Consider the following 144,179-nt stretch of genomic DNA (forward strand, 5'->3'; position numbering starts at 1 on the left):
TGTAAAGTACATTTTAGGTAGATACAAAAAAATGTAGTACATGATTATACAATGAGGAATACTATACATAGAGTACAAAAATTTTGATACAAATTTAAATATTTATACATTGATAATATAATAAATCTTTTTAATTTGTAAACATAATACTGTGCAGTACAAATGATGTTAGAAAAGAATTCACATATTTATAAAGAAATATTGATATTAATAATATTGTACATCATACCATTAACATCATTTTCAGAATATTTGTTAATTATAATATTATTTGTATATTTTAAAATTATTATTATTAAAAATATTTATTAATAATAATAATTTTTACATGTTAGTGTTTGTGATAAAAATACATATTGAAAAAATAGACAGTAATTTAGACATTTTTTTCAGATATTTGTTTAATAAATATTGCATTAATTATTAAACATTATTAATATTTAATGTAATAAATATTAAAAGTATGAATATAATACACTTGTAAGTTAAAAAATAAACATATAAATTGTAACATGTTCGTAAGTATATTGTAACATTTTACCATTATTTTTCACAGTAAAATAAATGTTTAGAGCATTTATTGCACTATTTCTTTCATTACTGTATTATTTGGGTCTTTTATTTTGTAACCGCTCATAGTCTTTTTGGGTCATTTTGGGAGATTGAAGGTCGCGGTTGGAAGCTACTTCACGTCTGAGCAGGTAAGAGTTTATTTTGGTATATTTTAACAAATGTATCTAACTTTTGAAGGTAGTACTTTGTTATTTAGTGGTTGTGGATTACTATGTGATTATTTAGAGATTATGGAGTTGAGTAGGTAAGTTTTTCCGTTATCGAGGCTTTTTGTGGTTTGAAGTAGTTGGAGTTAGTTAGTTAGTTGCAGGATTTGTCTATTTTGTTAAAAAGCAAGTATTTAATGTTTATTTTTAATGCTTTTTTCGAAGTGTTATGTGGGTGGGATTGTTTAATTTTTTCTTGTAGGTGTTTGGATACAGCTATTTCCGTTTCCGAGCTGTGACGTTTTTTTTATCAAAGGAAGTGTGTTTCAGTTGTTTGAACTGAGATGTCTAGAATACCTCCTTTACTTTTTGGGTTTCCAGGAGCGTTTATTACAATTTTACATTATTTTTGGGTTTTTCATGGATTTTGAACAATCGATTTCTTTGGATGCTGGATGGATTTAGCACAGTTGTATTTTTACATTTTATTGGGCTTTTTTATTTCAAATTTTGTGAATTTATCACTACATGAATTGTTTTGGATTATTGGATTTGCCTATGACGTTGCTGTGAAAGGTAAGTGATTTAATATTAATATTTATGTTGGGTTGGAAATGTGTTGTTATGAAATATTTTTAATATACTTAGATAATTATTTTGTCTATATATAATTAATTAAATAAATATATTAGACAAAATAATGAAAAAGTGATTTTAGATTAATATGTGTGGTGTCATATTTCAGGATTTATGTGGATTTTGACCCTTTGATTTACTTAGTATTGTTAGTTTAATGTTTTGGCTATCATTTTTAAGTATTCCAGTCCTCTTGTTGTAGGGTAAAGTTGTAATTGTTGTTGTAAATATTGATACATTTGGGCAGTTTGTCTTGATAGTTTGGGTTTTAGTTGTAAGACAGATTGCTCCATTCGTAATTCTTGAAAACTTTGCTCTTTTTGGATAGCTGTGAGGAGTTTGTGTAGTGTGGGAGTTGTTCGTCCAGTTGAAGATAGGAAGGCATTATGCCAACCCTCAACTGCGTTGTTTGTCTGGGATTCTTGGTTTAGGGTTGGTAGATATACATTCCACCAAGGAATTTAGGTTGGCGTCTGTGGCCTGACCTGTGTAGTCTCCCTGCCCAGGTGTCCTCAAAGTAATCCAAAAGTGGAGCAAGTTTTTGTTTGTTTTGTGTGTAGAAAGGACTTTCAATTAAAAGATTATAGTGTTCAGCCACGTCAGTTATTGGCACGTATGCTAGAGCTATTAGGTGTTTGATTTGGTATGCAAAGCTAATATTGGTTGCATACTCAACACTAAGTGTTGATTTTTGCAAATGTCTCCATAGACATTGGTTAAAATGAAAGTAACATCCTTGTATGGATGTGTGTGGATATGTTTTAAGAATGGAATTAATCATAGCTTGTTCGAAGTCTATTATTATTTTTAGTGGAAAGAAGTCTGATGTTTGTTCTTTGATTTTGTGCAATATTTCTGTGTAAGTTGCTGTTTGTTTGTTTGGTAACAAACAGTAGATAAATGGGATACAGGTATTATGGTATTGCCCATGTATAGTATATAATTGATAGAATGGTTTAGGGCATATGGTAAAAGTGCCATCCATCATCCACATTTGACTTTCTTTTAATTTTTTCAGGTTGTTATTTGTAGCAAACATTATTATCCTTTTATCTTTGTTATTATTATCGTAGAAGACAAAAGGTTCATCATTATGTGTGATGGTAAGTTCAGGTGGAATAATGATTTCCTCAAAAGTTTTAGGTATTGGTATTGTGGGTCTACTGGATTTTTTGGTCCTAGCTATGGTTCTTTTTATTGAAGCAATTGATGGTAACTGACCTCTTGCTTCTCTAGGTACTCTAGGTAGTAATTCTTTTAGAATTACGCTTGTTGGTAGGTCAGATGTGCTACTTAATTCTTTTATATTTTCTAGAGTCGATCTAACCTCTATTTCTGAGATGTTAGGTGGATGGTTATGTTCAGTAGTATTAATGACACTTGTTTCTCTGGTTGTTGCACGCCCATAGCATTTGTTAGAGTAATACTTAGTACATTTCCAGTTAACTTTAAGGTCTTTTTGTTTTTCCTGAGTATAAGTATACCCCATATAGCATAATAAAAATGTTCCTTTCTGAGATGTAATAAATCTTGCATCTTCTGTCATTGTTGTTTTCTTAAATCTAGAAAAGTTGTATTCAAAATATTAGGAAAATGTTGTAACTTTACAAGCATTTTCAATTAAATATGGACCATTTGTAGCTTCTTACTTACCAACAGTAAAGTAGTAGCTTTAGAAAGTAGATGTATTTTCAGTTAGATGCTGTTCTAGTTTTTATAGGTCTGTAGAAAGAAAGTAAACTATATTATAGGAAATGTATATTGGTGTATTTTGGTTAGACATTTGCTAGTGTGTAACCTTTCATAATGAGAAAGGTAATTTTTTTGGATTAAAAAAGCTAACTGTTTAAGAGAATACACACAAAAATAGTAATAAAGGCAAGTATTAACATTGTCCATGTTTGAGACCAAAAAAATTTGTATATGTGTTGGCATTCTGTACTTACCAAGTGTTTATGGTTAGTTGTTGAATGTCTGTTCTTGGATGATAAATAGCTGCTTTTCGTTGTTCTGTTATATGTTGTGAGAAAAAATATAGTATGTGTAAAAAGTTAGTTATGTAATTAAAATATAAGTAACATTTTTACAAAAGCATTTCTACTTATTTCGTTTTATAAACCTGGGTTTACTAATTTTTAATAATTTCAAACAGAAGACACAAGTTTAAAATTATTGTTTCTTTTAACTATTTGTCTAATGGTTTGAAGTTAAAACCAACAATTAGGTATATACCTACTTTATAATTAGTTTGTAGTATTTCTTGAAGAAAATGTTCATCTGTTTTTAATAGTAGAGTCTGTTGTGGAAAAAAAGAGATAGAGAAATAAATAATTAATTATAAAATATTTAATATGAGTAGTAGGTTACAATAGATCAAAAGTATCTTTCAGAGCTATAAGAGTACTTACTTGTAGTATTTAGTAGTATTTTCATGCACAGAAGAATATTGAGGGTGCTCCAAAAATTGGCAGTATGTCTTCAAGCTGAATATTGTCTGCAGGTTTTAGGGTATAATTGTGAATTCTTTATATAGGGTATGCTTAATTAGTGTTTCTTTCTGATTGGTCACATACATTGAGAAGAGTTTTTATTGGTTAGTTTGAATTTTTTTAAGTAAAAGAATGAAGTGATATGTTTGTTAAAGGTTTATTCAGAGGAGTAGTGAATTTGTAAGTATTTTAATAATAATGTATTTAATTTGTGTTGGTAGAAAAAAAGAATAATAATAGGAAAAAACATTTTATGTATTAAATGTGTGTTTTTATAAATATTGTATTAATATAGTAAATAATAATAAAAGTTATTGTGATATATAAGTTTGAAAACGTTTATTATCATTTTATACATATTTCTATGGGTGTATTAGTAATAGTGTTGATGTGTAGTGGTTATATAATAATTATATAGTTATTTAGAGTTATCGATATTTTGAGAGAGTCGAAATAAGTGCTGTCAATATTAGTGTGATCGATATAATAGTTGTATCCTATATTTAATAATATATGTCGATATTTTGATTTTTGATAATAATGTTATCGATAATAGTGTAGTTAATATTTTTGTGCGTCGATATTGTGTGGTCGATAGTTTAGTGATTATTTAAATATGTATAGGGAATCGATGTAATTGTAATTGATGTTTCAGACTCGATGTTAGTGTAGGTCGATTTTTGTAAAATCGATATTTTGTCAGTGATTCCTTGTGAAAGAGTGGCAGACCTCCTCTCACCCTAATATAACCTTTGATACACACATTCAAAAATAGAAACTACAATTTAAAAACATATATAAATACCAATACCAGTTAAAACAACCTATTAGGTAATTCCAACATCTACATACACATCCACTCATTCACCAACAGTTCTATATAGTCACTCATACATGTATTCACTCATCATATGTACTCATACACCTATACATCCTGTTACACACCGATACTCATCCATAGAGCTACTCACACACATACTCACACATGCAAATAAACTATCAAACATCCATTTACTTGCATATACAGCTATACACACACCACTACACTTACTTCTACAGAAACCTACACATACTTACTCTCTTAAACAATCACTTATAGAAACACATAATTATTTATACAGGAACTCTTCCAATCTCTCACTCTCACATATACTCACTTATATACATCAATACTCACATATACTAGTTTAAAACATAAAGATACTATTGAGACGGTCATTCACTCACTAACACACCCATACACACACTAATCCACCCATACAGTCCTGCACACATTCTGTCTTCAAATCACATAGAGTGAGTCAGTCATTCATGCATCTGTGCGCTAAGTAATACCCCCCACCAAACTATACAGACACTCATTCTGATACTCAAAAAACCAACTAATAACCCATATAGACACTCATGTAGCTACTCACCAACCCATGCAGCCACTTATACACAAAGTGAGACACTGATACAGATATTTACATATTTAAACATTACTCGCTAATATATGTATCCACTAAGATATACATAATAAGTCAGTTATACAATCAATTTTACAAACAAAACATCCATTTAGACACTTATTTACCCATTTATTCTTCCATCAACCTTTAGATATACATATATAAAAAATATTTATTTTTCAGAAAGACACACATTCACTGGATGATGTCATCAGTGATGTCATCAGTGATGCCATTTGAGATGTAATCAGTGATGTCATGAGTGATGTCACTGACCGTGTCATGAGTGATGTAATATGTGACGTCATCAGCAGTGCATTGCGGGCGCTGAGTTGTAGTTAGCTGAACTAACTATAACGGGGGAATTTCAATGGTTTTGTATGAGTGAAATGCCCAGCTAACTATGCCATGTGTGAAACCTATGTTTTTTTCAGTGAATTTCTAAGGTTTTTTAAATGCTAATTCCTAACTATAATGTGCATGAAACCTATGGTTTTTCAGTGAATTTCAAAGGTTTTTTAAATGCTAATTCCTAACTATAACGTGGCTGAAACCTATGGTTTTTTCAGTGAATATATATATATATACATATGCACATACATGCATAAGTGTTAGTGCATGTTTGTATATATATATATACACAGATATATTTATATATATATATTTCATAGATATATGTATATCTTTTGCTTTAATTACCTATAAACCCCTAAACCTACACCCATCCTAAACCCTAAAAATTCCCATTCTGTGCTGATGGAAATGGAGAATTCCATGGTCAACCTCCACACACTTAATGAAGCAAAGAAAAAGGCTACCTAGCAGGAACTTACCAATAGTGGGACTTCAGTGAAGAAATTGCAGAATTAGAGTAGATGGGTAAAGGTTAAGTATGCCAGAATACAGGTGGCAGCTGTATACCCTTTCACTTCATAGAAATACACACACGATCCTCCCCATGAAGCCCGTACCAAGTAATGGTTCAGTAATGCGGACAAATGCCAACGTATGTTTGTGCGTGCATATGCCTGAATGCCTTCAAACTGCATGAATTGAAATCAAACACTCAGGGCCAAGTACCACACACACAACACAACAGGCACACGGATTCAAAACAACCAACACACCTGTGTTTCACATGACATTTACACACAGAACCACAATAAGAAAATGCATCCAATCATGTGATTACGTTGTTTCCAGAACCTTTGCATCGAGTGTACCAAGCAAAATTACCTGTAAATAACCCTGGTATGGCAAGTGTTCATCCTAGATGTGCCAGACAGCCCATTCCTCACTGAGCTAGGTAAGTACACATAAATTGTCGTATATCTACACACATCATAAATGTTTAGCAAATCCATACCTGGGGCAGCCATGCGCAATATGAATGCTGAAATAATAACAATAATACCACATTTCCTCTGCACATCTAACACACTCTCGCAGTCAATCTCAATACAACGACATGCCAGGTCTCATAAACATTGCCCAATCACAATACCATTAACCACCTTTACCATCTGCTGCCATCTCCACATGCTGTTATTGCTTCAGTACACCAGACCGGCCACACAGACTGCACAGATGAGAAAACATGGTAAGTGTTGCACAGCATGTATGATGCTGAGCAACTGCATGTCAGATATAGAAGACAATCATCTGAATGCCACTCAAGGTGTTCCTTAGCAAACACTGCATGATATATAGTTCATACCTCAATCGTCCATGTAGTAGTTTTTTTCCAGAAATGTCAGGTCTAGTAGGTTCCATCATACCGAAATCTGTTTATGCAGTACCACTCAGAAGACTAAATATACATTAACAAAAACCAACTGTGTATGTGTCATCACACATCTGTATTTTCAGTATGCCCATTCCAACTATTTATTACGCAGAAGGAAGATTCAAATACATGAGGTCCTGCCTACATTTTAAAAATGCTATGACTGACAGAGTGGCTGCCTGGTGAGTAGATGTGACCCACACTAGTAATACATGTCATGTAATCTGATATTTATGTACCTACTATTGATCCTGATGGGGAATTATTTTCCAGTGTGCGCCTATCACAGTCAAGATTGTGTAGGCCAAGTAAGAGAAATAACATCATTGTGTTAACACCAGTCTTACAGTACAATAACATGACATGGTCTAGCATCAATCCACATTGCACTTTCATCTTCAGTCTGTAGGCTTGTCTCATCACATGTTCCAATTTATGCTCACTGCTCAAGCTCTTGCATTGGAGAACCATGACTTAAATGCAAACATTGCCATCCCATGAGGATTCCTGTTACTACTGCAGGCTGCTTATTTCAGCTGCCTTATAAACTTCTAACTCAATGCTTGAGGCTGAGGGGATTGTGCCTAAAAAAGCAGAACACTGTGGAGGGTCCCCACAACCACCTAGTTTGCATGCACCATCTGACTCTTACAGGGTGATCTGCCAATGTACAATCTTTATTGTCACAGACTGTTCTGAGTTATGAATCTACAGATGTATTCACCAAGACCATATGTGTATGTACAAGCTATAAAAGACTCCCCTTGTCACAATACCCACACTGCAGACAACTCAGATGTTTCTCTTGCCTCACACTTGAGCCAAGGAGTAATTCCAGTGTCCTGTCCTGGTCCAGATCCAAGAAACCCCTGTTTGGACTTATGACCCAAGCCCAGTATCCATGCATCACATTGTGCCCCTCTTTATGTATGCCCTCCACCTCCTGTCCTACTACTGTTGTGCATGTGTGGGGCAGTTACAGTAAACCTAATCAGTGGACAGCAAGTTACTAGAAACAGTTATACTACAAAGACATAAATCAATTGTACATTGATTTTTGAAAGAAACATTTGTGCTCAACAATTATATTTACAAGATCATAATGATGGTAGTGGTCGATGTGTGGTAGCGTGTATATTGAACAAGAAGGAACTCTGATAATGTCAAGTCTGCTGGAGTTATGGAAGGAATTTGCTCATAAAAAAGGATTTGGCTGCATTTCTAAAAGCAGCGATGGACGAAATGTTTCTAATGTTAGTTGGGAAAGCATTCCAAATACTTGATGCTGCTCCAGAGAAAGCTCAGGCATAAGTTATTTTCTTTCGGAAGAGGGCCGGTTTCAGTAATAGATCTCCATGACTCCGGGAAACCCGGCATCCTCCTGATAAGAGTGATTTTCTGAGCTAGGTCCATTGGTGCATTGGTGCATTGTGGTGTATCACTTTTGTGAGTGATACATGCCATTTTTAGTTCTGCTTGTGCTTCATAGGGCAACCAGTTCAGAGCTTTTAGACGAGGGGTGATGTGGGGGAACTTTCTGGATCCAGTTATAAGTCTTGTGGCCGCATTCAGACAGGCTTTTAGTGGTGCTGTTGAAATCTTAGGCAGACCGGCTAGAGTTGTGCAACCATACTCAATCCTTGAAATGACTACTGTCTGGACTGCTGTTTTACGGTCTGAGTTATTTATGAAAGGTTTCAGTTTTCTGAGGTAGCTTAGGTTGAAGCGGGCAGTTTTGCCATCGTGTTAATATGTGTAAGCATGTTCAGGTTTTTATCTAACATAATGCCCAGGGATTTGGTTGAATCTACAATCCTTGGAATACAGTTTAGTGCTGTGATTAGTTTGGTCCACTCCACGATATTCGTAGCTCTTTTCTGGATGGAAAATCAGAAGGAATTCAGTTTTATGCGGGTTAAGCTTGGGGCAATTAGTATTAGACCTGGTACTATTGGTGTGGGTCTCCCTTCCATTTTTCGCTGTCGCCCCTGTGTTTTTTCTACATGTTTTGCTGGTCTAGATGCTTTGGGCACTTTGCCACTGGTAATTAGTGCCAAAGTGCAAGTGCAAGTGCTCCATATTGTAAAGTGTGGTAATGGATTAGTATCACCATGATTGGCTTATTTGATGTACTTGTCAGACCCTAGTACAGTGCACCATGTGTGCCCAGGGCCTATAAATCAAATGCTGCTAGTGGACTTGCAGCACTGGTTATGCCACCCTCAGAAGCAGCGTGTAAAATGTGGCTCAGGCCTGTAATTGCAGAGCCTGTGTGCAGCCTGGGGCTGCCATGTCAACTTGGCAAGTGCACCCACTTGCAAGTCCCTAAACCTTTCCTTTTCTACATGTTAGTCATCCGTAGGGTAGGCCCAAGGTACCCCCATGGGCAGAGTGCATTGTGTGTAAAAGGTAGGACATGCCCTGATGTGTGTGGCATGTCCTGATAGTGAATTACAGCAAATTTTGTGTTTCACTATTGCAAGGCTACCTGTTCTCATAGGCCAGAATTGGCAGTTTGATTATAACATCTTATAATACTGACTGACTCAGGGAACTACCGGTAGGTAGAAATTCGAGTTCAGTATGCCTGAACTCAAAATGTTAAAATACATATTTTAGTAAAGGTGGTTTTTACATTCTGTAAAAAAAATACCACTTTTTAGAACTTAGGTATTTTCTTGCCTAACCATCCAGCATGCCTCTGCTAGGTTTGTGTATTTCGTGTTTGTTTAGTGAGTGACAGGGGGCTTGAGAGGGGCCTTGTCTCCAGCAGTCTGATGGGTCAGGTCTGGGCTGAATAGGGCCTGCATTGAGTAGAGAGTGAGGGGTGCAGATTTCCTTTCACTGACCTGAACCCTCATAGAATAGAGCGTAGGGGGAGGAGATTTCCTTTCAGCTATCTGGGCCAGGTCTGCTCTCAGACAATGCTGTCTCCACCTCCTGCCAGGAAGCTGCACCCAGGTGGACAGAACTGGCTTTGACTAGGCAGAGACACCCTCTGCCTTCAGAGGACAAAGGATTTTGCAGTATAAATATTGGGGCCCAGACCCCCGAACTTTGGATCGCTTCTGGGAATCAAGACGAGCCTTTGCTGAGGAGAAGAACCAGGAAACTGAAGGAGGAGACTACCCCTGTGCTGTGTGCTGTTTGGGGGTGGCCTGCAGTGGTTGCTTCATTGCCAAAGAAAGGAGAAAAAGACTGAGTGTGCTTTCATCATCTTGAAGAGGATCTCGAAGGGCTTGAAGATTGAGCTTTCCTCCTGCCTGAAGTCTCAGGGCTACAAGACTTCACCACCGGCTCCCCCCTGAATTCCCTTGCTGGGAATTGAAGTGCTTGCTGTTGTGCTGGGGCATTGAAGAGACTACGAGTCGCTGGAAGCTGGAAGCGCTATGTAATAAGGAGAAGCGTGTCGCTGCCACAGCAGTTGCCGTCACATCGCAGAAGAAGCCTGTCGCCGCCGCAGATGTTCACCATCGCATCACCGGAGAAGCATGTTGCAGGGCCTGCCGCGGCTCAGAAGTTACAGAGTTCGCCGCACGGCCATCAGGCGTGCACACACCGCATCCATCGTTGTCACATTGCATCAAAGATGCATTTTGTCGCATCACATCAAGGCGCCATCTTATCTCATCGTCACCGGGCCGCAGTAAGAAACAACGCATCAGCTCCCTGCACCATAAGAAAGCGAGCCTCAACTGCCCAGCGCAGCAGTAAGGAAACAACACATCCACTCCCCTGAGTGTAAGGAACGGCGCATCAACTTCCCTGTGACCCTTTTGCTTGTTCTGCATGACGCATCTATGGTACTTTGAGAGTAAAGTGTTGCATTTACAATCCAAAGTGAACTAAGCTATTTCTACCATTTTAAAGTCTTATTTTGGAATATTGTATTGTGGATTTTTGTTGTTGGTCTTGCGTTAAGTCTATATAAAGAATACCTATTTTTCTAAACCTATGCGGTGTCCATCTGTAGTATTTTTACTGTATTACTGTATGTGTTCACAAATGCTTTGCACACTGCTGCTGAGATAAGGCTGCCTGCTCATACCAAGCTACCAAGGGGGTGAGCAGGTGTTATTTTAGGAGTGTAACCCCTTACCCTGACTAGACACAAGGGTCCCTATATGGACAAAGGTGCCAACCATTGCCAACTAGAAACCCCCAAATCTAACAATTACTAGTTTGCCATTAAACTATTTTCTTTAGTGCCTGGATCATGATACCAATTTCTTCTATCGATGTGATCTTGATGTATAGCTGTGTATCATCAGCGTACATGTGGAAGGAGATGTTTGCTTGCTGTAAGATTTCTGTGAGTGGCTCTACATACAAATTGAAAAGAGCAGGGGATAGTGTTGAGCCTTGTGGTACTCCAATAACATTTCTTGATGAAGCAGATCGTGTTTGGTTCACTATGATTTTTTGCAATCTGTTTTTAAGAGCAAACTCAACCACTTTAGGACTGTGCTCTATAGGCCCATTCAATTTTTTCAAAAAATCTAGTATTTTGGTACGGTTTACAGTGTTGAATGCCGATGATAGGTCAAGCAGGATTAGGAGACAGGTTTTGTGGTGTTTGAGGGCAAGTAGAGTGTAGTGTAGTTCCTAGTTTCCCACTAGGCCCTGCGCATTGGAATAACATAAACAGTAGTATCGACGTGGAACTGGCTATATTCCAGGCCTCCACTGACTATGCTAAACTTAATTGGGTTGTGTTACCAACTAGCTCAGAGGTCACTGGAAACTTTCTTCTCTGCATAGGAAGTGATCAGCTTCCTTGGCACAGACAAGAAGGGATTCAGTTTTCCAACAACCGTGCAACATGACAACTTTGCTCCTCAGATCAAGAGTCGATCTCTAGGGTCGTGTGAAACAATAGACATAGATTTCACTCAGTCAGTCTGGTGCAGTTTACTTTCACAATATGTAGAGAATAGAGAGACGGGCGTTTATCAATAAAGGTTGACATTTATTGAACAGTCTTTCTTCTCGTACAAGAGAAATGTATTGCCACAATTGCAATAACTGTTATTATAAAAAGTACGTACAGTAAGATAAGAATTGCGAAATAGAACTGTAAAAGCATTGATATGGTTTCTTAGCCATACAATGGTTTAAAAGTAATAAAACATATATACAGTCATATATACATTAGGCTAACATACTCAACTGGTGCTTCTAACTAAGCCTACCCCGGTGTGCCTGACCTAAGCCTAACACGTGAGAAGGGGAGTAAGTAAGTAGCTTAAGTTAAGTTGGTTTTGCCAAGGTTTGTTTCAAGAATTCTCTTTTAAGGGTTTAGTCAACACCATACCTCTGAATAGAATGATGGAGGATTGGTATCTCCTTCAGGGGTCTCTCTCGATATCCCAGTCACCTGCGAGGGTAAACCGGAAGCGCCGGGACTGGATTTCTCTGCACGAGAAAGGCAGCGGCTTCTCTCAGCGCGTCGGGAGGAAGGAGGGGTGACAGCGTCCGCGGGCAGCTGGGCTGGATGTCTTCGCAGAGGACGGCTGCACGGCTCCTCAAGCGTACTGAACCACAGTTCGCGCTGTAGCGGCGATAATGGTAATCAGTAGCTTCACCACCACAGGATAGCAGGCTGCAGCGACAGAGTGCTAGTTTTTACCAACACTGGTCATGCAGGCAGCTGGCATCAGCAACAGTAGCTCTCGCTCAACAGCAGCTAGCTTCGCATTGCTTAAGGCAACGTTGGTAATATTTATACCTGACAGGTGCCGGGTTTGACGCAAGTTTGCTGGACATAAGACGTCAATAAAAGATGTCACTAGGAAGTGGCAGCTATCAGTTGCTCATTAGAGTTCTATTACTAATCAAAACATAGCAAGCGGGGATTTCCAGGTTTTGCTAAGTTTTTATCTTGTTGAAGAACTCGGAGTGTTATCTAGGAATATCAGATAGTGACTGCTGCTCTGTCATTGCACTAATTGGTTGCAAAGGAAGTAGCAGAGAGTCATGCTGAAATGTGGCTCTGTGGCTCTGCTCGTGTGAGGCCAGAGATGACTTTTCAGAAAATCGCACTTGAACGGTTATGCCAATATAGGGAATAAAGGGCTTTATAGCCGAATAGGGGCATAAGGTCACAGTATCGATCAGGAACCTAGATAAGCACATGACACCCACTCCACGAATTCATGTCCATCAAAATTACTAAACTAAGCAATTAGATGCATGTGTAACATTGTGTAACATAGCCCACCCCAAAATACATAAATGCATTCGAAATAGGCGTACTTGTAATACATGGAATTTAGGTACTGTACGTAGTTTTAAAAGCATAGTAATCATTCAAGATGTATTGCATATAAAATCAATGAACGATTATGCAAAAAGAATTACACATGAAGTATCTCTGACAGAAGAAATGCGAGATAAATCATCACATAAAAATGTATTGTAATAACATGTGTGCTAGAGGCTGGTGTAATGTTGTTATGTCTCTAGAAGTGTTTAGAAATAGAAGTGTGAAGCTTCTGTTCTCTAAGAATAGTTTTTACGTCAAGCAAAGAATTGTTCGTGCCAAAAAAAGTAAAAGGGTCAATATTCGAAAAATTGTCCAATTCAAAGAAAAATCAGTTTACCAAAGCTCCTGGCAGTTTTTTGTTGATCAAAACTGAAGGCCGAATCCAGAGTTCATAGGAACGCTGTGTGTCGGAAAGCTTTTCAAAAGTTATTGTTTCTCTATGGGTGAGAACATCGTATCAGACAGGCTCGCAAAGAATTGGTCTACAAAATCAGGTGATAGTTCAACCAAATTAGATAGCGCTGAAACTTGGCAGGTGTGAGAATGATTGCTGTCATCGAAGGCAGGATCAGCAATGCTCACAGAACGTTGTACCTGGATGATGTTGCTTTTGTCACTCGCTCCACTGTTACCACTTGGCTGTAGTACAGGAGTCTCCACGAATGCCGTCATCAGGATTGGTAGCCGCTGGGGACAACACAATGCGTGAGCCGTTATTGGACTTAGCAAAGTATCGGCGTCCATTGGTACTGCTGATGGAAGTGAAAGACAGATGTCCAACACGCATTCCTCGCCGCAAAGCATACACCGTAGCACAGGTAAAATGCAATTTTGCCATATCGGTCTGAATGAAAGGAACCAGGTCATGTTTAGATCTCTCAGCCTGGCCAATCCGAGGACGTTAGTTATCCTGTCCCTGTAGCGCATTGCTAGGATTGTCTCTTCCATTCCCATGGGAGCTATGTCTGAGCCGAGGCTTGCCATAACGTAGCAGGAGGGTCAAAAATAGAATCCCTGCGATGAGTCCAAAAAATAGTGGAATACCACCAAAAATGGAGTGCACAAAATTAGGAAAGATTCCCAAAATTGCCTGGAAGGGTGTTAGCAGTCCCGTAAAGACTGTCTTAAATATGCCTGGGATGCTTGTTGCACTAGACATGTTAAGGAGTTGGTCGAGCATTTGTACGAAATGCACGGGGCAATTTGTTGATAAAAGGTCATGGACCTCAGTAGCCGTCCTTGCGACTAGAAGATCATACGTCTCTTTAGATGACGTTAAAGGCACTGTTGTCTGTAAAAGCACAGATTTCATTTTGCTTAATGTATCAATTCGTATAGAATAGAGATTCAGACGAGGCCAGATGGGAGTCACTATGTCTGGAGGCCCGCTCGGGAACAATGCTTGCATACAGCATTTGACCATGGACGTTACTTCTACTAGATAACTTAGTCCGGGCGCGAGGCCACAGCACCTGTGATCCGTTCTTAGAATGTAACTCCCGTTTGCGAGTTGCATAAAGAAGGGCTCTATCTGAGTTGCAGGTGTGACTAGCTGGTGGCATGAAAGGTTGTTTGAATTTCCATCACATGCTCCGTGTAAATTAATACCCTGACACAAAAGTATACCGCTTAGTGAGTGTTTACAGTTGTCACCACTAAGAAATACATTTTTGTCACTGTCACTGTAGCAAGAATGAGTGTATGGTAATTTCCATTCGGATTTAATATATCCTTTACCCAATTGTTCATACTGGCCAGCAGGTATGTACTCAAGGCACTTATGAAATCGGAAAGTTGTTATCGGAATTGTGATAATTCCGTGTATTATCCATTCAATGACAGGACTCTCTGACATTGTCAATGGTAATCTCTCGAGTTTCTCGATGCTCAAAATTGTATAGTCTGCTCCTTTCTGTGCCAAACTGATCTGTTTATCAGTAAGGTTAAAAATGGAAAACAATGACGTTGTGTTAATTAAACGCCAAGGCACATAGCCTGAACGAAGATTTTGCAGCGTCCAGCCTAGTTCTATAATAGAGCGTAGTTGAGACTGGCCATGTTGTAACATTAGCAAATCTCTGTCTATCACATCAAAGGCAGAGGATACAATATTGTCCAAAGAATATATTCTGGAAGACAGAGTCATTAACCCATTGTCTACCACAGAAAGTGATTTCTCCAAATTAATACGATCAATTTCTCGTATTTTTTCAGCAGTTTCAATTTGCTTTACTTTCCAAGCCTCGTTGTAAGCAGCATAGATACTGGTCGCTATGAAACGCTTTTGACGCTGTTTGCGTGGTCCAAGAATGAAATCGCGCAAATCAGCACCATCTTTTAATAAAGACAAGTGTTGCTTAATTTCAGCCAGTGTGGATGTAGCTAGCCATTCTAGGCAGAGTTTACCTACACTGTATGTTGTTATTATTCCTGGATGTTGTCTCTGGGAATATCTTGAGTCTAATCTGGTCATTTTTAAACCCTTTGTTTTATTCAGGAATCTATCTTGACAGCTATTTGTGTCTGTAGGCCAGATTAACCACTTTTTCCAATCAGGATGTGTTCTGTTGAAATGTAAAATGTGTGACACGTCTAACTCATTATCTGCAGTTGCATTCTCAGCTATTGGCTTTGGTATAGACGGTGTTTTCATTTCTTTGTTCTTAGCTAGGCCAAGACAGGATGTTTGGTGTACAGTGTCATTTAAAAATAACATTTGTTCTGGTATCATGCAGGTTCTAAACAGTGCTTCTAAGCCTTGCACCTGCCAATCTTTTGTACCCCAAATTGTTTTCGTTTCAATATTATTTTTCCAATAATCAAAACCAAATGTCATCATTTTGTCATAAAATGCTTCTGAATATATCAATTTAGAATTTGTCAGCATCGTTTTCATTCCTGTTTTATCTAACAGTTTATAATAAAACGTTTCTGCATCACTGGTGTTGAACCCTGAGAAGTATTTGAATTTCTCAAAGAATGCTTTAGAACTGCTTTTAGGTGGTGTAGAACAATGTTCCCATTGATTATACATAAAAACATTTCTAGGCTGTGCAGATTTATGCAAGTAATGATCCCCATAGTGGGTGTAACAGAATAACTGCTCATAACTAGATGAACCTTGTAAATAATCATGATCTGTGAATCTAGCTGACATAACTAAATCAGACATCATGTCATTAATACTGTTAAAGTCCCAATCATCAGAGAATGTACTTGGTGTAACAAAGTCACTTAAGGAAACCTTTAGTTGATGAGGATACTTCAGGATTTCGACCGGACCATAGATCTCATAGTCTGTTTTCTCCCATACTACCCCACCAGGTATTGGAATTGCTGTGACATTTACTGTTGACAGTTCTCTTTTCTTCACGTGGGATGATCTGTGTGGTTTCAGGACTAGGTTGATGTTCTGACTTGCTGTGTCCATTCAATTGTAATGAACTTCCCTAAAATTAAAACTAAAATTAGGCATAGTAGGAGTATGAATACCCCTGAGATAATCCAATGCTCAATCAACGGTGAATCCAGATATAGTTCTTTGATTTGTTGAAGGAGTCCTGTTGTATTTTCTTTAGAATACTTTTTTGTTTCTGGCATCACTTCGGGGTCGTTTTCATCTTCAGAGAAGTTGTCGAAGTTGATGAAATAACCAGAGGCAGTTCTGTCAATTGATGGGATTGTTCTTTCAATCTGTCTCTCGGTAGCATTTTCTGATGCCACATTAGTGTAGACTGGTGTTGATTCTTGACGAACTGTTTCAATCTGTGTTTCAAGAGGCACGAGTTCCATGGCATTATTGCATAGTCCTTCATTGTGCACTGCAGGCTGATCGAATGTGATGAGTCTTTCAGTTTGAACCTCTTGGATTGTTGCAAGTTTGGGTATTCTGTTGTTTCTTGGGAGTCCACTGGGCCTACTGTTGATTATAGGCCACATGCTTGTGGTTTTACCAGATCGATGGATACGACTCTGTTCTCCTTTTTACCAGCAAGGGGCGGTAGCACAACTGATCTTGTTCCGGTGACTGCCAAGACAGGTACTGCTTTTCTGTAAGAAGGCCCAAATTCCTTCTTCACCGCGATCTTTTCTCTGACTAGATCCCCAATCTTTGGAATCCAGACAGGCCTTGCTGGGGCTGTTGCGGGTGGTGCCTCGTCAGTGGTACTTGGCTGTTGCTTTAACTTTATGTTGCTTAATGATTTTCTTGTTTCATTCAGTTCCTGTAAAACAGCCAAACGGTCTTTTACTTCAAACTGCTTTGTTTCTTTTTGTACCACTGACATCTGACTATCGAGGTCCTGAACGTTCATTCTAATTCCGAACAATAGTTCGTATGGGCTGAAACCTTTCAGAGAATTTCTTGGCATGTTGTTAAGACTAGTCTGGACACTTATTAAATGTTTGACCCACCCAGCGCCTGAACCTAATACCTTCGCTGTTATAGATTGCTTTATATCCCGGTTTTTTCTTTCCATCACACTTGTGCGATGGATAAGAATACCGCAACCCAATTCCCATGCTAGCCATGGCCCCCCTATAGGCTCGAGAGCTGAAAGCAGGACCCTGGTCAGAATGGAACGTGGTAATTGCGTATGTGCCGATATGGACTCGCTAATCTTTTTATAACAGTTCTAGCGTCAGCCGAGTGCTGGAGGCCTCATTATTTAAGTGTATTTCGTCTTAAACGTTGTACACTGGGACGCGCTTCTCTTCTTTGATTGCGCAGATAGACCGCCTTATGCTGTCTAGAAGGGATCCTGAAACTACACTGGCCTGTTCATTACTGCGATCTCTGTTGCAGTCTTCACAATTTTGAGCAAAACATTGAATATCTATACTCATTCCTGGCCACCAGTACTCTGATTGCAATTTCTTCAGAGAGGCTTTGATTGTTTGGTGTCTCAGTCCCAACCCCATGTGTGCTTCCAGTAAGAGGAAGCCCCTCCTGCTCCTGTTTGGAATTACTCTATCCCCCACTCCAGGGATTCGAGCAAAAGGAACGGAGTTTGCATCGATTATGTATGCATAATTGAGTGGATAGTTTACGGGTAGTGCTGCGCAGTCGCCTTTTACGGTCGTTCTTACTGCCAGCATGGTTTCCCCGTCTATATACTTATCTGTACGCTTTTTTGTGACTACGGAAGCCGGGTTAGTTGCTTCCGTGGTGGCTGTATTAGCCAATGAATTCCCTGCAACGTGAACGCCATCACGTTGAAGACTCTGTGCGTGAATCACGTGAGTCATTTGTAGTTCTTTGTGTAAAAGAGCTACCTCGTTCCAGAGCTTTTTATGCTTTATTGTGGCACCTGTGTCATCTTTGTAGTCGTTTTCGATCCAACTCTGCAGTTTGTTATTGAAAGAATTGACGCAAAAATGAGAATCGCACACTATAAGTGTGGGGAATTCGCGTTCTGCATTTTCGAGCGCCATCTTTAAAGATCTGATTTCAGTTCTTTGAGCCGAACAGTACTTAACTGATTCAGTTTTTGTTATTTTCGGTTTGATTTTACCGCACAGCCAACGACATTTAATGATCGCACATGCTGCATCGTAGGATTTTCTCTCTACGTTGAAATGCTGTACAAAGCTATCTGTGTAGATTATACAGGCGTATTGTGGGAGAGGCAGGATTTCGATTGGCAGAGGATATTCTTCTTCATAATCTAAATCATTCAGTTCTGTGTATTGCGGGGCGAAAAAGTATTTCACATCTTCCGCTCCTAGAGAATCTATGCACTGTATCCATTTTGGATTCAGTGACACTGTAGGCAGGTTTACTGGGCTGAATAGCGCCTCGAAGGCGGATTCCGCTGTGAGGATATTAATCCGTTTGCCGTGTGCTAGTTCTCTTTCATTTGCTAATGCGATTTGCACTGCGTTCACAGTTTTTTCTGTGCAACTGAATGTTTTTTCTGCTTGTGTGTACAAGTGAGATTTAATTGAAATTGGTACCTTTTCTCCCTCATTAGAGGTTAGGTATGTGAATCCGCATCTTCCTGGGATGACTCGGATTACAAGATCACGTGTGTTGTCACGTGTATCTAATTTTGTTTTTGCTAACATGTCTGTTTGCAGTGATCTCAAAATTTCTGTGTGTTTTTGAGTCCAATTGATTTGTTTTAAATCAGGTTTAATTAGTTCGTAGAGAGGTTTAACCCTCTCTGCGTAATGTAGGATGTAAGTTCTTCCGAAATTCAGAAAACCTAGTATTGATTGTAAATTCTTCAGCGTTTTTGGAGCTTGGAGTACAGCGCACTTCTCTAAGAAGTTGTCCGCTAGGCTTTTCCCTTCACTTGATAATTCGTACCCTAAAAATAGTACTGTCAGATGGGCAATTCGGGACTTTTTAAAGTTGAATTTGTAACCCTCCGCTGCGAACCCAAGTATAATGGTGTTCACTCTTTTCAAGTGAGTATCCAAGTCGTCGTCTGTGAGATAAATATCATCTACGTAAGATAATGCTTCATCATCATAGATCTGTAGTAACTCTGTTACCCTAGCTGAGAATAGTCCTGGGCTGTTCTTGAACCCCTGTGGGAGTCGACAGAATTTTTTCTGCGACCCAAATGCGGAGAAAGCGGTCAAGTATCTGCTTTCTGGTGCAATGGTTTGACAAAAGAAACCATTAGAAATGTCTAATGTCGTTTTGTATTTTTTCCTAACTATGTTATTCATTAGGGCTGCACTATGCGAGTTTTGTACTGCAAAAGTTTTGCAACATGTATTAAGATGTCTGTAGTCCAAAACTAGACGATATGAATTGTCTGGCTTGGAGACAGGAAACAAAGGATTGTTCATTTGAGAGGTGCATGTTTCAATCACCCCCTGGTACTCAAGTTGATCTAAGATCTCCCTGACTTGTTTTTTAGCTTCTTGCTTTATGGGATACTGCCGTTGGGCAGTTGGTTCACTTTTTAATTGGATTTTGTGAGGCGGTGAATCCTCATCCCATCCTACGTGATTTTTATACAATGCAGGTGCCTGGGCTACTGCCCATTTCCTGGCATATGTGTATTTTTTGTGAATCGGAATGTGATTCGAGAAGGCAGGCATAATCACTTCTTCGCCACGAGGGCACTCCCTGACAAACTCCGGGGGCCAATCTTTTTCAGCTAACAGAATATCATAGCCTTTTGAGAGCTTATCCCAAAATAGACCCTTAATTTTCCTAGTCTTATCACCCTCCATACGCAATGTTATTTCGTATATTTTATGGGGCCCGCTAAGTCTGGCGTCGGCAGTTTCAACCTGAATGTATTCATTCGTGTCCACTGTCTCCAGATGACTCATCAAGTTCTTGCGCGCTATACTGATCTCTGCTGCACTGTCCAACATTGTCAATGCCCACTCCCCGTTTTTCAACTGTGTCCTCAGTATTCTCGGCATGGTTGATTACTCTAATACTGGCTACCTTCTTTTTCTGAAATTGAGATTTCTTATTTTGAGCAGGTTCCTTGTCTTTGGACTTGGTGTGCTCTCCTGGGTCTGACCGTCCTCTTCTTTCCGAATTCTGTGGAAGAGATCGAGAGGGACGTGTATCAATACTTTGATATCTATCAGGTTTTTTTATATTATCCCTATTTCTAAGGTTATATCTTTTCTCAGAGGGCTCCCGTTGGGGAGACTGGCGTTCTCGAGTCGGAGTTCTTTCCCTCCGTCGAGGAGACCTTCCTCTGGTCTGGAAAACTTTTTCCTTGGGAGTGGATTGTTTATTTCCATCCCAGCTCTTTTTAGGAGTGTTTAAATTATTTTTAATAAATAATTTTTCAGGATTTTCGAGCAGTTGGGGCTTAACTGGTTTTCCACCCAAGCTGTCTCTACCTAATTCTTCATAGCATTTTTCTATGATTTTTGCAAGCTCAACAGGATCTTTTATATCTGTTTCCCTCAACTTCTGGCGAATCGCCACAGATGCTGCTTCTCCCTTTATATTGGCTAATAATATAGCCGTGACCTGCTTGAAATCTTTCAGTAATTTCATACCTAGATTTAAAGCTGGTTCTGGACCGAATTCATTTTGAATCTGTTTTAGCACGTCTGGTATTACCGCCATAGACGGAACACCGTGTGTTTTTGTGTAAATGGAAGCAAAGACTGTACCCCAAGTGTCGCAGTCCTCCACGTGTGGTGCGATTCCCATAGGAAGGCAGATGGTCAAGATTCTGTGTTTCTCAATAGGGGTAGTATCAGGAAATACTGCCTCTATTTGAGTGATTTTCTGGGCTAACCAGAAAGGAATTTGTTCCCGTTTTACGGGTGTTTTACCAAGACATGACTGTATGTTCTGTGGTGTAATTTTATTTGTGTTCCCCTGATGAGGGGTCAGCTGTGGTGAATTAACAGCTGGCTGGACTGTTGCAGTCCGTATTACATATTGGACTAATTGCCTATGTATTTTTATTAATGTGTTTAGCTGTGCTAACAGCTCTTCCTTAGACATTTTCGCAATGTCAGGATGTGGTGTGTAGCTGGCTAGAACCGGCCACGTGGCTCCTGGTCTGCCTAGAGGACCGAGCCTAGTTATGTGATCATTGTGTTTTAGGGCGCCATTAAACCAGAGCAGGTGCTCTTGAAATTTAAGTGGGATTTCAATCTCCTCGAAAGGAGCGTACTCTCCCGGAGGTTCCTCTATTTTGTAATAGTGAAACTCTTGTGTTATTGCGTTTACCGCTGGAAAGTTTATCCATGAATAGAATACCTCTGTCTGCCGATACTCGTGAGCCTCTATCACGAAAATTACTGTACCACCTTGAGGTGGCAGTCCGTTTTCTATAAGTTTTAAAGTTATAGATCTTCTTAACTGGACCGGGATGATAATAGCATCCGGGTCTGCTTCGAGGAGACTTGTGTCTTCCTCTATTAGTATGGAAGCTAGTCTAACTGCTTCCTCATTGTCTGACATTTTAAAAATGCAGTTTTGCAGAGTAGGTCTCCAAGGAGACAAAGATTAGATGCACAATATTTTGGAACACTGTATCCTTCAACGTTGAATAAACTGGAGCTTTACATAGGAATCTCTTCCTACTAAGGTCGGGCGGATTTTAACCTTTCACCCACTCCAGACGTCTATTGGAGTATTTACGGGTGAAAGGGGTGTGAAATATGCACGACTGAGTTACTCTACAAGTCTTACGTTAGTTTATCGCCTTACCAAACGTTGGGCGCCATGTAGTGTAGTTCCTAGTTTCCCACTAGGCCCTGCGCATTGGAATAACATAAACAGTAGTATCGACGTGGAACTGGCTATATTCCAGGCCTCCACTGACTATGCTAAACTTAATTGGGTTGTGTTACCAACTAGCTCAGAGGTCACTGGAAACTTTCTTCTCTGCATAGGAAGTGATCAGCTTCCTTGGCACAGACAAGAAGGGATTCAGTTTTCCAACAACCGTGCAACATGACAACTTTGCTCCTCAGATCAAGAGTCGATCTCTAGGGTCGTGTGAAACAATAGACATAGATTTCACTCAGTCAGTCTGGTGCAGTTTACTTTCACAATATGTAGAGAATAGAGAGACGGGCGTTTATCAATAAAGGTTGACATTTATTGAACAGTCTTTCTTCTCGTACAAGAGAAATGTATTGCCACAATTGCAATAACTGTTATTATAAAAAGTACGTACAGTAAGATAAGAATTGCGAAATAGAACTGTAAAAGCATTGATATGGTTTCTTAGCCATACAATGGTTTAAAAGTAATAAAACATATATACAGTCATATATACATTAGGCTAACATACTCAACTGGTGCTTCTAACTAAGCCTACCCCGGTGTGCCTGACCTAAGCCTAACACGTGAGAAGGGGAGTAAGTAAGTAGCTTAAGTTAAGTTGGTTTTGCCAAGGTTTGTTTCAAGAATTCTCTTTTAAGGGTTTAGTCAACACCATACCTCTGAATAGAATGATGGAGGATTGGTATCTCCTTCAGGGGTCTCTCTCGATATCCCAGTCACCTGCGAGGGTAAACCGGAAGCGCCGGGACTGGATTTCTCTGCACGAGAAAGGCAGCGGCTTCTCTCAGCGCGTCGGGAGGAAGGAGGGGTGACAGCGTCCGCGGGCAGCTGGGCTGGATGTCTTCGCAGAGGACGGCTGCACGGCTCCTCAAGCGTACTGAACCACAGTTCGCGCTGTAGCGGCGATAATGGTAATCAGTAGCTTCACCACCACAGGATAGCAGGCTGCAGCGACAGAGTGCTAGTTTTTACCAACACTGGTCATGCAGGCAGCTGGCATCAGCAACAGTAGCTCTCGCTCAACAGCAGCTAGCTTCGCATTGCTTAAGGCAACGTTGGTAATATTTATACCTGACAGGTGCCGGGTTTGACGCAAGTTTGCTGGACATAAGACGTCAATAAAAGATGTCACTAGGAAGTGGCAGCTATCAGTTGCTCATTAGAGTTCTATTACTAATCAAAACATAGCAAGCGGGGATTTCCAGGTTTTGCTAAGTTTTTATCTTGTTGAAGAACTCGGAGTGTTATCTAGGAATATCAGATAGTGACTGCTGCTCTGTCATTGCACTAATTGGTTGCAAAGGAAGTAGCAGAGAGTCATGCTGGAATGTGGCTCTGTGGCTCTGCTCGTGTGAGGCCAGAGATGACTTTTCAGAAAATCGCACTTGAACGGTTATGCCAATATAGGGAATAAAGGGCTTTATAGCCGAATAGGGGCATAAGGTCACAGTATCGATCAGGAACCTAGATAAGCACATGACAAGAGCACCGTCCACAATGTGCAGATTTGCTGTTTTAGTGCTATGGTTTAATATGAATCCTGATTGGAAGTCATTCAGCAGTTTGAATTCGCAGATGTGTTGGCTCAGTTGTTGTTGTACACATTTTTCCAGAACTTTAGCTAGCATGAGAATGTTTGTTACTGGTCTGAAGTTGTTAAGGTCTGTGGGATTCTCTGTTGGTGTTTTAAAGATTGGAGTGACTTTCCCTGTTGTTAGGCAGTCTGGTAGTGAGACTTGGCGATAACAAAGCATTAATAATCTTTGTCCATGAGGGGATGAGCAGATGGTTTATTGTAGACCAACAATTTGCAGGTAGGGGATCATTGAAGTGATTGTTTGGTTTTATGGTTGAGATAATCTTTGCAATATCTGTGTCAATGGCAGGCTTGAATTCTGACCATAGAACATTATTTTTAGGCATTTCCAGCGCTGGGTGATATTGAGGTGTGGTTGGGGTGTCCTTTTTGGTTGAAGGGCAATCCGCTGCCTTTTTAAGCTCCACCTATATTGATCTAGCTTTGGCTGTAAAGAAGGAGGAGAATTATTTGCTGCTTATGTCCGATTTTGGGATGTATGACGTTACAACGCGAAATATTACAACGCACTCCGTTACAACGCATTTTGTTACAACGCAGGATCCATTACATCGCATGCCTTTACAACGCATGACATTACATAGCAGATGCTATTACAACGCATGCCATTACAATGTAAGTATAGGTAAGTATATTATTTATTTAAAAAATGTAATTAATTTAAATTTAATTAATTAAATACATTAAATTATTTTTAAATAATTATTTTGTACATATATTACTTTAAGTTTATTTTTGAAAGAACTTTTAATAATAAAGAACTATTTTTAATAAATAATAAAATTATTAAAATTAATTTTTTTAATTAAATTAAAAGATTTATTTTAAAACTAAACCCTAAAAAAACCCTGTACCCCAAAACCCAAACCCAGCCCTGAACCCTAAAAATACCCCTGTACCCCAAAACCCAAACCCAGCCCTGAACCCTAAAAATACCCCTGTACCCCAAAACCCAAACCCAGCCCTGAACCCTAAAAATACCCCTGTACCCCAAAACCCAAGCCCAGCCCTGAACCCTAAAAATACCCCTGTACCCCAAAACCCAAACCCAGCCCTGAAACCTAAAAATACCCCTGTACCCCAAAACCCAAACCCAACCCTGAAACCTAAAAATACCCCTGTACCCCAAAACCCAAACCCAGCCCTGAAACCTAAAAATACCCCTGTACCCCAAAACCCAAACCTAGCCCTGAACCCTAAAAATACCCCTGTACCCCAAAACCCAAACCCAGCCCTGAAACCTAAAAATACCCCTGTACCCCAAAACCCAAACCCAACCCTGAAACCTAAAAATACCCCTGTACCCCAAAACCCAAACCCAGCCCTGAAACCTAAAAATACCCCTGAACCCCAAAACCCAAACCTAGCCCTGAACACTAAAAATACCCAAACACCCCAAAACGTATACCTCAGTACCCCAAAACATATACTCCTATACTCATACTTATTTTTTAAAATTACTTAAATTAATATATTTAATTTAAAATATAAAAAAACAAATTAATATATTTATTTATTTTTAATATTAATTAAATTAATTAAATAATGTTAAATAAAATATAAAATAAAATTATATACTTACCTATACTTACGTTGTAATGGCATGCGTTGTAATAGCATCTGCTATGTAATGTCATGCGTTGTAAAGGCATGCGATGGAATGGATCCAGTGTTGTAAAAGTTGCGTTGTAATAGAAGTGCGTTGTAAAAGTTGCGATGTAACGGCTGTTTCCCCCGATTTTGTAGCTGTTGGTGCAGATGTGGCCGTTTTATTGGATTGATCTTTTAGTAGTTCTAAGTGGTTCCTCTGTCTGATTTTCGCAAGTCTTTTTTTCCATTTAGAATGCTTTTATTGTAGAGCTTTCTGGCCTGTCTTAGTTGGATTAAATGGGGTGAGGAAGGGTGTTGTCGCCATTTTCGATCTGTGAGTCTGAGTGATCGTCTTTCTTTGTTGAGGGATTCGTTAAACCAAGGGTTTTTATCTTTGTCTGGGACCCTTTTGAGTTTTAATGGGGCTATGACCTCTATTATACTCATCATTGTATTTGTGTAGTATTCTGAGAGGTCACTGATGTCTACCAGGTTATTAGGAGGTTGCAGTTCTTTCTCACAGCGTGCTGCAAGAATTTCCATATAGAACCCTCTGGTGTCACAAATCCATTTTCTGGGTTTTAATGATTGTGAGGAGGTTTTCATTTTTGTGTGGGGTATTTGGAAGGTAATGATGTGATGACCAGACCAGTCGCAAGGGATGATCACGATTTTATCAACAGCTTTTTCTTTAGAGATGATCCAGTCTACGGTAGAGCCTTTTGAATGGGTTGGTAAATGGCATTCTTGAACCAACGATTGATCTACAAGGAAGGTTTTGAGTAGATTGATCTTATTGTCAGTATGATCATCCCAGTGAAGATTGAAGTCACTTAGGAAAATATCATTAGACTGGGGAGTAGTGTTTGCTGTGATGATTTCTATCAGCTGGTCTATGAACATGGTGTTTGCCTGGAGGGTGGTAAAATGTGTGAAGTTTGCAGCAAATTTGATTGTCTGAGGATCTTAGTGACAGACCGAGATATTCACAAGACTCTAAGGGGTCTGATTGTACTTTCATAATGGCAATGTCAGTTCTATGTATACACTCGAAACCTCCACCCTTTTTTTTGGTCTGTCTAGTCTCACAATGCAATAGTTCCGGGGGACCAATAGATCTAGGCATGGGGAGGATGAATTAGATAGCCATGATTCTGTTTGGATAGTTACCTCTATTTTCTGGTTTAAGATGAGGTCGGCTATGTCTGCGGCATGTTTTTTTTGCTGACCAACAGTTGAGTAGTAGACACAAAATGGATTTCTGTGGTTTAATCGATAATGAATCTTGCGTTTCGGGAATTAGTAACACATTTTTTAGGTTGTTGAAGTTTGGCATTCTCTGGCTAGTCTTTGCAATTCTATTCGCGTTAATTGGGACTGACTGAATGATATGTTCGTCTAACTTAGTGGGAAGATTGGGGGAAAGTTCATATGATAGCAAAAAGGTTTGTAACTCAATGTCTGTCAGGTATCTAAGTTGATTGTGGGGGCGGTGTAGTCTGGTAGTCGGTGCCATTGGGATAGACTTTAGTTTATTATGGGTATCGTGAGCGGCTTTCTGTAGGCACTTCAGTTTTGATAGACATTTTCCTAATAAGAGTAGTAGGTTCATCATATCCCTGATAGCGAGTTGCATGGCTTTGTCAGTTTTGCTTGATTGGGAGCTGAGATTATCATACTCCATACTGGGATGAGGAGATTTTAAAACTCCATACCAGGTTGAGGAGAGAAAGGAGATAGTATGGGTGACCCTGTTGGTATGTTAGAATATGTTTTCTCTTGAGGATTTGGGCTACTGTTGGCTTTTCTATGCATATTTTCTTATATCTTATTGCTGTTTCACGGTTATTAGAACCTGTCCTATGAATAGATATCCAAATATACTGGTCAGTGCCTGCTGACTCCATCCTAATTACTTTTTCCAGTATAGGATTAGGACCTGTGTTGGGGCTTGCTTCAGAGCAATAGGCTCTGTGGTTAGAAGGGGATACAGTGGATTTAGATAGGCGTGGGCTGTTACTCTTAGCTATTGAGCTTCTGGAATCCATTTTCGACTGGTGGGGCTCTATAGCGGTGATGTTTTTCTATCTTGGCAAATTGAGTCTTGTGTGTGGAGTTGGCTTGTGATTTATTATTTGGCAGGTTTCTTGAGTGAGGGCTTTTAAGAATGTGTTCTTTTAAGGTTGAGAAACCTTTGTCGAAACGTTCCAAATCTTTGTTGGCGGCTTGTGTGAGCATTGTGCTGTTCTTATAGCATGTTATATTCAGTGTAGCTCCAAATTTTCGAGAGTGTTATTAGCTTCTTAATGCCATAAGAAATGTTTCTCACTTCCTGTACCATAAGTATGTTATTTAGAGTGTTGCGTCATTTATCCATTTTAGTAGTGAAAAATATTAGGTTGTTAATAATGGTGCCTTTTTTATGTTGTATGAGGGGTCTATGTTATCACTTCTCCAGTTATTGACATCTCTGAAACTACAACGAAAATATATTTCTAATAATATTCCATGTAGAAGTAAATGTAAAGGCATTAGCCAGAGTTTTCCAAATTCACTAGCTGGTGGGAAATATATATCTTGGCGGGCAGACAAATCAGTAGGGTACACATTTCTGTGTAAAAATGTGAACATATGTATATATGTTTTGTTGAAACGTGGGGACTTTACATTGATTTCTCCTTGCAATGCTAAAGAGGGAAGCAGACAGTGGTGTGTAAAAAAGGTATATGGAGGTTAGGTTGAGTTATGTTCTGCTTTCATTACTCCCTCGACATTGTCCATTCAGTGTGGGTTGACAAACAAATATGGGGCTCAGGACAAGTGTGAGACCTTAGTTGGCTGCAAACATGCAGTATTTGACCTCACAGAAACTGCATGGTTTGAGAAAGGGATTAGGTAGAGCAGAGGGTCAAAGTCTCTCTGCATGCCTTGTTGTTTGATATTTTGCAAAACACAAAGTGCATTTATGATCTTATACACATTTTCAGGTTGTGCAGTGGCACACTGCTTATATAATTAAGTTATCAGGAGCATTACTTGAGGATACCAAAAAATGTACTTTATGATTCCTTTTCATTTGCTGCACCCTAGATAGGGCACGGTAGTGGGGCCTTGAAAGGGAATGAGAAGAGGGTGATAGAAGTGTGGCTCAGGGGTTAGAGGCGGCAGACCCGGAAGCTGAGATCGGTCCTGGACCAGGGTTCAATTCCCCGCCTCGGCGGGTCTTGGGCTCAAAAATTCCACGGACTCGATAATTCTCATTCCGGTGCCTACTCGACTCACGAGTTCACACTCTGCGACTCTGGGCAATAGCTTGCTTAATCTCCACTACGGCCCCTCGCGGCGGGATGCCTGGCTTTCACCTTGTGGATACCCTGCTGGGGTTATCTCACAGGGAATACCAGGACGGGTTCCCAAGGCAAGCGCCTTGATGCCTTCGGGTGATACGTGCGCTATATAAATCGCAATACATTTACATTTACAAGGCAAATGCTAAATCCCCTCTGAGGAGGAATGAAGAACGAATATGTATATGTATCTTTGCACGTACTGTAAGGTGTGCCATTCACCATCATAAAATGCCCCCTCTTGAACATGCGCATCTCATGTGTGTTTCTGCCATACAGTCTGTCAATGAAGCTGTCGAGTCTTGCTCCATGTCAACTTACGTTCACAGTTTTGAAGAAGCCCCTGGCACTGCAAACAGCCTGCACATTGCTGGTCTCCTGGAATAATGCAGTGCGTGGAAGTGCAGTGAAGTCAGCATCTTCAAATGAGTGGTGGCTGTTGGTGAAGCTAGCTTTTGCTCCCGTTCCGCAACATGTTAATCACTAACGGAAGCAAGGGGTATCTCTAGAACACCTCTTCCTCAAACATCTCAATAAGTGTGATCACTTGTCTCTATGGGGCATATTAGCAAGGGCGATATCACCGCTTTAGAGGGACTTTTTCCCGCTGAAGCAGCGATATTTTTATCGCCTTATTAGCAAGCTGTCGCTAACAGCAGTTAGCGAGAGGTTATAGGCGATAGCTACAAGTTCGGGGCCTGCTTTACATGTCAGCGATTTTTATCGCTAATGACATGCAAAGTGGGCGTACCCAAACTGTTAGCGACTGAAAGCAGTCGCTAACACAGCTATCGCCTATTAGCAAGGCTGGCGAAGCGATTAAAAAATTTGCACTAAGCGTGAATATCGCCAGAACCTAACGCATGCTCAGACCATGAATTAACCTGTATATCCAATGGGAGTTGAATATTCAGGTTAAGTCCCCATTAGCGATAATGTCTGAATATCGCTGGATTTCCGCATCGCATTTCGCCGCTATCGCCGGATATTTTATCGCTTTAGAGATAAACGTTGCTAATAGCACGTTATCTCTGCGATAATATCCGGCGATAAAAAAAATGCGCTAAGCCATTTAGCGATAATTATTGCTATTTGTTGCTAACATGCCCCTTTGTCCTCTCATCAGGTGCAGTGCAACAAACAATGGCGCTGTCATTGTAAAACACTTTGAGCATGTACTTAATGTGGTGACGTGTGTGGTTGGTCACTATGTCAATTGCAGCTGGAGTGGAGTGTGGCACACCTATTCTCAGTGAGCTCTCCTTATTGTTTAGTCGTACAGTAAGTACTTTAGTGTATAGTTCATGTGTGCAGTAAGTACCTTTGTGTATATTTGATGCGTGTTTTGGAAATCACCTCTGTATTTTAAATATGATTTATGCTGTGGAGACAATTTTTTTTACCTTGCTATCTAGATAACTGTTTTGTTGCACTTGATACTGTAGCTTATTCTTTTGTTAAGCAGTTGATTTTACTTTTTAAATTTTAATTCCCGTTCACCTTTGTGGTATGTTCAGCTTTTAGGTTGTGTGGTGGATGTTTAGCTGTTGTTGTGGCACTGTCTCTTGCGATCATTGGTCAGTGTCCTTTTTGTTTTTCAACGTATTTCTATTACTTGTACTTATACCGTGATTGAGTGCATCTATTATTTTTTGTATGAGTCTAAAGCAGTTTCTTTGATTGGCCTGTTTGTGGTGTGTGAATTTCATCGAGGCTATGTGGGTGTAATTCTGAACCTGCACGGCTTGCATTACTATGAGAGAAGTTGTGAGTGTTTCATTTTTTTGTGAAATTCCTTTCCTGCTGCCTGATTTTTGCAGGTGTATCAGCGGATTTGAATTGTCCTCCATGTGCCGCTTCTTTCATTTTCCTTTTGCCACACCCGGTTTTGAGGAGAAATTCCCCATTTGTGGGTCTATTCCCTTGCACATGCCCTCATTTATTGTATTGTATGTTGGATTTATATAGCGCTTATAACCCAGGGGTCTCTAAGCGCTTGCCTTGGGAACCTGTCCTGGCTTTTCCCTGTGAGATAGCCCCTACGGGGCATCCCCAAGGTTAAAGACAGGCATCCCGCCGCGGGGGGGCGTTGTGGAGATTAAGCAAGCTTAATGCCCAGAGTTGCAGAGTGTGAACCCATGATTAGGTCAGGCACCGAAGCGAGCTCAAGACCCTGCCGCGTCGGGAATTGAACCCTGGTCCCGGGTCTGACCTCTGCTTCAGGGTCTGCCTGCTCTAACCAGTGAGCCACACTTCTCCACTTGATAATTAGTTTCCGACTGTTCAATAGAGCGATGGCATGCCGGACAAATACAACAGTAGAAGTAAAGCTATTACTGCGCCTCCGTTTACGGACGGGGTCTTCAAATCACAAGCAAACGATTAATTGTGCTTGTGCCACTTGGTTGCTCAATGTGGTGATGACATGAAACTATTTTGCCAGCCAGTAGTCAGAATAGTGAATAATCGGCAGAGAGTTTTGGAAATCAGGCTGTGGATGGACATGTGGCATTTGCACTGAAGAGCAGAGCATATACAAAAAAACACGAAACATTCAAAACAAGAAAGTAAATGCATTCAGAAACCTCCTTAACCGCATCCTGAGCTTCTAGGTACGAGTCTCGACTTCATGCAGAGCAAGAAAAGAAACTGAACTCCCTCAAAACCTCACACGGATTCCCCCCGAGTTCAAAGTGATGCTGAGGAAGTCGAAGAACAGGAGTCTGTGAAGGGAAGCCTGATTCGTCTTGTGGAGCACTGACTGCCGAGCCCGATGTGAGTACAAATGAATCATCCAAATGCACTTGATTACATGAACATTTCTCGATCAATACCAATTAGTGATGTTTGTGTTCACTGAATTTTCTATAGTGCACAATGTGCCCAGGATCGAAGGTTGGGCCTCAAGTACTCCAAATTTGGGTGAAGGATCTTACTGCATACAGCATCTGATAAAAACATTAAAATTCGTCCATTTCGAATGTTCTTACTGGATTTAGTTATAGTGTATGCTATTTTAACTTTGAATGTCTAGCAGATAAAGCAATGGCACGAGTTCTATTTAAATTGAAAATAGGAACAGAAGCCAGTAGACCCGATTGGAAACCATTAAGTAGTTCAGTGATTCAACTGGAATCAATTGGAATTTCCTCCACAGCAGTTCAGCCCAGAAATCGAAATGTCTCCAAGTGGATCCAGCATAACTCTGCACCTAATCAGCTGAATGGACCGACCTCCAGGATATTTAGTCGTAGCTTTGTATTATAGCAGACCCATCCCAACCTTTCACCTTTATGAAGGGCCATAAGGTGGATGGTGCTGGCAAATGACATATCAATACAGTCATTACTCACAATACTAGTAGTAGCAATAGTAGTCGGTTTAGCAGTTGTACTTGGTGTACTACTGCTACTACTTGTGTTATTAATATTATTATTATTATTATTATTATTATTATTATTATTACACTGTAAAACGAATCCAGACTTCCACAAAACTGAAGACCACCTCACCAGTCCTTCTCGGCAAACTTCCCATCGCCTGGAACCCTTTTGCAGGCTAAGAAGTCACTCTCTAAGACAACGTCTCCTTCTTAAAACTAAAGTGCTCCTTTTCCTGAACCACCGGCACGCTTTAATGCTATCGCACCTCAGCCAAAGTCCTTAGAGGTACTAAAACTCACCCGCTCTCAAGTCAGTCACATATTCTTTTAAACCAAGGATTACAATGTGATCTCTGCTATATGAAAGATCAGGATTTGGTCCATGTCATTTTTGTTTGCCCAGCTTTAATGTCGCATAGGCGAAAGTGGCAAAGATCCATCTGTCTCCAATTGAATATTCTGTCTGCTTCAGCTTTCATTGTGGCTATGAATAACCCCTCCCCCCAATGAAATGTTTTGTTTTAAATTGTATAATTTTTTTTAATGCTTTTTGAATCTGTATTAAGTGGTGATTTCGATGTTCAGTTTCACTCTATATATCTTTAATATTTCACCCTATGTAAATGTAATATCTTTTATTAGATTTGATGGAATGTAATACTTTATCTTTTATGTGGATCTCAAGTGAGTTCCGTAATCATAAATAAATAAAAATATAAATAAATAAATTAATTGAAAAATAAAAAAATACTATGTGAAAACCGACTTGTCCCTAATGGAAACCCTTGTGTAACCCATCTTTTATTGTATTTTGTTTGTCATGCTGGGTTAAGTGCACTGTATCATGTAATTAAACAATATTCCAATGTAAGAAATCATGCAAACAATGTTCTCAATTGTATTGCACACTAAAAAAGATAGTCTATGATATTCAAATCAGTGCTTTATTTTAGTCGGTGGGGCCAACAACCCTTATTTTTCTGCATCAGATATTTACTGAGAGCAAGAGTAGAAAAAACACACACATACGAAAGACGGAGGACACGAAAGGGAAACAAACCACAAAGGGAGAACGCAGGAACATGCGAGAGTGAGCTAAAGTGCATGGAGTGTCTGGCAGTGGATTAAAGAGGCATAGGGTGGATTTAAGCCTATGCAGACGTAGAATTCAGCGCACTGACATTTAATGCACAGGCCACGGGCTTCGGAGTAGAGGCAGCGATTCGGACACCGACGAGACTCTTTCTTTCACAAATTAAACACTGATTCCAATGCACTCTGGGGCCCGCTTCACAGGAGGGGTTTTGCGCAAAAGAAATCTCTATTTAATAAATACAATGATGTTATTATTTTTCCCCTTATTGTTATTATTATTCAATCAATGCAGGTTATTTAGGTTAAAAAACATATACACATCACTATAAAAAGGCAGTAATTAAAAGCCCCAAATCAAATAGCATAGAGACTCACAATTTAACAATCAATAAATCTCAGTAAAATCACCATATATCCTATTTAAAAAGTGTAGGCATAATTTAACTTCCCTTTCCTTACTAAAACATGTGAGCCAACAGTAAATACTACATATAGGTCAGCTCATCGCAGTCGAATTCCTCAAGTCTAATCGTTTCTTTCACTCTGTCACACAACTAACTCTCCTCTTTTTCTTTCAGTCCGAAAGCCAGAAGTGACAATACCAACAACAATAATAATAATACTAATACTAATAATAAGAATTATCATTATTTTAATTCTTTAACTTAATGTATGTACAAATACCTACAATTTATTTTATAATTGCAGGAATAGTCTACAATCAGACCAGTCCTAGAATTACAAAATGTTGTCGCTATTCGCCGATATTAGGGTTTCACTTAACTGTACCTCCACCTTTTGGGATACCCATGGAGTGTGGGAGTCCACCAAGCACCGGAAGCAATGTTCTTTCCAAAATCAGATGAGTAGACGGGTCGCAATAACTTGAGCTCGCGCACTGTGCCTCCTTCTGCCGCCTCTCTCCACTAAAGTATAACAAAAAACAAGCATTTGCAATGCAATAGGTCTCACATTTACGCAAGTTTAACCTATTAGAATAGTAAGTGGCAATGCCTTTTATTTATGTTTCAAAAATCAAAACATAAACTAAAGGCATTGCCATTTACAATGCCAACAGCTCAAACTTGCGTAAATGCGAGACCACTCTAATGTTTGCATTGCTCTGCATGAGGCAAAATTTTACAATTGTAACCATCTGTCATGTCTGCTGCTTAGAAATATTAACCACATCATTGCTACAGCACATTCCCGTGCTGTGCTGCAATTTTAAAAATCCCTTGTTATGTGACAAGGTCAACTCGTCAAACGCACAGCGCAGGTAACACCCATGATGAGTTGACCTTGCCACAAGCATCGAAGGGGTTAACTTGGACAAGAACCCAGACATGCGCAAAACCAGTTTTAATCGCTAGAAACTGTGTATAACAACCAGTCATGGATGCATGGGAGCCATAATAAAGCATTTTATTGTGGAATTCAAACTTACACATCTTAGCCAAATATGTGTGGACTCATTTGTATTTTATGCTAGTCTCCTTATTCGGGTGCGATAAAAAAAACGATCCTTCATGGTATATTAAAAGAGTATCGTTTAAACAAACAGTCCAAACATGTTTATTTCTGAGGTTTTTTTTCTATAGCGCTGCATCACTGGGCCACTCCTTCAACAAAAAAATATTAATTAATTCAAACTGTCAGAAACTAAGTTGGAAGGGTTCTGAGAATGACAAGGGGCTAGTGTAAGGCTGAAAGCATATCAACACCAGTAGCGCGTGAAGCTTGGCCTTTCGGTTAGAGCTTTACTATGCAGGTCACATCACGTGCCACTGCATGCAGAGACAAATGTGCTCCCCTACAAAACCCACAAGGTGCTTCTCCTGACGGACCTCCATGAAAAATGTGTAGGGCAGGAAGCACGGGGTTCACACACTGAGCTGTTAACACAGGCAGGCGAAGGCTGAGTAGAATAACAGATCAACTTGTCCTTCCACTGCAGTAGCGCTGTGGAAAGAAGCTGCAGTGATGCTTTAAGGTCACTATGTGGCTCCGAAATGCAAAGCCTCTAATTTTATCCCCCCTTCCTCTGGTCACCAAGGGCTATTTAGAATCATTCAAAATGGCAGTAGGGGAGAAATGCGCAAAACAGTGCAAAATATCTCTCAATTACAGTATGTTAAGGCACACAAATGCTCAAGGTACGAATACGCCCACTGCCAGCAGTTGCAAACAGATAGACAAAGTCCACCCTAAATGCAAAGTCACAATTTCAAACTTGAGCAACGGTTGCAAATATAAGTGTTCATATTAATCAAAAAACTCTCTTCATTAGTATTGAGTTTCTTTTCTTCTCTTTATTTTTCCATTTCCATGATATCTTCTGAAATTACAATTCTTATTAGGATATTCTCCAACCACAGGGTAACCAAAAGAATTCTTGCCACAGTTCTTATTTGGAAATTCCTCAGCCACAGGATAACCAAAAGAGTTCTTGCCAACACGTGTTTCGTCAGGCATGTACGCCAATTGACTTCATCAGGGCAAAAAGGTACATATTTCTAATAATGAAAGAAAATTACGAAGGTCAATCCATGAACCATACGGCCAGGCTAAACAAATTCCTTGAAAGACCAGCACCGAACGTAGTACGTAAAGTCTTCCCAAACGTATGTGTGTCACAATATTGTAATGAAGGGATATGCACCTACAAATCCAAAGCACCGCTTCACAATATATGAGAGGCCAAGCGGAATATAACCTTCGGACCTGAGTTTAAATGAAGCAGCAACCAACAGCGCGAGTCTTGCATCGGCGTAAGGAAGAGAGTTTTTTGATTAATATGAACATTTATATTTGCAACCGTTGCTCAGGTTTGAAATTGTGACTTTGCTATTTAGAATCATTTCTGGAAAAAAGGGGAACCAGCATGAAAACTCATGACTACAGCAAAGCAGCAATAGTTGTGGTCGTACTGTGGAGTCAAGAAGGAACTTGACGTTTTGTGGAGGGAAAGGGCCTTACTTGTGTTAATCCTCAATTGTAGGGCAGCCGACACTGGATACCCCCCTGCACAGCAAGTACATGTTAATTTAAAAAGTGCCTCTCAGCTTTGTTTTTGTGGCGGTTTAGGGTCGTGGCACTGTCAATTGTCCAGAGAGGATAGGGTGACTTCCACTTTTTAACCACCCCAGCCATATTGTTCTGGCCTTCGTAAATGTCAACATTTGACTGTGTCTGAATTAGAGAACTCATTTGAGCTTTTTGTCTGACGCCTAATGGATGGTTCCACCTGGCCACTCACCCAGCCGTGACAGATGAATACACAGGGACACCGCGGGCCAGCGTCTTCCTAGGGCCTGCCCCAAGCACTGCTCTGAACTGCTTTCACTCTGAGGATGTTTACTTTGCAAAAATAGTCTCACTCTATATGTCCAGAGCAAGTGGAATGTAATTTCAGACCTGGGATTACTGGATGCATTCCCAGTAGTTTAGTCCTGTGTGAATCATTATTTTCAGTCCCCTTACTGATCTCTAACGTGTGTGTCTGTATCATGTAGTTGGACGGAAAAAAGTTGTTGCATTTGCTACTGCCACTTTGAGGGTTTCCTGAGGGCTAGTTTCAGCATGTTTTTATTGAAAATCCAAAAGTGCTGTCATATTATATAGGTTAATAAACAAATTTGCACTTTGTGCGCACCATTCTTAGGTCACGATCTATTGCTGGAACTATAGTTTCAAACTAGTCACAGAAAGCAACAACAAATACAAATACAAATCAAGCTTCTAGTTACAAACTTCAAGTCTTACAAATTTTAGAACAATGCCACGTTAAAGTCCTTAATTGGGTCACGTGACCAAAGGCAGTAAGTATATTGTAAATACTAAAACCAAACACCAAAAATATTACTGTGTAAATCATGATTCGCCTCCAGGCATAAACTGGATAAAATAAGAGAGAAACAAGAACCTAACAACAAGAAAGTGAACAAGTGGTGTGCGCTCGATGGTGATTGGTTCTGCTAGTGAGGAGTGAAAGATTGCACTGGGCCTCTTATTAAGAGCCTTTCATGCGTATCTGTCAAATGGCGGTTTACTTTCTGCTGTTTTGCTTTTTAAGTACAAATGAAAATGCATTGTTAAAATGTATTTCATGTCCGGTACATGGAATGCAATTTTTCTAAGCTTTTTCATTAGTACTTAAAAAACAAAACAGAAATTCATTCCAGTATCAACACAAATGCGAGTCCACGGCCACGACAGCTGCGAGGAGCAGGGCAGGCACAGATAGCAGTGGCCCCTGCTCTGAGGCCTGGCTCTGCTATGAGGCGGCTAGAGCCCCGAGACTAATTGGGAGGGGGGAGGGAGGCTCCAATTACAAAGGCAGGCTACAGTATGCAAAACAAATGGCACACTGCATTTCAATTCAAAGAAGTGCAAGCAGAGCAAAATAACACTGTAGTTAGGCGCCACTGGATCAGGACTAAACCGAAGTTAGCAAATCACCAACAGTCAACAGAAAGGGAGATAACAACAACCCTACCACAACTAAGCCAATAGCAAGCGGAAAGACAGATTACATTAAATTTAACCCATTATACAGATTACTTACTGTCTCGCTGAGACAGCGCATGCAGGGCCTGCGCTGCCAAGGCAAAACCTAAAAAGGGCAACCCAATAACCCCTTGCAAGCTTGAGTAACAGTCAGCTGAAGTCAATGGCCCACAAGGGGTTCATTCATTAAACAGAGTATAATTAGTCCACATATTTAGGCATCCATGATATATGATGCATTGAGTCGAAACATAACAATTAAATGCAATCAAGTGCTTAACCGTTTTAAAGCAAGTACATAAATCATTTTAAATGGATAAAAAAATCAGTCACTGGTAACAAAATTAATGAAAAAATTAATGAAAAACAAGAGTAGCAGGCTGTATTTTGGCCAGGCTTTAGCTCTAGTATGGTGTGGATGAATTCGCACCTGTAGTCAGCGTGACTCAAACAAGGAAGCTCTCCTTCTTCTGTCCAAACTAAAACCTAGGATTCTGCCATTGTTTGGGCATATTTAACCAGTGTTAATAAATAATATCTGATAAATTGACCTCTCCCCACATGGAATGAGACATCTTAGGGGGGCTCAGATCAGCGGCCTCAATAGGGTGGTGCGGGGGTGCGGACCGCACCGGGTGACACCCTCACATGGGGTGACACCAATCTGGTTACTCTGTGTAACACAGCTCTGCAGCCTCGCCTCTGCTCTATAATCAGGAGGATTAATGTCTACAAACTGCAAGGACTCCGGAGCCATCAAGGTGGACAGTCTTACGTGCAGGTCCAGGATGCCGACCAGCTCCAGGTATTTGCCAACTCATTCCTACTGCGACAGCCCTCGGAGAAGGCCTGAAACAACTCTACATAACGGATCAAAACAAAAGTGCTGCACGTTTACGTGCGCCGGCATCACCCCTCTCGGCCCGTCTGGACGTCACGTCTATTAACGTCTAGTGTCGCGGCAGCAATGGGGCGAACAGTGAACTGACTCTTCAGCACGGGGCCCTGTTCCTGCACTCGGAGCATCGTGGCCCAGCTGTGTGAGAGTCTTTGTAGATGTCCTCAACCTTAACAGCATGTGTGTGCAGTGCACGCTTGTTTGTATGAGTGTGCATATAAAAACACCTGTTTCTGTCTTCGAGACCTTGAGCGCATGCAAACGTCTTGTAAATGTCCTGATTTCTATAGTGTTTAGTCATCACAGCTGTTTCTTGTTGCTCCTGGTTTGGGGCGCGGGTGCCGGTGTCCTCGCAGGGAGGGTTGTCTGGCCTGCACACAGGGTCACAGGCAGGTACCTCTGCCTGGTGGCTTTTCCTCATTGTTCCAGCCGCGTCGAGCACCCGCAGGAACCCTGCGGCCTCACCCCCCAAGGAGGAGGAATGCGCTCTGATCCGCCCGGGGTGGAGGGACGGTTACTGACAGCTCAAGTAGGGGATCAGTGGAGAGAGACTGACTGCCCCTGGGCCCAAACGCTAGAGGCCAGGAGCCGCGTGGAATAACCTGGCCACCCTCTCTGAGCCATGAGATGAAATGTTTTCTAAAACCCGCTCCCACACACTTGACTATATTGTATGATCATGAGCTATTATCACGGTGGAATTAGGGAGGCCGCGTCCATGCTGTTTGGATTAGAGAGACCTGTGTGACAGGCTCGACACCAGCACACAGCTTAAGTGAAGTCATGGCTACCGGAGGCTGTCACTGTCTGATCTTGGGCAGAGCGCTTCATACCACCAAGTTCAGGTAGCCGATTGACTCAGGACTCCACTGCAAGGTGTTTGGCCCCAAGGGCACACATCTCAATCCTAGCGGGGGTAGGCAGACATTTATCTTCAAGAGGAATGGGTAAAAATAAACATCTGTTATTCGGTGCCAGCATGTGCACAAGTACGCCTTATACTATGACTTCCATTATTCAAAGCGTTTAAAAGCAGTAATTGTAGTTATGAAAGAAAAAATAATTTATATTTAACCACCTCCTATTGATAGACTCGGGATTGGTTGCGGTCCCTTGCAAGGATTTGAAGGTTGAAAAGGTCATCCGATTTGCAGCCGCTCTCGGGTCTTTCCTGAAAGTGGGTCTAGGGCATAACACAGTGTCACAGGCCCCTCGGCCCAGCCCAACCCTTCCAGACTCCCCTGATCTTCAGAGACGCCCTCCCACTCTGATTCGGCCCAAGACCAATCGATATTTGAGTGATATGGGAGAGTGGGGGCCCCTCATCACATTCCGCAGGGGGCCCATCATTCTCCATCATGCTGCTGTTTGTCCCACCCCCGAGTCAAACAGAGGGAGCTGCCCCTGAGCTCGGCTTCCCTGACAGAGGTGGCCCATGCACTGCCAGAGCCCCCACCCACAGAGCTTGGAAACAGACAGATGATGCAGGGGTCAGGACACATGGGCACACGCACACACACGGGCACCCCCCGCCTCAGCTTTAATGGTTTCATTTACATCCCGGCTCTTGCAGTTTTCCTTTTCTCATTATAAGTAGGGATCCAGCTTCTAAAGTATGGATGTTTCACATTTCAGACTGGATTCGGTGGATGTTTCACATTTCAGACTGGATTTAGTCGCATTTATTTTTCTCCTATTGGCACTTATCCAGATTTTTCAGTGGTGAAGAAATTAAGTTTGTAGTAGTATATTTTCACTTTTATTTAAGTCATAAACGTGTACAGTGCTCGCACCGTGGTGTCTTAGGGCCATATGTATCAACATCCAGATTTGCGAATCTCAAATAGCGATTTTTTAGAAATCGCTATTTGAGATTTGCAAATTGGTATGTATGTAGAAAATCGCATATGTTTGTAATTTCTTAAAATTCCTTAATTTCGATTTGCAAATTGCGAATCGCAATTAAGGAAAGATTTCCCATTCATTACTATGGGCCAGGAGGCCCATAGGAATGAATGGGAAGGTATTCTCAATTTGCGATTCGCAATTTGAGAATTGCAAATTGAGAATAATTTCAAGGGTGCAGGGGTGTCCAAAGGACACCCTGTTGCACCCCTGAAATTACCATGAGTGCACATGTGGCGCACATACATGCCCTAAGGGCATGTTTGTGCTTCACATTGGACTTTGAAAAATGCAAAAAAGTGCATTTTTCAAGGAATTAGCAAAATACCACCAACTTGAAGTTGGTGGTAATGTGCGATTCCTTAACACCTTGCATGCTCATGACGAACTGAGCTCATCATGAGGTACGGTGCTCCGGTGCTCATGACGAGCTCAGCTCGTCATGGGCCGTGGAACGCTCAGGTGCGGGGAGAATTCCCCTGCTGTGCTGAGCGTTCCACGGGAGCCAATCCACTTGTGATGAGCTGAGCTCGTCATGAGCACAGGAGCACTGTAGCTCATGACGAGCTCAGCTTGTCATAAGCAGGCGGGCACTGTGCGCGCCCCCCTCCCCCCAGCACAGAGGGGGAATTACCCCCACAGCGAAGGGGCTATGGCCAATTTGCATTTTTTTAATGCTTCCTACATTGCATTTAAGGAATCGCAAAATTTGCGATTCCCTAAATGCAATCGCAAAATAAGGAATCACAAATTTTGCGATTCCTTATTTTGCACCAGATTTTCCTTAATACATACCATTTAGCAAATTCGCATTCGCAAACGCCGAAATTCTGTGAATTTCGGCGTTTGCCAATGCGAATTTGCTTGATACATATGGGCCTTAGTGTGTTAAGGAGACACATACAATAAAGTATATATTCGCCTGAAAATATTAGCATAGCAGTATTAACAGATCCCCACACGTGGATCTATGTGAACTTCATTTGGAAATCTTTTTTTAATCAGCCGGCCAGTCGTCACCGGCCAGTCGTCACGCGTATCACAACAATAACATAGTCCAGTAGTTTTAAGCGTTTAAAAATAAATGGAAACAGGGATCGAACTTGGGCAGATAAGGGAATTACGCAGTTTTACCAGATTCACACAATTTGGTGAAATCCGGATTAGGAACAAAGTATCCTGTTCCTACATCTTGTAATTTAGCTGCTGGAGCACGCAAAAATGGAAACATTGCATGAAACATGTTAAAGGCCAATTAAAATGTCTTTCCTTTTTAAATCTGCAGGCACAGGAATGTTCTAAAAGTTGTCATTTTCGATTTTGGAGTAATTTATTGCAAGTGGATGATGGGGGACATAGGTAGACAGGAGGTGAATGTGTAGACATGATGTCAATATTAGGAGCTGTGAGAGTAAGGGGAGGTGAGGAAAGGTAGAGATGGTAGCTTGCAAGAAGGAAGGAGCACAGGAAGTTAATGAGCAGGATTGGGAAATGAGCAAGAAAAGTTGGGAAGAGAAGGCGGTAAGAGGAAATAGCCTTTAATTTGTTTATGTGTTAGGAACATCTCTACTAGTCAGAAGGTAGTAGGAATTTGAGGGAGTCATTAGAAGCACTCCGGGTTGAGTAACATGCATTCTATTCCATAACAATTCAACTGTCAGCTCAAACTATTTTGAGAGTTTCATTATTAATTTGTTTACCAATAGTTTTCATATTGTGTTTTGTAGATTTGAGACAATATTCCGACACGTTGCGATCTGAGCTATGATAAACCAACCAGCTTTAATAAGAAATGTATATTTGCTTGTTATTGATGAGTGAGAAGCTGGCTTCAGCTTTCCTGTCCTTCACAGATTCTGACATCTAATGCAGAATGTATTTGTTTAGGGCTATGCAATGCTCAGCGTGAAGTGCTTATGCCAACTCCTCCAATTTCAGGGATTCATACAGACCAGAAGATGAATAGATGGAATGCCTATATTTCAGAGGATTTCAAACTAAGGTCAAGGAGATTTCCAGGCTATCCACACATGGTTAACATCCTTAAAATGAATATAACTAGAAAATAGTTACGCAGCAACTGCGGCTGTAAGTCATTACCAAGCAACTCCCCAGTACCTTGACTGCCCTTCACTTCGGCCGGGGCCATTTAGTATCCTAATGCCACTCGTAGCTAGGGCCACTGGAATTATGCAGCAGAGGTGGGCCACATTATGTGGGAGGCTTAACTAAAATATGCAGAAAGAAAAGGGAAATCACCTGGCGTAATGTGGCACATTTTTTGCTAGGGTGTTATGGTCCTGTTATTTGCCAACTGTGTCCACTGGCGGGCTCGGAGCGGAGGAGGTCTATGCGGAAAGTCGTGAGGGGGTGACAACATGAGTTACCCGCATCGGGTGACACCAACCCTAGTGATGTCACTGGCTCAGATTACACAAATGCAAATAGTCCTGAGTATGGTCTCATGTACTTAACACGATAGAGATCAAAACATTAACACAGTTCCAGTACTCTTTTGCAATTTAGAAACAATTCTACAGCTCAAGGATATGTTCTTTTCATTGCTTTTTCAGTGTGGAATTGACACACATGTGTCTCACATGTGATTATATTTAACAACATGGACAAACTGCACAATGGGAAGATCCAGCTAATGGTTGGTGGTAATCGCACTCACTTTTGTAACTATAATTTCTCTGTAATGTCAAGTTTTGTATATTGTGGTTGGTGCTGCCGAAGTAAACCCTCTGGGCCCAAGGTACGTGTAAATTCAAGATAAGCGTTACACGTGTCACGTGTAACCTCCCTCTGGCGCACTCGTAAGAAATTATTGCTCTTCTTTTGTTAACAAGTAGTGTTTATTTTCATAAGTTTCTCTTCATTTTGTTTTTCTTCAATACTTTATTTAATTTTCATAATATATCAACTTTTTTGCCCAATGCATTTCGGGCAGAAGCCCTTCATCAGGGGACCGTATTTTCCACAGTGCATGGTCACTCACACCGTTTTTGATTACTCACACTCAACGACTTTCCTTCAACACCGTGATTAACATCACAACACTCAATAGAAATGTATGCACTTACACTAACACTATGAATTGTATAATTATGTTATACTTGTAGAATTCTGGATTAATTCGTAGGATTAAGTCCCCTGATGAAGGGCTTCTGCCAGAAATGCATTGGGCAAAAAAGTTGATATATTATGAAAATTAAATAATGTATTGAAGAAAAACAAAATGAAGAGAAACTTATGAAAATAAATACTACTTGTTAACGAAAGAAGAGCAATAATTTCTTACGAGTGCGCCAAAGGGACGTTACACGTGACACGTGTAATGCTTATCTTGAATTTACAAACTGCACAATGGACATATGTGTGTCTGATTATTTTTCTCTGAATCCTGTTTGTTTCTTTGTAATGTACATAAAGTGAATGTAATAGTTTTAGTTTTGTACGCCTGTTTTTCATTAATTTTTTCCCTCATTTTGTTACCCATGATTGGTTTTGATTGCTCAGTTCAATTGATTTGTGTATTTACTTTAATACGGTTCGAAACTTGATTGCATTTAATTCTTATGATTTGATTCAATGCATCATGTATTATAGATGCCTAAATATCTGGACTAAGTGTAATCTGCTTTATGAACGGCCCCCTTGTTGGCCATTGACTTCAGTTTCTCCCCACTGATGAGCAGACCATAGAATGAGCGGTGGGGGTCAGGCGGCTAAAGGACAAACAGTATCCCCTCACCCACTGTTTGATGGTTAGTCTCACTTGCCACACAGTACCCTAGCCTTCTTTCAGCAATTTCACAGTCAAAGAAGAGTGGCTCAGATGGCTTTTGTGCAGGGGCAGCTTCTCCATGAGTTTCCCCACTTAAAGGCCCTCAAACCCCAGAGTTGAAAATAAAAAGGTAATTAATTACCATTTTATTTTTCATCCTCCTGTCCTTAACCGAGTGTCAGGACGGGTCGGGGCCTGCTGAGCGGTAGCAGGGAGGAGTGGTGGGCATAAGGCTGCCTGTTCAGGGTTGAGAACCAGTGGTGTCCTCCTGTGCGCCGGGGAGTGCCGAGAGTGACCTCTCCCTCCAAAAATGGTGTAGCTCCCATGCTGGTTAACAGCATTCGAGCAGCGTCGGATAGGTCAAGGTAGTGTGAACCGCTCTGCAGTCGATGGAAGAAGAGGTCTGAGATCCGGAGTGAGGAGGACATGTAAGGTAATTCTTTTTTTAATTTCTTTTTTTTTTTCCATTTGCCTGCCCCCCTCACCGTAGATGCCAGCTGCCCCTGCTTTCGTGTAACAGTCTGCCAGGCTCTGGCAAGTGAAGTAGTGTGAAGTAGTGTGGCTCACTGGTTAGAGGCGGCAGACCCGAGAGCAGAGGACGGCCCGGGACCAGGGTTCGATTCCCGGCGTGGCAGGTTTCTGGACCAGGGTCAGCGGACTCGATAATTCTCTCGCCTCGGTGCCCACTCTGATCAGCGATCACACTCGGCAACTCTGGGCATTAGCTTGCCTCATCTTCACTAACGGCCCCACCAGACCGCCGGGGATGCCTGGTCCCACCCTGGAGATACCCATTAAGGGACCATCTCTCAGGGAAGCCAGGAAGGGTTTCGCAGCGGTCAAAGCGCCTTGGGACCCTACGGGTAAGTAGTGCGCTATATAAATGCCAATACATTTACATTTACATGCTGGAAAGAAAGACAAGGTGTTTTCCTGCCTAAAGGGTTTTTGTTTTGTGCACTTGCCACTAAATCCGGGTCATAGAGAAACATGGTGTTTTTTTCTTGCCTTGACCCTAGCTGCAGAGGTGACATCCTGGGAAACAAAGGAAGGGTGTCTCGTACAGGGGTTTTGCTGGACCTGGAGGGACAGGCAGGATATGCGACCTACCTGAGCATTAATCAGTGGCTCTCTACTCACCCATATGCGCTTTAGGATTCACTGAACACCCTCACCTCTTTCATAGACGACAGTGGTCACGGCCCACGTTTGATAAGGAATAAAATACCCTCAACTGTGAATAAAAAGGATACCGCAAATGGCATTGGTGGAAACCAGTTTCTCAATTTAGTCACCACTCTCATAAAAAATGGCTTCTGTTTCACTTAAGGTGAGATCTTAAATTTGCATCTAAAAAGTAAAGGCTTCTGAGAACTAATGTTGCCAGTCCAATAAGCAATACAAATCACTTTTTCAACTTACTCCTTGTTCAAGAAGTGGAAGAAGATGGTAGCACCAAATTGAGAAGTGAGTTGAACAATGGTTTTTGAGAGATATGGAGATGTAGAACCACACAGTTCCCCGGTTTATCAGCTCAAAGGCATTTGAAACGGAGATGGCAACATCTCTGTATGTGAATTTGGAAGGGCAACTGCACTCTTGTAGATGAGTGTATTGGGACGTTAGTTCGGTATGTGTGCTGTGCTGGTATGTAGCCTGCAAACTATGAAATATAGAGTAAATTTGGCCTGGTTGAGAACCAGGACACCAGTACGCACTACTCAATTTGTATTTAAACGTTAGTACATTTATTAAATTTTCATCAAAAAATCAACTTAAATCAACAGGACATTCATTTACATGTAACGGTTTGTTAAAGCGCATGTTCAATTGCCAACCTATACATAGCTATCTTCAAGCATATATCCTACATCGCAATGTCAATACATTTAGAGTCCACCCAATGCATTTCGGGGCGCGAGCCCCTTCGTCAGGGGTCGCAAACTAGGTGAAGTCTATTGAAAATTACACTCCTGGTTGAATACTGGTATGGTCTGTGCGCTTGTGTTGATAGAGTCTGATGTGTGTTGACTTTAAATCAATGAGCCTGAGAGTCCTACCCGATAAACATCGGACTCAGCGAGTGCTCGAGGAGGAGGTGGTGAGATCGGAGCAAGGTGCTCAGTGGTCCCGTCTCGGCGTCTTAAAGACGCCGAGACGGGACCACTGAGCACCTTGCTCCGATCTCACCACCTCCTCCTCGAGCACTCGCTGAGTCCGATGTTTATCGGGTAGGACTCTCAGGCTCATTGATTTAAAGTCAACACACATCAGACTCTATCAACACAAGCGCACAGACCATACCAGTATTCAACCAGGAGTGTAATTTTCAATAGACTTCACCTAGTTTGCGACCCCTGACGAAGGGGCTCGCGCCCCGAAATGCATTGGGTGGACTCTAAATGTATTGACATTGCGATGTAGGATATATGCTTGAAGATAGCTATGTATAGGTTGGCAATTGAACATGCGCTTTAACAAACGTTACATGTAAATGAATGTCATGTTGATTTAAGTTGATTTTTTGATGAAAATTTAATAAATGTACTAACGTTTAAATACAAATTGAGTAGTGCGTACTGGTGTCCTGGTTCTCAACCAGGCCAAATTTACTCAACATCTCTGTATGTGTCAGATTTTCTACAAACTACGAGAATGATTTCAGCTGCTCTGAATATTATTTTATGTGTGGCAACCACTTGCACGAAGCATGCGGAAACCATTTTAGATTGTAGTCAACTGTATTTTTTTTCATATTTCAGTCTTAATACAGAACTCTAGTGAACCAGACATGTATTTGATAATGGTGTTACAAATCAAGCCATAAATAACGAACAAATCAGCCAAATGTTAATGTCTAATCTCATCTTCATTACCAGATTAACGAGTAATATGAATTGGTTAAGAGAGGACAACCTATCTGGTTTTTTTTTCGAAAATCTTTTTATTGGACTGTTTCAAGATTAGAATAAGACAACAACTGCAATATCATCTAATAAAGTTACACAGCTGGGCATCCCAAGCGATCTTCATGGAGTTTACGACTGGCTCTTCAGACAAGCTTTTCACTAAATTCCCACCTTTTCACGTCCCTAGGTGTCGCTCACTGTTTTTCTCAGCGCCAGGAAACCAATCGGTGGCAGTGCGCTCAATAAATATTTTTTAACATAACATAACATAACATAGGGCAGCCAGGCACTAAAGATAGTCCAGCATAATCCGGATAGCATAGATGGGAAAACAACTGAATTCATTTAAGCAATGTAAAGAAAAAAGAAATACACTCATCTTTCAACCCATCAATAAACTGCGGGAGGGGGGTCAACATCTAAGAAGGAAGGTAGGGTGGCTTTTCAATATTTCGTCGTCAGTGAGGAAGGGAGGAAAGTGTATTCATGGGGGAACAAATGGCAAAATAGGAATGGACAAACCAGAGAAAGCCCCAAAGAGGCAGTGCTTGGTAGATGCTGAGCTTTCCGGGAGGGGATGAGGAAGGGAGGGGACGTGGCTCAAGGTCAACTCCCCATCCACCCTCTACAGGGAGCATATCCTCCTCAATCAAAGAGATGGAGCCCTCTCTGTCTAGGAGGCATAATACAAAGAAATTCCAATTTAGGAATGGAGTCGATTAGAGATTGCCATCGGGCTGTGTGTTTCTTTTCTACTTGGGAGAGTCTGTCAGTTATCCGTTCCATACAAGGGATACCCATAACTTATGTAGTGATGCAGCTATTGGAGGGGGGGATCCAATTTTTTCCAATGGAGAGCGATAAGTTGCTTAGCAGCTTCCGACATATGTCACATCAAAGCCCAACCCATGTGTATTGTGCCTTTAATTTCAAGTGGTCTAATACAAAGAATTGCAGTGTAAGACCTTGCCAGCATGGGGCGTCCTCGTGTCCCTTTGTTATGCTCTCGGCCCTCTTTCAAGAATGACGGAATGACCATACAGGACGACCAAATAAGTATAAAGTCTCCAGTCACCTGGTTACATCGCCATCATGACATGGACACCGTGGGATACATCCTTGCTGACCTCATCGGAGTCAGGTGTTAATATTGAGAAAGTAGGTGTTATTATGAAGAAAAATACATTAATGTAAAAGAACAAAATCACATTTTCATTAACAAATTTGCCCGTTGTGAACTATATGTCAAACCTGACTCAGAAATACATGGTCAGGCAAGCACTGACACCTAGGCCCGAGGTTATTGATTGACAGATCACAGGTGGGATGGCACATAGCCAGCAGACAAACACACAAACAGGAAATCCCAGATCAAATCCCACAGATTGACTCAGTGACACCAAATGTTCCAGGGAGATTGGCCCCAATAAAGCACATATGGCTGAAGGGTTGCACACGCTCCCCAAAACACCATAAATTCAGATACCACGTAAGTTGGGAACATATAGCCAATCAGAACACAGCACACACAGTACTAGCAGTGGTCACATGCTCCCCATGCCAGACATCTGGACATGTTACCCACTGGCCGCATTGTGTCAATGCAAAGTCAAGGCCCACCTGGATTCTCCATCAAATAAATTAAGTTAAGACTCCAAAGGCATCAACTCACATTCCTTACCATACAAGAATCGTAGGAACCATTTATGGCATTCAGTATATTATATATTAACACATTTCAGATCAATTGTCAGTTGAGACAGTCCTCAGATCCTATGATTGTAACTGTTCTCCTAGCCGCATTGTTTAATTAAACAAGCTGTTCCTGTTTTGCCAAACACCTCTTGTCTTTTGGTTTTTCAAGGTATTTCATATTCAAGCAAAGTTCAAGGCCTTGTGCGTGAGTCATAGGATCTTACAAAGAAAGGGCCCCTCATATCTTCACAATTTTCTCACGCCCTATGTACCAACGAGACTCTTAAGGTCCGGCGGAAAAGGCACTGTACATGTACCCAAAGTTAAGAGAGCCAGGATGGGTCGGCGCTCGTTTCGATACTTGGCAGCCCAATTATGGAATTCACTCCAGCAGACACTCTGTTTGGAGCATTCCGAAACGACCTTTCAGAAAGGTTTGAAGACCTACCTCTTCCCTGCGGCCAGCTCTGTATGATTGGCGCTTCTGTTCCTTATTGCCACTGTAGTGCGGGGACACACTGGCTCAGTGTAACGAGGCGCTTTACAAATGTAATTATTATTTTATCATTATTATTATAAGCAACACAGGTATCATTGGTACATTACCTTATAGGTCAACTTGCCATGTGGGATGCTCCTATGTGTTTCGGGAATATCTCTCCCCAAATACTCCCATTGCTTATCTGAAACTGTCAGCTCTAGATCGTTTTCCCAATGAACTTGTAATGGGTGTTTAGCCACTAGTTTGGATTCTTAGATCAATTGTTAAGTTCAAGAGATGCACCCTTTTGTGGACTTAAAGGAGCTTACTAACTTTTCCAAGGGGGTTGGAGGTCTTACCGCAGCCAAGCTGACAACTAAAGGGAAGAGTCTGTACAAATAATGGCAATTTCAAGTCTGTCTTCTGGTGGGTCTTCACAATACTTTTATATGCTTACTTTACTCAGAGATTGTACAGTTTAAAATAACTCATTTCTCTCAGCCCAACTTACTGCCTAGCAGCGTTGTGGTATCAGGGAATGTCGGTGGCAACCTGTCACACCTCACTGGCAACCATGGACATGTTAGCTTAGGCCACCAATCTTAGATCAAAGCTATATGCTTGGGTTCCAACCCAGCCTCTCTCCTTAAGCTCAGAAAACTTCAAAGTGTACACTGTGTAGTCAAAGTCAAACATAAATGCTTCTCTGTCACTCTAACCTGCACAAAAGAGAAACTGAAAGGTGTTAATCAATTAATGAGCTTTTCATTAAACGGTGCAAGTGTTTTATCGACACCGCAAACAGTTTCCAAAGATCATTCCAGATCTACTGCTGGGTTGCTCTTTGCCTGTGTTCGTTGTGCTCCTCTTTGAACTCCCTGGTCTCTTCCCGCAGCAGCAGGATGTCTTTCATTAGGATAACATCTTAGGGGTCAATGTAGAGTTTGGTGGACTGGCACTCCATCACAAGCGTGTCTGATATTTTGTGAGGGAGCAATCCGTCCAAAAAACCTCTAAATTAAGACCTTGGGTACTGAGCTGGAGTAAAAGCAATCAACATAGTGGCCAGTACTGTCAAAAGTTACGAGGGTCAGAGTTAGTTCACTATGTGGCAGTACATAAATGCATGCAATTACAATTGCAACAAAAGAAGAGTGCTTAGTGGAGTATATCTATTCACCCCAGCATGATTGTGTAATCAGAGGGGATACTCTGAGTGCTTAATTTGTTAAATACCTTTCACTAAAGATTCATTGAGGGTAGGCCATGAGAAAAACATGTCCTTTTGATCTGCTGTCTGCCCCACCCCCATTTATATAACATAAACAGTGCATAATAAAATGTAAATAGTCTATTATACTGCTGTATTTTCAGTATTTAGGAAATTGAGAATTATGTACCTCATTCCAGAGACTGGTAAATCATATTACTGGTCACCGCAGTATTTAGGTTGTAACTACCTGTTATTCCAAGTCGGCAGGCCAATGTTCATTGAAAAGGGAGTGCCCCTAATTAAATGCTCCATCAGCAGGACTTTATCAGAATAAGAATTGACTATCCACTTGCTCTGAGATAATCTCAGATTTGAAAAAGCGATTACCTGTAAGCGAAACAACTCTTGCAGTCTTGAAAGAGTTGTCCTAATTGGTCGATCCCTGAATTTTCCCACTTATTAGAGCTGTAAACATGAAATATATATATCAAAGACTGACAGCACCAAGGTAGAGTTTACTTATTTCCACTGGTGTCATTTAATGTCATTGCTATGCTAGACAGAACCCATTTGTTGTAGTTATAGTCTTGAAGCAGACTTTCTGGTAGCACCTTATTTTAGTAAAATAAAAAAAAGCAGCACACAGCTTCTTGGCAAAATAAGGGGCTGATTATGAGTATGGTGGTGTTGAGACCGCCGTACTGTTGGTGGTGGTCCGACTGCCACCTCTTTAGCAGTCCAACCACCAGATTACGAGGTGGGCAGTCAGACCGCCACAAGACTGTGGCAACCACCAGGATCGTGGATTCCACAGAGGTGGCAGTGTGGAAAGTGGTGCTCTAAGGTGTCAATGCTGATGACGGTACCGCAGTGCTGATCACGGCCTGCCTTTCCGCCGACCTTTTCATGGCGGGGCCCCAACCATGACAAGGTCAGTGGAAAGGTAGGGAAGGGGCTGCACTGCAGTGGCATGTCAGTCAGGCTCTTTCTGTGAGCCGAGGCATGCCGCTGCCGTGCACCGCTGCTGCAACACCGCCAGCCCAGTGGTAAGTTTGAAATGTGGCGGTCGGGATGCTGCTGGCTTGGCAGCATTCTCTCAACCACCTCAACGGCGGTCTGGCAGTCAGGCGGTGAGACCGCTAAACTCCTAATTGGGCCCTAGGTTTATACATACAGGGTTAGGACAGTGACATTATAAACCCCTCCTGGTTTCCACCTAAAAAAGATAGATAAGTATTTGGCTTTTGCTGCCAAATGCTATAGTTAAATCTCTGGTATGGATTGGCCAGACTTTCATAACAGCAGTTTTTGTTAGCTGATGGCACATCTCAACCTACTATTGCCCCAGAAGGAAACTACAGATCACCTAGCCTGCTGTATTAAAGAATATAAGAGGAACAAATAAGGGATTGCACAGAATAAATATAAAGATTTGGGCAATAGTGACATCTTTATTATATTGCCATGCCGAATGAATCCGATTAATATATGTTGTAAACTCCTCAGATTTGCTTTTACACTATGAATTAGGGAGTTGGGGGCGTATTTTTTTTAGAAGGAAATATCTTGATTTGCAGAATTACACACCTGCAAATAACTGGGCTTGGGTCCAATGTTCTACCCTTAGGCTCAGATGTACAAAGGGCCTGTGTTGCCCTTGTGTCAGGCAAGGTGACACAACATACTGCAAGCTCTTAAGTGGTATTTACTAAGCAACGCAAAGCCACCTTGCATGGTTCTGTGTGGCTTAGTAAATCCAGAGTAACTCAAGGAAGCACAAATCACTGCCTTGCGTTACTCTGCACTGGGAGGACATTCCACGAGTGGAGCATGGGGGTACTCATGCATTCCCCCATGGATTCTGACGCATTCCCAGATTTATTAAGGATAGTAAACCTGGGATTGTGTCAAAGTGGTACGCCTTCCCAACAGAGACATACCGAGGATTGTTTTCATGCCGGAAGATTTTCCTGCACAAAAATAATCTTGCCTGTAATGCAGGCACCCTTACACCATGGCACAAGGGGTCCTGCATTGGCACAAGGCAACACTCAGTGCTCCAGCACAGAGAGAGTGCAGGAATGTGTCATATCTCAGAAGACATGGCTTATTTGTTTCTTCTCTCTCCCTGTCATGCAATGCAGTGTAGCAAGTTGCCTAGCTCTTTTGTGTTGTGTGACGTTTTGATAAATTTGCCCCCTAGTTTATAACCCGAAAACATTCCAAATACCAAGGTATCCGCTTCACTGGTGGCTGCAGTAGGGTAGGCTGCTGAAGTAAAAATCATGATGTCATTGGCATATGCCACTACTTTCATTACACATCTATTGATAACTATCTGGAAGTAATCAAGTGGCTCAAATATGACTCTAAGTAAAAGGCAGGGTCATCCCTGGTGAGTTCCTCTGCTTATCTGTATGTAACATGAAGTTTTCTCCATCATCAATATTTTTGCTACAGGCACGTGGTATAATACTTTGACTTAAGTAATAAAGTGGAAGCCAAATCCCATCTTTGTCATTTTATAAAGCGGAAGTACCAAAAAACTCTAACAAAAAGCCTTTCTGTATTGAGCAGGATAATTTCCAGTGAATTATGATGAGCAGTTGCGATAGCAAACAGGAATTTTGGGGTGATACAGAAAAATGTCAGAAGCAAATTACACCAAAATTGGCAGAAAGCTAGATCTTTACTCAGAATCATGCTTTTCCTTTGATTTCATGCAAATCTGTTTAGCATTTTTGGAGAAACTAAACATCAAAATATGGTGATTTCTGGGTGGTTATTACCACAAGACTCTCAAAGTACCTCAAATTAAAGAAACAAACCACTATGATTGGCAGAGAGGACTTTTTTTACACATCAGTCACTGTGGTCCTCTTGGAAATGTACCTGTTCTGTGAGACTTAGTGATCTTATTGGCAGGAGCAACATCAGCAGAATTGTTAAGGCCACCATTTCAGAACTTGGGGACTCAGTCTCTGTGTCAAGAGTTTATTAAAAAATATAATAGACAAGGGAAAGAATAGGCAGACCCTGACCCACTGCCTCTTGTTGGGCATTTCCCAGAGAGACCGTCCCAGAGGCAAAAAAAAAGAAATAAAATACTATTGTTCATAGAGTCTCCGAGCCATTCTGTGAAATCCTGCGGCAGTCTGTGCAGGCCTCTTGTGCGGTCCCTCTGGAATACCGTGGGACAGTGCAGGTGCTAGAAAGTTAAGCTTGCACAGTGCCAATGAACCTTGGGTATACGGTTGTTCAGTAGCCCTGCAGAAGTACAGTAATACTACACAAAAATAAAAAAAATTGAAAATGTGGGATGGGTGTCCATGGGTTGTGGCACAGCGGTGGGTTGTTGGGGCATCTGTCAGCACTGGGGCTTTGGCTAAAGGCCATGAGTAGCTGGTGGTTAATTCATTGTGAGAGGATAAGTGCAGGGCCTGACTACAGGCCAGACCCTGCAGGCAACCTTATGCTGCGCAGGACTTTTGGACATTCACTGTGGAAATTTACCTTCGTTGGGAGGATTGAGAGCAGGGCCTGGCAGGCCAAAAGGCGGGCATGGCTGGGAGTTGACTGCTGTCTGAGGGGTTAAGCAAAGGACTGGCCGGAGGTCTAGCAGTCAACCCCACACCACACACTTCCTTTTTTTGCCACCTGTGGATTTTGCATGCAAGCCTTGACCGTAACCCCTTACTATGCCTGGTCAGAAGGTATGCTCAATGATGGAATTGGGTGAAAATGACTGAATTAACTCAGAAATCCACTGAAAAAAACACTGGTTAAAGTGACGTTATAGTTAGTTATATTAGGTAGTTAATAAAACTACTGAAATAGACTGAAAAGACCAAAGGCTAAAATTAGTTGTGAAATGTATTAAGATTTTAGTTTGAATTCAAATAAAACCTAGAAATTCACTAAAAAACAAGGTTAAAGTAATGTTACAGTTAGCGCTTGCAATAATATAAATCCTATTGTTTTAAAACAAAAAAAAACTGAAATTCACCAGTCATAGTACTGAGCTGACTACAATTTGCGGCCCTAACATGCACTACCTACGACCTCACATATTACATTACTCTTGACATGTTAAATGATATCATTGATGACTTCTTTAATGACATCACTTGTAATACAGCCTCAGTAACCTTCTCACTGTTACTGCAAATGGTGGCTCTGGCTACCATCTACTGCTTACGTATTAAGAGGTTCCAAAGGATATTTTAGATAAGCTGCCTGAGCATGTCTAAATTCATTTTTTGGTAGTAGCTGATATCTGTGTTAAACTGCTTTCCATCTAATTGTCCCTTTTGTAATAGTGTAACTCAACTTGGTCATTTGAAATCTAGCCTTCAGGGTGCCCCATATTACCTGGAGAGTTTCAGACCTATCATTAATTAGCATGAATTTATAAACTCAGTTGCCCATCATTCAAAAAAAAGCAGAGTCAACCAGGATTGCTCCTTCACAAGGGCTTATGGTCTGTAGAGATTTGGAGATATTTGATATTTTTTGACTTGTGAGAGTAGTTGCTTCAAGGATGAAAATATTCAAGATTATTTTTATGAGGACATGAATAAAACCTCTGTACATGTTCTGAGCCTTTTAACTAGCAACAAACATCAACTAGTCCTTAGATCTTAATAAATTGTGAATTTGGCACTCTTATTTGTTGAAACAGAGGAATGGTTGTATAGCAGAATACAATATGGATTCGCACAAATATAGCCAATAAAATATTGTTTATAAAAATAGTGCCACCCTATACCTAAATAGGAAAAAACACTTATATCAACAGCAAAATATTGCTGTTATTATCTAAGTACTGGTATGTTATAAATATAGGAAATACAAAATATTGTAACACCATTAAAACTATAGAACACTACCAAAGTATTGATAACAAAAATATAATCTACAACAATATTGTTTCAAGTAAGTAAACAATACTGCAATACTAATAAACATCACTTCTAAAAATCAGAAAAAAACTGAATACATTTTTAAATGTACAAAAATTAAACAAAAATGAAAGACCACAGAAAACTGAAAATATTAATTTTAAACCAATATAGATAGAGTTGTAATATATTGTTAAATAATATACACCACATAAACATATATCACACAACCAATCATATCAGTAAACCAATAAATCACAAATAAAAGAAAAATCATAAGAAAACATTAAATATGTTTACATATAATTTAAAATTAACACGTTAGAACTAAAAATGTACATAACCTTAAAACATAAACTAGAGTTCAAACAGCACACAAAACAACCACTAACATTTTACTACAAACAGAATTACCAATCCAAACACTTTACCAATTAAATAAGCAGAATAAAATTAGGTCAAAAGTCAATTTCACTTTAAATCAAAAATACCAACCTTACAAGAAACAGACACTCTGCCAGATTGCATACAGAAGAACCAAAGATATAACTTCCTGAAAAAAACGCACACCATTTAAAAAAGTAAGTAAAATAAACACACTCTTTTAAAACGACATTAAATTAACGACTACACTTTGAATGTAAACATAACCATTCAAATCCTCTATCAATATATCTCCAAACTGTAGTTTAAAAAACAAATCCAGCGAAAGAAATACAATCTTGCAAAACAGAAATCTCATCTTCCAAATGCCAAAGTCAACAGATAAACAACCTAAAGAAAGTAAACGCTATTCAATATTTCAAAACTAAATCCCCATAACCATTAAAAATCAAAAGTAGTCAAAAGTGATCCTAAATTAATAAGAATAATTTTTCAAATTTCAAAACATTAATTTTTTTTCCAATAGGCACAAAATTGCCAGGTGTCCCTCATCTAAACAAACTCAAAAAAATAGGATACATTTACAGTAAAGCAAGCGCAAGCTCAGAAAATATACGTTGGAAAAGTATGCACTGTTATGCTATTGCTTTTTATGGAAGGGCTACTACCGAAAATAATGTTGCAATTAACGTTACAAAGCACAATCACTCCCCAAATGTCACTGAAATAGAAGTGAGAAATGTTTTGCAAGTCCTTAGATAGGCAAGCACTACTTCCCATTAACCTGCAGGCATCATTCTAAATGTTATACTCCCAAACGTTCTTGACTACACCACAGGACCACTTCCAGGGATCCCAAATTTAAAAGAGTAATAGCACAAACTAGATAGGCTGCAACAGGAACCACTGCAGCACCTAAAAGCTCCCATAATACCATGAAGTTAACTTACAGCCAAACACACAAACAGAAACTAGGTCATCTAATGGACTATTTTGAAGATACTTGGATTGGCAGACTGCAACATTCTAGCCACAGATGCCAATCCAAGTATCAAACACCATAGTGGAATGTATATGAATGCATGATAGGCCAACATGCCAAAACAAACAACGCTTTCCAGGCCACACTAGACTGAAGCCATCTCACCCTCCACTAATCACTAGAAATTCGACGCTCAGCACTCACCGGCTCCTGGGGACTCGTTGTCCCAGAATTCCTTGGTCTTCTGGCGGCAGGAGGGACTGATCCTGTTTTCACCGCACCATGCCCATAATTCACTTCTTCACCTCCTGTGGCATGGGACGCTCAGCACTCACCGGCACCTGGGGACTGATTGTAACATCATTCCCTGATCTTCTGGCAGCAGGAGGGTCTAATCCTGTTTTACCCGCGCTTTTGCACTTCCCGCAGTGTGGGACGTGCCCGGGCAAATCCCGGGCCAAGGGCAGGCCCGTCCTGCACCCGGCGGCACCAGGAGAAGACTATGCCGGGCCACCCCTCTAATTTGTGTCACCGGATCACCATTTGATCGTCTGGAAGATACTATGCCATACAAAACTTTTATTTGAACCTTGTTCCAAAATATAGGAACTTAAATCAGTACTTTAATTCCTGGACTTACTAAAGATAGCCATATTGACTGTTGGTTATTTGCTGGGTCTCATCCAGTCACAATGGACTCTGTTATTTTTCCTCCATACTTACTATAGGTTGATAATACTTCTCCTGTTTTGTTTAGTTTTATCTTTAGCAAATGGGCAAGAGTAAAGCACTAGATGTTGGGGAGGGGGTGGTTAAAAAGAGGGTAAATAAACTATTAAAGCGCTGAGGGGACAACTGCGTAATGGACAGATTAGCAACAGTGATAAACCACAGGACTGCTAGTGGGGCAAGGTAGTCTAAGTCCAAACCTGACTCCGCTAACAAATCTGGTCAGCCCAATACCCATCCTCTCCTAGATCACATTGATATCTCGTGAGCTTCACAGTTACTCATTGTAAAGGCACCCCCCAAAACCTCCCTGGTTTACTCGAATATAGCTGGAATTAAAACAAAAATGGCTACACCCCACTGGAATTTGTTTGTGGAACTTGCAGACATTTGCATTTTATAGGAAACTTGGAGTGTTGAGCCCATGCATGTGGATGGGTTTTTAAGTTTCCACATACCTGTCACATCAAATAAGTTTGGGGTCCTGCTGGGGGATTGCTAATTTGGGTGAGGATGACGCTAAAATATGGTGTTAGTTAGCTTCAGACTGGCATCATTGACAGTCTGGGAATTCAAATTAGAGGGCAAGCAAATTCTAATACCATCATTGATATTTATAATATCTCTGTGTGAGGAACACAGGGGGGTAGATAATCAGACACCTTGCAGAAGTTAGAGGAGTTATTGGATAGAAGAGTTCCTTCTAACTATTTGATTTTAGCAGGTGACTTCAATGTCACCTTTTAACTCCGACTGGGGATGATGTTTGTTGGGCAGCTGAGGAAGATGAAATGTGGCATATATTGAGACTACTGCTATCTCTTGTCCAAAAGTGGACATAAGTAGCTACTCATATTAAAGCCATGTCCCTGGAGCATGGGATCAGAGCCCTCAATCATAGAACCAAGTCTGATAAGCAGGGGCACACACTTTTAGCAGGATTAATAGCTCGAGCTGTATAGACTAAATTTTACTAGACCTAAGGCTGTGGCACCTAGTTGATGATATGGAATAAAGGGTAAGAATCGAAAGTGACCATAATCCCTTATGTTTAAGCTTGTTGTCTCCACGGACTTCTTTGCCCAACCAAGCAAGGCAGAATGCACTATGCCAAGATCTGGCCCTGTCCAATGATAAGCACAACTAGAGTGGCATCATATACTGCCACGGGTCGCGATCCTACAGACTATAAAAAAAGGTTTGATAGAAACTTTCACGGAAATTCTAGCTTTGATTAAGGAGGAAAGGGGCCTAGGCTTGGTCGTTCATGCAAATTCTAATTTCTTTGCCTGGCTGCTACATCAATTTATGGCACCTGTGGCTAGAGCCAAACTATTGAAACACCCAACGGCCATGAACACCTGGTTCAATAGAGAATGCAGACTACTACGAGCACGCCTTTTCCAGGCTATTAAGTCAAATGATGTATCTTTAGTAAGATTGCTAAGGAACCTCTTTAAGCAGACACAGTCAAAGGCAAAGATGGAGTGGGTTGAAGAAAGGTGGTGTCCTTTAAAAGAAGCCTGTAAAGATATGGTCCCTAATACATTTTGGTCCTTGGCCTCACAGGGTTGTTCCAGAGTTGAATTAGCAATCAAAAATGATATAGCAGCAGAGGAGTGGCATGCCTACTTTTCATCTCCCACCATCCCCTCTCATATATTCCCATTTCAATCAGTATATGATGATTATTGATATAGGAGATATTTGCTCCTCTATCGATGTAATTGTGTGCCACTATGCACCAGGGCCTGATGGTATCCCTGGTGACCTATTTTTACTTGAAAGGGACAGCTAGGTGGAATATATAGGGATACTTTTCAATGCCATAGCTGGCGTTGCCCCAATTATGGGGTCTTGGAAAGAGGCAGAGGTGATACAAATATATAACAAAGGTGACAAGAATAACCCAAGAAGTACAGGCCCATCAGTCTCATTCTTTCAGCCCAGAAGGTCTTCTCCCGGGCCTTGCTGTTGAAGATCCAGGACCGGATAGATGAGCAGAATATATTGCCACCTCTCCAAGTTGGCTTTAGGCGGAGGATAAGGACTATTGACCAGGTATTTTATTTTTTCCTTTCATTCTGAAAAGCTGTGGCCACAGGAAAAGGGACACTTTATGTTGCTTTCATCGATTTAAAAACTGCATTTGATTTACTGCCCAGAGTCAATCCTTGGCATGTGCGGCGCGATATGGGCATGACCCTGGAGAATCTAACACTCGTGGCATGTATCCACAAAGACAACTGTGCGAGAGTAAGGTGGGTTAACCTGGGTCAGCTTACAGAACCTTTTAGTGTGTCTAAGGGTGTTCGCCAGGGATGCGTTTTGGATTCACTCTTTTTTCTCTCCATTTGAACGATGTTGTCCACTTTCTTGCTACAAAACCTGCAGATGCTCTATCGCTAAACGGGGAGAAAATTACTACACTCCTATTTTCTGACAAAACTCTTCTGGTGTCAAAAGCCCGGGTCAATTGCAATTGCTATTGAATCAGTTTGAAATATTTTTTGTGACTCGCGTGGGCTTGAGATAAATTCATTAAAAACGAACTTTATGCCAATCAGCCTCATAGCACATATAAGGGGAGGCCTACCTTGGGTTGGGTCCCCTTTGAGAGGGTTGATACATTTCAATATTTAGGTATTACGCTGTCAGAAAGGATGTGCCAGAAACCTCATATAACTAAGATGTCCCCAAAACTCAAGCAAACAGTTGGGATACTCGTCAAAGAACATCAATCTTCAACTAGCAAACTTGCTTCCCAATCCTCCAAATCTATGATTTGAAAGCATTGGGCGGTGAACTTTATGTGGTGGAATTATAGGGTCTCGAGTAATGTGATGAACTTGCAACACAAATTCCTGAGGAACTTGGTGCATGTCTCTCCCAGCACCCCGTTACTTCCCTTGAAGTTGGACATGGGCAGGAAATCAATTGGAGACAAGGCTAGAATGCATCCCTTGCTGTATCGGAGGTGAATTAGGGATACGCTTGAATTATCTTTCTATGGCCTCACACTTCAAGAGGTTATTACCCTTGATAAAACCAAGAAACTTGTATGGCTTTGGAATGTAAAATCATTGCTGGCTGATATTAGACTGAAAGAGATTTAGGATTATATTTTAATAGACAGCTTTCCCCCAAAATACCTGGTGAAAGCTCAATACTGGGAATGGGCTAGGCATCTTGAGTTCAAACTGACAACAGGTGGTCACTTGACAAAAGACTTCTTGGATTTCAATTCTGATTGTGCATTTGAGGGCCACCTTGACACCATCATGGTCCCAAATGAAAGGACTTTGTATATACAGTTCAGGTTGGGTACTCTTCCTCCTAATGTGTTTATGAGTAGGTGGTCCAGCCCCACCCCTACATCCAGCTGCTGTCATGTCTAGACATGACAGAGACTGTTGCCCATATAATGTTTTTATGCCCAGCCTACAGGACTCCTTTGGAAAAATGGCTAAAACCAGTATGTGGAGGTCTGGACACAAGGAGCCATCTAATTTCACTAACGATTTTGAGATCTGGTCCACCCACCCTGCATGCTTGTGCTGTGGCTAAATTCTTGGGGCACATGTGGAGCATTAAGAGGACCCTTCAGCGTTCTTGATCGTTCAAAAGACAACCTGACTTTTAGTTGAAAATTGCCCCAATATAGGGAAATAACCACTATTTGCAGTGGCTTTTTAGCTCTATTTTACAGGTTGGTTTCACTTAACTTTTTAATCTATTTTACATTCTTATCCGTATTTGTACCTGTATTAATGTGGTTGGAAAGACTTTTGATGGCTTTTGGTTGCCGCAAATAAAGTTATTACCTACTAGAAAATCTAAAAACAAAAAATTCAAAGTCATTTTGGTGAAAATATAACCAATTTAGGGCCTGATTACAATGTCCGGTGTACCGCCATGACAGGCAATCAATGGCAGGCCGCCCGACAGACAGGCCATCAGTCACACCGCCACATTTCAATGCAGGCATCCAGACTGCAGAGGTCAGGCAGGAATTAAATTTACCACAACTACTCCAAACTATATTACTTTGTGGAAGGTGTTGGACTTACAATTTAAACTCCAATATATGTTCCATTGGAGAAGATGTTGGCCATCACACGGGTTAGATTTAAAATTCCCAATCCAACATACACTACATTGGGAAAGCGTTAGACATAAAATGGGTTGCATTCACTATTCCTACACCAATATGAGGAAGTTTCAGGAATGGGCTTCTCCAGTAAAGGGATTAGATTTGCTATTCCCATTCCAATCTACGCTACTTTGTGGAAGGTGTTGGACATTGAAGGGGTTATATTTACTATTCCCATTTCAAATTACAGTATGTTGGAAACAGTGTTGTCCATTGAAGGAGTAACATTTACTACTTCCACTCCAATATAAGCTACTTTGTGAAAGTGTTGGAAATGAAAAGGGTTAGATGAACTATTCCCACTCCAATGTACCCTATTGTGACTGGGTGGGCCCCCTCAAGGGGGATCAGACTGTGGACTGGTGGTCCGACCCCAATGTTTCATGTACCACCGTTCCCTCCCAGCAGCAGCCTGACCATGACGTGGATGAGGACTGTCCGAATGGAGACCCCGAGTACTGGTGGCCGACCGCGGACCAAAAAGACCCCTATCTCTTTAAGGAGTCGGATCCTGCAGTGGTAGCCCACCTCTGTGGACAGACGCGCAAGCGTCAAAAGAGGCTCGGAACCAGGAAGCGGCGGACGGCGTTTCCCTGGAAGCGCGGAGAGAAGGTGGAGAACGACTGAGCGAGGACAGGGAGGAGAAGGAAACCAACCCGAAGACCGGAGAAGAGACAGTGAAGCCAGGAGGCCAACGGAACTACGAGCCGCCCCGCCATGTTCCCACGGGAGGAGCGTGGCTCCAACAGGTACGGGGCCGTGTGACGGGTTGGTTGGGACCCCGAGTTCCGCCTAGTAAAGAATTGTAAAACTTGTACAGACCTGTGTAAAGTTATCCCTAGAAACCCTTAATTCACGAGTACTTCCCCACAAATTTATTCTTGTAAATTCACTGATCACCGGTTTCCCTCACTCCCGGCCCTACAGCGTGGAGACCCTAAACCCAGTCCTAATACGCCCTTTGTTTCTTTCCTTGCATACGGCGACACCTGACCCCAAAGACGACCTGACCGGGCACCCGAGGCAAGCTGGATGCTACCAGCGCCACAGCCTTTGATCCAGCGGCGTTCGCCAGAGAGCGTGTAACCAGCAGGAGGAGAAAAACCTATACAAAAATAAAGCCTTCCTTAAAAAGTTACTTTAAGCTCTCTGGCTCTCCTTCACTTGAGGATACACCCCAGGTCGTGCCAACGGTAGAAGAGGCTAGCCCAGTCCCCAAATCCCCACTCACCCCGGGACACCTATGTTGTGAAAGTTTTTGGACATTAAAGAGATTACATTTACTATGCCAACTCCATATTACACTGCATTGGAGAAGGTGTTGGACATTAAAAGGTTTACATTTACTATTCCAATCTACAGTATTTTGGGGAAGGTGTACGTTAAAGAGCCTACACTTGCTATGCCCTCTCTACACTAATTCTATCAAGGTGTACTGCCTAGGAATTTTTAAATATTATATGTACAAACAAGACTACACTAAATATAATCTAAACATACATTTATAACGCATTCAACTTTAAAATAAATGTAAAAACATTCAAATTGAAATTACTCATATTTATTCATTTTAAAAGTTATGCTTTTAAATGAATATTGACATTAAATGTATTTTTTAAACTTTACAATATTTAATTTAACTGGCTAATATTAATGTATTAATTGAATCATATATATTAATACATTAAACCAACACATTTTAAAACATCTCCTAATTTTTTTCAATGATTATAGTTTGATTCCTTGCTCCTCGTGTATAGGCGGCTGTTGGTTCTCTTACTTGTGCCTCTGAGCAAATGTTTATCGAATAATGACCACTACGGTCCCATCTCTTCCCATTAGGCTTTTCTCGTTGTTTCTCTCTATCCACACTAGGCTTTATACTCTCTGAGAGGTTGCTGGGGTCAATTAACTAACAGGGGAGGTTTCTGGGTGTCTGCAGCAGAAGGTTCCCTTCAACCTAAGCTTCAGAAGCACCGACCTGCGTCAGGTAACGAGGTAGGGTTGAGCATTGCGTAACATGGTGTGCTGAATTGTTTGTTTCAGATGATATAGGCGTGGGTCCCTTACGTCTGCGGAGCCATTATTTAACGGCTGCTTATACTATCACCAGCAGCACTGTAGTCACTGTTAATGGCACCTGCCACCTATTGCCGCGGACTTTGCTGCTTTCGGCCGGGGAGAGGGAGCTAGACAGCACTACACGTACCAGGCACCCAAGCGCTGACCCTGAAGCCGGCTCTGACGCCTGCACCACATGCCTGGAGGCGCTGTTAAAATCCTCTGAGGGCTCCCACAGCACGGGACGCCCGTGTTAACGGCCACCACCTGCTGCCACAAACTTTTCTGCTTTCGGCGGGGGTGCAGGAACGGGACAGCACTATAGGTCCCAGGCTCTCGAGCGCTGACCCTGAAGCCAGCTCTGATGCCCGCACCACGCGCCTGGAGGTGCTGTTAAAATCTTCAGAGGGCTCCCGCAGCGCGGGACGCCCGTGTTAATGGCCACCACCTGCTGCCACGGACTTTGCTGCTTTCGGCGGGGGAGCGGGACAGTACTACAGGTCCCAGGCTCCCAAGTGCTGACCCTGAAACCGGCTCTGAAGCCTGCCCCATGAGCCTGGAGGTGCTGTTGGAATCCTCAGAGGGCTTCGGCAGTGCAGGACAAGCAGGGCATGCCGGGGCCGCACCCGGGTGAAGCCCGGGCCAAGGATGGGCCTGTCTGCGCCCGTCCGAGACTGGTCGAGGCTGGGCTGGGCCACCCCTCTTTGAAGTAGCATTCAGAATCAGTGTCAAGACAGGTGAGTGACCCATCGTTCAAATATAGCTTTAATGAGAGTATTCTTGTTTTGATTCCTACGTAATCCCACCACGATCAGCAAATATGGGAAAACGCACCATGCTACCAACAGCACACCCATTAACTGTCAGTATCGACAGTATATGCTTGAGAGGGCTGTCAGTATTGTCTCAGGCGAAATAGAACTCACAAATCCCCTACTGCAAGTGGGAGCACTAGCGGGCCAGACACAACTGCTGAATTGCACCCAGTCATTAATACTACCACATCTGTAGGAAACCCTGCGGCCAAACGGAAGAGAAAGGCTGGGAAACCCGTTATTAATAAAAGGAAGCAGCCCTCTCGCACCACCCCCACACAAACCTGTCTTTCTGCTTCGATACAACCATCTCTAATTAATGACAATGATAACTTAGAAGTCTCGGACTCTCCTGTGACAACACTGACAACAAAGTTGAGTTGCTCAATTAGCACTCAGACCGAGGCAATACCCTGTACTGAGAGTTGTGGGGATGCTGTGGCCGCACTAGTGTACAAACAAGTTAATGATCTTTTGGAGGAAAAACTTGCCCACTTAAGGCTTGTATAGATAACTTGGCTTTAATTATCGGGGGGCTGGTCACCCAGCAGGGTATGTAGAATGGTCTACTACTACCAAGGGAGGAGGTTGGGGCACTAAGGGTGTAACAACGAGTATAACAAGCACATCAACTCATGTTCCACCTGGATTTCAACCCCCTACTGTTAGGGCCATCACCTCTGTAAGCAGCCCACATGTGACACTAGATCAACTCTGCCCTGCCCCCAATTAAACCTGGGCAGGCAAGGCATTGTACCTACTGATAATCACTCTACCACCACATGCACCCATTTTAGACAGGAGAATGCAAATGGCCCGAGTCAGCATAACAATCATAATCTATTAGTATTGGATCTTCACCTTCGTGCTGCCCTCAAGGGAAGGGTCACGAGTCAAGCCACTGATAAAAACATTAGCCTCAAAGACAAAGCACACAGAGTGAGGTGGGAAAGGATCACCCCAGAAAGTTTTAGTGATAACCTGTATACTATTCGTGACTCGGAGTTTAAAGTGTGTCTAGATCAGGAATCTCACACTAGATCCATTCTAGATGCCTTTGAATTAATTGCTAAACAGGCTACTTTTAATCTATCCACCATGACCAGAACTAGGTGTCCAAAACTAAAAAGGTGGTTTGACGATACCTGCGTGGCTACCCAAAAGGAGCTCATGCAGGCCCTCAAGCAAAATCTGAGGGAGGCAACATTAATCAAGAATAGAAGGAAGGCCTATAAACTTGCAGTCCAAAGTAGGAAAAAACTGTTAAGGGAGATGGCCTGGGAGGGGCTTAGCCAAGCCAGTGTGCTGGCCAACAGTTATATATTTTGGTCTGTTGTTAAAAGCTCTCTTTTTACCAACACACCAAACTCCAACAGAGATTGCTTAGTTCCTGCAGAGAAATGGGTCCAGCACTTTGGTAACATTTACAGTGACACTTCTTAGAGGATTCCGTGGGACAAACGGTTCCCAAATTAGTAGGTTCCCCCCTTATTTTTAGCATGGATGAAGTCTATAAAGCCATTACTTCAACCTCGGGGGGTAAGGCACCCAGCCCTGATGGAGTATCAGCTGACTTTTATAAGGCAGACCCAAAGGTCTGGGCTAAGATCTTAACACATATCTTTAATGCAGCTTGTATGTCCAGTTTTCCTTTATCATGGGCAAAGGCGGTCATCATCCCCATCTTTTTTTTTTTTTAAAGTTTTATTTTGTTTTATTAAAGAAGACAGAAGAAAAAAGGCGACAATCCCGCACAACTTCCCACGCAGGGGGCAATCATAGAGGCAGAAAGCCAGGATGTTGAAGGCTCTAGGGCGACCACAATCTAGTTCAAAAGGGCAATTCCATGAGGCAATAAGACTGTCCAGGCAATGGTCATAACTGAACCACTGTTCAAGAGTCTCGTGGGGTGGGAAGCTCTGCAAGGTAGAAATATTGATACAGATACACATCGCCTGTTGTATAGGTCCTTTTTATGCCTCAGTTATCGTTTAGGGTGCCGCAAGAATACAAACTAACAAAGAACATACCCCCCTTCCCCTTTCCCCCCCCAGTGGTGGTGACAACGTTCACTCAGACATTCATTCCGAACTCTACATTCAGACCTGAAACAAATGGAGAGCCCGCACCGTGGATGGGCAAACTGTGGACGGTTGACCCCTGGAGAGGAAGCAAACCAATGGGCCCCAGCGGAACATAAAGTTCTTGAAGTTGGCCAGGAAGATGTCCGCTACCCGTTCCATGCTCAGCACAATATCTTTTTGTCTGCTCGGGTCTGGTGTTCGAGTTCCGGGTCTCGAAGACCCAGCAGGACATGGTCCATTGAGTCAGCTACAGGGTATCCAAGAATCTCCTTGCTATGAGATAGGATCTCTTCCCAGTATGGGCGGATGATCGGGCAGTCCCACGAGATGTGGCGGAAATCCCCAAGCAAACCACAGCCCCTCCAGCGTCTGTCAGAGGAGGACGGAAAGATGCGATGCAACCTGGCTGGGTACCGGTACCAGTCCATGAGAGACTTAAGATGGGCCTCCTTAATTCCACTGAATGGTTATGCGCAGTGATGTCACGCCACAGGTGCGGCCACTCCTCGTCCGAAATATCTCGCTCGAGGAGTTCCTCCCAGATACCCATATAATGGGGACGAGGTGACACAGCGGAGGTGAGCAAAAGGTTATAGAGGAAGGAGATAACGCCTTTCATGGTGGTGGTCCGCAAAATGAAGGCCTCAAAAGGAGGGGAGGCCTCGTGGCCGCGTCGCTGACCGCAGGCAACATGGCCCAATGGAGCAGCTGGACGTGAAGGAAGCGCTCAGACATTGGGACTCCGTAGTCCCGCATACAGTTGTCAAAGGTAAGCGGAGTATAGCCATGAAACAGGTGCGTGAGAGCACGACATCCCCCTTCTCTCCAGACGTCGAATGGGCCCTCCCGCAGCGCCGGCGGAAAGGCCGGGTTAAAGTGTATTGGCGTAAAGGGAGATGGGAATGTAGTCCAGCGTTCATCACCAGATACCGTGTCCCAGACCTTCAGAGCAGTGCCGGTGGGGGTACGAATGTATGCGATCCTGGGCCTATCTGCTTTGGGTTTCCACGCCAAATCCCAGATCGATCTCCCCGCTACACTTCTGTCCATGTGCTGCCAATGTTTCTCCGAGAGTTGATGGGACCACTCCACCAAGACCCGTAGCTGCGCGGCTTTGTAATATAAATGCATGTCGGGGAGACCCACTCCCCCCTCACCCCGAGGCCGACGGAGGGTAGCAAAGGAAAACCGTGCCCGTCCCCCTGCCAAACAAACCGAAGCATCTGGGTTTTGAGGCGCCGGAAGAAGTCAATCTCCAGTGGTATAGGGAGTGCCTAGAAGAGATATAAGAACTTGGGGAGAATAACGATTTTAAGCGCGTGAATTCTACCCGGCCACAATATGTACTTTGGCTTCCAACGCTCCAGTTCCGCCCGAGTCTGTGCCAGCAACGGGGGGAAGTTTGCAGAGTACAATTTCCCTATCGAGGGAGTCAGCCGGATCCCCAAGTACAGGATGGAATTGGAGGCCCACGGCAGCGGCGTGAGCGGCCACAATCAGTCCACCTCCGCCGAAGAGAGCGTAAGGGAGAGAACATAAGATTTATCGTAATTTACCTTGAAGCCGGCCACCTCTTCGAAGCGTAACAGAACCTTCTGAACGTGTGGGAGAGAATGAGCCGGATCCATAACAGATAGGAGAACGTCATCAGCAAATAGGGTAATCTTGTGCTGCTCACCCGTAAAAGGGAGGCCACGTATCTCCTCCTGCTCCCACACAGCTAGCGCCAATGGCTCAATACTCAGGGCGAAGAGCAGGGGGGAGAGGGGGCAGCCCTGTCTGGTGCCTCGAGAGTGCGAAAAAAACGCTGACAGGTGGCCGTTCATCGCCACTCTAGATCGGGGGGCTGCTGTAGTTCGCTCCCACCATCGATAGGAACTTAGCCGAGAAGCCGAAGGTGGCCAGGGTGTGAAACAGGAAGCCCCAGTCCACCCGGTCGAAGGCCTTTTCTGCATCAAGGCTCACTAGGACCGCCGGGATTCTAAATCTGTTAGCCTTCTCTATCAAATGGCTGACTCTCCTTGTGTTGTCATGGGTCTGGCGCCCCTTAATAAATCCAGATTGGTCCGGATGATTGAGCGCTGGCATCAGGTAATGGAGCCTACCTGCAATGATGGAGGAGTACAACTTGGCGTCAATATTGAGGAGGGCTATCGGTCGGTATGAGGAGCCTTCCCTGGTTTGGAGATAATCGAGATCACGACCTCGGCCATTGAGCCCGACGTTTCCCCGGCCTCTGCCATGTCATTAAAAAGGAAGACCAAAAAATCGCTCACCTACGACGCAAAGGTCTGGTAGAAAAGAGCGGTATAGCCATCTGGGCCAGGTGCCTTATGGGGCCTCAGAGCTTTAAAGGCATCCAGTACTTCAGCTCTGGTGAATGGGGCAGCGAGTAACCCGTTCCACTCCTCGGAGACCTGGGGCAGAGGAAGACCACCTAGGTAGTTCCGTTGATCCTCAGGGTCAAGGGCCTCCCCTGCATAGAGCGCAGCATAGAAGCGCCCAAAGAGATCAGCTTTGACCTCGTCCCGATGCTGCAGAGTCCCCGCCGCATCTCGGATGCCCCCTATGTAGTCCCTTTCCCTCTTATCCCGGAGCTGGCGAGCCAGGTGTCTCCCCACCTTATTCCACTGGGCGTAGGAGAGGTGCCGTTTCAACAGGGTAAACTCCGCTCTGTTGTTATAGTGGGCCCTAAGCTTCCCCCTAACCGCCGTCAATGGGCGAAGGGTCAATCTGGAAGGGTTTCGTTTATGCGCTTGCTCAAGAGCAGCACGTTCCCCCTCCAGCTCCTCACGCTCTCTCCGCCTTAGTCTGTTAAGGTTAGCATTGAGGGCCAAGCAGGTGCCCCTCATCGACGCCTTAAAGGCGTCCCAGGTGTTGAATACCGATGTATCGGACACGGGGTTGAGAGCGAAAAATTCCCGGATGGCCTTACGCAGCTCCTTACATGAGGGTTCACCCCGGACAAGTGAGGCCGGGAAGTACCACTTGCGCTGCCCGTCACTCCTCGCCGACCAGTGTAGGCAGAGCACGAGTAAGCTATGATCAGAAACAGAGAGCGGGAACATACGGGCGTCGCGGACATCTCCTCTAAGGGCTTGACTTAAAAAATGTGATCCAGGCGTGAATAGGAGTGATGGACATGGGAGAAGAAGGTGTAGTCTCGAGAATGGGGATGGAGAGAGCGCCATCCATCACCAGACCCAAGTCACGTATCAGCCGCTGCGTCTCAGTGGAGAACAAACCAGTATCGGATCTCTGTTGGTGAGAGCTATCCATCGCTCTATGCCATACCAGATTAAAGTCCCCCATCAAAAACAGGACTCCTTCAACAAAGTCATCCGCTTTCCGCAGCAGGTCCTGGAGAAAGCTATTTTGGCCTGCATTCGGAGCATACACCACCACAAAGGTGCACAGTTTACCATGCATCAGACCCTTGACCATTAGCCAACGACCTTCCTTATCCCTGCGCACACCCATGGGTTGGAAGTGAAGGGCAGAACGGAAGAGAAGGGCCACCCCCTATGCTTCGTGGAAGCAGATGATCTGTAAATAAGGGGAAAGTGTTTGTGTTTGAGGCGGAGCTCATCCTTGCGTGCCAAGTGAGTCTCCTGGAGGCCCACCACATCTAGCTGGTGATCTTCACATACTTCCAAACTTTCTGGCGTTTTTGCAGGGAATTTAAACCTTTCACATTCCATGTCCCTATATTGAGTGGCATTACACAGTAGAGACTCCTCCCCCGGCTACCTGCACACAGTCAAGAAACCTCTCAGCCTCCCCCACTCGAAGCCGCCAAAGGTAAATCGTGCTGGCGCACCATAACAAGTACACCCACAGAAGGCACAATCCGGGAAAATGAATGTCAACCAACATCTCGGTGGCTCTCCTCCCCCGTCGCACCGTCACACATCCCCCCATGACCCAAGCTCTGACGGACCAGAGGCCAAATCTATATCTCTTCAAACACACACATTGTGGTCACCACCACTGCACCCCCATTCCCCAACTCTCCCACACCTCCCAGTAGACCACCCAAACTCCCCCCCCTCCAGAGCCCTCAATTTCCATCAAGAACCAATAGAACAAAGGTAAGCAGCGAATAAACTCGAGAAAAAATCTCACAAAAAGGAACAGAGGATTTGACAATCACAAAGTGTGGACGTCTATAGGTACCCTCAAGGAATGAGGGTCAGGGCAACAGTCAATGTCCCCCCAGTGGTCCAGTCCGGGGTGTCTTCCCAAAGGTACATAAGGACCCACGGTACCTGTAATGGAGTTGTCCCTCCGACGCCACCTTGTCGGCCTCCCAGAACTCAGGCCGCTCTGGAGCTGTCCCGTGACGGCGCCACCGTCACTGTGGCTACAGAGGCAACCGCTGCACCGCTCTCCTGCTGGCTAATCGTGGTATCCGGCCTCCCCAAAGCAGTCGCGTGGCCCACTCTTTGCCAGGACGGGGAGCGCCGTCTCCGCCTCGATGAGGAGGTCCCTCCTCTCGGGGATGGAGCAGCGTCATCCAGACGCAGGAAGTCCTTGGCAGCCTGCAGGGATTTGATCTGAACCAACCTGTTCTGCCATCTGAAGATAATGCGAAAGGGATGGCCCCAAGAGTAGGCTACGTTTTGGTCACGCAAGAAGGCGGTTACAGGTCGAAATTTGCGTCTCTTCTGAAGCGTTGAGGCCGCCAGGTCTTGGAACAGCTGGGGACGATGATCCCGATATTGCAAGGAGGGAATCCCTTGAGCTTTCCGAAGTATGCGCTCCTTCAGTTGGAAATCATGGACGCAAATCAGGATATCAGGGGGGGAGCCCACCCCCCTCTCGGCAGACCAACTCTATGGACTCTGCCTATCCGGATCTCGTGAAGATCCTCCTCCCCCAGGATCTGCAGGAAAAGGGCTTCTACATAGCCCCGCAGGTCTCCAGCTTCCCCGTCCCATGGCACAGCTCGAATGCGGATGTTGTTCCGGCAGGACCTGTTTTCCAAGTCCTCCGCGTGGGCCTGGAGGTCTAAATTCTTCTCCGTGAGACGGATCACGTCCTGCTGGAGCTGGTGCACCTCCTCAGCCATACCCAGGTCATGGTCTTCCAGCGTGGCCACTCGTTCTCCAATGCTATCCACATCCCTCCTCACCTCGCGGAGGTCCGAAACAAGCTGGGAGCAGAGCTCCGAAATGTCCTCCTTATTGGTAGAGAAAAGTTCCATCATGAAGGCCTTGGTGGCGGGCGCTTCATCGTCTCTGAGTTTGGGTGAGGTGCTGGGACCTGGCGACGCCGTCTGTTGGGCCCCTCTCGGTGGGGCGTCCTTGCCCGGCTTCTCCTTACGGGGTTTGGTGGACATTGCATCGTCACCGTCCGGCCTACCACACCAGAAGGAGCTCAGATCTGCTTCCCTGCCGTCAGAGGGGTTCACCAGGAGCTTCCTCGGAGCTCCACAGTTGTCGTTGCACTCTAAGGTCCCAAAGTCGGAGTAGTGCAGGTCACCCTAGGTGGCGAATCCAGTCAGCTCCCCCAAGGGCGCGTGCTGGTGGCAGAGAGTCTCAGTGCCCCACCATCATCGTGTCGCAGCCAGTGCTTTGAAGGTCCAGCGCGCCCGCCGGGCTGTATGGAGTCAGGGAGGGTCACACAGGTCAAGCCAGGGAGCGATTCGGCCCCATCCAAGTCAAGGAGGCACCAGCAGCGGTCCGAGTCACCGCTATAGCCCACCGGGCCCAGGATTCACAGGTGTGCTATCTCTCCGTTCCCGCCGCCAGCTCGCCAATCTAGGTGCCGCACAGAAGCCAGATGGCCGGAGACACAGGCAGTAAATTTGGCGGGGCCGTTCAATCGGAGAATGTGGCCTATGGTGACGGCGTCCAGATTGCAATGTTCGTCCCCAGCGGGGCGGGAGGAGGGGGGGGGTGAATGGGCGTGGGTGCCCAGAGCTGATGACGGTCACCCCAGAGGCGGGAAAATGGTCAAGAACGCCGTGCCTCTCAAAAGTTGGCCCAAGGTGACGGAAGGCTCCATGGGCCAGAGATCCCCGAGCTCAATTTGCTCGCCAGGCCCGGGTGCAGTCCGCTTCCAGCCCCCACACCGCCGGTCCACACACCCCGGTCCTTCCTCCGGGCAATCCCGGCTTCACAGCCGCGCCTCCAGTCGGGCCCCGCAGGGGTAGCAACCGGGCTACCAGGTCTCCCAGCTCCACTCGCAGAGTCCTACTATGAACTGGAGCCGCGGCAGGCACATCCGGCGGGAGCCGCCATTACTCCCGGGCAGGCCGTAGCATACCGGAGCTCCGGTACAGCGCAGGCAGCGGGAAAGCTCTTCAAAACGGACCAGGGTCAGTCTGGATAGCTTCCCATACGAGATGAGAGAGGTTGGTGTCCCGGGAGGCTGCTATAACAAGGCGAAATAGTGGCTCGGCGTCAGAGGGACTCAAGGTATGTCTCACTCCGCCGCCATCTTGGACACGCCCCCATCATCCCCATCTTTAAAAGGGGTGCAAGGGATGACCCGGCATGTTACAGACCCATCTCGCTCCTTGATTCGGCGGCTAAAATCATGGGAAAAGTAGCTTTGGAGCGCATAACAACCTGGCTTGATCATGCTAACATCGTCTCTGACCTCAAATATGGCTTCAGGCAGGGGAAAGGGACCCTGGATCAATGCCTTAAACTTCACTTGGTGATTGGGAAGTATACTGTTGCCAAGCGAGGGAATTTACATCTGGCTTTTATGGACTTAACCTGAGCCTTCGACCTTGTTAATAGGTCTAAGCTGCGGTTGTTCCTTCGCGACATGGGTTTAGATGCTGATTTTATCTCCTTCTAGGCTACTACCCATGATAACACAACGGCTGCGGTACGCTTTAATGAAGAAGGGAGCCTGACTGAATCATGGGCAGTAAGAAGAGGGGTTCGGCAGGGATGCATATTGGCTCCTTTGCTGTTCAGCCTCTACATTACTAAACTTGGGGACTTCTTTACATCTTGCTGTAAAGATATTTCAAGAGCTGGTACTAAAATGATTCCCGCACTCTGTACGCAGAGGGTGCAGTCTTACTGTTGGGCTGCAACTACTTTTAAATTGTTTTATAGATTTTATGGATTCTTTGGATTTAATTACGAATTTAAAAAAATCGCATGCCATGACCATAGGTTCACGGAAGGCGGCCAAGGCCAAATTCTACTGCAAGGGGTCCGAGTTAACAAAAGTATCTTCGTTCCCATACTTAGGGGTATTATTCCATGACCAACGCTCATGGTGCGCTCAATGCGCACAAAAAAAGAATGTTTTAGCCAGAGCAGCCAGGGCTACATTAGATTTTGCGAAAAGAATAGGGTGAAAGCCATTTGCTGCGCGCCCGAAGGTCTATAATGCGAGTGTATCCCCATGGCCACCTATGGCAGTGACATCTGGGGTTATAAGGACGCGAAATAAATCCAAGGGGACGAGAATAATTTTATCTGTAAACTTCTCTCAGTCCCTCAGCCACCCCAATTTTTAATTTACATGAGGAATTGGGAGTGGCTTATATCTTAGACCAGATTGCAGTTGCACCGCTTCTACATTGGTTGAAAATTTGGGCCCAACCAACCCCAAATTTAAATCAACTTATCACCCTAGATTGTTTAGCCCTTTACACATTCGCTGGCTGAAATATATTAAGGATCAGACTGAGAATCTTGGCTGCCCCGGTTTGTTTTCAACCCCCATTCCCCCTGGCAAGACTGCTATTAGAGCTTTTAAACAACAGTTTTTAGACAGACGCCAAGGTCTAAAGGATGAGAATGAACTAATCAAACCTTCAGTGAGAAGGTTTGCTACAGTGAGAGTGAGCCAGCAGATGCAACCATATCTGTCATATGTAAACAAAGCTTACCATCTTTTTGTTTTGACGAGATTCCGACTGAATATGGTTCCCTGGCTACTGGCTTTTCCCAAAGCCTACTCAAAACCTGATTCATCAAAATCCCTGTCCTTGCGACAACTTCTCTGAGCAAGACAGTCTTCATCTAATGTTTTTCTGGGCTCATTAGGATTCCCTGCGCAGGAAGTTCATCCTCCCCTTGCTTAGAGGCTGCAATTTTGTTCAAGTAAGGTTGGCTATGACTTATTTACAAATGCTAGCCTCACCTATAGTCTGTGCTGTGGTGGCAAGTTTTCTAATTGGGGCTATTAGACACAGGAATAGGCTGCAGTCGAGCTAGCTTCTCTGGATATTGTGGAAGCGTATTTATGTTTCCTTTCTATATAATGTAACATAATTCTGATGAGATAATATGTTCGCTTCCATGTTGTTGTCTTATTATTGCTTTTATCATCTTTTTAACTCACAGCCACCATGGAAAGTGAATTTAGGGCTACTTTAATTCTGCAATGTTGTAATCTCTCATTCTTACTACTAGGATGAATTTTGTTTTAATGGGCTGTCTTTTTATTCATGCATATTCCTCTCATGGATTTTTTGATGACTTCTGATTCAAACTGAATGTTTTCTTTCTTCTTCATGAAGGTCTGTATTTTAACAGGTTGTCATTATAAAGAGGTGTGATGTTTATGAATTTCGTGTTAACCTGAGTTTTGGATCGATTGTCCTTCTGTGCCATGAAGAAACTGTTTATTCAATTTTTGCATGTGCTTGTAACTGTCAAAAAGGCGGAAGACTGATTTCTCTGCTTAAATTCTTAAGGTTTTTAAGATTATTGGAATATCATCTTTGTATAGGTTTTTATTATGTTTTATAGAATGTTTTGCTGTGCACTTTTATGGCTCTAAGCAGCCGAATAAAGTTTATTTTGACTGACTGACTGATTCCTTATAACTAGATCAAAAATGTTTATTTCTACCTGTGATAAACCTGTTGACAATATTTCTGAAATGACAATATTCCTTTAAAACAATAAATATAACTCTATATCATGGCCAAACACGCAATGAATATTCTTCCCATATAACGAACAGTGAACATTCTCACATAGAGTAAGCTGTCATTGGCTGCATGATAGGTCAGTTCCCCTTCTTCTAGCCATCACTAGAGTTAGAAGATGAGGTGGCACACTACCTTTCTATCCTAGTATCCAGGGTGAGTGTTAGAATGTGTACAAGGTTTTTAGACTTCTACGTTACATCGGCTCCCACTGTTACCAACACCAAAGATAAAAAACTTTAAGCAAACATATTGGTTGTCTCTGTGGGTGTTTTATAATAATATTCCACCCAATGAAGTAGACTGTTGGTTCTCCAGTGCATTCTATGTAGTCTCAGTGTCTTGACACACCTGTAGCAGTACTGGTTGGGATGTATTTCTCTTGCTCAATACATTGTTGGGTGTTTACCTATGCTACAAACTTAGATTCATTATTGATTACATGTTCTTAATGTTTTGATATTATTTTGATATTATTGAAGGTGGACCAGATGTATCTTCCATCTCACATTCTGTTGTGTTGTAGGAATTTCTAAAGAACATTCAAGAAAAATATACTAAAAGGAATTTCTAGGGGGGAGTATCATAGAAAATCAATACAATTTCTAATGAAAATACTTTCAACCAAATAGTTTTCAACAAAAAGTATTGAAAAATATGGATTGGTTTTTTAACGGATTTTCAACAACTCATTCCACGAATGCTGTTATTTGACCCCTAGTTTCCCTAGATCGGAGTCAATTGGACTGCACTTGATATGACTGGTGCCTTCAATGGTGGTTGGCCATGTGCATTAGATGAGTTCAGGGCTGGTTTTAGCACTGCTGTTGACGGTGTGTCAATCTATGTTGGTGCCCCCCAGTGAACTGCTTCTCAACAGATTTCATTACTACCGACGTCCAACAGTGCCTCTCTTCTCTCAATAGCCACTCTCTCAGTGTATTTCATTTGTTTTATACTGCTACTCATGCCAGAGTAGGGTGTTTGAGCACTAAACATCACATACAAATTATACAGAGACAATGAGTGATTCATGTTTAAATCAGTGTATAGGAAATGTTACATAATACAATGAGGATAATGAGGTGTAGGAGTCACATGTCATCCATATTGGTAGGCAGTATATTTGAAGAGTGGTTGGTCTGGCAAAGCACAAATTCAGGATTTAAATCGCGACACAGTGTTTTAGGTTGGCTTTCATCATAAGAATTTATTTCTATCCAAACGAACCCTTTTTAGAAACATTAGGATAAAGGAAAACTGGGTAAAACAAAACATTGTAACCCATACATTGCAGTTTGCATTTATGACAGCTCATAGATCACTGTGCTATATTTGTAAGGTAACTGCAAGTAACAAAACAATCTCTCTGACAAAAGCAATACACCACTGAACTATATACTTAAAATACAATTCTGTGTTCTTCTTGGTACACGTACTCTGCAGCTGACATATTAACCCTCTGCACTGCTTTATGATGACTCAAAACCAGGGCCAGACTGAGAACAAAAACCGGCCCTGGCAAACAGCTCGGCCGCTTCCCCGATTGGGGGGAATGCCGAGCTCTTTGCCAGGGCCGGTTTTCGGCCGATTGTGTTACAGGGCCGATTTTGCAGCTATGCTGCAAAAACGGCCCCCAGGGGCTCAAAACCGGCACCCACCCGTGTGGTGCACCGGGGGATTGCCCGGTGTCCGCTACGGCCAGTCCGGGCCTGCTCAAAACTGAATCTAGACAAAACTGCATCCCTCTCCAGCAGGTACATTAATCACCAGAGTTATCTTTACATTTTTATTGTTGCCTGAAAATGGCTGGGTAGACAAGGAACTCTGACACAGTTGCTTTCAAACCCATAAGATATTTCAAAGCATAGCGCCCCCAAACTACCCTTCACACCCGAGCTCGGCAGCCGGTGTGTTGGCACTGGTTGCTCTGCTCTAAAGCCGGCCCTGGGTCACATTTATGGAACAGATTGCATTTTATAGTAAGAAGAATTGGCTGTGAATGCACTTTATTGACACCATTGATTTAGTACTATGCGATGTATATGTTGCATATATACGTTTAATGTTTTTTAACTAAAATAAAAGTTATTTAATGATGGCGATGATGAGGTCATCTGCTTTAAGCAATGGATTAACTTAAATTAAAAGGTCAATCCAGCGCTGAAGCCTGCTTGTCAGACTTTCAGGTCCAGTGGAAATGACCAGTAATACGGCTGACTTGTGTGGTTGTAATAAACTACAACGAAAATAATATGAGCCTAGGATTCAAGCAAACTGCAAGTTATTATCTACAGAAAAAATATAGAGGGTGATTAATAAAAAATATATAGATTCACCAGCAACTATTTGCGTACTGAAGGTGTGAATATGAGGTTTAGGACAAGAAAGTGGGGAGCCTGAGCGAGACTGAAGGCTGAAACACGGTGAACAGTGTTGTATTTACACAGCAAAACATTTGGACGTGGAGCGACTTATGTATTCATCTCACTGAGATATGCACACATGCTGCCCACTCTCTTGGAATCAGAGAGTCAGGCTGAAATGGACTTTGGCCAGGATTTGTCTTTTTTAATTTAGGAAAAATGCCCTAATGCCGCTGAATGGAGTTTGAGCTAATAAAGCAAATGACAAAGGAAAGCTTGCAGATGCCAAAGAAGTGGCAGGATACAGGAATTGTTTCGACACAAGTTCGGATTCATTGGGTTTGGAGGGGAGCTGGAACATTTGCTCCAAATAGAAGAGTTTATAACCAAGTCAACATGCAAGCCATGAGTTTCAGTAAGTTTACCTTGGGTTGGCCCGGCCGAAGCACGATAACATAGCACACATGCTCCGACCCTGATCAGACATGATAGGATCCACCTTTAATTCCTGGGCGTAATGACATGTCTGATGAAGGTTATAGCAGTGGTGGGAGAAAGGATAAAAAATGATGGATGGTAATTGCTAGAAAAGACGAAAGTAAAACTATATGTGGAGGGGTTTTCTGGTGGCAATTTAATCTCAAGTAGTAGAAAAATCAGTTTTAGTATGTTTGTTTATTAAATCGATTCAGGTAAGGAATTGCTAACTTTGGACATTACGCTTCAATGGTGTAGTAACAGCACTACACAGAATGTAGGTTCCAAGTAGATTTATTCCAGAGAAAACAGCTTTACAACTACAAGTAGGAGGAGAAGTCCTCACAGCACCAACTCCACAGAAAACAGTCCCAATCAAGCCAAAACATTCTACATGACAAGAATAATTCTAAATGACATAAGGTGATTCCAAATGACATCAAGTCATGGAATACCACACACCTCCCCCCCTTTAAAAAAAAAAAAAAAACAACAAAAAAACAGAATAAAACCCTAAAGGAAACAAGAAAATAAAAGAAAAATAGTTAAGTTCTAACATAATCTTTAAACTTTGAAGGAACACATTTTATACGCTCACTGCGTCTTAAAGAAATTTCTTCACAGTCTACATTCAGTGAATGGTTGTCAACTTCAACACAAGAATCAGGTAGAACATCAGAATGGGTCACAACATCAGAATTATTTACAAACGTATTTTCTAAATTGTCATATACCTCATGAGTACCAGGAAATCCATTGGAATTGTGGTCCGAAATGGACTTCTCTGGAAAAGTGATCTTTTGAGTGAAAGGAACAACAGTGGTCTTGCATAAGGAGATCCTCCTCAAATTCCATATTTTTCCTCCTTCCACTCTGACAGCTTTGCTAAAAATCTCAATGACTTTGACAGGATCAGACCATCTAGAAACTTTCCTGTGTAACAATCCACCCAACTTTACACAAACAAAGTCACCAATTTTTATACTGCAAGTATTGTACTTCTTTTTGGCGGAATGTTGAACCATTCTTTCCTGGTATTTCCCAATTTTATCCTTCAACTCTTCAAAATCTACCTCATAAGAAGAGTTACCTTTTAACCACCGGGGTAAAAGACGAGAACCTTGTTTCCTACCACGTAACAATTCAAACGGAGACAAACCAGTCACCGAATTGGGAGACAAACGATAGGTCAACAAGGTCACCTGAAGAGCCTACTTCCACTTCAAACCACTTTTCACAGCCAACTGGCAAGATTCCTTGATGACCCTGTTGAACCTCTCAACTTGGCCATTGGCTTGTGGAAAATAATTAGAAGTTCTTTTATGTACAAGTCCACAATTACTGAGGAAATCTTTGAATTCGTTACTAATGAACTGTGGACCATTGTCCGAAATAAGTTCTTCCGGAAGACCTTCTCTTGCAAAAATTTCATCAAGAAATTCAATGACATGCTCCGAAGAAGTTCTCTCAACAATCTTCAGTTCAGGCCATTTAGAGAAGTAGTCAATAAGGACCAAAGCAAACAATTCTTTTCCAGATTGATAACTGAAAGGTCCGATAATGTCAATGGCTAGTCTACGCCAAGGACCGTTGGCATATTCAATGGGAGTTGTGTCAACGGACACACTCTTCACAGACTTCTCACTCAGTGAGCAAGGAGAACAATTCCTGACCCAATTGTCCACCATAGCATCAACACCAGGCCACCAGTAATGTTCTCTAATTCTCCTTTTAGTAGTGGACATCCCCATGTGTCCTTCTTGTGCTAACTTGCAAATCGTTTCCCTTAGTTTCAAAGGAGGAATGATATTATCAGATCTGACAATAATGTTCTGGGACAACATTAGTTCATCCCTGACTTTATAGAATGATGGCAAATCACCAGAGAGTTTCCTCTCTTCAGGCCAACCTTTAATCAAGAACTGCTTAACCTGGTACAAAACATCATCGTTTCTCATAGCTTCTAACCAATCTTTCTCACAAAAGACCAAAGAACCCTCTTGACCTAAGATTACATTAACATCTGCAAACGAGTATGCAACATCACAATCAACACTTTTACCAACAGTTACACTAGCAGGGAAATGTGACATACAATCCGCATGAACAATCAAGCGTCCTGGAACATACACAACCTCACAACGATATTCTTGTAATTTAGCCGCTAACCTTGCTAAACGAGCAGTAAGTACTCTTCCACCACCAGCAGACAACATAGTGATCAACGGTTTGTGATCAGTTCTCAAAGAGAATTTTGTTCCCCACAGAAATTGTCTAAAGTGCTAAGATGCCCACGTACAAGCAAGTAACTCTCTCTCAATAGTTGAGTAATTCTTTTCAGCGTCACATAGAGCTCTAGAGGCATACGACACAACAAACTCACCAGATTTGTCTTTTTGCATTAATACGGCACCTAAACCAACATTGCTAGCATCAACATAGACAATGCACTCCTTACCTACTGAATATGGCTTCAAAAATGGAGCCTCAATAATTTTATGTTTCAAAATTTCAAAAGATTCCTGCTGTTCTTTGCCCCACTCAAATTTAGCATTTTTTTTTAGTAAGATCCTCAAAGGAGTTACAATGTCTGAGTAGTTTTTTACAAATTTACCATAAAATTCAGTCAAACCTAAAAAAGAAAGCAATTGTTCTTTTGATTTAGGTGCAGATGCATTTACAATACTCTGAATATGGTTGACCTTGGGTTTGATACCATTCTTTGAAATTTCGTGGCCTAGATACTCAACTTTGTCCTGTCTAAATTTGCACTTGGTAAATTTTAATGTAAGACCCTTAGATCTAACTTTCTCCAAGACAGAAACTAAGTTCTGATCATGTTCAATGCAGTCTTTCCCAAAAATCAAAATGTCATCCTGGAAAGCTATAGCCCCTTTGCATTCCATTAATAACTCTTTAATAAGACGCTGGAAAACAGAGGCTGCACTCGCCAGACCAAAAGGCATGCGCAAATATTGGAACATCCCTTCTGGAGTGACAAATGCAGTTAACTTCCTGGAGTCCTCATGCAACTCCACTTGGTGGTAGGCGCTGGCCAAATCAATGGAAGAAAAAACAGTAGCACCAGATAATGCAGAAATTAGCTTGTGTATGTTTGGCAAAGGATGTTTGTCTATCCATATTTCTTTGTTAAGGCTGCGAAGATCCGCACATAAGCGAAGTTCGCCTGAGCTCTTAAGAGAAATCACAATGGGCGAAACCCAAGGAGAGGATTCAATAGGTTCAATTATGTTCCTTTTGACTAAATCATCTAACATTTCTTTTAATTTGGACCTATAGGCTAGAGGAACATTTCTTACTCTGTGTCTAACGGGAAAAGCATTATCATTCAAAATGATTTTGTGTTTAAAGTCAACGTACTTTCCTAACTTGTCATTAAACATTTCAGGAAACTTTTCAAGTACCATCTTAGTGAAACTACTGTCGGATACATCTAGAGTTAAGTTGACCATAGAATCAGTTGTTGACTTCTGAAAACGGGGCTCATCAACATAAACTGGAGGATTAGCATTAGGGTCCAATTTGATTCCCAAACCACGTTGATGAGGCCAACCTAGAATAGATACACCTTTAGTAGAAACATAAACCTTTCCCTTGATATCCCAATTCTTAAAAGATAGCTTAGACAAGAAAAAACCCTCTAGAGCAATCTTTTGTCCTGTGTACCCACCAGGATATATGTCTGGACTTAATAATCCTCTTTGGTCCCACAATTGTTCAAAATGTTCTTACTAATAATGGTGTACCATGCACAAGAGTCAACAAAGACTTCAACAGGTTTATCATCCATAAAGATAGTACAGGAAGGAAAATTCTGTTGAACACACTCATCAACGGAAAGTATGCAGTTCAAAATATTAAGAACCTCTTCTTCTTCAGGAGATATATAGTTGATTTTCTGACCTGACCTGCATACGTTACCAAAATGCCCTTTTTTTTTGCATTTTACGCAGATTTTGTCCCAAGCAGGACAACCTCTGTAATTGCCCACATGGTTGGAACTTCCACATCTATAGCAAAGTATTATACTCTTCTTAACAAAATTCCTATTATCATTGGCATTCTTTACATATTCCTTTTTGAAATTAGTTTTACTACTGGAAAAACTCGAAGTGGGTTGGTTTTTAACAATAGCCACTTCTACATCAGGAACATATGTTTTCTGATTTTTTCCCCCTAATTTCAGACACAAATATTTCAGAATGTTCTATACCTTTTGCTATATTTACTACTGCAGCTAATGTGGTTTCAGACCCTAACCAAAGTCTTTCTTGGATCTTTTTGCTTTTAGTCTTCATCATGATTTGATCCCTAAGAACTTGTTCATATGATATAGTCTCAAAAGCACAGGTACAAGCAAGTGAACGTAAAGCTGCAACGTAATCCTCAATTGTTTCATCAGGTTTCTGGTCACAAGAATAAAATTTGAATCTTTCCATTACAGTATTTATTCTTCTACCAAAACGAATCTTCATTTGTTTGGCAGCTTTATTAAAAACATCCATGTCACCAGCATCCTCTAAAGGTGGTAAATTGTCAAATTCCTTAATCCCAGCACCCCCAAGACAATGTCTCAAAAGAGCAAGCTTTCTTTTTGCAGAACAACCTTCTTTTTCTAATACCTCTACATATGCAATAAACATGGGGTACCAAAGATCCCATTCAATGGAAGGATCACCTGCAATTTGAAGAAAATGAGGAGGTGCAGCAATATTAGACATTCTGTAAATAAAGGTTAATATTGAAACAATATAAATAAGTAAATAAATATAAAAATAAACGATAAAAATAATAACACTATTGGTGTGCAAATCACCGTAGTTATCGATTTGCTGAGATGAAGTTTTCTCTCTTTAAATCCTCGTGGAGATTTGTAGTGAAGCGTATTAAATAAAAATGGCAAAAGGAGGAGAAGTCCTCACAGCATCAACTCCACAGAAAACAGTCCCAATCAAGCCAAAACATTCTACATGACAAGAATAATTCTAAATGACATAAGGTGATTCCAAATGACATCAAGTCATGGAATACCACAAATGGTCCAAGTGCAGGCAGGTTTCTTGAGGATGTAATAGAAAGCTGGTAGGACCGAAGAGTGCCAGTAGGACTGCAAAGGACAGACACGGCAGGAAATGGAGAAAGGAGAGAGCACCAAAAACTGTGAAAAAGATGAGGGTCGTTAGCGTCAAATGGGAGGGGTAGTTTGTATAGGCAGTAGAAGGAGCCATGGACTGAATTTTGTATTATTTAGTTGTGAATGCCATGATCGCTTGAAAGGCAAATTAGCCCAAGGATGTAACACTGTCAGCGTTATCCTGCTTTTGTAATAAAGTAACCTTTGCAACCTGGGCCACTGTAGGCAGCCTCTCTCTTTGTTCAGTGGTGTTGGGGCAGACAATGGAAACTCAGGGATGCCAATATACCTTATTATATATATATATACCTGAAGATCGAGTCATGAGTAAATGAGGCAGAACAAGACAGGGTGTTGAATGTCTGTACATATTGCATATTGGTGTCCTTCAGCGTCACGTCTAAGCCTGCCTGGCATACTTCTAGGAGGGAGAAGATGTCTATAAACTCCTTCCTTCATATCCTTTCTTTCAAGGCTAGCGGGATGAGATTGGCCAAACCTAGGAGCTTTGTGGTTGTGGGGGGGTCGCTTGGGGAAGTGCGCAGGTATGCACTGGCCAGCTTCCCTTTGGGGTCTACGCTCTCGCCTGTCACCCCACCTTCACCTGCCTTGCTGGCCCCAGAGGCCACTAGCCCCCTTGTGCGCCCTCCTCTGGTGGTGCTGCTTCATCCTGTTGCACTAGTTGAGGGTCCTCGTTACCTTTGCCTGCTGCTCTTTGCGTGCCTTCCCTTATGTCTGTCTCTCAACCTGGCTCCTTGTTTCCTCTCTGCTTCCTGCGGCTCATGGTGAACCTACCCCAAAGAGGGATCCTGCCCCTGCCCACTTCCACCATGGCATCCAAGCCAGTGGACCCCAAGCCTCCCCTTGGAAACCCTGCTGGCCCCCCCCTACCCTGGCTGTCAAGGGGGCCGATTGGGCCAGGGCCCTTGGATTGCGCAATTATTCACACCCTGTTGTGTGCCCAGGTTTACTTTTTGCTAGGCTCTCACTCTGTGCCTGCCCATGTGCCCTCCCACTGCTTACTTTGCAGAGCTCATCCTTGTCCATGCTGATCCGGTTGCTGCATGAGTCCCGAGAGGCCGCCGTGCTGGCTACAGACCCCTCCTCTTCGCTGCTCTCCTCAGCATTGGAGCTGGACACCATCTCAGGGGATGCCGCCCTCCTGCTCCTGGTTCATGCACCCATGTGGCCACCCTGTACTGCATTCCTGGCTCCCAGGACCTTGGCCATTGGCTCTGGGTTCTTTGCGGGGGCTGCCATTCTGGCTACATGCCCCCTTGTGCTGTGATTCTTGGTGGGTGGTGCCGGCGGGGATGCCTGTCTCTGTTTCTTCCCTCTCCCATGGGCTCCCTCTTTGATTTATTGGTCCAACCACGATTCCCCTCTGAGGGCCACCAATGCCCTGGCTCTGCCCAGCATCGCCTGTAGATCCTCCTACAGCTCTGGGCCGTTGCCACCCCTTCGCCTCTTCTGCCCCTTCTGCAGATTCCCTGCCTCACCTTCAGTGTTCCTGAAGCGAGCAGGAAGCCGTGCCACCCTGCCAGCTGCCCAGCGCTTGCTGGCCATCCCGCCGCGGTGTGGCCCGCTGTAGTCTGCTGCCGAGATGGTGGGTCAAACAATAGTGGGGTTGTTCCTCACCACCTATCACCCAATCCACCTGGCACAACAATCCATCTCTACAATAACCCAAGTTGCCTGCTTCCTTGGGTTGTTTTTCCACCACTGTCTGTGGCTGTGAGTGGGGCTCAAAGTACAAAAACAATCAGTCTCGCTATTCCCCCGGCTGTAGCCTGCTGCAGAGATGGTGGGTCAAACAAGAGTGGGGCTGTTCCTCCCCACCTGGCGCAACAATCCTTCTCCACAATAACCCAAGTTGCCTGATACCTTGTGTTGCTTATCCACCATTGTCTGTGGCTGTGCTTGGTGCCCAAAGTACAAAAACAATCAGTTTTGCTATTCCCCATGTAAGCAAAATCCCGGACCTTGTTACTATGGCGTCACAAGGGCTCCTGCCCCTTTACAGCGCCTGCTGGAGATCTCGCTGACTCCCAGGTCCTGCCCTTTCAATTTCCTGCATGTGGGCTTGGCCCGGCCATCTCCGCCTGCTGGTGCTGTGGGCAGGCAGCGGCTCACAAAGGCCCAGGGAGCTCTCCTCTGTCCCGAGGTCTCCTTGCACCATTCGTGGTAAGCGGGCAAGGAGGGATGCGAGGCAGGCAGGCCGGGATCTCAAAGCCGAATCCCACCCTCTGGCCACAACAGGGATGGCAGAGAGAGAGCAGACCAGGTCCAAGGGCAAGAACACCGCTTTTGTAGCCCTGGGGCTGAAACAGTCAAGCGTTGATCCGGACGGCCAGCAACCAGGGTTCCTAAAGGCCGCTTCCGGAGGCCTGAGGGCGAGGAAACCACTCTGAAGTAGGAGAGGCGGCGATGAAAGCGGCCTGCAACTTTGCTGCAGGGCCACAGGTAACTCGAATCCTTGCACTTTGAGTGCTCGCATCGCTGCGGTTGCTGGGCACCGTCCTTGTGTCCGCCCCAAAGCCACTCCCGCTTCTCCCGAAAAGGACCTCAACTGCTCGGCGAGAAATCCGGGTTTTGGTCAACGGTGGCTCCCAGAGTTGTAGTCCTCTGCTGCTGCTGCTCCGGTCCTGGTCGAATCCTTTTTTTCCTCTAGGCTGTCAGATTGAATGCTTGATGGGGCCGCTTGCTCCCTTCTGAAGCCGCCCTGCGGCTTGCGGCCTGCTCCCCTGATTGGGAGAGGCCGATTTAAACTTAGAGCAACCAATCGCGGTCGCCCCCTTTTCCTTGTGCTTGCGCCCTGTGGGGGGAGGCTTCCCGCCTCCGGGCAGCGTTTGCCCCGGGCCCCCATTGGGCCAGGGCTCCGAACAGCAAACTGAAACTTAAAAAGTGAAACACAAGTGCACATCAACACTTAAAATGAAGTAAGTGGCCTGGTAGCACTTCACAGCTTCTAGACCATTATATAAAAAGTAAATAAAAAAAATTAAACCATAGAGCGGGAAAGGGATTATCAAAGAACGAGATATGGGAGGGGCAGAGGACCAAGCAGAGGAGAGAGGAAATACTTGCAAAGCATGGAGTGCGCACTGCAAAGTACAGAAAAGAGTCCTAGCAAATTAGCAGCGGAAGGAGATGACTCATCCAATCAGAACAGTTTGACACAAGATGCTCCTGGATCGGACATACAGAAGAATAAGGAAAGCCATCGAATCAAGCACAAAAAATGCATCAGACAAAAAAATCCATACAAGCATGAGCAGGGGGCTGGTTCAAAGTCCACTCCAAATATATGTTACGTACTGGAAATGAAAAAGTGTGTTGCGAGTTAAATTGTGAGCTGCAGTCCTGTTTTTAAATTGTTTTACTTTTTTTTACTCAAGTATATCTGTGTGGTTTATGCATGATTCTGACTCCAGTCTGACAGATTAAATATATGGATGAAAATAAATGAAAATGGCAAAAGATAAAGTAGCAAGATAGTGCCTTGGAATTTAAAACACCCTGGTCAAACCTTCTCTGTCCGAGCACAATTCTAGAAGTAATGCTTGTGAAACTCTGCACTTCAGTGGCTCAGCAGGCTGGATGAGCACTGGGAAGTGATCATGATGTCTGAGATTGGTCAGAGGCAACCACTACACTTCCTATATCTAAGTTAAAAAATGTCCCATACAGTATTCATGGCAAGTACATGTCCAAATAGAGACTGCAGAAGGATTATGACAAGTTTGAACCTTTACCAACCTGTACACCTTACTTTTCGACCACTGACCTACACCATAATCTGTCCTATCAAGGTATGCCTCTCACTTAAACACATCATCACTCCTCCTGGCACATCACATCACATACAGCATTCAACATCCTTCCCTCCCTTAATTGTATAGAGTCACTCCACCTGCACTCTCAGCCACTGTGATTTTTTAGTTGGAAAGGAGCTGTCAACGGCATGCATATGAATCCAAATCTGTGCTTGGTGTTTATGTCATAACTATCATACTAATACAAATTATGACACTTGAAATACCTGTACAACAGAGTCGAAGAGGAATTACTTCATTTTGGCCCTATATTCCTAAAAAAAGGTCGGAGAGCCTCTTAGTTGAATCACCTGATGGAATGCAACAACACCATTAGATGGACCATGTGTGAGAATTATGAGGTAAGTGGTTCACAGGGATCTCACTCAAAGGAAAGCTAATTTTGTGTTACCCTCTGTTAGACCTGTCTGGCTTTTTGGCGTAGTCCCTCCTATTTATTATTTATTTTGCCCCCTTTTTGCACCTCATACCCTTGATAATTTTTGTCCACTGACTTTTTCTAGGTGTTTGCCCGGGGGGTAGGTGTTCTTTTCCCCCCTCATAGTTTTTCACCTCAGGCCCAGAGGCCTGTTCTGACAGGAAAAGTTGGAACCACACAAAATGGTGGCTACCAACTGCCCTAACTGTCAGACTCAGAACTTGGCCATAGCCTAGCATAGGGCGTTCTAGAACCTTCTGGTCCATTCTGGACCACTAAGGATCAGCCTATATAAGGAGGATTGCGGGACAGCCATTTTGTCTACCTGAGAGAGTCAGCTGGAGGACAGGCTATCTTAGAAGGTGGGGAGAGACTAGTGCGAGGGTTGATCTCCTGGTCTGGGAAGCAGCCTAATTAATCCACTCCTCTACTCCTCCTTTGGGATCCTTGTCTTGTCCCCGCTGTGGATGTTAAGGGAGACCCTGGGCGCCTGACTAACCCCTAGCTTGAAAATAGTGGGGTGGGAACAGGAGAAGGAGACTGTGGCGCTGCGGAGCGCAGTCCTCTGCCCAGTGAAAGAGACTCAGGAAGAATAGCCCTCATCCCTAGACACCAGCCTCCATCCAGACTTATATAGTAAAAGGACCTTGTGGAGTGGGAAGTGGGAGCTGAGGTAAAATTGAACCAGCGCTGTTCCTACCTTCCTGGGTGCTGGGGAAGGCTTGTGCTCTTGTGTCCTGAGAGGTCCTGGCCGGACGTGCAGTCGGCTGATCCCTGGGTTTCCTGATGAACTGACAAGTGGTGAAGGGTGCCGGTTTCTCTGAGGCAGCGCCGCCTCGGCTGTGAGCGGGACCCCTGGGGCACTGATTGCGCACTGTGACAGCGCCTCCCCGGGATCCACTGAGCCTGAGAAGCCTTGCGAGGCTTCCCTTCGTGAGCGGGAACTCGGGGGCGCCTTCCGCGCTTCTGTTGCGTTGCTGAGTGACGCCCCGGTTGCCAGGGAAAGCCAGGGCGAGACGCTTCCAAAAGGCGCCTTCGCGCATGCTCCAGACGTTGTAGTAATCCCCACACGAGGGGCCTAGGACCGAGCAGGCCCGTGCATGTAGCGTCCTTCCTGGGAGCGGCCGCCGTGAGAGGCGGAACCAGCGCGGGCGCCACCGCGCATGCCAGCGGGAGTAGCAGCCCCCGCCTTCCAACGCTGAGGAGGAGCGCCGGCTGCCGGAGCAGCCAGAGTGATTGTCCCGCCTATTCCCTCTGATCGCGCGCCACACGGAGGAGCTGGCCGAGCAGAGAGGGGGAGCTGAGGGGGCCAGTAGCGATCTGTGAGGGCTTTGGGAAATCGGCCTACCTTCCACTCGAGCGCCAAGCAGAGGAGCTGGCCTGAGTGAGGAGGGGAAGTTTTGTGACGAGAGAGAGCCTTCGCCACACTCGTTTTCCTGGGCCATATTGGTGGTGCATTCCACCAAGCGTCTGGCAAAGGAAGGACCCAGCAACAGAATAATCACAAGTAAGGAGGTGAATTGCAGGGGAAAGTGGCGCTAGTGCCTACAGTGGAGCAAATAAGGCACTGGTCGTTTTCAGCCCTGATTAATACAGGTTGGGGAGTAGCACAAAGGAACCTGCTGGTTCAGTGAAGGAATAAATTCCTCATGGAGATTGCTGATCTCTAACTAAACTTCTGGATAAACTGAAACTCTTCATTGCCGTCAAATCAAGTCAATGTTGGGGACTGTTTGAATGTATAAATATTGAAATAAGTTAACAACCCTGAAGGTAGAGCTACTGATTATAAGTCATCTTAATGTAATGTGATGTTAATTTAAGAGTACTGTGTTTTTGACATTATTTGGCAATTCTAAACGTACTGATGATTTTCCCTGACAGAATGCATTACATTGAACTGTAAATTCTAGAACCAAGAGTATATTATTTTTATAAACAAGTACTTATTTTCCTAACCAATTGGTGTAGTGTCCTTTTTAAGTGTATTGCGTGGATTTACTGCTGGGTGGTCTGCAACCTTTACACTGTGCCTCTAGAATTGTAGGTCTTGCCCCTAGGCCAGGCTACCCTAGGTGACGTGACATCCCAGGTTCTAACACCCTCTTAAGCTGGTTCACAGAAATAGCCTGTTGAGGCACCACATTAGGCACATCTTGTCTGCATTAATGGTGTGACTTGCCAGCACGTGAATGCATGTTATTAGAGTACCCATGTATTTTGCCAATGTGCTGGCATCATCTAATCTGTTGCCTGACGGGCCAGCCATTTCACCAATTATTTGTTCTTTAGACTAAATGCCAGATTTACAAATGTAAACCCAAAAAATACACTTCGAGAGTCCACACCTGTGAATCAGATTGACTCTCCCCTGCCTGTTACAAGAGAGACTAAGAGGCATTTTTTTGAGCCCCTTGCGCTGCAGGAGCGTCAATTTTTGTGAATATTCCGGTCGCACAATTTTCAAATCATATCTATGAGGGCATGCAAAGTCACTTTGCGCGTTTTGAATGGCCTCACATATATGGAGTAATGCAAGGCAGCGCTGTGTTGCATTACTCTGTGCTTGGGAGGCGGTCCATAGGCGTTGCGGTGGGTGTTCCCATGCAACACCCATGAATTTTGACGGTTTCCCAGATTTACAAAACCATGTAAACCTGGGGATGCACCAAACCTTACTCCTCCTGAAGCAAGGCATAAAGAGGAGAAATAACTATATTCTGCAGCACCCATAGAAAGAGGAAAACGCCTCTCAGGATTGTTTTGTGCAGGAAGGTGTTCCTTTCTACACAAAAACAATCCCGCCAACAACACAGACCTCTGTGCACCATGGTGAATGGAGGCCAGCATTGGCACTAGGCTGCCGAAACAGCACCAGCACTGGGGGAAAGGACAGGTATGCACCATATTGGAGAAATATGGTGCATTCCTGCCTTTTCACTTTGACTAGGGCACCGCAGCAAGGTCACTTGCTGCACTGCTCTATGCCAAAACCCCATAAATGAGGCCCTAAAAAACCCCACGTAGAAGGGAAACCTCATCCACTGTGCTGCGAGTCAAACTTTCATCTTGCAATTAAATTGCAGTAAATGTGCACTAGCTACTACTATAGAACTCACCGGTCTAATTTCTAAGAAGATTCACTTCTTTACCGGAAGCCAAGTCTATATTATGTCAACACCAGAAAGCACACACATTCTTCTATTAAGATTTTTCTGTGGTTGGTTTTAGTTTATAGTGTTTTTCAATGCCGTAATTTACTTGTATGGGTTCCAGCCAACAGGCAGACAGCCTACATTTTTTAAGCTAATTATTTCCTTCTGAAACTGTTATACAGCTGAGACGCGGTAAAATAACAACATTTCAGTGATGTAGGGGCATATTATCAAGAAATGGCGTTAACATTATCGCAGTTTTAGCGGCAGAAAACTGCTGCTAAAGCGGCGATAATGGGCTTGATAATACGCCCTTGTGAATTCCCATAGAAACCCATGTTAACACCAGAACATGGGCTTCTATGGAAATTCTCTACGGCATACTATCAAACCCATTATAGCTGCTTTAGCGGCAGTTCTGTGCCGCTAAAACGGTGATAATGTAAACGCCGTGCTTGTTAATATGCCCCGTAATTTCCTTTCATGATAGTTACAGAATTTATTTTCTCAATGAATGATATGCCCTACCTGTAGAAAATGGTATCTGCCTAATATTGGAATCAACCGAGAAGAAGAAAGGCAAATGTCTGGGGAATTATACAGCAACACACCAAGCTAGCAAATCATTATGATACAGGGGGATTGCTTTTTAGAATGATTAGTGACTTCTCAAATTCCTCTTGAACTAACGTATGGTTTTATTTTTCAGTTGGTCACGTCTTGTTAGAGACAGAAAATGCAGTCACTTCCCGTCATCAGCTGCCTCCTTTTAATGAACTTGTCTAGGATACAAAGTTTAAAAACTGATTGCCCGGTACCATGTCAGTGCCAGACTGAAAGCACTGTCTGGTGCAGTGGTAAACAGCTACAGAAGTTCCCAAGTCTATTGCCAGATGGTATTCTCGAACTTTACCTCCAGAATAACAACATCACGATGCTCCACAGAGAAGATTTCAAAGCAAAGTCCTTGAGTAAAGACAGCTCAGTCTTGGAGCATCTTCAGGTGATTGATCTCAGTAATAACATGCTTGATACTGTCCCATCAGAAGCTTTGCAAGGTGCCAGCAGTCTACTCGAATTGAACCTTAGAGGAAACAAAATCCGCCACATACAAGAAAACCAGTTTAGAAACCTAGAAAACATGGGAGTCTTAGACCTCAGTGCCAACAGCATCTCTACTCTTTCTCCTGGGGCATTCTTGGGACTAACAAAACTGACAAGCCTCCTTCTTAATGCAAATCATATCCATGGTCTTCTACTTGGTGCAATGGATGGACTAGAACAAGTACACACTCTGTATCTAAGTTCTAATGAGCTCTCGCAAATTGCACCAGGAGTGTTCAGCAACTTAAAAGATCTGAAGAAGATGTACCTCCAGCACAACCATCTTTCAGTTCTGCCAAATAACAGTTTCTCAGGTACAAGTCAACTCTCCTTACTGGATCTGAGCTACAACCATTTCACCTTATTTCCGGCAAATGCACTTGCCAAACTCCCACTGCTCAAGCACCTAATTTTACATACCAACAAGATGACATTTCTCCCAGATGATGCCTTCTCCAGACTTTCATCCCTTCAAATACTCGACATTAGCCATAACCTCATTAGCACTGTCTCAAAAGATGCCCTCAGAGATCTGGCTAATCTTGAGCAACTGGATCTGAGCTTCAACCTGCTCACAACCCTTCCTAATGAAGTCTTTGTGAGACTCATCCGCCTTACTAGACTGGGCCTTAGCTACAACAATTTGCAAGAATTAACTGAACAGATTTTACATAACTTGGTGAACCTCCAGGAACTAGAACTAAATCATAACAACCTAACCTATCTCCATGATGATGTTGGCGACACCCAAATGGCGGTGAAAGAATTGCACATGAACAATAGTGCTGGCTGCAGCCTACTAGCAGGACCTTTTAGGAATCTTGGGAGAATTAGAGTGCTGCGTTTAAATAACAACCATTTGGTGACCCTGCAGACTGCCTCTTTCTGCTTCGTAGAGAAGCTCAGAATACTGCATCTGGAAGAGAACAGGATTAACAACATGTCTGACGGTGCATTCCACCAGCTGAAGGAGCTGCGTGTTCTTTGGCTTAATCACAACCAAATTAAAACTCTTTCATCCAGTGTCTTCCGGAATCTACAGAACCTGGTGGAATTGTACTTACATGCTAACCAAATAGTGTATCTGCCACAAGGGATCTTCAGAAACCTAAAAAATCTCAAGGTACTTTACATAAGTAATAACAAACTTTCAAGTTTAGAAGATAATACATTCAGATTCTTGCATGGTCTTCGATACTTGGATCTGGGCTTCAACCAGGTATCCTTCTTACCTTCCACATTATTTGCGGGACTCGTGAACATCAGCAAATTGTTGCTACAACACAATGCACTAACGAATCTGCCAGCCAATGTATTCTTGTCACAGAAAAGCCTAAGAGAGCTCTATTTGGACAGTAACAACCTAGCCACCTTGTCTTCCAATGTCTTTCAGAGACTGGATCAGCTCAAAACCTTGTCCATTAGTTTCAACAAGCTCCACTGCCTCCCCAAAGACATTTTGGAGCCTATGATCAACCTGCGCTCAGCTAATCTGTCTGGGAACCCATGGGACTGTACCTGCAGGGACATCAGTTACCTGCTCACGTGGGTATCCAAGAACCCCAAGCACATCACTGGCAATATCAGCTGCCATTCAGAGGATATAGCTCAGCAGGCACTAATGTCTGGAGGTACCCACGGGAACACTGTGATCCAAATCCTCTTGGGAATAGCTTTTATTGTAGTTGGCTTTTGAAAATGAATGAAGGAGAGGTACGCATACCCACTTTAGTTCATTTCGCTTGAACTTCTAGCCCCATTGATTGTTTGTGCCATATTTCCAGCTATATATTATGACTCACTGATTTGATTTTAATTTATAACATTCAGATTTGTAGGTGAATTGTTTTCTTAATAATATGTGGGCGGCTTATTCTCATGCTTCTACTCTTCCCTGGCATATTTTCCTCATGTGTAGGTTTTCAACCATGTCTGTGATAAAATAAAGAGCATACCCTGCATTTTTGTTAATAGACAGCTTACTACCTGCCATGTATGTGCATCAGGAAGTTTGAACGGCTTTTTTATAATACGTACAGTTGCATCTGCTCAATTGGTGTGTCATTTGATATTCCTTTAACATTCAATGGGAAAAGGCGAATTATTTATGCAAGGTGCTTGACAATTTATTCCCATTTATGTTACTACATTTGCTAATTTCTTCCTTGACTATTTCAAAAGCCAATAAAACCCATTAAAGATCGAAAGAGTGGCTTTGGTGGGTGAAGAGTGCAGTTGAAAATAGAAGGTGCAAGGTGTATTTCAAATAACTTTATTCGGTTTATTTGTACAAAACCATCAAAGTGTACAAAAAGTAAAAACATTGTCAAAATTACAGTTTAAAAATATAAAAACAGATACATTTTCAAATAGCTTTTTAAAGAAAGGGACGAGAAATGGACAGCCAAGCATACATCAGAATACATTTAAAAAACAGCTGTGGGGCATGTTTCCTGCTAAGAAGCATGCAGCCTGCATGTCCCAAAGAAAATAAAGGGAGCGTTCCTAAAGTACACAATACATAAAGGGCATATTTTATGAGACAATTAATAATACGGTGCAAGGTGTAATGTAAAGCGCATGACAGTACACATTTGCAATAACAATGGAAATGTTTGTTCTAAAATTCTCCTACTTTGAAAATGCCAATTATTGTGCCATAGCAAAGGCTGTGCATTTTCTTGTCGCTGAAACTGGGGGAAAACAGCAAACCTGTCTTAACCCCTCCCATGCTCATGACGGAGCCGCTCCGTCATGAGCATCGGCTGAGCTGTGCTCATGACGGAGCGGTTCCGTCATGGCCCTGCCACCGCGCCTGCGCGGCGCTGATTTCGCGCTTGCGCGGCGCTTTCTATTGAGCGGGCGGGGCCATGACGGAACCGCTCCGTCACGAGCACAGCTCAACCGCGGCTCGTGACGGAGCGGCTCCGTTACGAGCATGCGAGCGTCGCTCGGCCCCCCCGCCCCTCTAGCGCTGCGGCGGAATTGCCGCCGCAGCGAAGGGGTTAAAAAGCCATCACAGACTGGTAGTAAACATCTGAGTACGGCTTCTCTGATATTAATTCTATTTCAATAGATTTTCCTCGAGAAAACATTGTTTTTTGTCCACCTGAAGAAATGCCTTCTGAAATATATGCAAATATTTTATGATATATTGTTGAATATTGTAATATGCTGCAGTGTCTTGTATTTTGTCTTCATGGCTTATTCTCTTGCGCTCCTTTTCTTGTCCTTCCTTCCTAATGAGAATGTGCGCACAGGAGTTGCCCCATGTGGTTCCAGAAAGTTGAGGGTTCATGGGGGGTGCGTAGAGGGTTAACAGTAGTTCGTCACTGGATTTGACTGCATAAAGGACATTAAAATTACCTCCTTCCTCACCATTATGCAAGGCAAAATTGGTGACATGTGCGGGATCCCTCACACAATGTTCTATTCAAAGCCACTTATCTCTGGCTGTGCTGGCAGAATCATTTGAGGCGAGCTTCAGCTGACCACATAGGCCAGGCCTTCCGATCTGCAAGGCTCCTCAGGTGATTGAAGAGGTGGGAGGAATGCCTTGATGAGCCTTTGCCTCCCAGCTCCTGCTGCTGCATTTGACTCCCGTCTATGGCCTGCCCCACATTTCCTATCAGCACCTGCAGCACTGTGTCTGAGCCTAAGGCTGACCCCGCAGAGGAGCTAACTGTAAAGATGAAGTCCAGGCAATGTGTTCAAGAAAATACTTTAATTAGAGTTAAGAGCAGGTACCTTCAGCGTCATCTCCTACCAGTTTTCAGCTCTCTCTCAAGTGCTTCAAACATAACATTCCAGCTTGCCAAGCAACCCATGTATATTCCAAGAGAGAGAACTCTACACATATTTCCCCTTTACATATTTATATAATGCAATAGTGCAAAGAAAAACCATAATACAAAGGATAACAATAAATACATAAATAAAAATAATGTTCATATTTCACAAAATTCAAGGAAGAAAATATTCTGTCATCAAAGACTAATTAACTCAAGGAAGAAATTAATCAGTCATCAGAAACTGCGGAGCACAACATTTCGAAATATTACCAAAACTCCATACTGAACCATCTCCGAACATCACCACATTTTTCTTCACACTTCTCACTTGAGTGGGTTTTGAGAATTTGCTATCACCTTTTGCCACCACCCCACTGCGTTTAACCACTACCCAGTCACCAGCTTGTATATTGGAAGATTTTACTCCTCTCATACAATTATAACGATTAGCAGATCCAGCTTGGTAATTAGTGACATGCTTCTCAATCCTCTCACGGCCTACCCACACACAATCTTTGTCTTTTAACCACCCTGGCAATTCTTTCACTCCTGGTTCACGCCCCTTAAGGGACACAAAAGGTGACACTCCGGTCACAGAATGTGGTATTACTCTATAAGATCAAATCAACTTTTTGAGCTCATCTGACCACGATAGCCCATTGGCAATTTAAAGTTATAAATTCTCCATAATTAAACGATTAGTCCTTTCCACCAAACCATTGGCTTGAGGCCTGAACATAGCAACTCTCTCATGTTTCACACTCATTTTACAAAGATAATCTTGCATTCTTCTTGATACTAACTGAGGCCCATTGTCTGACACAAGAATTTTAGGAATTCCCTCATTCATAAAGACTCTATCCAGAAACTTAATGACTTTTTCTGTTACAATGCTGTCAGTAGTTTCTACAACAAACCATTTGGAATGGTAATCGATCAAAACCATTAGAAACTTACAATTTGAACCCAATCTGGAAATAGGACCAAGGAAATCTAATGCTACTCTTTCCCAGGGACGTAGCGAAAATTTTACACATGCAAGAGGAGGTTGACGTACAATTTTAGTATTAACGCTAGTGGCGCATGCATAACAATCTTTAACAGCTTCTTCAACATCTTTATCTAGCCCAGGCCAACAAAACGATTGACGTGCACGTCTTTTAGTCATGTTCCTACCGAGATGTTCTTCATGAGCAATGTTGACAATCTTAGATCTAAGCTCTGACGGCGGTACCAATTTGTTTCTTCTCCATAACTTGCCTACTCTAACACTCAATTCTGACTCAACCTTATTGTAACCTTTGAAAAATGAGTCATGAACAAAATTGTCACCCCAACTACCAGATACACCTTGCATGACCTTTTGTAACACCTCGTCATTCAGCATCGCTGTATTCCATTCCTCCTCATCAAAAGCCTGTCCCTCATTATACTTTATATCGTCAACTTCAATTTCACATTCTTCCTCACTTACCTTTATAGGCATCCTAGACAAACAATCTGCTAAATATTCTTGAGACATTTCATATATTCAACCTCAAAATTATATTCCAATACTGATAGAATCAATCTTGAAATTCTTGGAGTTACACTCCCTCCGAGTCCCCTACCTCCTTTAAACAAATGTTAAAGAGGTTTGTGTCAGTACGAAGTTTAAACTGCAGGCCCCAAACAAAGTACCTGAAAAGTTTAATCCCCCAACAGCACGCTAGAGCTTTCTTCTCTATTACGGAATATGATGTCTCAGCTCCTGGATGCAAATGCAATAATTTTCTCTTCATTATTATTTACTTGTGTCAAAACAGCCCCAATCCCGACTGCACTGGCTTCAGTAGTGATAAAAGCATTATCTTTGACATCAAAATGTCCAAGACTAGGTGCACACAAGATACCATCCTTGACTTTCTTGAATACCCTGTGGCATGCGGTGAACAGCAAAACACACAAAATGATGGACGGAATGTTGCACAATGGCAAAACATTCACCCCCAGTCACAAATCTGGGTTTAATCCATCATTATTTTGCTCACCAAGCCACCCCAGTTCAGACATGGCCATATGCAAATCAGTCTTGACCCTGTGCCTCATGGGAACAGTCCAGCCCGAACTGCCATGCCATTTCTTCCCTGGACCGGAATTAAGCATCCTAGGACCGGTTTCTGGCTATCAGCCATAATCAGCCAGGATACCTTGACTCCAATGGCCTAGTGAGCACGGGACCCACGTCTGGGCATACCCTTCTCACATAGGGTGATCAGAAAAACACACACGATGATGGACGGAATGTTGTACAATGGCAAAACATTCACCCCCAGCCACAGATCTGGGTTTAATCTATCGTTATTTTGCTCACCAAGCCACCCCAGTTCAGACATGGCCACATGCAAATCAGTCTTCACCCTGTGCCTCATGGGAACAGTCCAGCCCGAACTGCCAAGCCATGTCTTCCCTGGACCGGAATCAAGCATCCTAGGACTGGTTTCCCGCTATCAGCCGTCATCAGCCAGGATAGCTTGACTCCAGTGGCCTAGTGAGCACGGGACCCACGTCTGGGCATACCCTTCTCACATAGGGTGAACAGCAAAACACACAAGATGATGGATGGAATGTTGCACAATGGCAAAACATTCCCCCTCAGTCACAGATCTGGGTTTAATCCATCGTTATTTTGCTCACCAAGCCACCCCAGTTCAGACATGGCTACATGCAAATCAGTCTTGACCCTGTGCCTCATGGGAACAGTCCAGCCCGAATTGCCAAGCCATGTCTACCCTGGACCGGAATCAAGCATTCTAAGACCGGTCTCTGACTATCAGCCATCATCAGCCAGGATAGCTTGACTCCAGTGGCCTAGTGAGCACGGGACCCACGTCTGGGCATACCCTTCTCACATAGGGTGAACAGCAAAGCACACAGGATGATGAACGGAATGTTGCACAATGGCAAAACATTCACCCCCAGTCACAGATCTGGGTTTAATCCATCGTTATTTTGCTCACCAAGCCACCCCAGTTCAGACATGGCCATATGCAAATCAGTCTTGACCCTGTGCCTCATGGGAGCAGTCCAGCCTGAACTGCCAAGACATGTCTTCCATGGACCGGAATCAAGCATCCTAGAACTGGTTTCTGGCTATCAGGCGTCATCAGCCAGGATAGCTTGACTCCAGTGGCCTAGTGAGCACCGGACCCACGTCTCGGCATACCCTTATCACATAGGGCGAACAGCAAAACACACAAGATGATGGACGGAATGTTGCACAATGGTAAAACATTCACCCCCAGTCACACATCTGGGTTTAATCCATCGTTATTTTGCTCACCAAGCCACCCCAGTTCAGACATGGCCATATGTAAATCAGTCTTGACCCTTTGCCTCATGGGAACAGTCCAGCCTGAACTGCCAAGACATGTCTTCCATGGACCGGAATCAAGCATCCTAGAACTGGTTTCTGGCTATCAGGCGTCATCAGCCAGGATAGCTTGACTCCAGTGGCCTAGTGAGCACCGGACCCACGTCTCGGCATACCCTTATCACATAGGGCGAACAGCAAAACACACAAGATGATGGACGGAATGTTGCACAATGGTAAAACATTCACCCCCAGTCACACATCTGGGTTTAATCCATCGTTATTTTGCTCACCAAGCCACCCCAGTTCAGACATGGCCATATGTAAATCAGTCTTGACCCTTTGCCTCATGGGAACAGTCCAGCTCAAACTGCCAAGCCATGTCTTCCATGAACCGGAATCAAGCATCCCAGGACCGGTTTCTGGCTATCAGCCGTCATCAGCCAGGATAGCTTGACTCCAGTAGCACATGCATCACACCACACAAAAGTCACACCCGACTTCATTAATACACGTAATGGCTCCACAATTTCGGTAAATCCCCTCACGAATTTGGAGTAATACTCCACCAGTCCCAAGAAAGTTTTAAGTTGATCCTTATTTGTGGGAGTGGGAGCATCTCTAATTGCAGATACAATACTCTTCTTTGGCTTAATCCCACACTTAGAATTCTCATGCCCTAGATAGTTCGCACAACATTTTCTTAATTGACATTTTTCCTTCTTTATAGTCAATCAGTGTTCCCGCATGCGACATAAAACTTCATCCATTACTTTGTGATGATGTTCATTGTCTCTACCTACAATCTGCACATCATCTTGAAAACACAAGACGTCCTTTATCCCTTGGAGAACCTTTTGCATTGCCCTTTGAAACACCACTGAGGCAGATGCCAGCCCAAACAATAGAGAAATGCCCCCAGCGGTGTTACAAATGATGTGAGAAGCCTCGATTCTTCACTGAGATCTATTTGGCGGTAGGCCGCAGACATGTCAATTACGCTAAACATACTACCCCCACCCATGGCAGTCAACATTTCTGAAATGTTTGGCAGTGGTTGGCGATCAACCCAAATGTTCCTATTCAAATCTCGTCAATCGATGCATACGCGAATCTTCATCCCAACTAACTTTTGGCGTGACGACAATGGGCGCCAACAACTCGGAAGCCTCAATTGTTTCAATTATATTCATCTTCAACAACTTATCAAGCTCTTCCTGCAAAGGTCCCCTCATAAGATGAGGTACAGACCTCACCTTATGTACAACAGGTATTGCATTACTTTTGAGTATGATCTTGTGAGAAAAGTTTTTACGTTTTCCTAATTCATCTGAAAAGACATCAGAATACTTTTCCATTATTGATGAATCATAATTGTCAACATCATGCACAGTAATAGATTTTACAGGCTCAAAGGGAGTTAGGATTCAGTGTAATCCCCAGATCTTTTTGGTGACGCCACCCCAACAAGTTCGAACCTTGCTTTGTTAAATATACACATCCATAAACCTTGTTACTTTCAAACTCAATCACATTCCACTTAAGACCTAATATATCAATGGTTTTACCATCATACCCTACTGCTTTAATATCTGGAATTTCCCGAGCCTTTTCATCACTCAATGCACCCCAAGGTTTGAAATACATTTTTTTAAATAATAGTGTATACAGGCTTCCAGAGTCAATCAACATCCCTAAACCTTTTGACTCTAAATTGATTATGCTATGAGGCTTCCCTAACTTGTCAGTGCCCCTTGCGTTAATATTGTCAATGCCTGTGCTCATAATCTCATTGGAATTAGAGCAAACTTGAGAAATAACAATGTTATCAATATGTTATGTTATGTTACCCAGTGTTTTGTAGAGCGCTCAGCTACTCAAACAGAGTGTCCCGGCGCTATTCAAGACCCAGCACAACAAAAAGCATGGAAATCAGTGGAATCATTGGCCAAACAGCCATGTTTTGAGATCCTTTCTAAATGACAACACGGTATCAATTCGTGAATATCTTCACATGAATCATCAACCTCTTGCACAGAGAGCATTTTTGTCCTGCAAGCTTTAGCAAGATGACCTCTCCTCTCGCATAATCTACAGATGGCATTCCTACCCATGCATTTGGTGATGGAGGCAATGTGATCAGGAGCACCACAGCGATAACACTTGATAAGACGGCTTGATAACTTATTGACTTGAAAAGAATCATTTGCCTTATCAGCCATTTTGTTCAAAGATTTAGGCTGAGATTTGACAATAGGCTTGCTTATTTTGGTTTCATCAATAGATGCATGAATTTCAGAACTTTTGGAGGATACAGATTTAGAATCAGATTCTTTAACTACCAATGAATTAGTACATTTATCCATTTCTTTAATCCACATATCTGTGTGTTCTAGCCCTTTAGCTATTTGTATGGCTTCCTCTAAAGTGGAATCCCTTATGAGAAATTTCTCATGTACTTTTCAATTATTGGTACATCTTACTATTTGATCACGTATAAGTGAATCCGCTAATTTTTCAAACTGACAAGTTAATGTTAAACCTCTTAAAGCAGCTACATAAGTTGCTATATCTTCATCCATTTTTTTTAACTCTACAGAAAAACTTTTGCCTTTCAAGAACTACATGTATTTTAGTAATAAACCTTGAATCCAACATCTGCATGATTATATCATATAAATTACTAGGTTGACCATCACCTACCCCAGGGAAACTTCATTGAGATTTTCATATAAGCGCCGCCCCTCTACTCCTAAATTGTGTAGTAATATAGCTTGTTTTTGTACTGGCCCATATTAGTCTGCTCCCGTAGCTAAAATGTATATTAAAAATATTTTTTCCATTCTTTCCACTGTCTAACAGGCTCTCCAGGGGTCGGCAGAAAAGAAGGGGGTGCAGATAACCCTTGTTCAGACATAGTAAACAAATATTGATTATTGAATTGTTAAATAAATTTAAATGATAAACATCATCAATAACAATCTCCTCAGCCTAAACTTTGAATGAGTCCACATGTAAATGAAATATTATGTTAGTTATAAAAAATAAACTAAGATAATAAATTAAAATAAAAAGCTCCTTCAGGATGACTTCAGTCAGTGCCAAATATCAATCCTTGTCCCAGTGTTTCAATCCTTGCGTTACAGCATCGTTGTGTTCTTCAAAAATGGAATTTTTTCAAATTGTGATAACCTTGTAAAGAATGTATATGATTTCCCAATCTCTTAAAATGGCCGACACGCAGCATCGCGTTAGTCAGCTTTCTTTAGGAGATTGGGCACAATATTCCAGCCAGCAATGATGCAGTGAAAATCCAAGTCGGAACGTGTGACGAGCTCGGCACGGCTTTCAAAGTCGATCGGTAAGATTCTGAGTTTATTTTCAATTCTTAAATGCCGCTTGATGAATGAAGCATCTTTGAAATAAAACAATCCTTTTTCAGCAATGACAAAATACTGCCTCTATGTACATCCTACATGGAAACACTGCTTTTTTCCAACGATTTCGCTGTTTACTAGGAATATATTACACTTTAGTGATATTTAAGATGAAATGTAGCTTTTTTTTGTTTTTTTAATGCGACATCTGAGATCTTTGTCAAACTGCAACACAAACTCTTTTAAAGTATGACAATTGAGCCTCCAAAGAAACAGCAAATCAGTCTCTTACTGGACTGAAAAGCAAAACAACGTGGCAGTTGACAGTTTGCAAAGTGCACAACCCTTGATAATGCAGCAGTACAAAACAGTATGTAGTTGAAATCTTCAGAATGTCGATAAATTAGGAGATATTAAACGCATTGTAGCATAACAGGGCTCTTGTGAGATTTGTTAAAATAGTTCACTTCCATCAAGTTTGTTCAAAATAAAACAGTTACCTTATTTTAAGTTTCTCCAAATAAAACAGTCACAGCTCACAGCCTCCACTGTTAATCTTGATGGGCAATCGATTTTAATAAATTTTAAATTGGAGATTACTCACGCTGTAGGGATGATTACCATATTAAACAATTTCATCCAAGGGTAAGGGTACACTGGTAATCTGCCCCTTGCACAGATGATCTTGGGTTCCCTCGTCACCAATATAAAGATGAAGTTCAGGCAATATGTCCAAGAAAAGTCCTTTAATTAAAGTTAAGGGCAGGTACCTTCAGCTTCATCTCCTACCAGTTCTCAGCTCTCTCTCAAGTGCTTCAAACATAACATTCCAGCTTGCCTAGCAACCCATGTACATTCTAAGAGAGAGAACTCTACACTAATGAACAGTACGGTGAGTGTGAGAGCTCATCCTCCTTAATTCCCAAAAGTGTATTACTCACTGTGGCCATCACAGGAAGCCAAGTCTTTAAAACCATTGTATTTAAATTAGTCCGTTTTCTTTACCTCTCATCTACATGTACAATACTAATTTTAAACAAATTTGAATTGTTCTCTCATGTGACATGTTAATTTAATGCAAAGGATGTTCTTCTCTACAACATATTTAATTACTGTGGAATGATATTGCCCTGGCAGGAGTAATAAATGCAGCGGCTATGCCTTGCACCTTCTTAAAAGTTCTAGGACTTCCTGCTAAAAGTTGGACCCAATGGTGCTTTGAAAAGAAGAGGCAATTGATGGAACTAATTACAAACAACAAGAAAACAAGCAATGATGTACAACTGCTTGGGAGTAGAAGGTAGAAAACGCTTTGACCATGTAGTTCTTGTTGAATGGGATGTCTTTATTGAAGCAAACAATGGAAATTAAAAATTGCTTTGACACATCTATGAGTGTCATAATGGAATGGTATCATTTTTATTACCGGTCCCAGCTTTTGTGTCACAAAACCCTGCCTTGAGAAAGTGATTTCAACCATAAAAGTATAGAAAGGTCTACCAAGGGTGAGAAATTGTTGCGTAAACCTAATAATCATCAGACTGATGTTAATCTAATTCATAGAGAAGGAGAAGCCTCTAATAATCCATTGAACAGAAGTAATAAAAACAGGGACTCACATTTTTGTAATGCTAAACCAGTGTGTTATCATTCTAAATTTACTTTCCACTTAGCATCCAGCAAAAATTGGCCAACTTTGAGTAAAATATGTCAGTGCTATAAAAAAGAGACATTTTTACAAATTGTGCAGAACTATTCACCCCCAAAAGTGTACACAGTGAATGTACCTGAACTAGAGGAAGATTCTGCTAAATGAGTTAATTGAAAATGTTGTGTTACTCAGCCATCATCAATAAGGAAGAGAGACAGTATCAACCTAAATGTTGTGTAAAGTTAATGGAAAATATGTTGGAGTTCTTGTAGACACTGGGTCAAGAAGCATATTAATCTTAAAGGACACTTATAAATAATGAACTTGAATGCTAAGCACCACTTGCAGCCAGCAGAAGCATTCCAGGAGGCTACGAAGGCTACAGTTTTAAACTTGAAGGAGTGTTTGAGGCATATCTGGCTTTTAAAGAGAAATGTATTTTTACAAAAGTCTTTGTCTTTGTAGTGGATTGCCAGTCAGTCAATCATGAACTTTTATTCTATTTAAAAAAAATCACAAAAGTTGATACAGAATACACATAGATGTGAGGGTAAAATATATCCAATTTGCATCTTCTAAATCGTCTAAAATTGGAACAACCACCATGAAATTTCATAATTATACAATAAATAGCTTAAAAACACTAAAAATTCACCCGGCAATACTGCTGCCTGGGGAGCCGGACTTCATTGTTTCAGTTTACAGATCAATTTTTAGTCATACAATATCGGTACAATAAAGTGCATAGTGCTAAATTGTTCATCTAAAACTACAGAGCATAAACATTTACCTGGGGCTCCTTTCTTTCCAAAGAATCACCCACACCCATCCCAGGAACTTTGCAACAGCGATCACAATGGACTCTTCCATAGATGTTTTTAGAATCCTAAATGCCTCGCTGCTAGACCTGGTCCCCAAATTTGAACATATGGGTTTCAGCCATCTGGACCTAGGTTTACTGTACGCTGGGCAGGCAAAGAAGATATGTACCACTGATTCATTCGAATAAGGGCAAAATGGGCAATTGGTGGTATTCGAGCTGCACCATTTACTGGTAAATGCATTAGTATGGAGCGAGCCCACCCTAAACTGGTGATGCAGTTTCCTATCTTTGGGGGTGGTAATTAGATCCCAATAACCTTCATACTTTACTTCATGCTTGCTCTCAAGGAAGGCTCTGGACAGAGAGGGGCCAGTTAAAGCTGCAAACCGCCTCATAATTAACATGTTCCAATATGCTGCCTTGAGCTCGGTTTTGGTTGGAAATACACTGTCAGCAGGAGATGTCCATAAGCAGCTCATCCCCATCTGACAGAGTGTAGTTTTAACACGCCTTAACCAAAAAATGTTGCTTGTGACATCAGCCTCTCTAACTTCTAATAGAGCCAGGGCATAGTGTGAAAACTCCGGGGTCACCAATAGCCTTCTCCAGTAAGCAACTGGCCTATAGTGTGCCACATCCCTGATCGAATGGCAACCCAGATCTGAATATTAAGGTAATAACGGGGTGGACTGAGGGAGGCCAATTATGGACCTCAGGAATTTATTTTGTGCCATCACCAGAGGGTCCAAATTGGCATAACCCCACAGCTCTGCCCAGTATAAGATCGAGGTGCCAATTTTGGTATGATAGATTTGTAGTGCAGGAGCAATTGGTTTGGTGTATGATAATCTCTGCTCCTTCAGCAGAGCACCGAGAGTTGGGCGTGCTTGACAGTGAGCAATTCTATTTGGGGCTTCCAGCTTAATTTTTTATCAATAATTACCCCTTGATATGAAAAAATCTCGGTTTGTTCCAGAATACCTCCCTTCATTTCGACTCTACCCACAATGTTCTTGTATTTGTGTAGGACCATATATTTTGTTTTATCCACATTAACAATAGGATCGTGGTCCTCACAAAACTCCTCGGATCTCAAGAGGGCGCATTGAAGGCCCTTTCTTTTCTTGGAGAGAATGAGGGTGTTGTCTGCAAACATGAGTAACGGGATCTTGGACCCTGCTAGAGACGGCGCATACGTAGGAAAGTTCTCAAAATATTGCACTACCCCGTTAATGTATAGTGAGAAGAGGGTGGGCGCTAAAACGGTGCCCTGTCTGACCCCCTTCTCAACAGGAAACTCTTTGGTGGTACTTCCCTGCGCATCCCATCTCACCTGCACATAGTTAGCGGCATGTACCTTGACTAGAAGTGCCAGAATGTCCAACGGCATACCTAACTTTAGAAAAAGGCACCACATCTTGGTACGGGGAACGAGGTCGAAAGCCGACTTAAGGTCGATGAAGGCTGCATAGATGGTGCCTGTCCCTAGTACTATGGTACGCCAGTATCTTATATTATCTTAAGGGAATTTTATAAAGCGCTCTGTCACCATAAGTTTCCTGGTGCTGGGTGGTGCTGAAGAATGTAGAAGAGGGGAGCTAGCCAGACTGTGTAAAGAGATTGGTTTTCAGGAGTTTTCTGAATTCCAGCAGGGAATTGGAAGATTTAAGCGGTAACGGTAACTGGTTCCATAGTTTGGGAGCCAGGTGAGCAAATCTGCAGCCACCGTATTTTTTAAGTTTGATTGGAAAAGGGTAGGTTCTGACCGGCAGTGGCCTCGCGCCTCTAAGGTAAGCCTCGCGGTCGGGTACAGGACTCCATTCCTGACGGGCGTCGGCCTCCCGAGCGAGACCATATGGGTCTCGGTCCTCCGCCGGTCTGCAGCCTACTGGAGGCTGCCCTTGCCTGGCCCCGTGGCGCTGGTTGTTGGATGGCTAGCGCTACCACCTGGGACCCCCGCCTATTAGTTACCGGCAACACTGAGCACGCCCACGATCCCTGTGTGGATACGCGGCACCTGCGGGCAGCGTCCTGAGCCATGGCTTGCGGCATGTCTTTCCGGGCGGGGCAGCCTGGTGGGACAGTACACCATGTGGCTTGCTGGCTGTACCCTTAAGTTTTTTACAACGTTTTTTACAAAGTTCTTCACAATGGTTTTTCTTAGTGTCCAGGCTTCATTTGACCCCTGATTCATACATCCCTTAGGTAACTACCGCAAAGCGCAGGCCCCACAGGAACGAGCCGCGTGGTCCTACTGAGGGTTTACAATGGTAAGCCACAATATTCTCTAGGCAATGGCCTATTGTCATTTCTCTCCTTCCAAACTCGGGGGTAATTGGCTCCTCAGTGAAAGCTACAATGCTCTAACCTTAGAAGTCCTTGTATTACAAAAGTAACAGACTTCCTCCTAGAGTTAGTTTTCCACTATGTTCCCGAAAACAATTGGTTTTCACATATTTACTTAAGTCACTTATAACATCTCTCTCTCTTCACAATTTTCACCTGTGTATCAATGAGCACCATAGATACCACTGATGCTCGGGTGTTATACATATCTAAACTTGGGAAGGCAGCAACATGCAATTTATTGGAATGTAAACAGATTGTATCTAATACTTCTATTCCTTCCCTAGGTCTGACGGGACCGCAGGACTACCAGCTTGCCCCAGTAATAGACCTACCAGGTTGTATACTATATACACTAAAGCCCTTCCCGGGCTCCTGATTAGTTTATGAGCACTACTAGGTCCTGAAGAATTGCCCTTTTGGGCATGAAACATGTTGACCACACCTGAGGGTTGAACCAAGACCAACCTAATTCTATTTTTGGTTCTCCATACCCCTCATTGCACTTTTTAATAGGGTGGCTTACCACACGAATAAAGGTTACTTAGTGGATCAACCAACCCTTTTTAAAACTCACTCTACGCTCACTACCTTTTCCTTTCTAAGTCCCTCACACAGTATCAAACCACGGCAAGGAACAAAAGATCTCCACAAAAGTGTAACACTTGTTGTTACCCGTCAGGCATTGCAGCGCCAGCTTGACGCAGGAGCAGGAAGCCGATGATGATACAACACCACAAGGGCTAAGTGAAACAAGTCATCCAGCCTATTAGTTGTGTGAGGTTTCTTAGTTCCGACAAGGGACCTGACTAGTTCCCTGTATACCGACTACACCAACCAACCTAGAGAGAAAGACTCTTTTATAAGTTGCTTCCCAGGGTAACTTTGTACAACTCCTTTGTTTCATGATTGGAAAAGCAGTCAAGAGTTGATGATGAGAGGACCGTAAGTTACGTGCCGGACGGTAAGGAGTCACTAGGGAACTAAGAAAAGCGGGAGAAGTACCAGTCACAGCTTTGTAGGTCAGGCAGCCGATCTTAAATGCGGCTCTCTGTTCAACCGGCAACCAGTGGAGTTTGCAGAGCAGTGGTTTTGCGGACTGCCACTTCAGGATTTTGTAGGCCAGTCTGGCCGCCTGGTTCTGCACAACTTGCAGCCTGTGAAGCAGATATTTCGGTAGGCCATGATACAAGGAGTTGGAAACGTCCAGGCGAGAGAGCGCTAGGGCAATCAGGACTTGTATCAGGGCCTCAGGCGAGAGGAGGTGGGAAACTTTCCTAATTCTCCGAAGCTGAAACATGCAGGATGATACGACTGCACCAACCTGAGTCTTGAGGGAGAGCTCTGTGTCTATGATAATCCCCAGGCTCTTTGCCGATTTAGCCGGGGTGGGCGGGGATCCCAACTCTGCAGGCCAGAACTGTGGGCCCCAGTAGGTGGAACTGTTGCCCGGAAGAATTAGCTCTGTCTTCCCTGGGTTCAGCTTGAGCTGATTGAGGTTCATCCATTGCTGGATATGTAGCATGACTGCCTGACAGTCGAGAGCTGCGTTAGGAGTATTAAGAGGGAAGATGATTTGCAGGTCGTCTGCGTAATTGAAGACGGTAATGTCCCAACTCTTCAAAGAATGGATGAGCGGGCGAAGATAAAGATTAAAAAGCAGGGGAGACAGAGAGGAACCCTGAGTCACTCCACAGATGAATGATTCCCTAGTAGCCGTGAAAGGACCCAGGTGAACAGCCTGGGTTCTACCTGTCAAGAAAGATTTGATCCAGGCCAGGGCCAGGCCCGGATGCCGACTTGCTCGACACGGTGGAGAAGGATGTTATGGTCCACCGTGTCGAACGCTGCCGACAGATCTAGTAGGACCAGAACCTGATGAGACCCTTTGTCGGCATTGCTTCTGAGAGAGTCCATGACCGCTAAGATCACAGCCTCGGTAGAGTGGGCAGGTCTGAAGCTGTCTTGATTAGGCTCAAGGTAGCCGGAGCACTCGACGAACTGAGAGAGGCAGCTGGTGACATGTGCCTCCAAGATTTTGGAAAGATAAGGCAAGAGAGAAATAGGCCGATAGTTGGCGAGGTCCTCCGGATCAGCTCCGGGTTTTTTCAGCAATGGTACCAAAGCAGCCTCCTTAAAGGAGTTAGGTACCGTGCCGGCCTCAAGGGAGGTGTTTAATAGTGGCAAGATGCAGTTCGGCAGAGCCAGGCAGATGTCCCTGAAGACGGAGGGAGGACAGCAATCATTAGGGGAGTCGGATTTGACTCGAGAGGCAAGTTTGGCGAGGGAGGGAGAATCAAGGAGGGGAAAGTGTGATAGTGAGCATGGGTTTCCAAGGGAAGGGGCAGATAAGGCGGCAGGAGGGGCAGGGGGGATGGTGTTCTTGATCTTAATGATCTTTTCAGTGAAAAAGCTGTTTAAATCATCACAGGATTGTTGGGTGGGGACCTGGGAAGGGAGGGTTCTGGCGTCAGACGTCAGCTCGCCCATGATTCTGAATATTTCCTTAGACTTGTTGGGGGCAACAGAAATTCTTTCGGAGAAGTATGAGGATTTCGCTGCTATGATTGCGCTTTTGTATATTTTGCGTGCCTCGACGTATGCTTCTCTATCGAGCGGTGAGTAGAAACGTCTCCACCTGCGTTCCATCTGACACAGTTTAAGCTGCTGGGATTTCAGGGAGGTATTAAACCACCTGTGAGATTTGCTGTGGCGAGAACGGGGAAATCTGGAGAGAGGGGCATAGAGATCACTAGCCTTTGTGATCCAGCTGGAAAAGTCGTCTTCCAGAACCTGGACAGTCGTGTTACTGCGCAATGGAGGTTGAGTGTCAGCCAGGGAAGACAGAAAACCTTGCGAATCGAGGGTACCCCATTTGCGAGCGACCCCACCTGCTACGGTAGGAGCTTTGACACGTCCCCTGACTGTGATCACTGTGTCGATTAAGTGATGGTCCGACCAAATACAGGGGGTGACCACAGGACAGGAGAGAGTGAGGTTATAGGTCCAGATGTGATCTAATATGTGACCCCTGATGTGAGTGGGGGAGGAGACGAGTTGACTCATGTTGAAATTAGAGAGGACTTCGAACAGCTCTGCAGTGTGGGGGCCGGCATCGCTATCGTTGTACATAAGATGAAACCTGAACACCTGGTCAATTGTACTAGTACAAGACCGAAACCCTGCCTGGAGGTGGGACAGGATGTCACATTCCTCCATCCAAGCCTGAATTCTGCTTAGTACCAACCTTGCTGATACCTTTTGTATACAATCAATGAGGCTTATGGGCCTATAATTCCCAGTTTGAGAGCGATCCCCTTTTTTGCAAATGGGAAGTATTTCTGCTCCTGCCCAAGTGTGGATTGCAATATTAACATTAGAGTAGCATGGCTAGAATAGTAAAAGCTGAGACTGATGATAAACCTGTGTCTTCCACGTTATGTGTTCAGCATTGAAGAACACAGTTTGGATACCATCCTCGATGAATACGCAGACATGTTTTGGGAGAAACTAGGATGCTTAAGAGATTTCAAGCATTAAATAATTCTAAAAATAAACTCACATACAGACAAGCAACATGTCAGGAACATATCTTCATCAGCCTGCACTGAAGCAAAAGCTATACTAAAGGGTTGGTGTGACAGTGGAATAATAGAACCTATCAATGCTTCGGAATGGCTTTCACTTGTAATCATTGTCAAGAAAAAGAATAGCTCAATTCGGTTATGCATTGATCTTCACCAACTTAACTGCTAGGCAGTGCCAGACAGTCAGCTGTTACCTTTGATAAACAAAATGGTGATGAGATTAAACCAAACTAATATCTTTATTACTTTGGATTTCAGTATCGCTTATCACTAAATTCAGTTGAACCACAAATCTTAAGGTTGTTCAGCATGTCATCATTCAGCAGTTTGCAGACGTGCATGGTGGAAGGACATGTCAGGGCAAGATTTAGCACTTTCACTGAGATTTGTGTTAAAGTTAGTGTTTTCAGGGAGGTAGGCTTCAATTAGCACATTCATTGCTCGAAAGAGCATGTCTGCTAATGTTTTAAGGAGATTTGTTTTTTCGTACTGGATGATGGCATTCTTAATGTACTATTTCTGCATAAGCTACTTTTTAAGTCAGTGGCCTATAGCCAGGAGTACATTTTTAGGGGGCATGGCACTCAGCTATGACCAAACATTGTAGCTGTGCACTATAGGTCTGTTCTTTCCCAAATACCTGTCGGGGGGAAAGGTTCAATATGCAAAGTTTAAGGCATTCAGTCTTTTTTAAAATTTTAGTGTGATTGTTTAGACTAATAAACATCAATCCTCAGAATATTTGCTGTAAGAATATCAAGGACAGAAAATCTAAAGGTTAGTGCAAAAAAGAAAGTATAGAATGATTTACTATACCAAACTCCACATCTACATACTTTGAAGGAACATATACATTGAAGAGATACATATATGAGGAGCAAGGCGTAAAACCATGTATACTTGCTTAACTGTTGAAATTTTTAGTTTAAAATTCTGTCCTCAACATTGTGTGCTATCAATATTCTGGTTTTGATATTCAAAGACACAATGTGTGATTCTCTGTGAAATAATGCATGATTTATTTTAAGGTATATAGTAAAGCACACTCAACAACTTTTCAAAGCTCAACTTTAAATCCTATGAATTAGGTGGTATTCAAAGTAGAGAAGTGTAAAGTAGTAAAGTCAACTGACTTGCAACTTTGTCTTTTTTTCAAAACTGTCCAATTTTTATGAAATGCAAAGCTCATGAAGTTCTTTAAAAAAATAAGCTGGCCTTTGCTCAGAGCCCTTCTTACCAGGCTTGTTACCTGAGTAGGTGGATGTCCAGCCTTCACACTCTCCATTTTTATGCTAGAGGATGTCTTACCTGGGGTGATTCGCATGAGAAAATCTTCACACCTGGAAAGCCAGAAGGGATGAACTGTACCTCAAGTAAGTATAGGAAACTTTATCTGCTTTGTAAAGAGTGGAGTTTCCTAATTCCGACCAACTTTGTAAGTGAAGTTGATATTTAGCTCAGCTTGGAGAATATCCCTCAAAGACATTTTGGGGAATCAGTGCAGTATAGTATGTTTTAAACACTTTAGGGCTGCAAAAATAGACCAGAACCTGGTCCTAAAAGACCATGTGAATCTAGTGACTGGATCCTGTTTACGGACAATTGGTCTTCTGAGAAGGGTTTTTCCCTACCTATCAGATTGCTACAGAAAGACCTTAGTCCAGGCGCTTGTAATAAGTCGGTTGGATTACTGCAATGGCCTCCTCATTTCAGCAAATGAACATATAATCAACCGACTCCAAGTGGCCCAAAACACTGCGGCCAGACTGGTTCTCAATGTTCCTTCAAGAACTCCATCTAGGCCCCTTCTGGAAGAGCTTCACTGGCTGCCTGTATGCCAGCGAATCAAATTTAAAATTTGCTGTATCATCCACAAAAGTCTCTTTGGATCAGGTCCTCATTACCTGACTCAGCTATTTCAAACCCACAAATCGGAACGCCTTCTGCGCTCCAACAGCCAATTCCTACTAAAAACTCCATTCATAAAAAGGCAAGGCAAGGTGGCCGTGCCCTCTCTTATGTTGGACCTTCCCTCTGGAATAAACTCCCCTTAGACATGCGCCATAACACCAATCTTCTCTCCTTCAGGAAGGCACTTAAAACCTACCTCTTTAGGGAAGCTTAGACACCTTAACGACTCAGCACCCAAGACCCTACTTTTTTACCTACAAGCATGCGAAGCGCGGAGATACCCCTCAGGGGGTCGAGTCCTGCGCTATAGAAGCAAATAAATAAAATAAATAAATAAAAATGGTGACAAATAAATAACATTTAAATATCATTTTACAAGGGAGGTTAGGAAGATTACATACTGAATTTCACTGTAAGGATGCAGCAAATAATGGATAGTTCAATTACATTTGATCAAAAGCACCAGTCAAAACTTGCATGAGCCTGAAGCAAGCTCCGACATTGGCATTCGCCCCTCATAGTAACAGGCAGATTGTGTGGAAGGTGTTGTACAAAAGGAGACCGTTGTCAGACATTGACCAGCAAGACAGGCAAACATTGCAAAGGACAGGTGATTGTGAGAGTCAGAGATGGGTCAAATCAACTCCATATAGAACTTTGACTTCTGAGCAAGTAAGTTGTACTTTCTAGCAATCATGCCAGCAATGGTAGACATGGCTGATATACATTAAATGGGAAAGTATCATGGAGAGCATGCTCTCACCAAGAGCTAGTAACAAATAGGAAGAGGGTGCCATTGTTAAGCAATTTGTAAAAAGCAGCGTGGATCAAGTAACAATGGCTAGACCTTAATAGGACTTCAAAGGCCACTGCATAAGGTGATATGCTAGCTTCCAGTCCAGGGAGGACCTGGCTTGGCAGTTTGGGTTGGACTGTTCCCACAAAGAACAGGGTCAAGACTGATTTGCACATGGCTGGGTCCAAATTGGGGTTGTGTAGTGAGCAAAAGAATAATGGATTTAACCCAGATCCTTGTGACTGGGGGTTAATGTTTGCATTGTCCAGCATTCTCTCAATCAATTGTTTCTCTTACATATGTTGCCCTAAGTGGGAAGGGTATGCCAGGTGTGACTTCTGTGTGGTGTGATGCATGTGCTACTGGAGTCAAGCTATCCTGGCTGATGACGGCTGATAGCCAGAAACTGGTCCTGGGATGCTTGATTCCGGTTCAGGGAAGACATGGCTTGGCAGTTTGAGCTGGACTGTTCCCATGAGGCAAAGGGTCAAGACTGATTTGCATATGGCCATGTCTGAACTGGGGTGGCTTGGTGAGCAAAATAACGATGGATTAAACCCAGATCTGTGACTGGGGGTGAATATGTTGCCATTGTGCAACATTCCATCCATCATCTTGCGTGTTTTGCTGATCACCCTATGTGAGAAGGGTATGCCCAGACATGGGTCCTGTCCTTACTACACCACTGGATTCAAGCTATCCTGGCTGATGAAGGGTGATGCCCTGAAACCGGTTCCAGGATGCATGTTTCTGGTCCAGGGAGGACCTGGCTTGGCAGTTCAGGCTGGACTGTTCCCACAAGGAACAGGGTCAAGACTAATTTGCATATAGATGGGTCCAAACTGGGGTGGTCTGGTGAGCAAAAGAATGATGGATTCAACCCAGATCCCTGTGACTGGGGGTGAATGTTTGCATTGTCCAGCATTCCGTCCATCAATTGTTTCCTTTGCATATGCCGCCCTAAGTGGGAAGGGTATGCCCAGACGTGGGTCTCATGCTGACTACACCACTGGATTCAAACCAGCCTGTCTGATGAAGGGTGAAGCCCTGAAACAGGTCCCAGGATGCTTGTTTCCAGTCCAGGGAGGATCTGGCTTGGCAGTTCAGGCTGGACTGTCCAAAAAGGAACAGGGTCAAGTCTGATTTGCATATGGCTGGGTCCAAACTGGAGTGGTGTGGTGAGCAAAAGAATGATAGATTTTACCCAGATCTTTGTGACTGGGGTGAATGTTTGCATTGTCCAGCATTCCGTCCATCAATTGTTTCTTTTGCATACGTCACCCTAAGTGGAAAGGGTATGCCCATACAAGGGGTCCCAAGCTGACTACACCACAGGATTCCAGCTAGCCTGGCCTGGCTGATGAAGGGTGATGCACTGAAACCGATCCCAGGACGCTTTTTTCTGGTGTAGGGAGGACCTGGCTTGGCAGTTCGGGCTGGACTGTGCCAACAAGGAACAGGGTCAAGACTGATTTGCATATGGCTGGGTATTATTAAATTGGGGTGGTTTGGTGAGCAAAAGATTGATGGATTTAACCCAGATCCTTGTGACAGGGGACTAATGTTTACATTGTCCAGTATTCCGTCTATCAATTGTTTCTTTTGCATATGCCGCCCTTGGTGGGAAGGGTATGCCCAGACCTGGGTCCTGTGCTCACTACACCACTGGATTCAAGCTAGCTTGGCTGATGAAGGGTGATGCTTTGAAACCTGTCCCAGGATGCTTGTTTCTGGTCCAGGGAGGACCTGGCTTGGCAGTTCAGGCTGGACTGTTCCCACAAGGAACTGGGTCAAGACTGATTTGTATATGCTGGGTCCAAACTGGGGTGGTGTGGTGAGCAAAAGAATGATGGATTTACCCAGATCCTTGTGACTGGGGGTCTGTGTTTGCATTGTCCAGCATTCCGTCCATCAATTCTTTCTTTTGCTTATTTTTGCATCTTGCACTGAGATACGTTTTAGAGACAAAACTGCAAAATTGTACATTGAAATCATATTCGGACTGCTGTATTAGCCATAACACAATAGGCTACTAATTCCTCTTAAAATCTCCAATCAGCTTTTTTCCACATGTATCTAGCTCCTATTTATTTTATTTATTTATTTGAAAAGTGTTACATAGTGCGTACGTGACCTTTACGGGTATCAGAACGCTGTACAAAGTGGCGAAGGCATGAGTACTCAAACAACAAAAGAGTGATCAAGGGTGTGCGTTTAAACCAAACTATAGGTTATACACCCCAAGACGTTTAAGCAACGGAAGACAAACAAAAGAGGTACGGAAAGGTTAGTGAGGGGACAAATACCAGTTTAGTATGAAGAACCCTCACGCAAACCTTTTTTGCACCATTCACAAACACAAAAACCAGCTCCGCTGTAACATCAGGCGTTGAAGCACAACGGGCAGACATTCAGTCTACACGGTGAGAACCCTATGATGAAGCATGTCACGACCAGGTCAGTGAGGGAGGGTTCTTCATACTAAACTGGTATTTGTCCCCTCACTAACCTTTCCCCACCTCGTTTGTCTTCCATTGCTTAAACTTCTTGGGTTGTTTAACCTATAGTTTGGTTTAAACGCACACCCTTGATCACTCTTTTGTTGTTTGAATGCTATTAGTAGGGGTTGAAGAGTGATTCTCTACCCTCACTCTCTCTTTGTTCACGCGTGAAGGCATGAGTACAACAAAAAAATGGAACAAATGAGGTAGTCAAAAGGAGGAAACACACAAGGTAAAAGGGGACACGTGGAGTCAGCCGGTCTACAGTGACCTGTAAAGTTTCAGCAGGTCAATAGATCAAAAGGCCACCTCAAAAGAAAACATATTATGATTTGAACAAACGGTATAAAAGATTAACAAAACCAGAGAAAGAGGTAGATTGAGAAAGTAACAGGGTTAATGCTGTTGATTGTCATTCAAGATTAGCCATTTGACATGTTTTTTGAAAGAGGCAGTAGATGGGTTAGATCTGATTTTGGGAGGAAAAGAGTTCCATATTCTTAGAACAAGACCAGAGAGAGCACGATTGTAAGTTCTTTTCTTATTGAATTTTGGAGGTTTCAATTGTAGAGTGGAAGAGTTCACTAAGTTCTGACTCGAGCAGATAGATCAAGTTTCATTGCCAGGTAAACAGGGGTGTTGTAATGAATAGCTTTATGCGTCAGCCGTCAGGCAAGCTATCTTGAATCATATACTAGCTTCGATAGTCAGCCAGTTTAGTTGAATTAGGTCTGGCATGATGTCTTCATGTTTTCTGGAGCCTGTGATGAGTCTAGCAGAAGAGTTTTGAGTGGCTCTGAGCTGAGCCAAACCAGCTTTAGGTAGCCCAGCAAGGGTCAACAATCCATATTCCGTGTGTGAGAGAACTAAGGATAGAAGTGCAGGCTGGATGTCCTCAGGCAGAAGGAAGGGCTTAATTTTCCTAAGGGTGTTGAGCTGAAGTTTGGCTCCCCTAATAGTTGCACTGATGTGATCTTGCACATTAAGGTGTTTGTCCAAGGTTATACCTAAAGATTTAGCAAAGTCAACAACATGAGGGGTGCAGTTAAGAGCAGTAAATTGTTAAGTTGTTTAAGCTAGTCCAGGGTAGGTGCAGAGTGGTTGTGGTGGGCAATCAGAATGAATTCTATTTTGAGAGTATTTAACAATAGATGGTTCTGTGCTAGTCATTGTTGAGTTTGTAAGAGTACATCATTAGCATTCAAGCCCTCTTGTATATACTTTAGTTTATACTTATATGTGTATGTGCTTTGCGGGCTTTGGAGATCAGCCCTAGGACGTATCTGCTTCTGCTTAGGGACTTTTTTATCTGTTCAACTGCCTCTATTTAACGGTCCTGCTATAAAATGACCAGTAGAGGTCAGTAAAATACCAGAATTGCTTTCTGCTGAGGAATTTCCTTTTTTAAATTTTTCTGGTAACTCCCTCTATTTAACTTTCTTGATAGAAAACTACTAGCAGAGGTCAGTAAAATACCAGAATCACTTTAGCATTCTCTAGATTCTGGTCCATAGAAATTGTCTTCCAGGAGCACCCGTAGACAATACTATTGTTTTCAAACCGAAGGCCCATATTTTATAATAAAAACAGAGCTTTGGACTACACCGTTTCCTGCTGAAAGGCAATATTTCTCTCCATGTGTTCCCATACCTGGCATGTCACGGAGCTTGGTGCTTACTTTCCCTCCATGTTAAAGAACAGTAGATGTTTCAGCACCCAGGCTAATGGGCTGCACAGGTAAATACATATTAGGTCCCAAAGGCGAGACCGATTGCATTCCAAATTCTTGTTTTTAATCTTCAGTCACTCTAGTTGCATTTGGTTGTTCAAGTTCGCTCAAGGAAGCCCATGATATTCACGATAAGCATTTAGAAGATCAGTGCTGTAATCTTGTTGGTCTTCATAAGCTCAGTGCTGGCCTCTCAAATAAATTGGATAATTAATAAATATTGATTCTTATTGAACTTTCTTGTTCTCCACAAAACGTTGATAGCCACGCCTCCTTACATTGTATATTTCCATCTCCTATTGTAAGAAGCAGTCCATGCCCTGTGCTGGTACTGCACAATTTTCTGAAGAAACTCAAATAAAAAAAAACACTCTCCATATTTACTATTATCGGAAGTGGGGAAGGTGATGTTATGGTAAAAGGGATTATTATTAAATTAAATGAAACAGGAATTACTTCAATAACTAACTACTGGGTAACTGATCTGTCAACTGAAAAAAGAGAAAATATTAGTTCTTAACCAACTACAAAGACACATTTGTTCTATGCGAACTAGTTTGACAAAGCTCCCATTCATTCTAGGACAATAAAAAGTGTTAAAAGTGGCCTTCAGGAACCCCAAATATGTGGACTTGAAAGCATTAAGCCTCGCACGCAAGAGCACCGGAACTATTACTTCTCTACTATTATTTGCCAGAAAGGGCTTTAGAACTTTCGTTTTTAAAAACATTAAGCTTCGCTTTACAGAGCACTTGAACTATTTATTCTCTAGTAGTCATAGGCAAAAGGGACATAGGAGCTTTAGCTGCTGAAAGGAGCTTTGCACTATTTTGATGGTTTAAATCTGTGTTATTACTTGTACTTTTTTTTAAGTAAGTCTAGTTTTCACCCACGTTTGGCATTAATAACTGAACAATTATTTTCCCAAGAAAAGGAGGAGGTTGGGGTCTTTACTTGCACAAACTGGGAGATCATCCGTTGACTTTTTCTTAAAAAGATTACTTCAGTTACACTAACTTGAAGCCTGGGCTCCCGCATTCGAACGTATGCGTAGTTAAACCCCTTCGATGCTGATGACGAGCTCAGCTCGTCATCAGCCACGGGGGCGTGTGCGGATGACGAGCTGAGCTCGTCATGTAACGCGGCTTTTGTAAAAAAGCCGCGCAGCGCAAAAATTACCGCCGCAGCGATGCGGTTAAGACAACAAATGCAGTTTGAAGGGGAAGATACTTCTTAAAAGAAATGTGTTTTGTGGTTACAGGGACTATAAAAAAAACAACTGTCCTGTGGGATGCTAAGCAGAGTCATCATACATGTAAAAACAGATAGTAAACTTAGCAACGTTTGAAAGGATATTAACTCCTAGATGCATCATTGTAACATTTTGCGATTTCTTAATTGCCAAAATTAAGGAATCACAATTAAGAAATCGCAAAATGCTATGCATCAAAAAATCGCAATTTTTTTTGCGATTCGGTAATTTTCTTTAATTGCGATTCACAATTTGCGAATCGCAATTAAGGAAAACCCTTCCCATTGATTCCTATGGGCCAAAAGGCCCATAGGAATCAATGGAAAGGCATTCACATTTTGCGAATTTCAATTTGCGATTCGCAAAATGTGAATGCAATTTCAAGGGTGCAGGGGAGGTTCAAAGAACCCCTCCCTGCATCCCTGAAATTGAACTGTAAGTGCAATGTACACACACACATGACCCAAGGACATGTGTGTGTGTAAATTAAAACTTTCAAATATGCAACTAGTGCATGTTTGAAAGTGTTCTGTAAATTAGCATGAAGTTCAACTTCATGCTAATTTACCCCTTCCAAATTGCGAATTCGCAATTCTAAAGTAATCATGCATTGCATTTAAGAAATCGCAAAATTGCGATTTCTTAAATGCAATCGCAATTTTAGAAATCGCTATAAAATTGCGATTTCTAAAATTGCGAAAAAACCAAAATGCTTGATGCATCCCAAAAACGGGATTTGCATTCGCAAACGGCCGAATTTTGCGATTCGCACTGTTTGCGAATGCAAAAACCCTTGATGCATCTAGGCATTAGTCACTGCCTACAGTTTCAATTTCCCTAGCTGTTAGTCCTGAAACAATCACAGAACAGAAACAATTTTTTTCATGAAATTAGGTGAAATTTTGAAAACTATACTTGCTGATACCCAATGTGACAAATGGACTCAGGGATATTCCTCACGTTGAAAAACAAGCAGTGGCAACGCCTATTGGTTTTGTCAATGTTTTGTAGACATATTGCACAGCATTTAATTGAGCTACGTTTAGTATATGTAATTAGTATGTACACAACGTGACATTCCCTCCTCCCCAAATTCCGGCACCTTACCCCCAATACGCCCAAGAACTCTCAGAATCAAGATATGTTGTCCACGGCGTAGCTTTTTTATTCACATCAATCCAAGGAATAAACCACAGACCACTACCAAGGAAAGTATCCTTCTTGGATATATAATAATTATTCACAGCATCCCACTTTAACTGCATCAACATGTTAACGGCAGTAAGGAAATTAGGTACGACATTACATTTTAACTTTAACTCGGCCATACATCAGGAAACCAAAAGTGTTTAAATCATTACAATCACTCATAACAGCACATGGGTTGGTAGACTCATGGTGTTTTCTTAGGGGTAGCGATCCGGGATACACTTTTTTTTCCTCGCCTCACCAGAAGCTGGTGAGGTTAGACTATTTTTTTGTCTCTTGTCTCACAATATTTGTTGACTGATGCATGTGTTCAGGTCTACCCAAGGGTCACATCTGATCACGGTCCGGTAGTCCTGACTATAGCTGGCATTGAGTTAATTAGCAAGCCCAGGGGGTTCTCCTTCGATCGCAAATTGCTGTTGGATTAAAAATTTCACGACTATATGAAGGGTTGGATTATAGAACTTTTTAGGAACAATAGGGAGAGTACTGAGATGGGCTATGTTTGGGATGCGTTTAAAGCCGCTTTTAGGGGGGAGGTTCTCAGTTTTGGTTTGTATACACAAAAACAATTGCGGTTAAAACTACAGGAACTGTATCAAGGACTTATAGTGGCTGAGGAGAAGCTCGTGCAGGATATGCACGTAGTTAGTGATATTCAAGACTCAACAGCGGAAGTGGCCCGCTGTAAGGCAAAAATAAATCTCCAATGGAGTCAAGAGGCGGCCAAACCATACACTATCAAGCGACAGTTGAACTACGAGTATGGGGAGGCAAGTGGCAGGTGCCTGGCCCAAAAAATGAGATCCAAGGAAGCTGCCCAAAGAATTAATTCCCTTGTTGACTCCAGTGGGTGATCGGTAGAGAGTGAGACTGAAATACTGTATGTATTCAAGCAGTTTTATGAAACATTAAATGCAAGTGAATACTATGATAGTCTAAAAGCTACAGCACTATTACAGCAGTACTGTAAGCAAGATCTGGGGGAGGAGGTAGCAGCGAAATTAGAGGTTCCTATTACGCTCCCTGAACTTGAGCAGGTTATCAATGGGCTACCCGCAGGCAAGGCGGCGGGGCCTGATAAACTTCCGCTGGAGATTTATAAAAGTTTTTTTCATGTTTTAAAGGATGATATGTTAGTTATTTTCAGGAGGGCTCAGACTGGTGCCTAAGTCATGGGATGAGGCCAGTATTGTGGTTTTTAAAAAAAAAGGAAAAGCCGGCGGATCGGGCAGCATCATACTGCCCTATATCCCTGTTAAACACGGATGGCAAAATGTATTAAAAAAATTTGGCAACAAGGCTAGCAGCAGTGATCTCTCCATTGGTGGCAATATGGCAGCATGGATTTATCCCTAACCGTGGAACAACAGACCATGTCAATCGGTGATAACTTTAATAGATCATGCTAATGGCACCGGTGAGGCCCTCAGCCTCATATTATTAGATGCCGAGAAGGCTTTTGAAGTTTCCTGGGGCTTTTTATGGGCTGTGATGAGAAGCCGTGGGTTTGGGCCACAGTTTATCACAGCCCTACAGACGCTATACCATCAACCAGTAGCCAGGATCTGTACTATGGGGCTTTAATCAGCAGTAGTGTCTATACGGCGGGGAACAAGACAGGGCTGTCCCTGTTCCCCACTCTTATTCTCTTTATATATTGATCCGTTTTTAAAGATGATTGAGAACAATTCCCGGATACAGCCAACAAGAGTACCGCGTCTTCGCATATGCTGATGACGTGGCTGTTGTCTCCCCCAAACCAGCAGTAGCAATGCTGGAGATTGAGCATCTGGTGGCGGAATTTGGGGCAGTATCTGGCTATAAACTAAATACAGCTAAAACCCAAATCCTGTGTGTTAACACTGGCTCCTACACAGACCCAAGGGTATTACAAGAGGTGATGTATCTGGGGATACGGATAAGGGCCTCTGCATCCGCTTTGGTAGAATCCAATTGGGGGAAGTTGATGACTGGGATTTGAAATAAACTAGACAAATGTCAGTGTCTGCATTTATCGCTGGTAGGCAGATGCAATATTTTAAAAATGATGATTTTACCCAAAAGTCTGTAATTTTTCAGATGCGTACCCCTGGAGATACCTCACGCTAATCTCACACAACTTCAGTCTCTTTGTATGAGATTCATATGGGCACGTGGAAAAGCTCGGAGAGCAAAGCGGTATATGGTGTTACCTAGGGTCGTAGGTGGGTGGGCTGTTCCCGATTTTATTCTGTATTATTATGCTTGTATGCTCCAACATATGAATATACTGCTTACTGTGGTAGGGCCGGTAGACCCAGCTGAACTATCCTCTATATATAGCATGCTGTTAGGCACTGAAGTAAAAAAACGTCTGTTTTTGAATCTGGACTGGAGCTATTATAAGCGCACAAGATTTAAGGTTTTAATAGCCGCATAGAAAGTATGGAAAGCCATTAAAAAAATATACAGGGTAGAAAAAGTTTCTTGGTATACCCCATTAATAGCTCCGATCTTCTTTCCTAGTGTCTTCTGGGATCGGGTTGTGTATAATTGGCGGGCTAAAGGCATTACCTGTGTTGGTGACTTATATATGAAAGATGGGCTAAAAGCGTTCGATCAGCTTAGGGAGCAATATCAGCTTCCGCGATCGGATTTTTTAAAATATCTGCAAATCCGAGACCATTTGCTGAAAGCCCGTTTGAATATACAACCTAACCCTCTTATTGAAGCAAATAAGAAAGCGGCACGGATAGGTATACTCTATAATCTCATGCTTGATGCAATTCCTAATGATTTAGAAACTCATACTAACAAATGGGAGAATAGATTAGGATGTCAAGGTATATCACTCAAGACTTCCATTGAATTAGCTGGACGACTATTTATGTCCACGAACTTAGTAGCTCAACATTATAAGACCATTTTTTATCTGTACCATACGCCTGACAAAATCTCAAAATGGGGTGGGGATTAGGACGGAAAATGTTTTCGTTGTGGTGCTCCTGCTGCTGATGTGGTACATATTTTTCGTTCATGTGGGGAGTTGAGGAGCCTATTTGAGCAAGTGGGCAAGTTTTTAACTTTGATTTTGGGAGTACCCATACAGATGTCACCTATGCAGATTCTATTGGGGGTAGAAATGGGTGCACATGCGGGCTCTGTGCCCAGTAATACTGTTTATCTGGTTTTTGTAGCCACAGCCGTGCTTAGGCTCTGTATAGCCTCCTGCTGGCTGCAAAACGATGCTCCATCATTTGATGCCTGGCGGGCAAGGTTTTTTGCCATGTTCAATATTGAGCATAGTTTATATGCTCTGAAAGGCAGTCAGAAAAGAAAAATAGGGGAGCAAATTTGTGGTGCAGTTATATCCCACTTGGATGTGCATGTGTAGATCCCACTGACTTTATATGTACTTCTTTGCCTGTTTTATGATTTCTACCCGGATCATTCATACTATACTTGGTTTTGTTAATCTGTGATTTATTTCTCTTTCATATTATTATATTTGCCTCACCGTGTGCTGCCTGTATTTTTTTTGTACTCATGTATTTTCAATTAAAAAAATAAAAAATTTTAAAAAACTCGGCCATACACTAGAACAACTTGGCCGTACATTTGAACTTTACACTTTAACTTTTTACCTCGCCCGTACACCCATGAACTTGGCTTCCAAGCACTACTAGATTACTTAACTAAGCTAACACTTTGGTGCTCTTAAACGCTACGTCACGGCCCCCTCAAATTCAGCCTGCAGGACACCTTTTCCACGTCGCCGAAGCTCCTGTAATCCAGGCTGTAGTCAGAGGGGACAAAGAGAATGAAACCCCGTGGCACAGCCTTAAATAGCCTGCTACGTTTCATTTCTTCTAAGTTTCATTTCTCAGACCTCCCAATGACATCACCCCTGATTAGCCAACCCTCTTCCTTGGCCAGGGGCCCCGGAGGAGGCTCAGCCCCGTGGCGCTACTAAGGGCGCCCCTCCCCATGGCGCGGGGGGCGCCTGTCATTCTCACGTCGACTTGGGCGCACCCACATATAATCAGCCTTGGAAATTTTCAATGCTAAGTGCATCCCAATAGCCAGCTATGGTTGTGGCATTTGGGGTTATGGGCCTGTAACTTCAATTCAAATAGCTGAAAACACATTTCTTAGGGGGCTATTAGGAGTGCCACAAAGAGTACCGTGTGAAATCATGCTTGAAGAGTTGGGCCTGGTATCACCGACCAGCTCCGACTCTGTCCGTTAAAACTCTGGCTTTCAATTGCGCAAAGGAGGAGCTTGGTCTTAACATTAATCATACAAGACTGCTTGAATATGGAAACGCCTTCCTTGATTCCTTGTTTGGCTAATATCTCCTTTAATATGGAATCTTTAGGGAGACCTGAACTCTATACCAATCCTAGTAGCTTAGCTAAACCCGACTCTAGATGGGTCATTGAAGCATTCAGAGACAAGATGGCAGCTGATCGCGAGGACATAGCACTACCCATAGTAGTTACATCTGTACGCCTCTGCCCACAACCTCCCCCAACCAAATGACACACAGACAAGCATTTTGGGATGAAGAAGTTGCAGGTGTATTTGTAGTACAAATAACAGAATGGGTTAACTGACAGGCGACCCCCACACCCCGCAACCCCTTGTTGCAGGGCGCCTGAAGTTGAGCCAAAGAAGCGGACACCAGCGGCCATATCCCGGTGTGATACTTGGGAGGAAATCCTCCCACCGGTGGACCTATCGTCCACCCGCCCCACCCTCCGGACAAGGGAGAGTCAACTCACACCTTCTCCATCCAGGCGGGGCGTTATCGGCAAGCCCCCGGCTGCTCAGGCTTACAACTGCCCTAAGGACTAACGGGGCGCCGTCAAAACCAAGTCCCCAAGAAGGGCCCCTTTGATTATGTATGACTCAGCACGGTGCGTTTCGCACTGGGGCTTCAGGTCCTGTTCCTGCGCCTGTCCTGTATGGGGATCGCCTTGTAACTCCTCCTGCAACCTAGAAAACATAAATACATTGTTAATACCCCCCCTCCCCACTTCCCCCTTTCAGCGGGTGATCGGCAGGGAGGGGAGCTGAAGAGGGCGGGCCTCGCGTCTGTCGGGGGGGGGGTTTGAGGGGGGGCTGGGAGGCCTAAGGATCCTAAGGCTGGTGAGGAACAGCCTACGGGACGACCGACTAGTGAGGGGGGCAGCAGCAAAGAGGGCGCGAGGAGGGAGGGGCTCCCACTATATCTTGTCTCAAGGGGGACGGCCTTTCCCTCAGTTGTCCCCGCCCCCACCACCTCCCTCCATCGGAATAGGCGATCGGCTCCCCACGCCCTACTACGGGGTCTGCCCTCCTATGGGGTCCCCTGCAGGGACCGCGGGCATCCTGCAAACATTCAGTGCGACACGCAAAACTAGTGAAAACTGTGAGCGGTCTGGAACCCAATTTGACCTGGAACTTGCCTCGCCATCAGAGACGTTTATTGACATGTTTTAGGCTCAATTGATTTCAGCAATTATTGCCTTTCAATCATGTGTGTTTCAAGGATTCAATGGTGACCCCGTGTGACTGTGATGATGTTTCAGTCAATGCCACTTTACATATTGTCATGATTTGTACGAAATGTAATCATTTGCGATTTAAATTTATACACCCTTTCTTAAAGCCCATGAATTTTACCCAGGTTAGACTAGCACAATTGCATTTACAGTTTTGAAACACACCCACAGTGTGTTTTTTTCTTTCACGTTATCTTTCTGGGGTCTTAAAGCATGCCTACTTTTTAACTTGTGCCCATGCTGATTTTTGTGCTTTGTTTTATACTGTGCTTGTGTTTTATAATTTTATACTTAAAATGGAATAAAGAATATATTGAATGATTAACTTTCCTGCTAAGAAAAGTAGAGTCTGTGCCCAGAGAGTTATGCGGAAGGAGAGTAGGCATGGGGTGAGCTTGCAGAGATTCAATCCACGGCATTTGGCAGTTACTGAAAAACTCAAGCAAATTTCGCTGAGTTCTGTGAGCGGGCGCAGTTGTATCAATCGTCTGTGTTCCCTAATTAAATAGGTGTGTATACTGTTTACAATGTCCCACAGTTACGAGTTAGGGTAGAAACTTGTGAGATGTACTGTTTTGGCACTGCAAGCTGCCTGAGTGTTCACTCCTCGCTCCCTCATGCCGAGACTGCTGCCACAATAACACCAACTCTGTCTGCATCCTTCTGTACCCCGCCCCCAACCCAGACGCGGAAAGTGTAAAAAACTATGTGGAAGTCTGACACTTACTTGTGCTGTCTGTGGCCCTTGTGAAGTCTGCTGCTCACCAAGTCACCAAGAACCAAGGACAGTGGCTCCACCTGGGTGCGCCCCTAATTATGTGAGGTCCTGCAATGTCTTGCTGAAAATTTCATCAGCGCAATTATGGAAGAATGCTGGTGATGGAGCGAGTTTCAGAATTCATTTTATTCTGGCTCGTGAAGTTAATTCTCTGTAACATGAACTAATTTATTAATGAATTGTTGCATGATTTGTATTATTAAACCAACTTAGAGTAATAACTGCATACACAAACACGCGGGACTAACATTTTTGCGCTCATGTTGCATTTGCGAGTTTGTCTTGTAACACATGATTAATATTGTCTTGTTTGTCCTATTGTCTTTGTCACTATTAATTGCGGCTGATCATTTTATGGAATGTGCTTTAATTATATGTGCTTATGTGTTTGTCTAATGTTGTGACTGTTTATCTATGTTATGTTCGTCTATCTTTTTACTCTTTCAGATATATAAAGAATCCAGCTGGACTTTAAGAAGAATGGTAGATATTAAATGTGCTGCTTTATTTGTTTGCTTCTGCTAGGTGACATATATTAATGGGTTAAATATTAGCAACGGAGGGTGGGTAACAGAAGGGTTTTATTTTACTTGAATTAATCACCTTTTTGTGTTTGTTTAAATACTAGCTCGAGTGAAAGGCTTGAGGCCTAGTTCTTGGTTGGCCAGTCTAAAAGGAGCTGAGCACGGCAGTGATGGTGCTTTCATTGAAAAACTTCCACAGAAACGTGCAGAAGCTCAAACAATGGATGTTATGTGCATCAAGCTCTGAAAGCAAAAGCGTCAAGGCCAAGGAAGCGTGTAGAGGCAGCTTGGCTAAAATCCTGGAGGAAATAACTTTGAACATTTAGTTTAATGTTGCAACTCTAAGAAGCCAGTGTTGCTTCGTGTCAATGGACAAAGACATATTGATGTCACCAGGACTGATGCGTTGGCCTCTCGGTGGTCGGATGGATGACAACCAATTAGGTTGCTGCTTTTTACTAAATATCATTTTTTAGTTAGATTAGTGAGCAAGAATAGGTATAAAAACTTGGCCTCTTGAAGGGAGCGGGGCTGACTGTTTCCTGAGGGCGAAGTGCTGTCCGTTTTCCTGTGGAACACGTAAGAACCATGAATGCTTAATAAATGATTATTCTTTTTCAGGTCAGAAAGCTTAACAGAGGGTGTTAGGGTTTGATGTTATTTAAATACATTTATTCTGTGCAATGTTGAAGTGCCAGACTTTTTGAGCCAATAATCTATGATTAAAACTGATTTAATAAAAAATTTTGAAATTAATAAATGAGCTTATAAAGATTTTGAAACTTTGAGATTATTAAAAATAAAAGACTTAAAACGTCAAGCTGGTCTTGATTATTTAGTCGTTACCATCAGCAGATTTCATTGGCCTCAGTGGTCTAATTAAATGTTCCCTTGATAATTTATGAATATAAATGTTATACTGCAGTTGCAAATAATGTACATATGAGTTTGATAGTGTGATTAACTAGGCCACATGATTCAGCTTCATGATATTCTGTCTTGGTCGTATGGGCCTTGGTATTGATTAGTTTGGTGAGTATTAGGTAGTGAATGGTGACGCATGTAAGACAGAATTTCTATAGTGACGCTGGATAAATTCTTATGGTAGCAAAGTTCCGTTGCTATGGTAACATACATGTTACATGCAAATTACATAGGATACATGTCTAAAATATGTTGTTAGGTTTGTTCATTTGTTGTATGTAGTCGAAAGGATTTTTCCAGCAGTGTGAAACATTCCTGGTTATTTGCCGGCAAAGAGTAGTGTGACTAGAAGAGTTACACAGTGCATTTGTTCTGTTTCAAAATTGTGGTATAGAATATATCACGTGTTGTGGACGTACAACACAAGTTTAGGGAACTTAGATGTGACTGGTTGAATGTAATGGTGAGGATTGTCTATGAAATCGTAGCATTAAGCATAGGGACCTGGTGAGCCCGTTTTAAAACTTTTTGTGAAGAGTAATAGGATTTATCCAAGCTTGAGTGAAGGGTGAGATAGCGTCGTTTATTCTTATTAACGTTTGACGTTTTCTATGGTTGGTTCAAGTCCTGCCAAGATTTTGTGTGTGTATGATTAGGGTTTCCGTATGAATGCGCGAATGATCGTATAGAAATAGAGTCGTCTATTTTATGCGAGGAGAGAGTTCTGAATGTTTGTAAAACTATCACTTTATTAGCGAAACAGACAAGTAGTTTGTTTATTTGTGGTTACTAATGAAAATTCATTGGAAAGCATTGTTCAAAATGGCGCCGTGAAAATTTTTTGTGAAGGAGGGGTGAGTTTACGGAGTAACACGCAGAGAAGCTGCAGCGGCAGTGTACGTCATTTCGGTTCGCGCTGTGATTGGATAACATACGTCACAGAAAGCGCATTGATTGGCTCATGTGACAGTGACGAGCTGGTACCAGATTGGTCAGTTCTGAATACTGTATTTCTATTGGTGGAGCAAGGTGGTAACGTAGCTTAACTTGATTGGCTTGTTGGTGTCTTTTGCGCACGGATTGGCTGGAATAGCGGAACACCAAGAAAACGTTTCGAAGCTTTTCGAATAAACGATTTTGATTTAAAACATGAGTTATTGGAACGATAGTGAGATAAAGAAGCCTTCATGGTTTCAGAAAGTGAAAAATGTATTTAAACCTGACAAGAAAATTGAAACGCGTGGTGGTAAATTACTTCATAAGTACAAAACACCCGCAGCCTATATGGAAGGCGAATATGGCTATCATACCGTGATTTGGTTTGACAATTGGATGCATTACACTAAAAATGATGTCGTATTAGCTTGGCCAGGAGATGGGTCATTTAATATGAAAGTTTTGAGAAACTTGAGAGGAAAAATGATGGATCTTGTCCCGAAGCCTAGACCTACACAATTTGAGTCATTGGTTGAATGGGAAGGAGAGATGATGGAACTTAAACGTGAAAGCAAATGCTTAGCACCTAGAAATTCAAAGTATATTCTAAATAGAGAAACACATGAAGACAAAGTGAGACGCTGGAGAAAGGCAGGCATGTATGATGGTCTGTATCCAGTGAGAATAATGATTACTGAAGATCTAGAACAAAAGAAAGCTCAAAAGAGACTTGATGAGGAATTAGATGATGCAGTTTTAGAAGACATTTATGCTACTAAACGCAAACCGCCACCTTATCAAGTAGATTCTCAATCTACCCCGAGAGTTTCTACGGGAACTTCTCCAAGTGCACCTCCTAGAGAAGCTAAGGAAGGTTCTTCCAGATTTTTAAAATTACCTGAAAGAGTAGGGTCAATAAATAATTGTAGTACACCTAGAGAAAATAGAATTCCTCAACAGGAAAATAATTTTGTGAGAAATCAGGAAAGAATACTTACTGACATGCCAGAAATTTCCAGTTACAATAAAGCGAAGGAAGATTTAATTCAACAATTGACAAAAAGCATGGAAGCAGTGACAGTACCAGTAACTATTGGTCCTGTTGTACCAGTTTTTGATCAAGGAGAAAATAGACATTCTGCTTTAACAGTTCCACTAAATGCAGAAATTTAAAAAGTGGCTGAAAGATTTTATTCGGAACTTTCAGAGATACATAGAGAAAAATCTATGATGCCAAATTTAACTTTAAATGGAAGTTTGACAGGTTCTCAGACACCATCTGTGGCAGAATCAGATCCAGGTCCATCAGAGAGAAGCTTAAACAGAATAGATTTAACACAAATTGCATTGTCTCCAGAAGCTCCTGATTATAAAAAGCTTGATGTTGCAAAATTAAAGGCGGATTTAGAAGAATTAATTATTGGCACAATTGGTACTGACAGTTTGAAATTGTATCAGGATGATGAACTTCTTTTTATTTGCAAGAGTATTCAGTGGAAAACGAAAAACAGGAATGAACAAGTGGAAGAAATGGCTGCTGAATTAGAAATTGATTTGAGTAAACAGAAACATTTGCAGAAACACTACAGAGTGGATTTTTCTGAAAGGGATATTGACAATCTCAATGCTGCTGGAAGAATGGCCCATATAAAAGAATTAATAAGTTTTCTCAGAAAACTAGGTGAATTAGGTAAATGGAGAATAAAATGGTCAAAGAATAAAGAACAGGATAAAAGGTTGAGAAATGAAGTGGTTTCAGAATTTCCAATGAGGGAAATAGCAGGAGGAGGGTATGTGCATGTTCCTTGGTCCAGACAGGATATTCTGCTGTTTACCAATGACTTCCCTCGTTTGAGAGAGAAGCCAGTTGAATGGTATCGACAGGTAGACAGATTTATAAAAGTGTCAAAAGTTCTGTGGATTGATCTGGATGGATTCTTTGACCTTGTTGTCCCATCAGATCTATGGGCAGAATGCAAAAGTTCTGTGGATTGGCCAAAAGAAGAACCTGCTCGAGACACAATTACAGGTGCCCCATAAAAAGATGTCATGGACATTTATAATAAAGTGATTTATTGGCTGAAAGGGAAAATTCCCCCGAAAGAAGTGGACTGGGTTAAAATTGACAGAACAAATCAGGAACCAAAAGAATCAGTTCACTCATTTTATGAAAAATTGCTGTTAGTCTTCAAACAGTACAGTGGCTATGAAAAATTAAGTGAAAAGGACATGAGTCACTTTATTTACAGATTTGTTTATGGCCTGAGACCTGAAATCGGTGAGATGATTAAAAATGGAATTGTGTGCTGGCAATCACTTTCAGTTGATGACATCCTGAGAAAGGCAAAATATTGCAGTGACGAGATAGATGCAAAACAGGAAAACCTCAAAGAGAAAGCAATGTGGGCACAAGTGAAGGTAGCAGAGCAGCAACAACAGCAGTTAGCTTCTATGCAGCAGAATCAAGGCAAATTTAAGAATAATTTTAATAATAATAACAAGCCTAAATTTAATGTAAATGTTGAAAAGCTAAAACAAAAGCTCCCATGTTTTAATTGCGGCCAAATTGGACACTGGAAACGCGAGTGTAAAAACCCGCCCAGAAATTTTAAAAATAATTCATTGAATCCACAGGTGCAGTGTGAGTTAAATCAGCAGCAACAGCAACAGCTACAGCAACAGTTAAACGAGTTAAGTCAGCAGCGACAGCTACAGTGACAGGTAGCAAATCAGCAAAGCCAGATTCAGCAGAACCAGATACAGCAGAGCCAAATTCAGCAGAGTCAGGTACCACAAGCACCATTTCCTAACAGTGCTAATGCTCAGAGGTTTTCACCCGAAACAGGTTTCTGTGGAAGTAATCAGGTAAATAATGTGTCAAGAGTTAACATGTCAAACGCTTCTCAATTTTGGCTGCAAGACAAAGAAGAGAGTGATTCATCAGAAGATTATTCATGACGGTGCCTGAGAGAGGAAGAAGAGTGTGTGCTTGGACCCACTCTTGAGGTAGATCAGTCTGGTCCATTTGTGAATGGTAAAGTGAACGATGTTGATATCACTTTCCTTGTGGATACAGGTGCTAGCCGTTCTACAATTAGATCAGCAGAAATAGAAAATCTTCCTCTCTCTGGTGAGTCTATCCAAGTTGTAGGTGTAGCTAATCAGCAAATTAAAACAAGCCTGACAGAACCAGTTAAAGTGGAGATTGGTAATTACAAAGATAAACACAGGTTTCTAGTTTGTGACAGCAGTCCTGTGAATCTGTTGGGTCGTGATATATTATGCAAAATGAATTGCAAGATATATTGCTCACCAGATGGCATTGAAATGCAGACATCTGAAGAAGATGGGCTTTATAAATTGACAATGTTGATGGTTGATGAAGAAAAGAAATTACTGTTTCCTGTTTTTGACAAAAATGATTTGCCAGAGGAGCTCAAAAAGCCAGTTAACAAAGCTAGAAGGGTGTTCCTACAGTGGCCGTATCATTCAATAATGTGTATACATCTCTAAATAATCAACAAAATAGTGACAGAAGGAGATAAAGTGCAAACAAAGTTCATTCAAAAAATATATATTTATTTATTTATTCTTTTTTATTTTTATATAAATTCATATGAGTTTAATTCTTGATCAACGAATCTTCTTTCTTTTAAATTCATAGGTAGTACATGGATTATTTGAAAAAATTAATAAAGAACACAAAACAGTTCTAAAATCAGTAACAAATTAGTAGTTCCCCTGAAAAACAATCATACACAGCAGCTCGCTCACGTGCTAACAGTCATTCTACATTCACACCACATACAAAGATGAAAAAGGAACTGGATTCCAATTAGCAAGATGACTACGCTAATGTGGTCCAAGGGCACCAAGGTGTAGTTGTTGGCCCTTGTTGCGGGTCTACGCGCGTTTCGGTGGACAAGCCACCTTCATCAGGACCTTGTACATCAAATTGTGCAGATAGCAGGGGATCAGACAAAAGAGAAATTGGCCTAAAAAGAAAAGACAAATCTGTCACTGTCAAATACACAAAAAATCTATATACAAAAGAGCATTAATACATTCACTGTTGGGTGAAACCCAGGGTTTATTTATTATTTATTTATTATAACACTTGTAGAGCGCGAACAAAGGCCCTTAGGCATCTCGGCGCTAGATAACTGAAATGTTTTTCCCATAAAGACACCAAAAAAAACTGCAGGGTTCATCAGATGTTAAAAAGCCAGGTTTTAACGCTTTTTCGGAAAGACCAGAGGGAGGAACTGGTCCTTATCGATTGAGGGAGTGTGTTCCACAATCTTGGTGCCGCCACCAGAAATCGTCTGTCACCCCAGTTGACTGTTTTGGTGCGGGGGACCACCAGATCAAGGGAGCTAGAGGATCGCAGTGTTCTAGACGGGCAGTAGAGGATTAAGTTCTGGGTAAAGAACGCTGGTCCGGCATTATGTAAGGCCTTGTATATCAAGCACAATGCCTTAAACTTTATCCTCTTTTTCACCGGAAGCCAATGAAGTTGTCTTATGGTTGGTGAGACCGGTTGAAATTTCGGAATACGCCCTAGTAGCCTTGCCGCTGCATTTTGAATAGCCTGCATTTTGGCAAGCACTCTCTCCTGAGCACCCAGAAACAAGGCGTTACAGTAATCTAGGGTGGAGAGGACCAGAGCGCTCACCAAGGTTTTAGCAAGATGTTCAGGCAGAAAGGGCATAATTTTCTTGATGAGCCGAAGTTTGTAGAAGGCAGAGGAGGAGATCTGGTTGGCATGAGGTAGGAAATTCAAACGGTTGTCAAACATGACACCCAGATTCCTGACTTTGTCAACTGGGTCCGGAGGCTGGCCCATGGACGGGGGCCACCATGAAGAGGACCATGAGATTCTGTTTTGTTACCCTCTGAGGCGGAAAGCCGGAGGCATTTTGTGTTCCATGTTCTTTGCCCCATTCTACCTGCTGATTCATTACTGTAGTAAGAGTGAAAGTCTCCCTATTAGAGAAGAAAGCAGGAGAGTCCAATAATACGAGGGCAGAGTACTGACACAAGGTGACGAGTCACCCTACAAATTAATGATGGACCAATTGCACAATGAGATATCTATTCTGCAAAAGCTGTTTGAGGGGGTACTCCATACCAAGACATATACAATCATGTAGCAATACTTACAAGGTGATAGGTCAGCTATCATTAAAACGAGTTCTCTTTGAGAATTGGAAGGTAGGGTCACTTGAGTTGCACCGCATCTATAAAGGGGCCAGGGGAGACTGTTAGGGTAGGTTATGGTATAAAAGATTCGATGGTATGCATGCATGGTCCCTAATAAATAGGCTTACCCATAATGCCAAATCAGATGTGCTGGGTGACCCTCAAAACTTCATCTTGGTATCTTAGATATCAGATTCTGTGTAGGAAGCTACAAGAGAAATGTATGAGAACCCCATGTCAAAAATCATTCCTGAGGGGACCTTAATACTATGAGTTAGCTGGACTGCCTGTAAGTAGCGTTTTAAAGAGACATACCGGAATGAACGAGTTGTTTCCGTTACGGTGTGGGTTCTGAGGAGATACTCCTATTTTATAAAATCAAGCAGAGGGTCTCAGGATACTGTAGTCCGCGTAGAGAGTTAACTCCCGTGTTATTTCAGTCTCTAATATCATAAAGAGATACCAACACGTATATACGAGGGTAAAATGGGTATTGTTGAACTGTAGAACACATGAAGAGCTAGAGATACTATATAGAATCTTACATTCGTCAATGGTGTTCATTTGTCGCAAGAAAAGGGGCATTCTGTGAAGTAGTTTAGTACTGTTAAGCCATCGCGACCCTGCAAGATAAAAATAGTATGTATGTATTCTGGTCCTGCAGTATGGTAGTGGTACAGGATGATATGCACTGAATCAGTCATGTCAGAAAAAAGTTAAAAGGAGGTTGCTACTGAGAATAGGTGATATTTGTAATAAGTCCCGTAGTATAAAAACAACCGAGTGGGAGTACAGCGAAGAAGCCCATGGGTTCAAACTCGCTGCGCAAATAGTCGGCGCCACCACGTCAAGAGAGTTACGTCTTGAAATCTGAAAATGGAACTACTCAACACCCCTCTGACTAAGATAGATTCCTATTCAGTTTACCTGTGAATCCGGCGTGCAGCGTTCAGGTATCTACGCGTTCCCGAAACCCTCCGTCTGACATTGTTTGTGTCCACCTGTTCTTATACTCTAATGTCCGGGTTGAAGTATCGCGGAAGAAAAGAAAAAGACCGCGAGAGTATTGTGGCATGGTAATAGACGAGGGACTACATAGTGGCGGCCATATTGTGTGTACTCAGCCAACCGAACTCGTACATTTACGATGTCTAGGGAGTAAAATGGTATATCCAAGTATAATAAGAGGGAGGCTACGTCTGAGAGGTCGTGACTACAATGGGATTTCTTTTGCGGGTTGTATTATAAATTAAAATCCCAATCAGAGATTATATGTAAATAAAGTGGTACCAGCTGGTGAAATAATGCCGACTAAAAGGAACCGGCAAGACAATAATGTGCGAGGTACAGAGAGCCCCATACAAAAAATCCAGAATGAGGTAGAGATTCTCATATAGACTGCAATATGGGATAAAAGTCCATAATAGGTCATATAAAGGCACAGTTTATGGTAGGTAGAACAAGGACAAGAGATCAAAATTCTTTACTTGGTAACATACCAAGATATCTCTTCGTTTAGTCCTCGCTTGACACTATCAAACAGAAAAATCCAGAAAGTTTCACGTTTTTTCCGCGTGATTTCAATGGGCTGACCCATTTTAGGAGTGACTTTTTCCAGGATGGACCATCTGATCTCATCCTCTTTGTGTGACTTCTCGATGCAGTGTTCTACTAATGGGGCTGAGAGTTTCTTAGTCCTAATGGCGGACTTATGTTCGAAACGCGCGTAGACCCGCAACAAGGGCCAACAACTACACCTTGGTGCCCTTGGACCACATTAGCGTAGTCATCTTGCTAATTGGAATCCAGTTCCTTTTTCATCTTTGTATGTGGTGTGAATGTAGAATGACTGTTAGCACGTGAGCGAGCTGCTGTGTATGATTGTTTTTCAGGGGAACTACTAATTTGTTACTGATTTTAGAACTGTTTTGTGTTCTTTATTAATTTTTTCAAATAATCCATGTACTACCTATGAATTTAAAAGAAAGAAGATTCGTTGATCAAGAATTAAACTCATATGAATTTATATAAAAATAAAAAAGAATAAATAAATAAATATATATTTTTTGAATGAACTTTGTTTGCACTTTATCTCCTTCTGTCACTATTTTGTTGATTATTTAGAGATGTATACACATTATTGAATGATACGGCCACTGTAGGAACACCCTTCTAGCTTTGTATACTCTTGTTCCCCTCGGTTCCAGGGCCATAATTTACATGTTTGGGGGGGTCCCATTGCTCATGTTTAACAAAAAGCCAGTTAATCCAGAAATTTGGGATCTAACTGGGAATGACATGGGTCTTATGAAAAATTTAGATCCAGTAAAAATTACTGTAAAGCAGGGAATAGATTTTCCAAATGTTCCTCAATATAAAATGAAAGCTGAGACAATTGAAGGTGTCATTCCAGTGATTGAAAAATTCATTAGTCAAGGTGTGCTAAAAGAAATTGAGAGCAGCCCATGTAATTCACCGATTATGGGTATTAAAAAGCCAAACGGAACATATAGAATTGTTCAGGATCTGAGAAAAATTAACCAAATTGTTGTTCCATGTTGCCCAATTGTTCCAAACCCTGCGGTAATTCTTTATCAGATTCCGCATGATGCAGAATGGTACACGGTCATTGACCTGTGTAATGCCTTCTTTACAGTTCCATTGCATCCCGAAAGCCAGCAAATGTTTGCATTTAGGTTCCAGAATCGCATTTTAGCATGGTGTCGTATCCCACAGGGGTATACTGAGAGTCCATCTATCTTTAATCAGTTATTAAAGAAGTCTCTGGAAGACCTGATATTGCCTGGAAATTCTACACTGGTTCAGTACATTGATGATTTGCTCGTGGCAGCAAAAACACGAGAAAATTGTGTAACTGATACCATTACTCTTTTAAATCGATTGGCAGATGAGGGACATAAAGTGTCACCTGCAAAATTGCAGTTTTGTAAACAAGAAGTAAAATATCTTGGTCACAGACTTGCAAAAGGATCAAGACAAGTGACAATTGAAAGAATTAAAATATTTCGAGCAATTCAGCCACCGACAACACAAAAACAGGTCAGAATGTTTCTGGGAATGGTTGGATACTGTTGACAATGGATTAGTGGATTTTCAGTAATTGCAAAACCACTTCAGACTTTAACAAAAGCTGACATAAAAGATCCAATCAGATTGTCAAAAATTGAACTGGAAGCTTTTGAACAATTAAAAAGAAGCTTATGTGAAGCTCCAGCTCTGGGTATGCCAGATTATGAGAAAGAATTTGAACTGTACTGCAGCGAAAGGGAAGGATGTGCATTGTCTGTTTTGATACAGAGACATGGAAAACTGAGGAAGCCAATTGCATATTTCTCAGCTGTTTTGGATCCTGTTGCAAAGGCTTTGCCAGGTTGCGTAAAAGCAGTGGCTGCAACAAGTGTAAGTCTTGAACAAAAGTGAGGGTATCATTATGGGATTTCCTGTAAAAGTATATGTACCTCATTCAGTTGAAATTCTTCTTACCAGAAGTAAAACTCAACATTTGACAAGTAGCAGATTGACAAAATATGAAAAAACAATTCTGGGATCAGATAACGTTTCTATTGCAAGATGCATGAACCTAAATCCTTCCACATTATTGCCAGATGGAGTCGTTACTGAGGTAAATAATGAAAATGACATTGATCATGAATGTCTGGATGTTGTAGATTACTGTACAAAACCACGACAGGACATAAAAGATGTTCCTTTACCTGAATCTGATCTGGTGTATTTTGTGGATGGTTCCTGCTTGAGAACTGATGAAGGGATTCTGAGAGCAGCATATTCAGTGTGTACAGTTTCAGATGTTGTTGAGGGTTCACCTCTTGATGGAATTCGTTCTGCTCAGATTGCAGAGCTAATTGGTTTAATTCGAGCTTGTGAAAAAGCAGCTGGCAAAAAAGGTAACTATAGTGACTGATAGTCAGTGTGGATATGGCGTAGTTCATGACTATGGACAGCTATGGTCTCAAAGAGGTTATTTGACCTCTGCAGGTACGCCATTCAGAAATGCAAAATTGATCAAGAGATTGATCGATGGCATTCAGTTACCAGAGCAAATTGCTGTTGTCAAATGCGCAGCTCACAAGAAGGGAGAAGATTTAAGGCCAGATGTAGGTAGCCCTTTACCGATCGGAATCGGCCGAAAATACCGATTTTCGGCCGTTTCCGATCGGTAAAGGGCTATGGAGATGTAGGTGCACATATTCGGTAATTTTACCGATTCGGTAATATTTACCGATTCGGTAAAATTACCGAAAACTCTAGATTGATATGTGGGTAGCCAATTTTCCATTGGCACATGGCTTTCAGAATAGGTATTTTACCATGGAATACAAATCCATGGTAAAATACCAATTCCTGTGTACATGCACTTCTGTGCATGTACACATGTGCCATGTGACAGACAGACGTGCCCTTAGGGCATGTCTGTGTGCCACATTGCACACATGCCCATTTTTGGGGGTGCTAGAGGGTGTCAAAGTGACACCCCCTGCACCCTTGACAAATTCAGTATTTACCGATTCGGTAAATACCGGATTGGCATTTGAATTGAATCCTATGGGCTTCAAGGCCCATAGGATTCAATAGCAAATACCGATTCGGTATTTACCGAATCGGTAAATACCAAATTATTAAGGAATCAGTAACAAATCCAGATGTTGGTACCTACATCCCATTTACCGATTTTCAAATACCGAATCGGTAACATTCGGTATTTCAAAATCGGTAAATGTGATTTACCTACATCTGGCCCTATATCACTAAGGGCAATGCTTATGCGGATGAGATTGCAAGGTACTGTGCAAAGACCAATTATTCAATCAATCGGGAAAAAGACAAAAGTCACATGTTGAATTCTCTCATGCTAATTTCAGTAGTTGAAACATGGCAGGAGGTAAAAGAATTACAAGATGAGGCAGAAGATGAAGAGAAAAACACATGGTTAAAAGCAGAATGCAGACAGCAAGAGGAAGATGGAGTTTGGGTTTACAAAGATGGAAGGCCTGTAATGCCAAACTGCATGATTGCTGACATGGCATGGATGTACCATCGTCCAGGGCATTTAAGGAGAGATTCAATGATCAGACTATTCAGAGAAACATGGTTCAGTCCAAAGTTTAGAATCATTGCAGAGTCACTTTGCCAAAGATGTTTGACCTGTCAACAGAATGATGAATCCAAATAGGAAAACTGTTGTAAGCATGGGAACCATAGGACGGGAGGGTGGTCCATTTACCAGGTTGCAGATGGTTTTCATTGAGATGCCGATGCACAACAGGCTAAAATATGTGCTTGTGTTTGTTTGTCTGTTTTCCAGATGGGTGGAAGTTTTCCCAACTCGTCACAATGACTCAGTCACTGTGGCAAAATTGCTTTTGAGGGAGATCATACCTAGGTACGGATTTCCAGTTACCATTGAAAGTGATTCCCGGAACCCATTTTGAAAACAGATTAATGAAATTGATTTGTGAAGCTTTAAACATTGAGCAAAAGTTGCATTGTGCATACAGACCAGAAGCATCAGGTGTTGTTGAACAGATAAATGGAACTATCAAAAACAGGGTTTCAAAAATGTGTCTAGCCACAGGAGTGAAGTGGACAGATGCTCTTCCACTTGTTCTGATGTCTTTGAGAAGCACTCCAGAGAAAAAGACAGGCCTTAGTCCCCATGATATTCTAATGGGTAGAGTAATGAGGCAAGCATTTGTTCCAGTTGGCAAACTATTAAGTATTAATGATAGTGCAATCATTGAATACTGTCAGAATCTTTCTGATGTAGTTAATTCTGTATTTCATCAGGTGGGAACAGATGTAATTACAAAGGAGAAAGAACAAGCACATGATTTGTTGCCTGGAGACTGGGTGAGGACTAAAGTTCATCGAAGAAGAAATTGTTTAGTACCAAGGTGGCAAAAAGCAAGACAAGTCATTTTGGTCACAACAAATGCAGTCAAGTGTTGAGGGCTGAAAAGGTGGGTGCATGCGAGCCATACTATCCGTGTACCACCTCCTGAGAATTCTGATGAAGATAGTGAGGCAACAACTGATTCAGATTCAGAAGGAGATCCAGAAGATCCGGAGTCTGATGATCAGCAAGAGAATCAACATCAGGAGAATCCAGATGAGAATCAGAACTTGAATGAAGAAGATCTGGGTATCGAAACTGGAAATCAAGGTGTTGATGAAGACCTGTTAAAAAAAGAATCTCAAAAAGAAAAAGAAAAGGGAGATTCAGAAGCAGAAGATTCTGAGCAAGATGAAAATCTAATCCAGGAGAGTATTGAAAAGCAAAGAAGTAACTCTGTGTCCAGGAGCAAGAGACCTGAAAGTGGGAAGTTAAAGGTGATCCCTGAAGAAGAGGAAGAATTACCAAGTACCAGCTGTAAGTTGATGTAGTTCCTAATGGAGTGAAGCTTCTGAGTAAAGAAGTTCCTAGGTACAGATTTGAAGTCTCAGATACAGACACTGATGTGAGTGATGAAGAATCTGAAATAAGAAAATTCAGAAAAAGAGCTTGGAAATCTGAATGTAACAAAACTGTGCCAAAGAAGAAAATCATCCTGAGGAAAGGAGATATTTGGCCTGAAGAAAATTTGAAATTCAAACTGGTGAAAAAATCAAAAGAGCAGATCAACGAAGTATCTAGTCAGGGAGGTGACTCTGATAAGAAAAACGAAAATAATAAAAAGATTGAAGTACTCACTCGTAAAACAAAAAGAGTAATACAGCCAAATCAAAAGTATAAGTCCCCAGAGTGGACTTACATAATTATTCCGCCAATTGTTGAAGTGGAAAGCAGTAGTCAAGAAGATTTGGAAGAAGCTAGTGACAAAGATTGATGTTGTTTAAGTTTTGGATAAGGGTTTTGTTTCCTGGCATAAGGCTGAAGAAAATGTGTTAGGTGACTTTAGGTCGAAGAAATTGTGTTTAGCTGGAAAGCACATATTCATGTGACGCAGGGTCAAAGAAAAGCTGTTTAGGGTTTTCTTTTAAAAAAAAAAAAATTTAAAAAGGGGGATATCGTTTAGTTTTACACTTACTTACATTGTAGTTAACTTACATTATTTTAAATTTTTGTTTTTCAATTTTGATTGTTTTTTCAAAATGCCTAATTCAGATACTTCAAGGTGTTCGATCTTGAGAAGATGTTGCAAAATGTCTTTAATTTGTGTGGTTTTATTAATTTTAGTTTGGTTAATATTAGCTGTAGTGTACCCTTTTGGTTTTGACAAACAGAAACTCAAGACTAACATAACAAGTAAGGTAGAGACTAAACATGAGAAACATGCTGGCAAGTCTAGTTATTGAGCATAATCCAGAGATCCATCAAGATAGATCTGTTGGAGATTTCTCAAGCAATTCATTTTCAAGGCATCTGTCTGAATATGTTAAAGTAATGAATGTTAAAGATTGTTATGTATGTGTGAAGCTGCCTGCTTCTGTTTCAGAGGGGGTTACTTATAACATGTTACCTCTCACTTATAGCATTACTTGCAGTGTAATTGCTAGCCTGTTTTATCAAACTGGTCGTCTGGAGTATTATTATTCAGACTTTGATGAGGTTTTTGGAAATCTCAAAGGTGCAAATAGCTTGAACAAAGAAAAACCTGCGAAACAGATGAGGGAATTCTTTTTGGTTACTAATGAACTTAATTATGAGTATGCCTTTAGAAATAACTTAACATGCAAAATGAGAGCAGAAGAAAAGACTTTCCTGAACATGGTTGAGGAGAGAAGGGCTGTTTACAAGAGAAATGAGATGCTTAAACATGCTAAGTCCAAGTATTGGCAAATGGAGGATGCTAAGCTTAAAGGTGTTAACACAAATGCAGCTATTCATATAGATGAACCAGTTAGTGGTAAATTTTGCATTAGAAGAGATAACACACTTTAAGATAACTTTTTTGTAGGTGCTAGTCAATGTGAGGATACCTATCGTATCATAGGGGGATGGGGATTTAAAGGTGGAAAGGATCCAATTTTCCCTGGAATTTATTTTATTTGTGGCAATAAGGCATATTTTAGCCTCCCAGACCATTGGTATGGGACATGCTATCTTGGATTAGTTTTTCCCAAAAATGTTCATGTTGACAGAAATGAAAAGGGTACTTTTGAATTTGGTGAACATCTGAATAGGTACAAAAGAGAAAGTTTTACAGAAGTTCTGGGAGACATCTTTGGTGCTGTCATTCCTATGGTAGGAATTACCATGAATTCAATCAAAATCAGAAAGGTTTCTACAATTGTAGATAGATTGTCAACAGATACTGCAAGTGGTTTCCAATTAGTCAATACAGAACTTGTTGCTACTAGAAGCATGGTTATGCAGAATCGTCTTGCATTAGACATTCTGCTTGCAAAAGAGGGAGGAGTCTGTGGGGTCTTACATGTCCAGCATTGTTGTACTTATATTCCTGACAAGAGTCGGAATATAGAGTCGCTTATTAAGAATATTACACAGTTTCATGAAGAAATAGAACCCCTGGAAGAAGAAAGTTTCACAGAACGAATAGGCATACAAATGGAGGCAATAAAAGAATGGTTTTCAGAAATTGGTGGCTCCATCATTGGCAAAGTGCTCTATCCAGTAATTGTCATCATTATAGTGATATTGCTGCTAAAAAATAGTTGCATGATTCACAAGAGGAAGAAGCATCAGAAAGAAAAGAGGAGGATTTATAAACTCAGAAAGGAACAGGAGAAGGAATATGAGTTAGAAGAAATGCGAAGGGCTCAGTTTGAAAGTGTTGACCAGACAGCAGAAACAGGGGTTTAGGGAGACTAATACTGAAAGAATTCAAAAGGTGATGTCTCTAAATTGGGTTAAAAATTTCCTGAAATTTTGGGTGTTGTTTGGTGATTTTTAAATCACCAGATGAGGGAGTTGATGGAGCGAGTTTCAGAATTCATTTTATTCTGGCTCGTGAAGTTAATTCTCTGTAACATGAACTAATTTATTAATGAATTGTTGCATGATTTGTATTATTAAACCAACTTAGAGTAAAAACTGCATACAAAAACACGCAGGACTAACATTTTTGTGCTCATGTTGCATTTGCGAGTTTGTCTTGTAACACATGATTAATATTGTCTTGCTTGTCCTATTGTCTTTGTCACTATTAATGCGGCTGATCATTTTATGGCATGTGCTTTAATTATATGTGCTTATGTGTTAGTCTAATGTTGTGACTGTTTATCTATGTTATGTTCGTCTATCTTTTTACTCTTTCAGATATATAAAGAATCCAGCTGGACTTTAAGAAGAATGGTAGATATTAAATGTGCTGCTTTATTTGTCTGCTTCTGCTAGGTGACATATATTAATGGGTTAAATATTAGCAACGGAGGGTGGGTAACAGAAGGGTTTTATTTTACTTGAATTAATCACCTTTTTGTGTTTGTTTAAATACTA

The 144,179-nt window shown here is 42.4% G+C and overlaps 1 protein-coding gene across 1 annotated transcript; it reads left to right on the forward strand.

Moving 5' to 3' along the window:
- The first annotated feature begins 31,766 nt into the window (after positions 1-31,766).
- Positions 31,767-94,721, forward strand: LOC147692079 (uncharacterized). Its single transcript, XM_086936733.1, has 2 exons — positions 31,767-31,890; positions 92,129-94,721. Exon 2 carries the CDS (start codon positions 92,156-92,158, stop codon positions 94,217-94,219), a length of 2,064 nt encoding a protein of 687 aa, XP_086792859.1. The 5' UTR covers positions 31,767-31,890; positions 92,129-92,155; the 3' UTR covers positions 94,220-94,721.
- Positions 94,722-144,179: the final 49,458 nt, after the last annotated feature.

The sequence above is a fragment of the Lissotriton vulgaris genome, chromosome 9 (genome assembly GCF_964263255.1).
Source record: "Lissotriton vulgaris chromosome 9, aLisVul1.2, whole genome shotgun sequence".
NCBI classification, from domain to species: Eukaryota; Metazoa; Chordata; class Amphibia; order Caudata; family Salamandridae; genus Lissotriton; species Lissotriton vulgaris.

What these genes read in the sequence shown, in the direction of transcription:
- LOC147692079 (XM_086936733.1), top strand. Translation starts at nt 92,156, where the DNA reads ATGCAGTCACTTCCCGTCATCAGCTGCCTCCTTTTAATGAACTTGTCT.